The sequence below is a fragment of the Pinus tabuliformis genome, chromosome Q, assembly GCF_031772625.1.
Source record: "Pinus tabuliformis cultivar Carrire ecotype Pingquan chromosome Q, CPIR1, whole genome shotgun sequence".
Classification (NCBI taxonomy): Eukaryota; Viridiplantae; Streptophyta; class Pinopsida; order Pinales; family Pinaceae; genus Pinus; species Pinus tabuliformis.
Window position 1 is genome coordinate 223,397,707 of NC_142296.1, and position 144,179 is coordinate 223,541,885.

The following is a 144,179-nucleotide window of genomic DNA, read 5'->3' on the forward strand; positions in this document are numbered from 1 at the left end:
AGTACATCTAAAAGCTAATATGCGATATCACCCTTCTTTATCTTTAAAACCAAGTAAAGACTAAAGTAGACAAAGGAATTTTCATTTCGAAAAAGGATAATCAAATGGATGATAATTAGGTGGGTTTTTTTTCTTATTTAGAGAAATGTTACTTATCTTATATTTCATGTGTTTCCTATTTTCTGAACCATCTTTATTTTGGAAGTTTTAGAAATTTCAAAACACTATCAGAGATAATTGGTTCTTCTAGCGAATCACCAATTGTTGTGCTACTCAAACCCCCCCCCCCCCCCCCATTTATTAGTCTAATGGTTAATTTGTTAATTAATAAATGGGGACCCTTTATAAAAACTCTCCAAGAAAAATTTAGCACTTAGGTGCTTTCCTTTGAACTTTTAGGAATAAATCAGGATATCGAGTCAAAACCCTCTAAAAATAGCAATTCCCGCCTTTTCGCATATTGCTGGACCAAGTGCGTTGAAGAGTTAGTTAAAAAACGAAATCTGCGAATTGCGATAAAATGAATCACCGCATTTGACTTAGACTTCATTAGAATTTTCATTAAAAAACTAAGAGTTAAGGCATTTCCTATAACTAAAGCGCTTATCGCAATCACATATCGGCATACACAAAGGAAGAAACTCGCAATGCATGTTGTAACATGCGTGATGCGATATTGCGATAGAACAACTCAACATCATTACATTGTGTCAATTTATTTAAAAAGTCCAATCCTATGAAATACGCGAGCTTTCGAAATGCGATAAAGCCTAGACTCGATAAAAGAAAATTTTATAAATTGACGGTTAAGTCAGATGGGCGAGCCACTTGTGTATGGCTTCAGACGACTACCATTAGGAAAGGTTCTACATTTAAATTTACCAACTGCACCATGGCACCATCTGTGATCTTCTTAATAACATACGGTCCCAGCCAATGCATTCTGAGATTCCCAGGGAATTTATCAAACTTACTATCATACAACAGCACTAAATCATTCACCTTAAAGGTGTGCAACTTAATATGTCGATCTTGCCAAGCCTTTTCACACTGCTTTTGGACCTGCTGGCGAAATCTAGCCAAAAATCATTCTTCTTCGAGCACTTCCAGCTGTGCGAGCCTCTCCTCCAAGGCTCCGCAACCCATCACACCTATGAGTGTTGTTATGCGAAGACTAGGCACAATGTATTCCATAGGCATTACGGCTTCCACTCCATAGACAAGCCTAAAAGGTGTCTTTCTTGTCAGTTTCTTACATGTCATTCGATAAGCCCATAACACTGTAGGTATGTGTGGATCCCAATCACTTTGCCGCGCGTTGCATACCTTTTTGAACGCTTCTGTGCGTAGAATCTTCTGCGTGATTGCTCTTCCTGCATAATGTTTTCCTAACATTAAGAGCCATCTGCAAGGTTGCCCCCCCAACACATGCTTATTGACCATGTGTTTTGGCGTGGAGTTCATGTGCATCTGCACAAATTGTGGCTCTTCTCCATATGCATGCATCCACTTGGCCATGTGTGCGCGCGGATCATCCTGCTCATCATAATTGTCTATCAATTAAACCTTAGGCTTCCCAAATCATGTGCGCATCATTCTCCTACATTCGCGCCAATCATCAAAGCTTCCTTTGTGTGTACCCCTTCATCTCACGGGCATAGCATGCAGTAACCAGTACAAGGCCTAGAAGCGTTTCTTTTCCGGAACCTCCCTTTCAAATGCATCCAAGAAGGTATCTACCTCATTTAGACCATCATAAGTAGGTAGATCTCTTACTTCTATCAACACAGCGCAGCGACCTTGTCATCATATTGCAGTTTAGCGTAGTTACTTCGTGTAACCGATTTTTCCATCATTCTACTTCTTCGTCAGAATCTGAAGTGTAGGAACTCTCACGCTCCCATGTAATCTGCCCATCCATGATGGGATTCACCCAGTCTTGGTCTCACGCTGTTATCTTATAGATGTAGTCCAGATCATCATCACTTTCATAGTCATGGACCGGCTCCGTATAGCATGATCCTTTAGTAGGGTCCAGGGGTATAATTACGCGTAGTGACTTCTTTTCAAAGATCATTTTTCGCTTCTTCAGATTAATTACCCTGTTCATATCAGTGGCCCAGTCAATTCCTAGGAGCGCGGGGTAGGGATTGCTGTCATCAACAATCTCTATTACTTTGAAATCTGCCAGCGCGCTCGCTCCCTCAATATCCATAGTTATTACCTGCAATTTTCCCATGGGTATTATTTTTTGCTAATTCGTTATTCTCAGCTGAATCGAAGACCATTGCACCGCAAGTCTTCCCATTCACTCCCATGTCTGCTTCAGTAGAACATTTGAATTTGATACCAAATCCAGAATGACTTGATCCATCTCATATTCTCTGATCTGCATGGTGAGTCTCATTTCACGGCCTGTCCTTGTCTTATGCTTTCCTATCTTCCAAACTACGTGCGGTTCTCCGGGCATGGTCCGAGCGCATCTGTTGATGAGTTCCTGTAACCCTTTCATAGCCTTACTGTCGTGTAGTAACTTCATACATGTTTCAAGGAAAGTTTTTAGCATGGATGGGTCCATTTCCGATTCCAGTTTATCTTTGCTTCCTGAAGTGGAGGCATCAGTGAATCTCTTCTTGGCTTCCATGAAGGTTTCCCGAGCGTGCTCCAAATCAAACTATGCTTCCTTCGCCGGAGCTTTGAGAACCCAAGTACTATATTTGGGTTGTTTTCCTTTGTCATCTCCCATCGCAATTCCACTTCGGAGCACAATGTTTACATTCGAGTCTTCCTCGCATGGCTCAGACCTCATCATCTGCAAGTTCTGAGTCAGGGGAGGTGGTAGTGCTCCTTTGTCGCGTATCCTAGCTATCAGCATAGGACAATCTTCTGTCTCATGATCAAACATCGTGCAATACAAACACGACAGGCACGTTGAATTCGTGCAATCGTGGGCGTAATGTCCTGGCCCTCCGAAATTGTAGCAAATCAACTGTCTGCGACCTATTCTAGGTCCTCCTCCACCTCGGCCTCGTTCGTGCCCCTGAAATCTTGTTTGCGCCATTCCTGCATTTTGGTGAAGGGGTCGCATTTTAGCCTGAACTCTGTAGGTGTACATTCTATCCATCATTAGCTCATAACTTCTACAAGTGCACTCATCGTGTCCCACTGACCTACAAAGTTGCAAAACAACTGTTGCAAATTTTGCGTATACTTCTGTAACAAGTGACAATTGTCTGTGGCATGTTTTCCAGCTATTTCAAAGATCACGCACCACAAAGCAGGTGCCACGCTAGGTCTTGCTTGAGCTTCCGGCCTCAAAGGCATTATTCCTCCTTCTGTAAGGTAATTTGTAAACATCGGGCAGTGGTCTTTGTCATGACCCTCACTCTCGCGTTTCACACACCATACTTCTTCACACACTTCTGGTTGAATCGTCCTATCCTGTTTCATACTTCGCATCTCAAGGAACAAATTCTTCAGTTGCGCGTTGATCTGCTAAACTCCTAGGTTAGGATCTTGGATTAGGGTCTCATGTAGCCTCATAACAATCTCTAAGGCCTCTCCCTGAGTCATGATCTTCTGCTGTGATAGCACACTCCTTAAATGTGGTAGTAGTGAATCTACAAACCACTCGTGATGCTGTCCATCCATCAGATTCATATTGGCTTTGCGAATCATACATTTCGGCCTTTAATCCAGCTCCCAATGAGTCTCGCCTGGTAGCATCATGATCTCTTTAAATCCCACGATCAACTGTGCTTCAGACTTAGGCCTGATAAATTCTCTATTTAGCGTTGTTTGGATGTCTACGATTCCCGTATTTGGGTTGTCATTGGAGTACTTGATATACCAGGTCAGTGCGTGATCCTGCATGGCGCTAACAAGTGTCGCTTTCTTTATATGGTCATTTGTAACTCCTTGTGCTTCCCATATAACCCTTACAATGAACCAAAATTGGTCTGGATATTCGTTTCCCAAACCTTTGAACACAGACAACTTCACTATGCTTGCCATATTGAATCGCGGTGGTGGTGGTGTTGATACGGGTGAAGATGGAGGTGATGGCGGTGAAGCCAGTGGTGGTGTGGGTGGAGGTGGTATTCGAGGAATTCTTTGTCTTATTAGATGAATAACACTTTGTGGAGATACCTTCGCGAGCTCTTCCTCATCTCCTCGCGAAGTTGAAATCAAGGGGCTATTTTTTGGACCCTTATTTCCTTCGTTCCTATAAACCTTTCCGCTTCGTGTAGCCTTGAACATCAAGGTAACAGCATAACCCACTTTTCGCACAAAAACATTTTAATCCAAGTATTCAAAGACTTTACGTACTTACCTCGTGGTCCTTTGAGAAAGTGTTTCTCTGCCTCGTTGTAGCTAACTGAGGTGTCAACCGCGAACTCAGTAATGAATCCTCCTATAATACGATTGAGCTAATGATCGACGATGCGCGTGATCTTATCCTCTGATGCTTCCAATATTTGCACTAGCTCTGGGGTCCACACAATAGGACCGTCAAGTTTCCACCTTCCTTAGCTATCTACTAGCTTTGCGATCCACTCGTATAACTCAGTAGGGAAGGACATGAAGAATATTTTGTGGATCTCTGTATACAGGTAGCTATCTAGCCATTCCTCTTTCGACAGTTGCGGGTTTCTGTTCTCCTACGCCGCGAACTCGTGAATTCTTTTGTCCAGCCAGCGTTCAATTTCTTTCTTAGTTGGATTCCAATGATACGACATCAGACACCTCTATGCAGATTCTGGTCCTGGCAATGGAACCATTTGTTGGCTTATGGGGGCCAGACCTAGGTTCAATGTTATTTAGCCAAACAAATCCCTACACTACTGGCCCTTTCGGCATCAGCCCGCGGAGCGCGGATTGAAGTCTCACCTGAAGTAGTATGGGGGGATGCTAGAACCAAGTTTCCCACCTTGAGATGTCTGTGATGTCAGTTTAGTCCAACTAGTCCCACCTTCACGCAGGTTCCTTCGTGCTCTGTTCTAACCTTCAATACCTTCATGATCTGTTACAATCGGCTTTCGCATAGCCCTAACCAGGGGCTGAAGTCCTTTCGTGGTACTAGGGCAGCGATCTGTGCTATTTCCCAACCTAGACTAGATATCTTACTTATCTTCTTAATAGATCTTAGTTAACTTTGCGTAAACAGATATTCTATCTTGAATTCACTTAATCAACACAATTATACACATTCGCACATCATATAAGTATTAGAAGTGAATTTCATACCCAATATAACAGATGCATAAAACATGAATTAAATACATAGAAATGATAGAAAATTTTCTTTATTAATACTTCCAACAGTTTACAGACTCGACTCTCCCTATGCACTCAGCTACAAGGGTCTGCACACATAGCTGCGAACTACTAGGCCTCTACACACTCAGCTGCAGAGCCTTCTACTACTCTACGACCCAAAACTAGACTTTACACTTCAAAATTCTCTCGCATACATCATATTCTTCTTCTTAGATTAGATGCCTTAACTACTTAGAGCCTCACTCTATTTATACAATCCCATGGTCCGTGGACCATGGGTAGATCTCTACATCCGACATTACAATAACCAAATCAAGGGCAGATAACCCTATGACTCTTTTACAAACTACATGCTCCGTGCCCACAAAATGCGGAGTCTTTACATTGGAATTACAAAATTGACCGAAATCTGGGCTCTTGGCCCCAAAACTTCCCTCGGGGGATCCCACACCCAAGATGTTAATGTGGGTGTGCTAGTGCTAATTAAGTTTGGAGTAAACAACAAGCTATTCATAGTTGTAGCTCTCTAGTTGTGTGATGGAGAAGTGTGAATTTGGTTTGGAGTGAAGTCTAAAGGGAAGAGCCTTAAAACTATTGTTGTTGAGGCCATCATGGAATGCTAGCAGAAGTGCGTTGGAACCTGGTCTTGTCAGAGGAGAACAAAAACGTCAAGACAATGGTTGTAATCTCTTCTTGATTCAATATATATGCAACTATCGATGGATTTCCTACATGATTTGTCATCTTACATATTCATGGTTCAATGTTTCTTGACTTTTTAAGTAGGTTGAATTACAATTTGTCTATTATCATGGTTGTTGTTTGTTGTTGTTTACTTGTTTCAGGTGTTGAAGAAGGAAGCGAGAGATAGCTAGAGCGAGCAAGCAAGGACATCATCAAATGAGATAAGCGTACTAAGAGGTAGGCCTTCTTAATTGGTTATAACCTAAGGAAATCTTCCATAGAATGTATTAGTTATGGCTAGACCCATTATCAGGCTAGAGGAATTTTTTTGTGTCCGCACTTATAATTTTACTTCACCACAAATTGGTGACCATACTGGGGAGCCAAGCCTTCTATTTGTCTTGTTTGAGATTTCATGAGTTCGTGTGAACTTTTCTAGTTCCGCTTTTTCCATTTGGTTTAGCTTCTTTTCTCCTGCTTACTGGCCCGAGTTTGAAATTCATAATAGCAGATCTGGTCCTTGTTTCAATTTTTTTTTCTTGGCTCCCTTGATCAGCACGCTTAATCCGCTGACAGTCGTGCCAATCAGCGCGATATGCTGAGAAACAATCGCGTCGACCAACCTTTGCCGCTTGTTTCCAGTTAGGCAGTCGCACCGATGCATGTAAGTGAAGATTAGGGTTTGTCCCCAATATTTTCCAGTGTGTTTTTCTCTCATGATTTTGATCTCATAAGCCTTTTAAACTGTTTTCTCCCTAACTAGAAAGTTGCTTTTCATTTGGTTTTTTTTGTTTGTTGGCTTATCATCTTTCTTCTTGATTTCTTGAGTCATTGGGTGGTCAGTGACACTAGGGCATCTAGATTATCATCCATTCAACTGTTTGTGAACTCAGTGAGTCAAGTTGTAGGTGTACTTACTCCTTGCATTTTGTTTGCGGTCCTTTTACGACTTTGACCTCCATTACACAAGTTTGAAAATTTTTTGTTTTCTTATCTAAAAGTTTCTTTTCCGGCATGGATTACATTACTTGTCTTGTTGTTGGTAAAGTCAGTGCTTCATTAGTCTGAATGAGCCTCTCTTTTCATGTTTTCATTTGCTTGAAGAGCTGATTGTCTCGAAAACTTTTTCATTGAAGTGTTGTATGCGAAAAGTTTATTTCGTTGTTTCATGAAAAGTATGAAATTCTAGTTTGTTGCATCATTGTGCTACGATAGCCTGCATCATTAGAGACTAGGATTGCATTGGCATTTGAAAAAAGGAAAAGAACTCTTTTTTCTTTTGAAAGGACTGCTAGAAATGTGCTTGTCAGGAAATTAGGAATTGGAATGTATTTTTCATTAGTTTATTTTTTCGAAAATGAAGTAGTGAAGATCATTTTGCTTTCAGTTGCTTGGTTGTTTTCATTTGATTGTGTAGCTTCTACCCTATCTAGTGTAGGCAATTCATTGAATTGAAAAGGTCTTGTCTCATTTAGTTGCATTTAAGTTTTTTCGAGTTGTAGTGCTAAGACCTAAAAACTAAAACATAACTCAAGATAAACTTTAAAATGAATTCAATTAACCTAAGGCACATTTGACATTTAACAATCATATTTAGTGGTCTAGGCTAGAGACATGTTCCAGCGTCTTTAAACCTAGACCCCACTAGGTTGCAATTCTTTATCCATAGGAAGTCGAGTTTGCTGCCTTGTAAACGTGATACATCTAACATAGCATTCGAGGAGATTGCTTGCCCGTACTTCTCGGTTCACCAGGAGGTATTTTGCAGTTCATGATTACTTGGTAATCCTTTTGCCTAGAATACCCTGAGTAGTCAATTGTTATCTTTACTGACTCTTTAAATTTGAAAACATCATTGAGCACTTGTCCTTTTGAGCTCATTAATTACGAAAGTGACTAGAGTCACCTTTCATCCTTTTCTCGACTCTTAAAATATGAAAAGGAAAAGTTTTGTTTTAGTGTCTTAAAATTAACTTCCCACGAAATATTCCTGCTTAAAGTTATCTTCCTTAGTGATTCTTTAGGGTCAATTCCAATGGCAACATTCCCAGAGTCTACCAGTCAAGGGTTCCCCTCAGATGGGAATCATGGTCCTTTTCCTTCTTTTGGAAATGTTGGTGCTCCTTATATGGCAACATTGTCCCTGCTTGGGTTAACCATTGGTTTACCTGTCTGGTTATTTTCGACACCTGTGGTCCCGAGTGTCCCGACTCCTGTGCAAACGTCTCCTTCATTTGAATCACATCACGTTGATTCTAAAATTGACCTCTCACCTTCTTCCCTTATTTCTTCACCTTCCTCTTCTAATTCGCCTGGTGAAAGATTCAAATCTAGTAACTAGGAGGCTAAGAAGAAGAAGAAGAAGACGAAGAAGAAGAAGTTCGATAAGCGAGAGGCCAACTATGCAGCTATTGCTATAAATGCACCTCCTGTAGACAAACATTTTGATGCTCCACGAAAGGTCAGATTCCCTTGCAAGCTATGTAAGGGTGGCCATCTCCTCTGAGACTGTCTTGGCATTCCTAGAGTCTTAGAGGTATGGTCTTAAGACCTGAATCAAACATCCCCGTCGACCTCTGGAGATCATGTCGATGCTACACCCTCGGCTAGTGATGGTAAGAATAAGGGAAAAATTAAATTCCCTTGTAGGTTATGTGAAGGAGAACATCTTCTTCACCTTTGTCCTCTTATGGGTAAAGGTTCCAAAGTTTTGGAAAACATTACAGCTCCTCAACCCTAACTTCCTGTTGGTTATCAGAGGATTTCTTCTGATCCTCTCTAGGTTGGTAAAGAGATTGCATTGAATTCATGTCTTGATGGTTCTGCCCTTCTTGAGTGTGACTCTCTTGTGTCTGTTCCTGACCAACCATTGGTCAGAAAGAGTGTTTACTTGGCTCCACCTTCAGTTGTTCACTTTGTTCCCAAAGAGAGTAGTGATCATATTTCTCATGTTCTTCTTGTCTCCTCAGATTCCCACGAATCAAAGAGTGACCCTCCTGTCTCGGTTGTTTAGGAGAGTCCCTCTCCTATTCCTGTACAGCATGGGGGAAATCATATGATACCCCCACCAAGTAGTTTTGTCATCTCTTTTGATTGGAGTCCATTGACTGCTTTCCGCCTCCCATATTATGTGCCTTTCCAGATCATAGTACAAGCCTATAATATGGTAGTACATGGCACTATATTAGATGAAGGCGCATCTATTAGCATCATGTCTTCTACTACTTGGCAAGCTTTGGGTTCCCCATAGTTTGTGTTTGTCACCCAAAATCTGTTGGCTTTCAACAAAGGAACCATTCAACCCTTAGGGGTCCTTTCGAAGTTCCCTATTACTTTGAGAGGAAAGACCATCTATATAAACGTGATGGTAGTCCAAGGTCTGTTAGATTTCAATCTTCTCCTTGGACGCGACTATGTTTATGTCATGGGAGCTCTTGTTTCTTCGCTTTTCCATGTGGTTTGTTTTCCACACGAAGGGAGAATAGAGACCATCGATCAATTGTCGTTCATTGGTCACTAGGTACCTCCTATGCAACCATCATCCCTTATTGGTTCGTGTTTGCAAGTAGTTCCTTCCCTGCCATAGGTCAATTATATGGCTACTCGTTTTGTCTCCACATCTGCTAATGATCACATAGATGGTATAATACATTATGTACTGGGGGCATTGGAACCCGATGTATCTATGGTACCGGTTCACATGTATTCCTCCTAGAGTGTGGTGCTTCCATATAGTGAAGACCTCTTGGGAGCCATGTTCTCGTATGGTTCATGATCAGATTCTGAGGATAGTTTGTTCCTGTGTCAACCTCGTTAAACAATGAAACAAGGAGTCATGAGGATAGTTCCTGGTCTTGTGTCAACCTCGTCCAAAAATGAAACAAAGGGTGTGAGCATATTTCTTTGTCTTGTGTCAAGCTCGTTAAAAAATGAAACAAGGGTCTCAAGGATAGTTCTTTTATTGTGTCAAACTCATTAAAAAATGAAGCAATTCCCTTTTCCAAATCGAGTCTTTGATTAAGATCTCGTAAAATCCCAGTCGAGTCTTTCTAGGATCTCGAAAGTGAACCTTCATTCCATCCACCTAGTTGACTGAAATGAAGCTTGGGGGCATGTATCTCGATTGAGTCGTTATGTCGGGGGCATGCAAAATTATAGTGAGCATAATTTTTCATTTCAAGCGTGTGTAAACATGAAACCGAATCCAAGCAGAGTTCTCCATGGTTCAAGCTTGTGTAAAAATGAACCCACGCCTGATTTACATCTCGTGATTGCTCTTTTTATCAGGATTTCTCTTTTTATCAGCGGATTTCTGCTAGATGAGCCTTGGTTGTTTCATTCCATTGCCACCATCTCTTTGGATGATCATGTGCTTTCACTTGGTTGTTTTTCCTCTCCTAAGGAACCATATCGATGAGTGGTTTTATTAGCCAGCCTCTTGACCATTACATGTTTTGAGCAGTTCCACCATTGCCAAAACTAGTTGCTACCCTTTATACCACTTGTTCCTCCAGGACAAGTCATCTTTAAGCTCTTTTCTGACTCGTAAAAAATGAAAAGATTGCCGAGTATTTTTCCCTTTTGACTCGTAAAAGAGAATAAAATGGGGGGTCCACTTTCAAGCTCTTTTCCAACTCTTTAAACACGAAAAGATAGTCGTGCCCTTATCGTTTCGAACTCATTAATGGATGCGAAGCATCGTGTTCCCTGTATAAATTTACCCCTTTTTCGGGTTGGGATGCATTATTTATGAAAAAGTGCTCCTTGATTGAAATGGTCAAGCGGTTCTCTCAAGTATTGTTTTCTACCTTTCCAGGCTCGATAGACACAAATGTACGAAAAGGGACCATGTGGAGTTTTCTTTTATGTGTCTTTTTCAGACTCTCTAGACATGAAAAAGATACCGAGTTTCACCTTTTCAGGCTCGTTAAAATATTAAATGACATTGGATTCATCACCATGGCGAACATGAGCTTCTCCTTCCTAGGTCTCACTAAACTTACTAGGTTAGATTCATTTGAAGGATGAACTTACAATGCAAGCATATGCTATCCCCTTCAAGCTTGCGATTAAAAAATAATTGGGGTACCTGCCAGAAATGGTGGGGGGAAATTTGGAAATCTAATCAGTTGTGTCAGCAGCTCACTCTTGAACATGACACTTTCTGCTTCGTGTCGAGTTGGGATATCCTCCTTTGTATCGTTGACCTTCCTGGGTTGGGTTGTTCATTTTTTCCTTCCATTTGATCTATGCCACATCATCATGACCACTGATCCTATGGATCTAAAAAATACCAAACTTCCAGCCGTGTCGCTAATATGTTCAAAAGTTGTCCTTCTTTAGTTACATTTACCCTTGATTCTCTGTATCATCCAAAATCATTTTGCATCTTTTGTCTTGTGTTGATGATGTGGGAAACATTATGGCCCTCCTTTGACATGGTCACTTTCCGTCGACTTCAACTCATTAATATGGGAAGTTAACTAAGAGACTCCCTTCCAATACCTTAGAGCTTGCATACCCTAATGGCAAGTTCTTCACACTCGATGACAATTTCACATCATTGGCTTTCGATCGAGTGATTTCATAGGTGTTCGAATTCAGTTCGTCTATTCATATTACGTGGATTGTGCTGCTAGTACCTTGAGGACCATTTTCATTATTGGTGGTTTCTCTCGTGCTTGTTAACAGTTTACATCATTGACTAGTAATCAAGTGACTTTCTAGCATGTTCGACGTCAACACATCTATTCACATGTGAGAATTTGTAATTTGTTCGAGTCGTGTTGGAGCGCAAGACCTTGGACTCAGATCACAAAAGTCCAGGTTGCGAAGTGATGTGGCATGGTTATGTTGATATACCTGTCTCTTTCATATGGATGTCTACAACCATACCATGAGTTATCATATGTGATCCTTCTCCTTATTGGATGGTTGCGACCATACCTTGGTTTCGTTATGATCCTCTTTGACGGATGGCTGCGCCCATACTTGGATCCATTTACATGATCATTCTTTGGATGGTTGCATCCATGCCACGATTCATGTATCATTTGACAGAGTTCTTAGTTATGTATATGTATCTGTACTTGCTTGCAGGTTTTCCAATGATAGACTATGGTTACCCGCATTGATTCATAAAGCGTTCCATCGACTTCAACTCATTAATTCGGGAAGTTGACTAAGAGACCCGCTTCCAGTACCTTAGAGCTTGCATGCCCTAATGGCAAGTTCTTCACACTCGACAACAAGATCACATCATTGACTTTCGATCGAGTGATTTCACAGGTGTTTGACTTCAATTCCTCTATTCACATTCTGTGGATTGTGATGATACTACCTTGAGTACCATTGTCATTATTGGTGGTTTATCTTGTGCTTGTTAACAGTTTACATCATTGACTAGTAATCAAGTGACTTTCTAGCATGTTCGACGTCAACACATCTATTCACATATGAGAATTTGTACTTTGATCGAGTTGTGTTGGAGCATAAGACCCTGGACTCAGATCACAAAAGTCCAAGTTGCAAAGTGTTGTGGCATGGTTATGTTGATATACATGTCTATTTCAGATGGATGGTTGCGACCATACCATGAGTTATCATATGTGATCCTTCTCCTTATTGGATGGATGTGACCATACCTTGGTTTTGTTATGATCCTCTTTGACGGATGGTTGCGCCCATACCTGGATCCATTTACATGATCATTCTCTAGATGGTTGCATCCATGCCACGATTCATGTATCATTTGACAGAGTTCTCAATTATGTATATATATCTGTACTTGCTTGCAAGCTTTCTGACGACAGACTACGGTTCCCCGCACTGATTCATAAAGCATTCCATCGACTTCAACTCATTAATCCAGGAAGTTGACTAAGAGACTCCCTTCCAGTACCTTAGAGCTTGCATGCCCTAATGGCAAGTTCTTCACACTCGATGACAATTTCACATCATTGGCTTTCGATCGAGTGATTTCATAGGTGTTTGACTTCAGTTCGTCTATTCACATTCCGTGGATTGTGCTGATAGTACCTTGAGGACCATTTTCATTATTGGTGGTTTCTCTCGTGCTTGTTAAAAATTTACATCATTGACTAGTAATCAAGTGACTTTCTAGCATGTTCGATGTCAACACATCTATTCACATGTGAGAATTTGTAATTTGTTCGAGTCATGTTGGAGCGCAAGACCTTGGACTAAAATCACAAAAGTCCAGGTTGCGAAGTGATGTGGCATGGTTATGTTGATATACATGTCTCTTTCAGATGGATGGCTACAACCATACCATGAATTATCATATGTGATCCTTCTCCTTATTGGATGGTTGTGACCATACCTTGGTTTTGTTATGATCCTCTTTGACGGATGGCTACGCCCATACTTGGATCCATTTACATGATAATTCTCTGGATGGCTGCGTCCATGCCATGATTCATGTATCATTTGACAGAGTTCTCAGTTATGTATATGTATCTATACTTGCTTGCAGTTTTTCCGACGATAGACTATGATTCCCCGCACTGATTCATAAAGCGTTCCGTCGACTTCAACTCATTAATCTAGGAATTTGACTAAGAGACTCCCTTCGTGTACCTTAGAGCTTGTATGCCCTAATGTCAAGTTCTTTTCACTCGACGACAAGTTCACATCATTGGCTTTCGATCGAGTGATTTCATGGGTGTTCGACTTCAGTTCCTTTATTCACATTCCGTGGATTGTGCTGACAGTACCTTAAGGACAATTGTCATTATTGGTGGTTTCTCTCATGCTTGTTAATAGTTTACATCATTGACTGGTAATCGAGCGATTTTCTAGCATGTTCGACGTCAACACATCTATTCACATGTGAGAATTTGTACTTTGATCGGGTCATGTTGGAGTGCAAGACCCTAGACTCAGATCACAAAAGTCCAGGTTGTGAAGTGATGTGGCATGGTTATGTTGATATACATGTCTCTTTCAGATGGATGGCTGCGACCATACCATGAGTTATCATATGTGATCCTTCTCCTTATTGGATGGTTGTGACCATACCTTGATTTCGTTATGATCCTCTTTGATGGATGGCTACAACCATATGTGGATCCATTTACATGATCATTCTCTAGATGGCTGCATCCATGCCATGATCCATGTATCATTTGACAGAGTTCTCAGCTATGTATATGTATCTGTACTTTCTTGCATGTTTTTCGATGGCAGACTACAGTTCCCCGCACTGATTCATAAAGCATTTCATCCCTCACTCTAGTTCGGCCTTCATGCTTTAGGGGGCACATGTTACACAACATTTTGTCATTGTCCCTGTACTCCCAATTCCTTGATCCTGAAGGACTTTTATAATGAACCATACATGTTTTCCCTTCATGAAGAAACTCCTATTGTGTTCCTCTTCATGAGCAGATCAATTCCCTTTTGCACTATTTCCCCTTAAACTTCTGTTTTGCCCAGTTTACAAGACCGATGCTAATGGCCCTTGTCTTCCTCACGTTGATATGTAGGGATTAGAACTGTCCCTAGCACTGATCAAAGCGACTGAAGTTTGCTCCAGTCACGTTGGTCCTCTTATGGAAAGTTTTTTAAATAAAGAGCCAAAGCTTCCAACTCTAGAAGCTTCATAATGGAAGTCTCATAAATGGTTTGGTCGGATGGGGTCAAGGATGTCATTTTGGGCTCCTTTCCCCTATAATGATGGAACTACCTCAAGAGATAAGACTTTCTTCCATGAGAAGAGGATCCATCTCCCATCCATTCATCCTATATAAACCTCCATTTTTCCCAAGCACAAGCTAGTGTTAGTGATGTAGTGTTAATGTGGGTGTGCTAGTGCTAATTAAGTTTGGAGTAAACATGAAGCTATTCATAGTTGTAGCTCTCTATTTGTGTGAGGGAGAAGTGTGAATTTGGTTTGGAGTGAAGCCTAAAGGGAAGAGCCTTAAAACTATTGTTCTTGAGGCCATCATGGAATGCTAGCAGAAGTGTGTGGGAACCTGGTCTTATCAGAGGAGAATGGAAACGTCAAGACAATGGTTGTAATCTCTTCTTGATTCAATATATATGCAACTATCGATTGATTTCCTACATGATTTTTCATCTTACATATTCATGGCTTAATGTTTCTTGACTTGTTAAGTAGGTTGAATTACAATTTGTCTATTATCACGGTTGTTGTTTGCTGTTGTTTACTTTTTTCAGGTGTTGAAGAAGGAAGCAAGAGATAGCTGGAGCAAGACAGCAAGGACATCATCAAACGAGATAAGCATACTAAGAGGTAGGCCCTCTTAATTGGTTCTAACCTAAGGAAATATTCCATAGAATGTATCAGTTGTGGCTAGACCCATTATCAGGCTAGAGGAATTTGTTTGTGTCTGCACTTATAATTTTACTTCACCACAGCTACCCATTCATAAATAAGTTTATGACAGAACCGCCCCTAGGTTTTCCAAAGAGGCCGAGGTAGATATCTTGCCAGTAGCCAGATGGTTTGGGGAAGAAACGCCCAAGTACATTAGAGTCTTTGGGAGCATTGATTCACTGCATGTTCTTCCATATTATGTCCCCGACAAACTAATGGTAAGAGAAATAGCCTACCAAACAACAGGGGAAGGTGGATTAAGCAAAGAACTGAAAGAGTAGAAGAAGGCCATTTGGTGTACATTCCCATTACAATGTGGTGCTTTTGCACTACATGATTATGGACATGCACAAAAAGAAGCAAAGATTATTAAATCTCTAAAATTAGCTACGTTTCCAGTAAGGCAGTATGACCCAAACAACAATGTTAAGGATTTTACTTCTATGGTCAAAGTAGAATAGTTCACCCATGAAGAGGATGCCTTCGATGACCTCTTCCTACAAGCATAAACATTTTCACAAGTTTTTCATATGGAATCACTACTTTTGACCTCGGAGGATGTTGAGGCTTTCCATGTGTGTAGGAAAAGGAGATTATTAAAGGTCCTATTGGACCTACTGCATATTGAACCAATAAGGAAACCAACTCCCAGTGTAAGCTTGGAGGGACTCTCTAAAGAAAACTCTGAAGAAGAAACCAAAGAGAGATCTACGCATGAGTCCGAGCACTCAGAGCAAAAATCTCAAAATGGGGGAGTAAACACCAATAAAGAATCTAAAAAAGACATAGCTCAAAGTATGACTGAGCAGGCAAAAGAAAAGAAACGAGCCGAGGTTGTTTCTACTTCAACTCAGTCAGGTAAAGCCCCAGTCATTGACCTTGAAAAAGAATGGGAATAGTTCAACAAAAAACTCCATATAGATACAAACCCTGAGTAAACATATAGAATGCAAACTCCCAAGAAAATCTAGCATAAGCCCAATCTAGAAACAACATAGGAAAGAAATACAGGCACTCAAGACGTTGAGATCATTCCTGCTACCCTAATTCATAAATTGTTTTAAGAATTAAAGAAATACCTCCTATAGATGTATTCTATAGCCCTACCCACAAAGCTATAGTCAAGAGACAAAGGAAGAAAAGAAAGCTGGATGTTGTAGCTATTACAACTCCAGAAAATGAACCAATGGACATCGTATGGAAGGACTCGCCTATCGACCCATCTGAGAATCTCACAAAACTGTCGCAATTCATGGGAGCCTATGCCACAACAACTATTGACAAGGTGACAGAGGTCCAAATGCTGCTTAAGGAGAAAGAATAGAGAATTTTGCTGCTAGAACAACAATTAGCCCAAGAAAAATCTAATCAACAAGCAAAATTGCAAGTAGCCCAGCTCCAAAAGGAATTCAAACAGATGAGAATACAACATCAAGCCAGCTTAGTAGAAAAGGATTTGCAAATACAAGCCATGATAGATAAACTTAGAGACAATATGCAAATTGATGAATTCATCAAGGAAGTGCTCAGCCTCAATTCCTTACTAATGCAGCAAAAGGAAGTATTTTTCCAGAAAATATCGCAGATAAATCCTTATTGTGAGACCAGTGATAAATTAACGAACCAAGTTGTTGATATGAGGCTCGAATATGATGAAATCCACAAAAGAGTTTCTAAGTTTATCACCTGGCAAGAATCAAAGGATGGGAGGAAGGCTGACTTGCCAAAGCTGGAAGAGTCTCATAAAGATATTTTGTTCACAGATTGGGATTCTCGATTGAAGCAGGTGGAAATGGCAACAACAATAGAAATGAAAGAAACAACCAGTATAATAGAATCCATTAATAAAAATCTTCATGGTTCCAATTTGGTCAAGGAATGTGTACAAATATTTCTTCCTAATGCCAGACAGCTAGAGCAATAGTGGAAATAGGCAGCACATGAAAAGGAGGAGGCAATCAAACAGTTAAACAAGCTGAATTGGGAGGCATACTGGCAGTTTTTAGTGAAACCACACAGCCAATAGATGACTCTAAGATGTTTCACAAAATCTACAAAAAATATGGTGCCAACAGTAATAGATGCCTTATTTGTTGGGCAGTTAAAATCTGCAATCGGCCAACCGCCTCAGCTTAAGCCAATGACTGATATTTGCGATCTTAGAGATCAAGTTAAAAGGAGCTAGTCATTTATTTATTTTTCTTTTAGTTTTATTTTTGCATATTCTGAGGAAGGTCGTTTGAACCTCCTCAACTACTTTTTGTAAATAATCTATTTTAAGACATATAGTTTAGTATTTAAACCCCTCACATGCATCTAGAGAGGGGTCCAAATTTTTTATCAAAAACACTTTTCAAAAAATTGGACTCCTGTAATTTTGAGGAGTTTTTGATGAAATGAATGGAACATAATCTATTTTCTTTAAATATCTAGCATGCTCTACTGAAATGCACTTTTGTACTCTTAGAATGTGTTGGATTGATTGAAATTGGGTCAATATTGTTGAAGCACATGAGTAGGACTTATCATATATGGTACTTTTATCTTATGATCATGTTTTATTTATGTATCAAGCAATACTTATTCTTTCAATTGTTTTATGTATGAAACTCTGAATTATAGTTCTAGCATTATTGCACTTTTGTATGATGTTAACTCTGATTCTGTTGTGAATACATGAACGATTTTATATGCGATATATTTTTCTCAATCGTTTTGTATAACTATTTATCCAAAATGATTATTGTTAAATGATTTAATTTCTTGTTGCAGTTGAATGATCTTTATTACCAATTGTTGTAAGACATCATTGTAGATCACATATCGTATTTAATTCCCGGGTATACTTATAGTTAAATAGTGTTAAAATAGGATATACGAATGTGTCTAGAAGTTAGATTATATTACACTTAACTTAATCATTTCTTGTTACATCATATATCATGCCACCATCACTATCAAATATTTTCTGGGAAACTGGTCCCATTATCCCCAGACGGAGCCACTATACCAAACGGAAAAGGAGATGCTTTCAAGGTCCAGACCGAGTGGTTTTCCCCCATGTTGTCATAGTGATTTTCAAGGATTCAAAGACGCGCATGCCACAAATTTAGGAAAAGCGACACTTGGCGGGAGATTTCTAAAATGAGAATTGCATGTAACCTCCAGCTGCTAAAAATAGGTCCCTAAATCTAGGGATGCCTTTGAATGTTTCCTTGGAAAATGCAGTCCATGCATGAAAATTAGTTTTACCCAGTCTTGGAGGGAACCGATCAACCTGAAGGCACATGCATCAGTCTGCAAGCCTGGGATGAAAATTTGCACAGTTCGTGGGCTAAGCTGGGCTAGTTTTCCTAAAGGGATTGCACAATTTCTAGGGTCAGCAGGTGATTGCCTCCCAAAATTGTGAAATTTCTGGGCTGAGCAGCAGTGCTGGGTCAGATTGCATAGTTTTCTAGAGGAGGACTGCCTGACTGCTCTACACAATTCTGGAGCCCAGCAGGATGCTAGGCTGATTTGCGCAATTTTTGGAGGGAAGGTTGGTTCCCCTCCATAATTGCGTAATTTTTTGAGGGAAGCCTAACAGACTGATTTGCACAATTTTTGAGCTCAACAGGCTGGCCAGCTGATTTGCACAATTTCTGGAGGGAAGGCTAGTTCCCCTCCAGAATTGCGCAATTTTCTGGGGGAGCTGCTTGGCCAGCACATGGTCTAACGCGACAACCTATGAGGGGAGAGAAGCAAACTAACATGCACAAGCTGGAAAGCCACTGAGAAGCATCTGAAGCCTATATGTTTGACGATGCAAGACATTCTGCTGAGGATGGTTGGTAGGGAGTCTCCAAAACGAAGCTAAGGCAAAATTTTGGAGGGTGGTTGTAGCTGTTACAACATATGCATTAGTTACTTGGCACATATGAAGATTATCTAAAGAAGATTTGAAGGGAAGAACAAACATAAATGAAGATGGAGATATGCATAATTTATGACTAGGTAAACCTTCACATTGTTGTTTCGTGTTTGCATCAGGGGATTGTAGTCTCCTTTTAAGCAGTGGCTTGATAAACATCCGGTTGGAGCCTGTTGAAGTAGGAGACTCCTATGGGTTGTAGCCTACATAAAACATGTGGGAGTTGTAGCTTCCTTGCATGTTGCAGCTTGCAGAAAATTGAGGTAGCAATCTCCTGTAGGTTGGAGCCTAGATAAAATCATATGTAATAAGGAGTAGGAGCTTGCCTTTGCATCACAAAAATAATAAAATCGTGGTTTTCTCCATTTTTGTGTTTCCACTTATATCTGGTGCCAATATGTGTTGTTATTATGTACTGATTTGATGTTTTGATTTGCTTATTACACGTTATTCACATATTCAATCTGCTGGTCATTATTTGTTAAGTTGTTATTCTAATGTTTTAGTTAATGAGGAAAAGAATTTTAATGTCCATGAATATACTAAATTGATTCACCCCCCCCCTCTCAGTTTAGTCAATTTTTCATTAATTTGTATAATAGTAGGTTCCTTCTGTACAAGCCTAAAAACTTGAAGGTAGGTCTGGTTGAGTCATGGACTATCAAAGTGTACCGTGTTGAGTGTAAGAAACTTTCATGAATGGAGAGATAAGGTAAAATCTAAACTGATAGCTTATGGACTTGGTGTATGGAAACTTGTATGTGGTGGCTACTATAAAGACTCCCCCTCTGCGCAAGAACAACAATGGAATACTAAGTCAAAATGTGTCATGTTTAACAATCTTCATAATAAGGATCTTGATACAATAATAGATTTAACTTCTGCAAAAGAAATACGGGATATATTGCAGGTCATGCGTGGAGAGGCTAGGAGCAATAGTGCAGAGAAAAAAAAGGGAAAGATGAAGGAGAAAAAACCTTGTTAAAAGGAAAGTGTTCAGTTAAATGAAACCTCTACATGTGCAAATGTACCTGACCCTCAAGAAGAAAAGACAAATGAAAACCAAGCTAGGCTTAAATTATCTTTGGCTAGCATAGAAACATTGAAGAATGAAAACAAATATTTGAAGAAACTGGTGCAGATATGTGATGAGAGAGAGCATGAGTATAAGGAGGAAATTGAGAGCTTGAAGACACAACTTGAAGAAGCAAGGATAAAAGAAGAGGTGATGAACAATAAATTTGAGAGAGACCTATAGTGTAAGAGATTAGAAAATTGATTTAGCTAGAAGTAAGTTAGAAGAAAATAATAGGTTGTGTAAGCAACTAGAAGAGGAGGTTGCCTCCATGAAGAACTCGGAAAAGGCATACATTAAAGATGATAATGAAGCTTTCCTAAAAATGCCTGTAGGAGAAGGGACAAGCACCATGATTAATAAAGAAGAAAACAAAAACAAGAAACAATATCAAAAGCCAAAGAATGAGATGAAGAAAGGGTTCACTGCAAGAAGATCATTCTCTCCTGAAAATGAGTTGAACAAATTTGAAAGGTCTCAAAGGAGATTCTTTGTTCATGTGAAAAATATCACATGTTTTTATTGTTATGAACTTGGACATGATGCAGTAGAATGTAAGAGAAAGTAGATAAAAAATAATCAGCAGAATATGCAACAAATAAGACGACTCCCTCAAGCAAGAAAACGCAGAAGACAACCATCCACCAGGTACACAAATTAGTTCTATATTTGTTGTTATCTTTGTAATGGGTTTGGCCATAAGGCTGTTAAATGTAAAATGTATGTAAAGAAGAGAAAAAATGACTCAAGAAAATACAAATCAATTTCACCATTTCTTGGTCATATAAAATGTTGTTTGTGTAGCAACCTTGGCCACATGGCCAAAGGGTGCAAGTTGTTATATACCCTAAAGAACTCTAGACAGAAAATGACAACATCTCCAAGCAGACCAAACTATGAAGAATATGCAAACACAAGAAGGCAACCAACTAAGGTATGGAAGAGAAAGAAAAAGGAGCAGCTTGAAACTTCAATGACAAATTGAAGTCATCTCTCCCTCGGGGGGAGCTAGTCAAGGGAATGAAAGCAATCATTCAATCATTGTCAGAGAAACACCATCTCAGGGGGAGAGCAACCCATAAAATGTCATAGTAGAGATAAGAGATATGGTGAGACCAAAGTTAGATGTTGGAAGAGAGGCTTTACTTGTAGATTAGCAAAATGATGAAATGAGGTTATTTTCTTCTCTGGAGAGATAAAAAAGAACTGAAGCAAGACACTATATTAATATTAATAAATGAAGCCAAATTCGAAAAATATTTCATTGCTACTAAAATATTGAGGAAAGATTTTCTATGTTGTGGTTATAATTACAACTATTTTAATTTTAGTCTCATTTGGTTTACATTTGAGAAGGGAGCGAAGAAAAAAAATAAAAAAATAAGGGGAAGAGGAGGAGAAAAGAAACAGTGAAAGACTTATTTTCATGATTGAGATTTAGATTTGGATGATCAACATTGAAAAGGGTAGCAACTAGAAATAAGACTACCGCAAGTGGCAAATGGAGGGAGCACATGCATGTGAAAATGTAATTGAGAATCAGGGGTTCTCGTCCTCTCCTCAACCTTTGTCATTATTTCCTGTGCAATATTCTTTAGATTCTAAAGTCTTAATGCAAGTCAATGATATAGATTGGATTTTTCCAGCTATAGGCTACCCGACTAATGGAAGAGTTATCCATGCCGGCTTTTAGCTCTTGCTGCAAGGCTCAAGAATATTTTATTCTTTTGTAGCAGTTGGAACCTGTCAAACGTAGATTAGTGGAATGAACTAGAATCTGCACCAAACATGGAATTTGAAAAAAAAGGGGGGTGGGAAGAAAAAAGAAGGGGTATCTGTACTGGAAGATTCCATACTGAAATTGAGTAGCAAGGGATCAACCTTAGTGGTGGAAAAAAACAACAAATTCAAATAGCACTAGTTTTTTACCAAGATACAAATATTTTCCTTCTTGAAGTTATCCATGCCCATACTGGTTCTAAAATTTGTAAGGGAATCTAAACAAGGATGTGAGAGAGTAAAATTCAAAAGATGGAAGAAAAAAGTGCAACCAACACATTGTCACATTAAAACCTTTTACCAGTAAAGCTACATGTAGAATCACAGAGGAAGCATGATTAACATGTGTTACATACACCAACGACATAAAAAAGGCATGCTAGTAGATAGCGTTAGGTTGACAGATATGCAGGGATTCACTAATCAATGAGCCTGGGGTAAACATGGACGTTACAACACCTGCAGAATATGGAACGAATTACCGGATGCCTTATATAAATATTGGAGTTGATTTTTATATTATATGTTGGCATAGACTCATTTGGCTCAACCTTATTTGTGATATCACTACTCCTGGCACAATGTTATTATTGCAATGGGATCATTATAGAGATGGCATAAATGGTATTATTATAATACAAATGGTTGAATGGATAGTGTTGGAATATAATGATGAATTTAATACATGCTCCAACATTGATTACAAAGCCCCAACATAAAATAAACTAAAATGTTCACAGCGAATGGAGTGTTACACATTGATTGGATACCAAATAGCCTTTGAATGGAGCGTTACCGCATTAATATGCTTGACCTATATCTTGTCTGGATGAATGATGTTATTTGGTACGACTATCATTGGGTGAATAATATTATCTGACACTGGAATATTGACTATCGAGCAACATTCAGGGAAGAATGGAAGGATGTAAATTCATGGTTCAATTATTCAAAGCTACCTATTAATATAATGGATGACAGTGATAATGTAACAAATTCTTTAAAGCACTGCATCCAATGTTGAAATCGAATGACTGCCCTACAAAATATTACAAAGGTGTCCCTAGCATTGATTTTGCATCTCAATGGTGTGGAGAAGAGATAATATGGTATTACAGTGGCATTGCAGAAGCATTGAGGCATAGCTACGGAGCAGCCTCTCATAAAAAAAAAATTAGGGTTTTTTCCCTAACGATCTTAGAGGTCAAGCTATTGGTACAATTGCAGGAAATGTTAATGCAAAGTTTATAAAATGAATGGTTGAATTCAATGTTTATAAAATGTATTTATATAATGCGTTTATTGAATGAAACATTAATGAGTTATCATGTTCCATTATAAGGCAACTATTCACCATATGACTACGTTTATATAATGTGTTTATTGAATGCAGCATTGTTCCATAGACAATGTTTATATAATGCATTAATATGCAACATTCCATTCACTAGTGTGGCTACAACATTCCATTCACCATATACAATGTTAATGGACAATGTTCAATATGCAACATTTCATCCTCCATATGCAACGTTAATATGCAACATTCCATTCACCAAATGCATAACATTCCATTCACCAAATGCAAAATTGATATGCAGTGTTCCATTCACCATATGCAACGTTCCATTCAATGATTTTATCATATCCTTTCAAACTCCAGTGTTCAATGGCGTTATATATGCAACTTACACACATTAAACTCCATTGATATTAACTCCAACATCTATTGGCATATCAACTCCAGCGTTCAACTCCAGCATCTACTTCCAACATTCTCATGTTAAACTCCAATGTTATTATTATCTTGGCATTATTATTATTTTGGCTGGTGGTTCAACATTCATATTATTGAAATAGTGAGATAAACAACCATATATTGAAGAGCTTTATATATTCAACAGTTGTATATTATCGAATACTCAAGCCAAGGTTTTCCTCATGGTGAAGAAGGGAATTATCGTCATCATATTGTAGTGGTATCATCAGAGATAGATATACAAGATGTATGGGCTCATTTCATTGCCACCGGGACTCATCATCCAATACGCAATGAGCTACAACCAGTTGTTTGTAGTAATCATGGATAGGAAGGAAGATGCTTGAATCTTGAAATTTCCATGCTTCCACTGAAGGAGAATGACTCAGAGGATATGTTACTCTTCGAATTTCTGAACAAGGCCACTAAGCATGGATGGTATGCATATCCTAAACAACTGGACACAGAAATCTCTAGAGCAATTGGATCCACGGCTTATGTGCCTATGATCGACAAGACTGAAATGAGTTGGGAACAAGGTGAAAGAGCAAAGGAATCTTGTCGAAGATCTCAAAAGGATTCAAAAATTCAATTAGAGGTAATTTCTTTTGTCCTATGCACCAAGACATCAACATTGCAAGTTTGTTATAATGCCAAACTACAATCGACAAGGTATAGTGACGACATTATTTTTTTCAAATGAGAGTTCTGATGATGCTTATATATTACTATGGTGTCCAACGTTTTTATTGGCCAAAAAACCATGGAGGTTAGCTTTTTTATGAAGAATGCAGAAACGCAGCAGGACATGCTACACATTGGTCATGATTCCCCATTTTGATAAAGCAGGTGCAATTTTGAGGTTTGGATAGTTTTATGGGATGTTATAAGGTTATCATAGCTATTGGGTGTTGCCTTAAGCAATTTGGTTCAGGAAAAATCATCACATGGTCAAAGTTTTGGAGATGTTGCAGGTGCTACGCAAGTTTGCTGCGTATTTGATAGCAAAAGGGAGATAATGGTTCAAAGGCATGTTTTCAGTTTTGAAGTTGTTTCATGAGTTCATAACCTTCTCAAGGACATTTAAAGACAACCCATTAGCTTCATCTTTTCAGATATGGACCGAAGGTATGCACAACTTAGACTACTGCACAACTGGAGATTAAATAATAAGCAGCCTCCTTAACACCTTGAAAGGTTTGCAACATTGCATTGGATATTTTGCTCTGAGCAACATTGCTAGAAATATTTTTCACTATTGATTATTTTCTACAACAAAAAAAATGGTTAGATGACTTGAACAAGTAGAATACTTGGCCACTATCACCCCTTGCCATTGATGTCAAAGGGGGAGGTAAGCATAGAATGATCACAATGATTTCCATTAATGCCAAAGGGGGAGATTGATGGCATTGTTGTCATTGATGGAAAAGGAGTAGTGAAGAGGGTAGCGAAGAGGCAACAAAGAAGGAAAGATGTGATGGACAAGGAGCAAAAAATAGGTAGCAAGGCAAGGTGAAACAACAATAAGGTAAATATGTGATGGCAAAGGAGCATAAAAAACAAGGCTAAGATGCGATGACAAAGGAACAACAAAGTTGCATCAACATATATGATGTTGTTGCTTGTATGTGTTGTGTATAAGGCTTATTTGAAGACTGGTTTGTTGGAAGAAAATTGTTGTTATGCAAGGCAAGACTCTGTGACAACAAAGGAAAGACAAAGACATGATGCAAGGAAAGGCAAGATGCAAGGCAAAGGCAAAGACATGGAGAAATGTTGTGATGCAAGGTTATTTGAATATGAATGCAAGATTGTATTATTGCATGCTATTTACTTATTTTATTGACATGAAGAGTATGAATGCTTGACATTTGGATATGATGAAATTCATTTTATATTTTTTAATATTCAAGAGTTTAAGCAATTTTGGAATTGAAGGGACACCTTTGGAATGCAAAGAGAATTTTTTTCATTTCATATTCGTATGAGTGGAACATGAACAACCATCAATGTTCATTTATAAATGTGTGAAAAGTTGGACAACATGTTTTATTTTTGTGTTAGAGAGTGGGAGAATGTGTGAGAGCTGATTGAGGTATTATGCATTAGTTACTTGGCACATATGAAGCTTATGTGAAGCAAATTTGAAGGGAAGAAGAGGCAAAAATGAAGATGGAGATATGCAAAAATTTATGACCAGGTAAACCAACACATTGTTGTTTCTTGTTTGCATCAGGGGATTATAGTCTCCTTTCAAGTAGTGGCTTGATAAACACCAAGTTGGAGCCTGTTGAGGTAGGGGCCTCCTGTGGATTGTAACCTACTGAAAACATATGGGAGTTGGAGCTTCCTTGCATGTTGTAGCTTACAGAAAATTTAGGTAACAACCTCCTGTAGGTTGGAGCCTGCAAAAAATCAGATGTAATGAGTAGGAGCTTGCCTTTGCATCACAAAAATAATAAAATTGTGGTTTTCTCCCTCTATGGGTTTCCACTTATATCTGGTGTCAATATGTGTTGTTATTATGTGTTGATATGATGTTTTGGTTTGCTTATTATTTGTTGTTCACATATTCAATCTGTTGATCATTATTTGTTAAGCTGCTCATGTAATGTTTCAATTAATGAGTTTAATGAAAATAATTTTAATGTCCATGAATATACAAAACTGATTCACCCCCCCCCCCAGTTTAGTCAAATTTTCATCAATTTGTGGATAGCCACCAATTATGGTTATCCTCATTGCTTATTGATGATTGAGCTATCAAAGGTTTTTACACCTTCATATATATATATATATATATCTGTGTGTGTGTGTGTGTGTGTGTGTGTACCATAATCTAAGCCAACCCATTAAATTAAAACAAAACAAAAAAAACAAAAATGTTGATATTTTTCATATGAAAAACCTTGCATTATGAAAATAATAAAAGAAAATTGCATGATTAATTATTTCATTTTCTCCTTCATCCCCTTTTGGAGACCCTTCTTCCCATTGAGGAGACTAGTGCCCTCTAAATATAAGTAGTATCCATGAGGGGTATTAGTACTAATGAGAACAATCCTTTCTCTCTTGAGAATGAGTAGCAAGGATGCACATCACTTATGAGATCAATGCTTTACCCCTCAAGAATAAGTATATACCATGAACAACAATGATGATTAACTTACATTCAAGACGATTACCTTTGCAAAGAGTGAGAAGATGATCTTTAGACTCTTGGATTCCCTTCCCCATGTGAACAATTGGAGAAATTCTTGTTGTGTGCTATATGCTAGAGATTATTCTAGAGCATATGAGACAAAACCCACTTATGGAAATTTTGTTGATGCTCTCAAGGAGTATTTATTTGTTGGAAATTATGGAGACTTTCACATAATATGGAAAATCTTGCATCAAGGTAAATACTATACAATGGTGTAACACACCAATTACTTTTATATCATAAATGCAACACTAGGTATGAGAGACTATGAGTGACACTTGGTTCATTCCAAATGGTGTAGTCAATAGATACATCTAGATAGAAATATAATTTATTTACATGTATTCACGAGGAGTAGCTTACCATTATGGCTTAAAGGTTTAGTGTAGATTTCAAGAAGGGGGTAAGAAAAGCTTTGGGGTTGGAAATCGTCCACAATAAAAGAAGGGTAAAAGAAACTTTGACTCTTAGAAGAAAAGATATAGAAAGATAACCAACCTCAAGACAACTAATCAAATCAACATGCAAAGAAGAAGAACAAGAAGTTGAAGAACGGGACATGCAAATGGCACAACACCCATAAAATCCATTGGCACAAGAATGAAAAGTTTCATGCCTGATAGTGATTATTGGTCGTGTTTAAATCTCCAAACGCTAATTCATCCCCAGTGACACTAGATCCTATGAATTGGGAAAAATAGATCATTGACATGGAACCTAATGTTACTATTACAATTGCAAACGTTTATCCAAAGGAATCAAATGATCCCAAAGTAGGTGAGTTCATGTTTCACTCCTAGATGTGGGTGAAGGAAACACTATTGCATTTCAATGTTGAAAAAATATCAAAAAATACTTGATCTTAGTTGATTTCATTGAGAAGATGAAGCTACCAACATCATCACACCCCTATCCATACACCATCTATTTGATGAAACAAGGATAAGACATCCATGTTAGTGAGAAATGTCCTATAATATGACATTGAGCCCTTTAAACACAAGGTACTATGTGATATTTTCACACTTGAAGTTTGTGATGTTCTTTTAGGACAACCATGAAAGAGAGGGAAAACACAACTTAGATAAAGAGGAGAACAAGATAACTTAAATTCCTTATTACAAAGGTAGGGATCCAAAGCTCAACGATGAAATAAGTCCAAAATGGAATGAAAACAAAGTAGTCTCATCGTGATCATCATAAGAGGGGTTAAGTGTTCACACATAAGATATAAAAGTGGGCTTATTGCAATCAACAAAGAAAACTCAATTACAACAAACAAGTCCAAGTTCATGGGAATTAATGTGGGGCCAAAGAAGGAGAGTTAGGGAACCATTAAGAGCCTCCAACAAGAATATTTAATCGGAAGTCTAACAATTACTTAAATCAAAGACTTAAACTAGACACACAATTGAATAACAATTCTCAACATCCAACAAGTAAGAATCCAATGCTAAATTCTCCTCAAGAAGGGTCTAATTCTCCTCTTTCAAAGGCTTCCAAAGTGTTAATGATACATACTAAGCCATGTGTACCTTTGGGTCCATCACATTTGCATGTTACTCCTCAATCTTATCATCCTCAAGTCAAATATAAGCCTACATGCAAGCAACCTATTGTCCCAATGTCATTTAAGGCTCAATGCCTTACTCCAAGTGTTAAGCAATATAACACATCAACATTTGTAATGAGACAAGACATAAAAATTGGAAGAATTTTTTTAAGTCATCTCAACATTATATTCATTCAATGATATCAATATATGGTACATGGATGCAATGACCTCGTAAACTAAAGAGTGCCAACACACTAATAAGTTATAATTTAAAAAAGGATGACACCTCATCAAAGATAAGGATGGCATCTCATAAAATAGGTGATCTTGAACTTTATAATTATCTAGGGACTCATAGGTTGACATTCCCTCCCTCAATCACAATTTTGAGTAATTATACGAGTGAAGCAACATGAACTAGTGTATAAATTGGTATTATATTCAATATTCAATTTAAAACTTTTGAACTGAACTTTAGAGAAGATATGCATAAAAAACTACCAAAATGAATATTGAATGACTCATCTAAAGTGAAATGTAAAAGAGAAGAAATTCTAGAAGTGAATAGTTACCATGTATGAACATTCCCATACCAATTGTTGAAAAAATAAAATCACCATTCCACTATTATTGAACAAATAAGATCATTGAAGTGCTCTATAAATTTAGACACATATAGGTGTTGAAAAAAATCCCAATGAATAGTTGAATTCTTGTAGATACCATGTTGAGGAGACCAATGGCAATGCTAGAATTCCAAGTTTTGATTGATAGAACTTCAAAACTTGATCTTGAATATTATCATCGACGTCCCTCCCTGTCAATTGCAAGGTGAGAAGTGTGTCAAAGGGACCCAAGCTTAAGCATTGGATTCTTTTCTTTTTGTATAATTCTTTCATCACTATAGTTGGTGATTTTGGTTGACCACTTAGTGATTGATAATGATACCACTATAATCCATACATGTACTCTCCCATCAAGGTGTAGAGAGCATAATTTTTTACTCATGTCTCAATTCAAAAGACATGTAGAACTTGGCCCCCGTCATATGCCAAATTTTCATCTAGAACAATAGTTTGAAAGCATTCTACTTTGAGATTTTTCCATGCAAATTTTGAATTTGCCTTTGTTTGAACTTCACAACAAAACTTATTCAACACCTTCGATTTTGATTTCCATTACTAAGGGGTTCTCTAACCATAATGAACTTTTTCCTCTAATACCATGTTAAGGAATAGAACACATTAACATATGTAATGAGCATAACACAAGAATTAGAAAAAATGATATCAATAAATATAGCATGGATGTAATCACCCCATAAAAGGGAGAGTGTCAACATGCTAGCAACTCAGAAATAGTTAAGGATGACACCTCATCAATGATAAGGATGAAAAGTCATAAATGAGTTAATCCCATACTTTGAGATTGTATGGGAGTCATGAGTTAACATTCCCCCTCAATCACAGTGTTAAATAATCATACCAAGCTTGTGACCAAAGAGGAAAATTTTAGCCCATGACTCCCAAGACAATTGCAAAGTCCAAGACCAACACTTTTATGAGTTGTCATTATTATCTTTGGTTAGGTGTCATCCATATTTATTGATTGTTAGTGTGTTGGCACTCTTCAGTTTACGAGGTTATTACATCCAAGTTAGATTTATTAATATCATTGAATGAATAATATTGTTGAAATGACTATTGGAAATACTAAGAGGGGGGTGAATCAATGTTTCAATTACAATTAGTTAATTATAAAATTTTAGAGCATGAACAACAAAACAATAATCATCAATACACCACAAGAGCAGTTCACAAAATATTTTAGGTGGAAAACTTTCCGGGAGAAAAACCACTGAATGTTTTTCTAATAATTTATGAGTACAAAAATTTCTCAACTCCAACTGAAATGGAAGTTCCAAATTCCTAGTACTCTAGAAAAACATTCAATTTATCAAGAAGCTCCAACTCTTGAAAGGATTCCCCAACACCCTGCAAGCTCTAACTTGCCCTAGCACCACCCTGCAAGTTCTCTGAGGTATTAATGAAGGTAGATATCCAAGTTTCCTGTGTAAATTCAAGCTACCTAAGACATTGCTACATCAGTATTTATGTGAGCTCCTATCCTAACATGCCATGGCATTATTCTTCTGCACCCTAGATCAAGACCTATGATAATCCTTTGAAGCAATTTCACTATACAAGTTAAGAGAAAAGCTTTCTCAAAGCATCTCAGTAAAAAAAGGAGACAAGTTCCTGTGACCTATCTCTCAAATAAGTCGAGCTTCTTTGTAACATATTACCCGTTCAAAAGAGGAACCAAAGCATGTGGAGGCAGAGGACCAATAGTCTGTACATTTTATGGAAGATGAGAATTCCTATAGCCTATTTCTATCTTCAATCAAGAAACGTCTTCTCCTATGAAACACTCATGTCATCATCTTTTTGGTCAATATGAAATCTGTGTACTCTTCCATGACACCCAAGCTCAGAAGAAGGCACCCAAACTTGTTTTCATTCTAAGAAATTATGAAGAAGCCCAAAACAGAACTTATGAGAATGATTTTTATTTACATACCTACGGTTTCTACCAGTGAAGCACGACCCTCATAAAACCCGTGGGTAAGGACTGGTCCCATGATGGGCTGGGTCACCCGCATAGAACCCGCGGTCTATACCCTTACCTGACAGGTTTTGTATAAGACTCGGCGACTCGCATCAAACCCGCGGGTAGCCCATTAAACCCTCATTGGAACCCTATAAGACCCTCTAGGCATCAAAAGCCATAATCTGTCCAAAAGTTTCAATTTTTTTTTTCTTTTTTTTTCTTTTTTCTTTTTTGGAAATGAGATGGAGGTGCCAAATATCCCACCATTTTTTGGACTCCATGTGCTACCCATTGCATAGACTTGATGATAGAGGACATTGGGAAGTTGGAGTGGGTGCAAGACGTTGTGCAAGAATGTAAACATATTACCAAGTATATTTATAATCATGCTTGGGTGTTGAACCTTATGAGGGAATTGACACAGGGTCAGCTTAGTTGCCCAACTGTCACACGGTTTGCTACAAACTTTCTTTCCCTCCAAAGCCTTTTGTATGAGTACTAATCTTTGAGAAAAATGTTTTGTAGCCAGCAATGGGTATTCTGGAAAGATAGCACAAAACCAGAAGCAATGTCTGTGAAAACATTTGTCTTTGCTGATAGTTTGCAGGACAAAGTGACTGAGATTGTCAGCTTCACTGAGCCCCTTGTGAAAGTCTTGAGATTGATGGATGGAGAGAAACCTGCAATGGGATATATTTATGAGGGCATGGAAAGGGCCAAAGAGGCCATCAAGACTTTCTATAAGGGAAATGAATCTAAATATCTCCCTATATGGCAGATTATTGATTCTAGGTGGCACAAGAAACTACATTCACCATTGCATGCAGCAAGAGCATATATCAATCTGATTTTATTCTATAATGAGGGATCTAGCATTCAAAGAGATCCCGAGGTGATGAGAGTTGTCATGATATGCATTGAGAAGAATTTCCCAGACCTAGATATTCAGGACAAAATCAACATACAATGAGATATGTACAAGGAAGCATCTGGCATGTTTGGATTCAGCGCAAGTCAATGTCTCAAGGACAAGAAAATGCCTTGTAAGTGCAAATTGTTAGAACTTAGCTTGTAATTTTGTTAGTTCTCTTTTATATGTTTGGCATTTCAAACTAATAATCTTTGTTGTTATTTTTTTATAGCTCATTGGTGGCACCATAATTACAAGAATTCGCTATCAGATTTATGAGTCAACCCTACAGTGCTTCTTCTTGTGAGCGCAATTGGTCAGTGTCTGAGCACATCCACAACAAAAAGAGAAACATGTTGGAGCATGAGAGGTTGGAGAAGTTGGTTTTCATCTACTACAACCTTCGAATGCTCACAAAACAAGTGCAACCAAAGGATACATATCCAATTTTATTGGATACTATTGATTTAGAGTCTAATTGGGTTGTGGAGGAGGAGGCCCCTGATTTGAGTTGGCTTGATGAAGAGACTGGGGATCTCTCTAGTTTTCCATCTCAAATGGAGGCTCCAAATACTCCTACCTCACAGTAGCTTTAGTCTTTCAATGTTACCACTAGCTTCATGAGGGCTTATTTTAGGCGTGGTCGTCCATGAGTGATGAGACTCAAGATTGTTATGAGACAACCATTTATCATTTATGACATATGTATTTGAATTTTGAACTTGCTGACATTTTTTATTTTAATTATGGAATCATGAGTCCTTTTCTTATTTAGTATCTAAATGTTTTTCTTACAAAAATCAAATATGTTATGTTGTAATTTTATAGATATGAGATGATATTATGAACTATTGCATATATTGTGGTTTTTAGATAAGACATCTAACTCATCGCTGTGATACGAATATGAGAAGCAACCCAAAGGAACATAGACCGAGACATTGCAGATATATTGAATAACTGTGAAACTTAACTCTGAGAAGGATCATATCAAGATATTTGAGGTCTTATTAAGCATTTGTACATGAAGCAGTCTCGACTATTATACATGATATAAGAATAAAATAGTTAATCTATAAATAAATCACCCTACAAAACAAAACCAATAAAAAGTCAAACAATGACAAAACTGCAAAGAAGAGAGGGAGGATTTCTTATATACAAAATATCACACAATTGATAGCACAAACAATTCCAAAGAAGCATAACACCCCATTTTAGAAACTATCTACCTTCACTGTGATACCTTCCTACAGTGTATTATTTATTAAAATAATTAATGTAAAGAATATTAGTGCCTTTTCATTTTCCACCGAAAAGAAATCAAAATCCACTATTACTTATTGAAGACGAACCGCCCAAGTCCACAACCCCAGCTGCAATTTATTTTCTATAAGGAGCCCTTCACAAGGAAGCGAAATCACAGTTTGAATACCTCAGCCATTCCTTGTTCTTTTTCCTTCTTCTTTTAATCAAGACTGCCTTCAAAGCCAAGGAGGGCCTTTTCAAATGGTTGGTTATGCCTTTCGGGTTGATGAATGCTCTTGCAACCTTCATGATGTTGATGGATGACATCTTGCAGCTATTCACCAACCCATTTGTAGTGGTATACTTGAATGACATCTTGATCTTCAGCCAGAGTTGGGAAGAGCACCTCCACCACATCCGGCAGGTTCTCCAAACATTGCAGCAACACAAACTATGTGTCAATTTGGAGAAATGCACTTTTGGCATGACCCAAGTTCAGTATCTGGGATACATTATTGATGAACGACGGTGCATGTGGATCTAGCCAAGATCCAAGTCATTCGGGATTAGCCAGCTTCAACCACTTTGACAAAGCTCCGCAACTTTCTGGGTCTTGCCAATTTCTACCGTAGGTTCATGTTAGGATTCTCTCATATCACTTGGCCCTTGAGTCAAGTCACCAAGGGAGGAGTGAAAGCAAAATTATTTTGGTCTGAATCTCAACAGAAGGCATTCACAGAGTTGAAACATCGCCTCTGCTCTGCACTAGTGCTCACATTACCAGACTTGCAACAACCATTTGAGATCAAGACAGATGCCTCTAACTATGCTATTGGGGCAGTCCTTACTCAACAGGGGCATTCAGTGGCATATCACAGTGAGACACTTTCAAACACAATCTGGAAGTATCCCACTTATGAAAAAGAGATGTATTCCATTGTGCAGGCCTGCCAACAATGGAAGCATTACATTTTGGGGAAGGAAACAATCATCCACATAGACCACCGGCCCCTCCAGTTCATACACATGTAAGGGAAGTTGCATAATGATCGCCATCAGAAGTGGTCCACATACCTGCAACAGTTCCATTTGAGTATCAAGTATAAGAAGGGCAGCGCCAATAATGTTGCAAATTGCCTCAGTTGACCACCGATCATAGCGTTAATCACTGTGCTCAACTCTTGTGGGCACGAGACTTCTGATTGGCCACTTCTCTACAAAAGCGACCCAGAATTCGGCCACACATACCAGATGCTCTTGGATGGTCAGCAAGTTCTAGATTTTCACCTCTAGGATGCCCTGTTATGCCACCTCAGACACCTTTGTGTTCCTTTCAGCGAGCGTGCCAAGATGATTTGGGAAGCACACTACAGTCAGGCTGCTGGGCATTTTGGGGTCGATAAAATGGTGGCAGTACTGCAAAAGTATTTCTATTGGCTGAATCTTCGACAGGATGTCGGAAGTACATATAATCCTACACTGCCTGCACTATTGCCAAACCTACCATCAAGAAGAAAGGCCTCTATACTCCGTTGCCTACCCCTATTCGACCTTGGGAATCCATCTCCATGGATTACATGTCGGGCCTTCCTTCTACTAAGCATGGCAACAACTATGTTTTTGTGGTTGTCGACGGATTCTAGAAGATTTCCATTATGGCGGCCTACAAGAAGAACATCACAACATAAGCCACTGCTAAACTCTTCTTTGAACGAGTGTGGGTACACTTTGGGATCCCACAGTCTATCATCTCAGATCGGGATAGCAGGTTCCTCAGTACATTTTTGTCCAGTCTATGCTCGATGCTGGACACCAAGCTCACTAAGTCCACAGCTTTCCATCCCCAAACTGATGGCCACACAAAGTTCATCAACAAGATTCTTGTACACATTATGCGCATGTACAACTCAAAGCATCCACGCACATGGGATGGGAGCCTCCCCTATGTCCAACACAACTATAACCGAGCTCTCCACAACTCGACTGTCCACATCACTTTTCTGGTGGGCTTGGGATTCCAACCACTATGTCCCATTGATGTGGCCATGCCATTAACAACTACTAGGCAAATTTGGCTCATGTCCAGTCCAAAATCGATAAGGCCAACAACTTCATTGAGCACATCCAACATATCCGCTAGCAGGTCCATGACATTCTGTAGAAATCAAATGGAAAGTACAAGCAGCGACACGATCAACATCAGGTGCCACACAAGTTTCAGGTGGGTGACAAAGTTTGGTTGCATTTGCAAAAGGAACGCCTTACGGGAGCCTATCGGAAACTCAGACCACTCCGATATGCTCCTTACACCATTACCAAGGTTGTGGGAGACAATGCATTTGAGCTCAGCATTCCCCCATTCCTTGGCCTGCACCCAGTGTTCAATGTGGACCTCCTTCGACCATACTTCCCACCATTGCTAGACACATCAGACATTATAAAACAACTCACACCTACAGAGTTAAATCCAAATTGCATGGCACAAGCCACAACTAATCAGGTCATGGACACGTAGATCAAGAACACCTGATAGCAAACGATCCAACTATACTGAGTTGTCAAAGCAGGCAACTCCTTCACCAAGGCAAGTGGCTCACCAGGGACCAAGTTCAGCATAAGTTTCCTCATCTCATAGAGGAACTAAACGCAATGGGGACAATTTCTTCCTAAGGGGGGAGGAATGATCGAGGTGGATATTGGTGGCCACCTGCCTAATCCACTTGGATCCCCACTATTGTTTATTTCAATTTTTCAGTTTCCTTATTTGTAGCACAATTTACTATGTTTGGCAGCTTTTCGGGTCTTGGCCTTCCGAAGCCGTTTTGAGGCACTAAACGACGTTAGTTGGGAAAATCGACAGCAACATGGGTCATAGATTGATGTTGTTCACTCAAAAGTTGTAGTCCTCAGATAGATCTTTCTAACGAGGTATTGTGCGCGTCAAATGGAGATCGTATGCCAAAGTTACGACCCCGGAAAGTTGATGTACCAATTTACCCAAATGGGGCCCATAGTTTGCGCTTCATCTCCTAGGGTTAGGTTTTTGGATGTTTAGCGTTTTCCATTGATAAATGTGGGGTGCATGTGGATCCAGCCAAGATCCAAGTCATTTGGGATTGGCCAGCGCAAACCACTCTGACAGAGCTCCGCAACTTTCTTGGTCTTGCCAATTTCTACCGCACGTTCATGTTGGGATTCTCTCATATCACTTGGCCCTTGAGTTGAGTCACCAAGGGAGGAGCGAAAGAAAATTTATTTTGGTCTGAATCTCAACATAAGGCATTCACAAAGTTGAAACATCACCTCTGCTCTACACTAGTGCTCACATTACCATACTTACAACAACCATTTGAGATCGAGACAGATGCCTCTGACTATGCTATTGAGGAAGTCCTTACTCAACAGGGGCATCCAGTGGCATATCATAGTGAGACACTTTCAGACACAGTTTGGAAGTATCCCACTTATGACAAAGAGATGTATTCCATTTTGCAGGCTTGTCGACAAAGGAAGAATTACATTTTGGGGAAGGAAATGGTCATCCACACAGACCACCGACCCCTCCAGTTCATACAGACGCAAGGGAAGTTGCAGAATGATCGCCATCAGAAGTGGTCCACATACCTATAACAGTTTCATTTGAATATCAAGTATAAGAAGGGTAACACCAATAATTTTGCAGATTGCCTCAGTCGATCACCGATCATGGCATTAACCACCGTGCTGAACTCTTATGGGCACAAGACTTTTGATTGGCCACTTCTCTACAAAAGCAACCTAGAATTCAGCCACACATACCATACGCCTTTGAAGGGTCAACAAGTTTCAGATTTTCACCTCTAGGATGCCCTATTATGCCACCTGGGACACCTTTGTGTTCCTTCAAGCGAGCGTGCCAAGATGATTTGGGAAATGCACTACAGTCAGGCCACAGGGCAGTTCGGGGTCGATAAAATGGTGGCAGTACTGCAGAAGTATTTCTATTCGCTGAATCTTCGACAGGATGTCGGAAGTACATTAGATCCTGCGCTGCTTGCGCCATTACCAAATCTACCATCAAGAAGCAAGGCCTCTATACTCCACTGCCTACCCCTAGTCGACCTTGGGAATCCATCTCCATGGATTACATGTCGGGCCTTCCTTCTACTAAGCATGGCAACGATTGTGTTTTTGTGGTCGTCGACAAATTCTTGAAGATGGCCATTATGGCAGCCTGCAAGAAGAACATCACAACAGAAGCCACTACTAAACTCTTCTTTAAACGAGTGTGGGTACAGTTTGGGATCCCAGAGTTTATCATCTCAGATTGGGACAACAGGTTCCTCAGTACTTTTGGTCGAGTCTCTAGTTGATGCTAGACACCAAGCTCACTAAGTCCACAGCTTTCCATCCCCACACTAATGGCCAGACAAAGGTCGTCAACAGGATGATTGTACACATTCTGCGCATGTACAACTCAAAGCATCCACGCACATAGAATGAGAGCCTCTCCTATGTCCAGCAAAGTTATAACTAGGCTCTCCATAGCTCGACTGGCCACAACCCTTTTCAGGTGGGCTTGGGATTGTAGCCAATATGTCCCATTGATTTGGCCATGCCATTTGCAGCTACTCAGGCAAATTCAGCTCATGTCCAGTCTGAAACTGATAAGGCCAACGACTTCATTGAGCACATCCAACATATCCGCCAGCAGGTCCATGACATTCTGGAGAAATCAAATGTCAAGTACAAGCAACGGCATGATCAACATCGGGTGCCACACAAGTTTCAGGTGGGTGACAAAGTTTGGTTGCATTTTCAAAAGGAATGCCATACCGGAGCCTATCGGAAACTCAAACCACTCCGATATGGTCCTTACACTATTACCAAGGCTGTGGGAGACAATGCATTTGAGCTCAACATTCCCTCATTCCTTGGCCTGCACCCAGTGTTCAATGTGGACCACCTTCGACCATACTTCCCGCTATTGCTAGACACATCAGACATTGTAGAACAACTCACACCTACAGAGTTAAATCCAAATTGCATGGAACAAGCCACAACTGATCGGATCATGGACACGCAGATCAAGAACACCCGACAGCAAAGGATCCAACTATATCGAGTTGTCAGAGCAAGCCAACTCCTTCACCAAGTCAAGTGGCTCACTAGGGACCAAGTTCAACAGAAGTTTCATCATCTCATGGAGGAACTCAACGCAATGGGGATCATAGCTTCCTAATGGGGGAGGAATGATCCAGGTGGATATTGGTGGCCACCCACCTAATCCACCTGGATCCCCACTATTGTTTCCTTCAATTTTTCACTTTCCTTATTTGTAACACAATTTACTATTTTTTGCAGTTTTTTGGGTCCTGAACTTCCGGAGCCATTTTGAGGCCTTAAACAACGTTTTTTGGGAAAACCAGGAGCAACATGGGTGAAAAATTGAAGTTGCTCATTCAAAAGTTGTAGTTTTCGAATAAATCTTTCTAACAAGGTATTGTGCGTGTCAAATGGAGATCATATGCCAAAGTTATAATCCCGGGAAGTTGATGTACCAATTTACCCAATTGGGCCTATAGTTTGGCACTTCATATCCTAGGGTTAGGTTTTTGGATGTTTAGGGTTTTCCATTGTTTTTCAATAATAAATAGGCCTTTGAGCCTCATTGTAACATAGTTCAGAGGCATGTATCCGTTACATCTCTTCTAAGAGATAAGCTACCACCGCCCGAGGTAGTCTTATTTCCATTCTACTTGTAAGCATATTTTAGTATTTGATATTAATGAAGTGAAGTGTTATTTCTACTGCATATTTTTATTTATGGTTATATCTGTAATTTGTTGCGTTGCTGTTTAAATTCAGATCAGTGGTATAAGAGCGGTCTACTATTTCTCTGTTTTTCTTTGCATGTCCCTTACGAGGTCGGGATATAAGGAGTTAGGGCTTGAACTAGTAAAACCTTTGCAAGACCAACCTTGCAAATCCTGACGGCCTCCCATGGCAGATGAAAAGAAAGACAAGAAGGCAGAAGATCCTATCAAAATCTTGCTCAAAGAATCCCTCGAGCGACAAAGGAACACAATGATGGACAACATTGCCCAGATCCTTCAGCGACTACTGGAAGCGCCACACCCTTTAAGGTACAAGTTAACTTTGACATTCCCATATTTGAGGGTCAAATAGAGGCAGACATCGTAGATAAATGGTTAAATCTGCTAGAAGGATATTTTCTCGTTCATGATTTTTCCATCTAGGAAAAGATCACTTTTGCACTTCTCAAAGCAACCCCCCACGTTAAGGACTAGTGGGAAACCTACTCTAAGCAGAAGGATGAAAGTACGAACTCACTATTTTCAGCCGGACCCATTTGGAACTCGTTTCGAGATGCCATCAAGGAGCAATACTACCCTGTTGGAAGCTATGAGGATAAATACATAAAGTGGACAACGCTATGACAGGGAAGGGACCAAGATGTGCCAGAGTTTACCAATGTTTTTCATACCCTTCGCATGAAGTTGGGTATCAAGGATTCTGAGAAGCATTTGGTTCTCAAGTACCGCGGCTGCTTGCATAGGTACATCCAGGACGAGATGGAATTCTTGGACATCTCTTCACTCGGCACGACATACCGATATGTTGTCAAGATCGAGCAAAAGTTTAAATAGAAGAAGTGAGACTTTGGATCTGTGAATCCGAAGCAAGGGAAAGGTGCCCCGAAACTGTAGAACAAAGGACAAAGGCAAGGTGGGGCGGCCCAGGACAACCCGCCAAAGCCACAAGCAAAGAACAACATTGTGAAGCCGAAGAAGGACATGGGAAAGTGGTGTGAGTTCCATAAGAGATCCACTCACAACACAAGTGAGTGTCAGGCCAAGCAGTCACTAGTGGCCGAGCTAAACGCTTCGGAATCAGATGCATGTTTCGACTATGAATCGGAACCCAATAAGGGGAATGAAAAAGGGAAGCAGATTATCGATGCGTAGCCCAAAGCCACCATGGCCACCACGAAGATCCAGAAGGAGGAACCCAAAGATCCAGAGGAGGGGGAGCGCCTCTTCCACTCCCAGATGTGGCTAAAGGGTTCCCTGCTATAGTTCATTTTCGACAGCGGGAGCCAGAAGAACCTCATTTCGCCAGAGGTCGTGAAGCGGCTGGGCTTACCAAACACAACAAATCCACAACTGTACACCAGCGGGGGGCTTCACCAAGGACGGGATCTTCGTGTGAACTAGCAGTGTTGCCTTTCATACAACATTAAGCCCTTCACGGATAAGGTATTATGTGACGTTGCTCCCCTTGATGCTTTAGATGTATTATTAGGCCAACCATACTTATGGAAGCGACATGTTGTGTATGAATCAAGGCCTCGTGTTGTTATTGTTACTTTGGGAAATAAGTTGTACAGGATACCGGAGGTAGCACTACCTACCGTCATCTCTTTGGTTACTACAAAACAATGCAGCAAGCTCATTTCCAAAATAGGGAAATTTGTTTTTCTAATGATACGCCCTTGGGGAAAGAAGAAAATGGTGGCCACGACCTCCAAACAAGGCCCCTCTGCACGACAACAACAGATGGACAAGGTCGTGGAGGAATATGAGGGCATCTTCACCTCCCCCGCAGGGGTGCCTCTGCACTGTCAGGTCAAGCACTCCATCAATTTGACCCCAGATGCGTCGTTGCCCAATGGACCAATCTATCGGCGCTCCATTATGGAAAATGACGAAATCAAGAGGCAAATTAAGGATCTGCTACAGAAAGGTCACATCTGGCCAAGTTCATCGCCCTATGGGAGCTTGATCGTGTTGGTACAGAAGAAGGATAAGACTTGGAGACTCTATATTGACTATCGAACGCTGAACAAGATCATTGTCCAGAATAGGTACCTGATCCCATGGATTGATGACCTTTTGGACCAACTGAAGGGGGCATAATATTTCAGTAAGATCGACTTGAAGTCAGGATATCACCAGGTACCAATCGAACCCTCCGATGTGTGGAACACTGCCTTCAAAGCCAAGGAGACCCTTTTCGAATGGTTGGTTATGCCTTTCGGGTTGACGAATGCTCCTGCAACCTTCATGAGGCTGATGGATGGCATCTTGTAGCCATTCACCAACTCATTTGTAGTGGTAGACTTGGATGACATCCTGATCTTCAGCCAGAGTAGGGAAGAGTATCTCCACCACATCCGACAGGTTCTCCAAACACTGCGGAAACACAAGCTATGTTCCAATTTGGAGAAATGCACTTTTGGCATGACCCAGGTTCAGTATCTGGGATACATTAGTGGGGGGTGCATGTTGATCCATCCACGATCTAAGTCATTCCGGATTGGCCAGCTCCAACCACTCTTACAGGGCTCCGCAGCTTTCTGGGTCTTTATAATTTCTATCGTAGGTTTGTGTTGGGATTCTCTTATATCACTTGGCCTTTGAGTCAAGTCACTAAGGGAGGAGCGAAAGCAAAATTCTTTTGGTCTGAATCTCAATAGAAGACATTCACAAAGTTGAAACATCACCTCTGCTCTGCACCAGTGTTCACATTAACAGACTTGCAACAACCATTTGAGATCGAGACAGATGCCTCTAACTATGCTATTGGGGCAGTTCTTACTCAACAGTGGCATTTCACAGTGAGACACTTTCAGACACAGTCCGGAAGTATCCCACTTATGACAAGAGATTTATTCCATTGTGCAGGCTTGCCGACAATGGAAGCATTACATTTTGGGGAAGAAAATGGTCATCCACGCAGACCACTGAACCCTCTAGTTCATACATACGCAAGGGAAGTTGCAGAATGATTGCCATTAGAAGTGGTCCACATACCTGCAACAGTTCCATTTGAATATCAAGTATAAGAAGGGCAACACCAATAATGTTGCAGATTTCCTCATCCGACCACTGATCATGGCGTTAACCACCGTGCTCAACTCTTGTGGGCACGAGACTTCTGATTGGCCACTTCTCTACAAAAGCGACCTAGAATTCAGCCACACATACCAGACGCTCTTAGAGGGTCAGCAAGTTCTAGATTTTCACCTCTAGGATGCTCTGTTATGCCACCTGGGACATCTTTGTGTTCCTTCCAACGAGCGTGCCAAGATGATTTGGGAAGCGCACTACACTCAGGCCACAAATCATTTTGGGGTCGATAAAACGGTGGCAGTACTGTAGAAGTATTTCTATTGGCTGAATCTTTGACAGGATGTCGGAAGTACATTAGATCCTGCATTGTCTGTGTCGTTGCCAAACCTACCATCAAGAAGCAAGGCCTTTATACTTTGTTGCCTACCCCTAGTCGACCTTGGGAATCCATCTCCATGGATTACATGTCGAGCCTTCCTTCTACTAAGCATGGCAACGACTATGTTTTTGTGGTCGTCGACAGATTCTCGAAGATGGCCATTATGGCGGTTTGCAAGAAGAACATCACAGCAGAAGCCACTGCTAAACTTTTCTTTGAATGAGTGTGGGTACACTTTGGGATCCCACAGTCTATCATCTTAGATCGAGACAGCAGGTTCCTCAGTACATTTTGGTCCAATTTTTGGTCGATGCTGGACACCAAGCTCACTAATTCCACAACTTTCCATCCCCAAACTGATGGCTAGACAGAGGTTGTCAACAGGATGATTATACACATTATGTGCATGTACAACTCAAAGCATCCACGCACATGGGATGAGAGCCTCCCCTATGTCCAAGACAGTTATAACCAGGCTCCCCACAGCTCGACTGGCCACAACCCTTTTCAGGTGGGCTTGGGATTCCAGCCACTATGTCCCATTGATGTGGCCATGCCATTTGCAACTACTCAAGCAGATTCGGCTCATGTCCAATCCGAAACTGATAAGGCCAACAACTTCATTGAGAAAATCCAACATATCCGCCAGTAGGTTCACGACATTCTGGAGAAATCAAATGCCAAGTACAAGCATCAACATGATCAACATCGGGTGCCACACAAGTTTCAGGTGGGTGACAAAGTTTGGTTGCATTTGCAAAAGGAACGCCTTACAGGAGCCTATCGGAAACTCAAACCACTCTGATATGGTCCTTACACCATTACCAAGGTTGTGGGAGACAATGCATTTGAGCTCAGCATTCCCCCATTCCTTGGCTTGCACCCAATGTTCAATGTGAACTACCTTCGACCATACTTCCTACCATTGCTAGACACATCAGACATTGCAAAACAACTCACACCTACAGAGTTAAATCCAGATTGCATGGAACAAGCCACAACTAATCGGATCATGGACATGCAGATCAAGAACACCCAACAACAAAGGATCCAACTATATCGAGTTGTCAAAGCAGGCCAACTCCTTCACTAGGGCAAGTGGCTCACCAGGGACCAAGTTCAACAGAAGTTTCCTCATCTCATGGAGGAACTCAACGCAATGGGGACCATTGCTTCCTAAGGGGGAGAAATGATCCAAGTGGATATTGGTGCCCACCCGCCTAATCCACTTGGACCCCCACTATTGTTTCTTTCAGTTTTTCAGTTTCCTTATTTGTAGCACAATTTACTATTTTTGGCAGTTTTTCAGGTCTTGAACTTCTGGAGTTGTTTTGAGGCCCTAAACAACGCTTTTTGAGAAAACCGAGAGCAACATGAGTCCTAAAGCAATGTTGCTCACTCAAAAGTTGTAGTCCTCGGACAGATCTTTCTAACGAGATATTGTGTGCATCAAATGGAGATTGTATGCCAAAGTTACGACCTCAGGAAGTTGATGTACCAATTTACCCAAACAGGGCCCATAGTTTGGCGCTTCATCTCCTAGGGTTAGGTTTTTGGATGTTTAGGGTTTTCTATTGTTTCTCAACAATAAATAGGCCTTTGAGCCTCATTATAACACAGTTTAGAGGCATGTAGCCGTCACATCTCTTCTCAGAGATAAGCTACCACCACCCGAGCTAGTCTTATTTCCATTCTGCTTGTAAGCATATTTCAGTATTTGATATTAATGAAGTGAAGTGTTATTTCTACTGCATCTTTGTATTTATGGTTATATCTGTAATTTGTTGCATTCCTGTTTAAATCCAGATCAAGTTGTTAACAAAATAATTCACTGATCCTGAAATGATGTCTTTGAACTGACTTCAGATGTGCCGAGTATAGATGACAAATTCCTCCCTTAGAACAGACTTTTAAAGATAACAAATTTCCCTCTAAGGAATACCCTAAGTCTGCTTCAGAATAGACAAAAGGAGGGCGAAAAATACCATGAAAGATAATCCTCAGACTCTCAAAATTGTCTCAGAAAAGGACTTTGAATTTGGCTCAGAAACTCAAGAAGATCGAGCCTCAGATCTCTCTGTTACAGATGGTTGAATGTAGCATCAGACAGAGCCTCAAAAGGTATGTGGTCAGCCTCAGTAAAAACTTTGATCCATGCCTCAAAGGTCATATTTATGTTCAAGAAGAAGGGCAAGACTAGACCTCAAACAAATCAAAGGAGAATCGCTTCACATATATATAAAGTAGGCTTATGTTCTAGGGTCAAGTAGGCCTCAAGATTGTCGTGGATCTGTTTCTTTAAATAAGCCCTAAATAGGGCTGTGATATTTGCTCTAGACCCTATGTGAATAGAACCCTTATTCTAAAAAACACAAGCCAAAAAATCGATAAAAATGCTCCAGAACTGTCTCATAACAAGTGTGATCTAGGCCTTAGAACTCTGAACTTTCTCGTGTTCTAGGAGTAGAAATTTGTTCTCATGACTTGTGGCACAAACATAGAAAAGTGGCCTCAAAGGGGGCCGAAATTCGCCCTTTAAGAAAGTATTCTCCTATGAGACCGAAGTTTATCTCTATGGCACCCTAAGCAAGGTACTATGCAAATTTCCCGTGGCATACTTTCTCTCTGTGATGTAGCTGTAAAAACCATTCTGAGACATAAATGCAAGTTCCTTGAGGTATTAATGAAGGCAGATTTTCGAGTTTCTTGTGTAAATTCAAGCTACCTAAGACATTGCTACATCAATATTTATGCGAGCTCCTATCCTGACATGCCATGGCATTATTCTTCTACAACCTGGACCGAGACCTATGATACTCCTTTGAGGCAATTTCACTATACAAGTTAAGAGACAAGCTTTCTCAAAGCATCTCAGTAAAACAAGGAAACAAGTTCCTGTGACCTATCTCTCAAATAAGCCGAGCTTCTTTGTAACATATTACTTGTGCAAAAGAGGAACCAAAGTCTGTGGACGCAGAGGACCAATAGTTTGTACATTTTATGGAAGATGAGAATTCCTAAAGCCTATTTCTATCTTCAATCAAGAAGCACCTTCTCCTATGAAACACTCATGTCATCATCTTTTGGTCAATATGAAATCTGTGTACTCTTCTATGACACGCAAGCTCAGAAGAAGGCACCCAAACTTGTTGTCAATCTAAGCAATTATGAAGAAGCCCAAAACAAAACTTATGAGAATGATTGTTACTTACATACCTATGGTTTCTACTTCTCCAACATGGATCAGATCCTGTGGCACTTCTAGTTTCATGCAAATCACCTTTGGCAACATATCTCTGAGATTCTTGTGGCATAATCTGAAATGAAGAAACAAATCAAGATGGCAGATGGCACCTATGTGGTTATGATCCTAGTGAATTCGGTAGAAAGGTCAATGGATCAAGGTTCGAGTTATGAAGAGCTACAGTAGAAGTCTACAAGGTGTGATCCTAGACGGAGCATCATTGAAGAGTATGTAAGTACAACAAATAGAACTATGACAATGTATGACAACCAAATACAAAGACATCCGAAAGTTTTGAGTTATTAATAATCTGAGTTTGGTGGCAACCTATGCCAAAAGCCTAAGGAATGATACTTCATGACAAGAATTTATATGCAAATCTACTATATAGATATAATGCCCATATCTGTAAATGAAGCAGTGAGTATATCTCTTCGTAAGGTGGACTGCAAAAGTATAGGAATTCCGTGGCATTAGCATCCTTCTCACATATAAAAAAAAGACGAATTCCATCAATGTAGCCAACTTGAAGCATGAAAGAAATGATTAAAACGAAGTTGTTGGCCTGAAGAACTTTACTCTGTGGACAGAAGTTTGGGATATGTATAAAGGTCACCTTGTTGTAGTATGTAGCTTGTGAAAGAAACAAAAACCCTGTGTACATCATCTAAAGACCAAGACTTTGTGAACTCGGATAAGACATATAACTCATCGCTGTGATACGAATATGAGAAACAAACCAAAGGAATATAGACCGAGACATTGCAGATGTATTGAAGAACTGTGAAGCTTATCTCTGAGAAGGCCCGTATCAAGATATTTGAGGTCTTATGAAGCATTTGTACATGAAGCAGTCTAGACTCTTATACATGATACAGGAATAAAATAGTTAATCTATAAATAAATCACCCTACAAAACAGAACCAATAAAATGTCAGACAATGACAAAACTGCAAAGAACAGAGGGAGGATTTCTTATATACAAAATATCACACACAATTGATAGCACAAATGATTCCAAAGAAGCATAACACCCCATTTTAGAAACTATCTACCTTCACCGTGATACTTCCTGCCGTGTATTATTTATTAAAATAATTAATGTAAAGAATATCAGTGTCTTTTCATTTTCCACCGAGAAAAAATCAAAATCGACAGTTCCTTATCGAAGACGAACCGCCCAAGTCTCTAATTAGCTGCAATTTATTTTCTATAAGGAGCCCTTCACAAGGAAGCAAAATCACAGTTTGAATACCTCGGTCATTCCTTGTTCTTTTTCCTTGTTCTTTCAGTCACTTTCTTCTGCAAAAAATGGCTCTCCCATGTCCCTTAGAAACCCTAACGCGTGAACATCCAACTCCAAACCTCACTCCCACTCCGAGTTCTCCAAAATCTGAAATTAGCAGCCCAGCATCTGATATTGACACCTCCGATTCGGAAAGTAGCAGTCCCAAATCTATCAAAACTCCGCTGAGTCCAAAACTTGCAGAAGCAGAATCGAAGGCCGAGCCGAGAACGCCACTGAAACAGATCCGGAAATTCAAGCCGCCAACAGTACCGCCCTCGGTGGTAAGGCCTACTCCATGGACGAGGGTTTCCAGGTACACTGGAAAATGTGCAGTTCACGGCTACTTCCGGACCGGTCACGGAAAGCTCCCTCGTACTTGTCCATGTGATTCATAAGCAAATAAAGGAAATAATAAGCTCGTTTTCTATTGATGTTACTCCGTCTTTGAAGCTTATTTGGTTCCCTCTGTGAAGAATCCCGAGGGAAAATTAGTATTATAAATAAAGCAATATTGTACAGATAGCTGTCTAATTAGCTTCTTTTTCTTTTTTCTTTTTTGGGTAAAGACTCTCGTTTGTATCTGAAATCTATTTAAATTCTTTTAGATATTTGAAATATTTGCAGTGGGAAATGTTATTTCCAATTTTATAACAAAGTTAATGTGATCTGATATGGTCGCTCGATAGCCCGATATAACATGTCTTTTTTTTCTCTGGTCATCACCACTCGCGTGTTATATCTGGGTAGCGAGGTTGGATATAGGAGTCGCCTTTGCAGTGAGGAGTTGGATCTTTTTTATTTTTGGGTGCTAGAATTTGGTGAAAATTTTGGCTAAAATCTTGATTTGTTATTTAATTAGGTTTTTTGATTGTATATATGAATTCAGCATTTTGAAAAACTCTTAAGTCACTTTGATTGTGTAAGTTTATTTATCAAACTTGTGATTTCAATAATTTTATGCCAAATTTTAAAGAAATTAGACCCAAAAAACCCACTAGACAACTTACCAAGAGAAAACTTCTTGTTTACCATACTTAGTTACCATAATAGTCTCAGCACTAAAGACTTGCAGGGATAAATAAAAAAATTAGATAGTTCCCTCTCTGAAAAATGACAATACAGAGGTTGTGTCTAATAAAATTTGATTTTTGAATATCCATGAAAATTTATATTTACTATTCCATGAGATTTAAATTCAAATCAGAATAATACCGTGTAAGATCCAAACTATTTGCCAAAGTAATTAAAAGGTTATGAGTAAGTTCTATGGTGAGTAAAAATTTTATAAAAATTTTATGGTGTTTTTCAAAAATTTATATTAAAATACATTTTTTTTAATTTTTTAGAAATTAAATTGTTTATTAACTATTGAGAATTTTTACCTGGGTATATGGTTCTAAAGACATTTGTCAAAAGAAAATAAAATAAAAGAAAATAAGAAAAATTATTAAGAACTTTGGTAATTACATCTAAGACTACAATTTTAGCAAACACATAAAAGTTGGAAAGATCTTACTTCCATATATGTATTTTATCTCCCAGACAATATGAAGGTACATTTTTTTCCCGTGGAAAAAGTCGTAATTTCTATTAGTCATTTGAAATTACATTCTGTAGATGCTGTGCATATTCATACTGAGACAGTGTGTTTCTCAGAGAGTTCTGTAGGAGACTGTCCTGAGTTCCAAAAAGGAAAAACTAGAAAAGATACAGAGATATGATCATATGAAAAATACCATGCACTCTCCGAACTGTTGGTCCACGCAGGGAGTTCGGAGAGGTGTCTGTCCATAAAGCTTCTGTCTATAATAGAAAACAGAAAATAGAGATAACATGTAAACTGTGTTTGCTGTGCAACCATGAGTTCTGCCTCCCATTTAAGGAGACACAAAAAATATAGAGTTTGCTGTCCATTTTATCAGTTTTATCTAAATAGCATGTAAATGAAAAAAAAACAAAAAAGAGCATCTGTTTGTGCATAATGGGACCCCTTTCAGTTCTGAGTATCCCTTTGTGCCTGATGATCAACAAAAGGTCGATGGTAGTGCTGAAAGTAGGTTCCATCCAGGTCTTCTTGTATTAGCCAGTCCGCTTCTTCCCTTTGCGCTGCTTGCTTGGATAGGTAGTCCGCCCGAGTGTTGCGCTCCCTGTAGATATGTCGACATTCAAATTTTTCAAAAGCATATGTTAGTCTGAGTGCCTCTTCCAGAATGTGTCTCAAAGAGAAAACAGAACATGTTGATTTCCTTGTAAGCCAATTGCAGACAATCTGTGAATCTCCAAACAATTGAAGTTTTGTGCAGCCTTTTTCATGTGCAAATGTGATGAGGTGTTTTGCAGTGATAAGCTCAGCATAGTTGTTTGTGCCCCTCCCCAGGTGAATTTGCAGCATGAAGTAGTGGCTGTCTCTCAGGTAGAGTAGGGCTCCCCCCCCACAACCCGTCTCTTGGGCTGAGCCATCAAAATAGGCCCAGGGATAGGATTTATCTATAAGCTCCGGGGTGATGGTCCTATGGGGGGCAGGTGGAGGATCTTCAGGAATGAGAGCTAGGTCTGCAAAGAGGTGTGCTATAATGGCAGGCCAAAGAGGAGACTTTTGGTCAAAAATGGCTCTGTTCCTTGCTGTCCAGATGGACCAGCACATCAGGAGGGGGATATTCTTGTCTTTTCCTTTGTGACGAGCCTGCCAGTTTTCCCAGGCATCACTTAAAGAGTGACCCTGCCATAGCTGAATTGAGGGAGACATTGTAGTAATGAGAGTCCACTGTTCTTTGACAACCGGACATGAGAGGAAGAGGTGTTCAGTATCTTCGTCGTTCATTTTGCATAAGTGGCACCAGAAAGGTCCATGGAAGGACCGCTTTTTTAGATTTGCTCCTGTAGGTATCTTGTTGAAGAGAATTGCCCACATGAGGAGGCGAGTTCTGGGTGCAGCTTTTAGATGCCAGATAGATTTCCACCATTGTAGCATATTGTCTGGTTTCAGTGGCTGCATGAGCTGTAGGTATCCTTCTTTCGGGGTGTATGAACCACTTTTTGCTAGGGCCCAGACAATTTCGTCCTCTTCCTCTGTGATTCTAACCTGTGCTTGTGAGAGCGCCTCTATGTAATTCTCCCATATTTGTCTCCACTGATTAGGAATGTGAAGGTCTCCGCATGTCCTCCAGGCCTGTTGGAGAAAAGTGGAGTTTGCCTGGTCTGCAATATGAGAAATATGCGTGACTCCCTGATTTCTGAGGTGGATTAGGAGCTGTGCTGGGAGATTGTGCATATTCCCGCAGCCGATCCATGGATCAATACCGACTCGAACAGAGCTGCCTTGTCTGATCCTCCAGGTGATGCCTTCTCGGATTAGGGGTAGGGAGTTTATGACCGCTTTCCATATTATTGAATGCCTACCACTTCCTCTCTGTTCCCTGCATACCCAGCTGTAAATACTATCTGGAGCGATGTATTTCTCCATGACTACCTTCGTCCAGAGGCTGTTTGAAGTGAGGAGTTGCCAGCCCAGCTTGGCTGCCAGTGCATTTGCAAATAGATCCAGTCTCTTTATCCCCCAGCCACCCCATTTTTTTGGTCTCGCGATGGAGTCCCATTTTACCCATGCAAAGAGGTTTCCTTGCCTGTTTCCTTTCCATAAGAATCTGCAGCAGATTTTCTGTAGCCTGGAAAGAATCCCTCTCGGTATCCAAGCCAGTGACATCCAATACACTGGCGTTGCTTCAATAACAGATTTAATAAGCGTGAGTCTCCCAGCCCTAGTGAGATATCTGTTGTACCAGACATTGACTCTTTTCTCCACTTTGGTAATGAGCCAAATCCAATCAGCTATTTTGTACCCTCCATGCTTCACCCTGAAACCTAGATACTTCAATCCTTCCTCCATAGGGTGTATTTGAAAAGGGAAGCGGTTTTTTGTGTAGATGACCTCTTGAGGGGTGCATCCGAGCTCTGTTATGGTGGATTTATGAACATTTATAACCATTCCTGTTGCTTTCTGGAAGAGATCAAACACCTGTTTTAGCGCCGATGTGTCAGCCATGCTACCATTTAGGAAGATCAACACATCGTCCACAAAAAGGAGATGTGTAAGGAAACAGTTTTCCGAGATTTTTATTCCTTTTAAGCTACCTCTTCTGTGCTCAGATGCAATAAGTCTGCTTAAACCTTCCATAATGAGGAGAAAAAGAAGGGGGGATAGTGGGCATCCTTGTCTGAGACCCCTTCCAGCAGTGAAGAAAGGGGAAGGAGTGCCGTTGAGGAGAACGCTGAATGGGACATCAGAGATGCAGCTCATGATTCTTTTAATGAGTAGGAAAGGGAAGCCCAAATGGGTAAGGAGCATACGGATGTATAGAAGATTTACTCTATCGAAAGCTTTTGATAGGTCCACCTTGAGGATCATACCCTTTAAATTTTTGCTTTGCATAGTGTGGAGAAGCTCTTGTGCAGTGCCAATAGCTTCATGGATTTGTCGTCGGTGGAGGAAAGCGAACTGCTCAGAGGATATGTTGGCAGATAGAATGGGTTTGATCCGATTTGCTAGGATTTTGGCCAGTATCTTATAGAGGCAGTTGCAGAGCGAGATAGGTCTGAATTCATCAAAGGAGACAGGCTTGTCTGATTTGGGAATGAGGGCTATAAAGGTGGCTTTGATACTAGCAGGGATAGATCCCAAATGACAGCAGTGGTTTATAGCATTTAGTAAGTCTTGCCCCAGCAGATCGTAGAAAGTTGAGTAGAATTCAATAGTCCAGCCATCCGGGCCTGGGCTTTTGTCTTTCTGAAAACCTTTGATTGTCGCTTCCAATTCCTCCATTGATATATCTTGAATGAGCGCGTCTGCTTCCTCCTCATCAACAAATCTTGGAAAGAGTTCTGCCACTCTCATTATTTCAAGAAGGTTTGCTTGTTCTGGGGCCTTGTATATGTTCCTGAAGTGTGTGGTGGCAAGATGTGCCAGTTCTCCAGGTCTGCTTACCGAGTGTCCCTGTTCATCCTGCAGCTCCCAGATTGTATTTATAGTCTTCCGTCCATTTGCAAACCGGTGGTAGAACTTTGAATTTTCATCCCCTTCCTTTAGCCAGATGGATCTGCTTCTAAGTCTCCAGGAGTCCTCCCTATCCCTGAGTATCTTGGATCTTTTTTTAATAAGCTCTTCGTACATAGACTTCTGGTCTGGGGATAAGAATGTACCATCTGAGTGGGATTCGAGACCTTCAATTGCTTGTTCCGCTTGTGAGAGAGTATGGTCATCTAGTTGTCTCTTCTGCTTTGCCCATTCTCTTGTGACTACTTTGATCTCAGAGAGGTTCCTGACAAAGCCTTTTGCTGGGTCTTCATTCTCCCGAATTGGATGTGCCTTCCAGTAGTCCGTAATCAGATTGATATAGGAGGGTTCCCGCAGCCAAGTGGCATTGAATTTGAATGGGGCTTTTTGAGCTTGTTGTCTAGCACTTATTTCCAGGAAGATTGGTCTGTGGTCCGATATCCCCCCACTTCCCACCCATTGTCTGGCTCTAGGGTGTAGATTACACAGACCTTCTTTGATGATAAAACGGTCGAGCCTCCTTGCTAAACTCTGGTCCCCAGTTCTGTTGTTCTTCCATGTGTACTGGATTTTTGCAGAAGGGAGGTCAATCCAGTGAAAATCCTCAAGCAATTTCCCAAAGTAGTCCGAAAGGGGGTCAATTTGTGCCTGATGACCCCAAGATTCAGAGAAGCCCATTGAAAAGTTCAAATCTCCCCCCAAGATAATGTTTTCATCTATTAGGATCGGGGAACCAAGGAGCTTTTGCCAGAATAGTTCTCTGTTTTGGCAGGGGCCATAAACATTTATGATTTTGAGATTTTCCTCCAGATCTTTTGAAAAAATATCAGCCCCCAGATAACCCGCTCCGCCCCAGCTATTTTTTAAATTTATGGAATTGTTCTTAAAGCCCATAGCTATACCTCCAGATCTTCCTGACACATCGATGGCTGTAATAGTCCATCCCGGCAGCCATGATTGGAGAATGGAGGTTGCAGAGTCTACTTTACATAAAGTCTCTTGTAGGAATATAATGTCCACAGGATCAGATTTAAGAAGACGCTTCAAGGCCGATTTTTTATCGGGGCTGGCCAACCCTCTACAGTTAAAGGACATTATTTTCATGGAGGGGGGCGGGGGAGGGTGTCCTGCGCTCTAAGGGCCCTGGGGATAGTATTCTGTTTACCACGGAGGACCTCGTCCTCCAATTGTTTTCGAGCAATGGTCATATTAGACGGACGGCCCCGCCCCAGCTTGGGCGAGAGAAAAGGAGCATCCACCGATATGCCAATGGCATCCAAGACATGGAGCTTGGTGGTCGCGCGGGTGCGGTACCGGGGAGAGGAGTTTACAGAAGGGCAGGGTGTGGGGAAGGAAATGTGGGGAAAAGAGGGGATGGAGAGAGGGGAGGGGAAACCCGGTGGATTCGGGATAGGGCAGGAAACATATAGCGATGGGAGTTGTGAAGGGATAGAGTCCATTACAAGGTCGAGGGCAGAAGGGGAAGAGGGCGGGGGAATTTTAATGGGGGGAGGCACACCCGCGGAAGATAAACACAAAGATGCATTTTTAGAAACAGAGGCAGACGAAAGAGAGGACGTACCCGAGGAGAAGACCGCACCCTTTGCAGCTCTTGATCTTGTCAGAGGTGGAGAAGGAGGCCGAGCCGAGTTTGAGCCTTGTTTCTTTCGGCGCGGTGCATTAGGCGCCTCCACCGTATCTGAGGTGATGATGTGGTCTGTTCTGCGAGCCATAGCCACTGAGGGGTTCGGCTGTCCTACATCAATATGCGGACCCTGGTCTGAAACCGTCTGCTCTGTCTTCTGGAGAAGGGGGCAATCCTTATAAAGGTGACCCACCTGGTGGCATCTTCTGCATCTGTAGGGGATGCCTTCATAATCGAGCTTTTGCGTTCTAGAAGTTGTTTTCCAGTGAATATTGATATTTTCCGGCACCCCCCCTCTGGTATCCATATGCACCAAGATTCTTGCATATGCCAGCGAGCCGGTTTTGATGTAGGATTTATCTGATTCCATGAAAGTGCCGAGTGCATTTCCAATTCTCTTGAAGATGTCTTCAGACCAGTACTGAAGTGGCAATCCTGGGAGCCTGACCCAGATAGGTCCGATACCTATAAGCTCCGTCTCTGGGTCAAATAATGGCGTCCATCGCTTGAGGAGGACCGGGGCTTTCTCGAAATGCCAAAAAGATGAGAGGACCCAGCTCGTGTGGTCCGCCCGTGCAAATTTGAGTGCGAACCAGCCGCGCACGAAGGTCTGGACTGTTGGAATGTCCACTAAGTATTGGCCCCAGATCGTAGACGCCCATTCCTTTAACTTTGCAGCCGTTGCATGCCGACCCTTTATCCGGCCCACAAGGACACAGTCCGCCAGATCCATAGCCTCCCCCCAACGTATATCCTCTTCCAATCTCAGGAAAGCGTCTTCCGCAGTCGATTTTAGACAGCGCTGCTTCTTGGAAGGCCGAGAGGACATACGTCCCGGGATAGCAGTAGCCTGTGAGTCCGCAGGGTTAGAAACAGGTGGGGGGGGAAGAGGGTTAGATCCAGGAGGGGGAAAGGCTTCAGGAAGGGGAGGGATCTCGTGATAACTTCCGGAAGGGGCAGCAGGGGCCGATAGGGGGATAGAAACCTAGGAGGGGGGGTTTTCCTCCGGAGGAGGGGGGATAGTGACCGGGGGAGGGATGGAAACCGCAGGGATAACAGGCGTAGGAACAAGGGAGAGGGGATCCGAGGGTTGTGTTGGAGCGCCGTTCGGAGATGGGTTTAAGCAGTCGGCCAAAAAACCCAAGGTGGCCGGGGAGGGGACCGCGAAAGAGTTCCAAGAGGAGGGCTCACCTGGGAAAAAACCGGAGGGGGGAATAGGGTCGATTTGGGGGGAGATGGATTCGAATCCGGCTGATAAGCTCCCACTGTTCAGACCCCCAGAAGAAGAAAACGTGGACCTCCAAATGGAGCTATCCGCCAGCGGAGATGCCGAGTAATCCACCTCCTCTAAGTCCATGTTGACAGCTGCACTGAGTCTCCTTCAAGAAAATAGGTAACCGCCCAATAGAGCCTACCTCGGAACCCGATAACCGTTTTGGGGTTTCACCGGTAGCAGGTAGGTAAAAAACCCACAAGATCCCAAAGTAGGAAGGGATCGAAAAATACCTGGTCGCTCTTGCCGTTAACCTTGAGTCCCGTCGCCTTCAGGTTCTGTCGGCCGATCCCGTAGGGTGCCGCCGTTCCGATGCAGTGGAGTAATAACAGGTATCCAGGGCGAAAGGGCAGAGGTAAAAAGAGTGGGTAAAACTTGAACAGGGTTAATACGAAGAAAGAGGGAGTCACGGACGCGGAAGGGTAAAAACTATTACCGCACGGAAAACGATGACGGATCCAGGTGGAGGGTACAGGAGCAGGTGGGGTTCACAGAGCCGTGCGACGGCCTGCAAACCCCTGTCAGGAGGGTTCCATGGCTAAGTTGCAGAGTAGGGGCTCTCCATCCTCACATTCAATATGAAGGTACATGTATTAAATTGATTAAAATAAATGTAAAATGAAAAAGATACACAAATTTAGAAATTAATAATTATAATTAGTTGGAATATTTAAATATATTTTTATATAATTATTTTATAAATGAGAGTGGGAATGTTATATTGTTTTTGGTTTTTTTTGTTTGTAAAAGTTAAAAAAATCTTATAAAATTTTTATGGTAGTTTTCAAAAATTTATATTAAAATATATTTTTTTAATTTTTTAGAAATCAAATTGTTTATTAACTATTGACAATTTTTACCTGGGTATATGGTTCTAAAGACATTTGTCAAGAGAAAATATTAAAATAAAATATGAAAAATTATTAAGAACTTTGGTAATTACATCTAAGACTACAATTTTAGCAAATAAATAAAAGTTGGAAAGATCTTAGTTCCATATATGTATTTTTATCTCCCCGACAATATGAAGGTACATATTACTAAATTTTACAATGATAAATTTAGCAATTACTTAAAAGTTAGAAATTAGCAATAACTCAAAGTTGGGAGACAACATGTGAAGCCTCCTTATGTGTTTATAAATAAATTATTCAAATATTTAAAATTCTTAAGTGGAAATTTTAAATTTAGTTGCAATACATTATAATTTGGATTTTATTTTTAAAATAAGAATTTTAAAGGCTCGAAAAAAATATACATATATTAAAAAATGGGACATATCATACTTTCTTCTTTGAAGGCAACATTTTTGAAGAAGTAAATGAGTACAAGTACCTTGAGATTGATTTCAACAATAAACTTAATTTGGGGGACTACAGAAAGAAGAGAATTTTAGGAGGGTGGAAAACATTATATGCTCTTCAAAATAGATGTAGAGAGGCAAAGTTATGGGATTGGAAAAGGATTAAAGTGCTTTTTGGACTCCTAGTTTGTCCAGTGATGCTATATGGGTGTGAATTGTGGGCTAGCAGCACTCCCGTCTCAAAATGGAAACAGATTAGAAAAGCTTGATCATGAGCAAATTCAAAATAAAAAGTTCAGTACCTTATGAGATAATGTTGAGTGAAACAAAAGCAACTCCCATTGAAGCAATTGCTATGGTGTGGCTCATAAGATATCTAAAAATAATTTAGCAAATGAGAGTAGGTAGATGCTTAATGTTATCTTCAACGGAGCTATGAGTGAAAGAAAGAAAACATGGATGAAAGAAAGAAAACATGGATGAAACGAAACTACACATGGAGCTAAAGGATTTTGTTATGGAGAAATTTCGTAAAAAGGTATGGGGAAAAGAGTTGGGTAGAAAGAAGAAATATTACATTGAAGAATTCAACCCTACCTGTGATCTACAATAAAAAGAGTTTATTGGAGCTAGCATTTCGTGGAGGGAAAAGGTTCTTATTGCTCAATTAAGGACCAACTCATATGGAAAAAGCCTAAAGAAACTTGGGAAGAAGGGGTGTGTACATTTTGCACGTCTCGCGCTGTGGAATGATAGAAACATTTCATTTTGGAATATGATGCATTCAAAGAAAGTTATGAGAACATGTTAGCATCAGTTCCTTGGCATTGTCTTTTTAGCGAGGGGATTGTTGGAAGGTTGGGCCAGCTCATCATCAATTTGAATCGGAAAAGGATTGAATTGCAAAAGCAAAAACAAGGAACCAATGGTCTCATAGACTATTTTTAGTCTCGTGGATCTTAAAATAACATTTCATTTTATTAACTTTTAATATTAAAAGAATTCAAATAAAATAAAATAAAATATTAATTTTTAATATTAAAAGAATTAAAATAAAGGAGTAATTTTGAAATATTAATTTATATTTTTTTTAAAATATATATTAAATTTTTTAAAAATAAATAAGTAATTTTAAAATATTAATTATTAATTTTTACTTAATCTTGATGATAAACCATCTTGGGTGGTTCAAAATGTGTCACCCAAAGATTTATGACTGTGAATGAGAATGTCTTTCAAATTAATCACATCGTTAGGATTTGCTCCACGTTTCGAACCAACTAATGTGGTTCATCCTCATGACAAAGGTCAAAAAATCAATCAATCCTAAAGAATAAATTATAAGGATGCATCTCCCTGTTCAGGGCGTGAGCTGGATCCTATGGGTACATTCCAACCCACCGTCTAATATGCAGTTCCCAAGAAAATCTTGTGCCACCCTCCACATGCACGAAGCAATTGGAGAGGTGGCGATGCACATGCGAGGGTTTAATGCCAACTGAGAAGGTGGCAGAGACATTAACAAGGTGGTGAAGGTAAGTTTACCCTCGTAGAGTTTGGTAAGTTGGTCTGTGTGCTCCATTCGTTGTGGATCTGGTCCGGGTTTCTCATCATCCCGGGGAAGGCATTGGCTCATTCTCCTCCTGTGCAAGGTCTCTGTCATGGGTATGTATCCACTCCTAATTACGTTATCCTTGCAGCTATTGATCACTGTCTCTGTCTGTCGGTATCTGGGGTGAATGGAAATGTGTTAGTCGGGTGGGTATGGAAGGGGATTTCTTCGGAATGTGGCATGGTTGGGTCAATTATGTGTGTAGAGTCTCTAGTCTATTGTGTCCCTATGTCAATGGTTTATGGAATTTGGCTATCATGCATGGGTTTGTGCAGGGTCTGGCCTACGAGCTACTTAAGGTTTCGTTGCACTCCCTGCCTCTGATGTGATGGATTTTTACTTGAAATGAGTATAGGTGGACTCGGCCCTGAATATTTAAGGTTTTTATCTATGGACAACTTTGTTTGTAATTAATGGCCCGACCTTAGTGGGCATAGTGTCATGGTCTGGTCTGAATTGTGTGAAGTGTTTCATGTCAATCGTGTTCTTGTGTTAATGGTATATAGAATTTGGTTACGGCTCATGGTTTTGCGTGGGACCTTACCTATGGGCAGATCAAGGTTTTATTGTTCTTTCTATCTCCGACACACAAGTTTATTGCTTGAATTGACTATAGATGGGCTTGACCTAGATCCTTCTAGGTTTTTGCTAGTGGACAATTTCGTTGGTGTTTATAGGCCTGACCCTCGTGGGCACAGTTGGAGAAATGGATGGCTCATGACCTTAATTCTATGTTGGTCGCCTATTGGCAACATGATCTCGATTTGGATCATTATTTTCTTGATCGCTTATGCAATTTTGTTGGCAGGCGTCCAGGGCTAGAGCGATCCCTGACAATCTCTTGCTCCCAATTCTAGATTTTGTTCGGATTGGCTTCCAGATATAAAGGTAGTCAATTATTCGACTTGCAGGTGCATCAAAATAGTTCGTGCCACCTCTGGTAAAGGAAGGAATGGTTGGGGAACTTGCCGCCGCAAGAAATAGAGGAAAGTGTCTCCTTCTCAGGCCAGTTAGCCCAACTCATCAGGGGGGATGATGCGTGGGCGTAAATCGACATCTAGGATTATTAATGAAGCAACCCAGGCTTACCATTCAAGAAGTTCAATCTCGTTTAGACAACTCATTGTAGAATGAGAAGAGGAGACTAATTAGAAAGAGGATAGTTTGGAAATTGATTTGGACAAGTGGCAAACAATGGTTCCTGACCTCGTACATACTCGCGGAAGATCCACCCAATACAAGAAAAAGGTCCACTTATACTGGATGATGAAGAGCCTTATGGCTAAAGCTCTAGAGTAGTTCCCAACAGGCATGCATATGTCCTCCCATGGGCACCCAGATTATAACAGGGAGTTTCAAAAGATCCAATTTCAATTGCAGCAGCAAAATGGTCGCCTTAGCCACATCAAGCAACACACCCCATGTATCCCTCACACTGAGCTGCCAGGCTCTACTGTGAAGGACCATGCTCCTGTTGATTCAGCTGATGATGAGTAGAGTGACAATGCACCCCTGGTTGTAGTTTTTGTATGCAACAGTTTCAAATTTTTAGGAATGTTGTCAGTTATGTTTATAGTTATCTAGATAGTAGGAAGAACAAGGACACTCAAACATATATAATGTGGCTAGCAAGACTCATTATTTTTTGTTTCTGGATGGCTTATCTTGTTGTTAGGTGGCCAATAGACCTGGTTTCCCACTAGGCAGGTTGAGGTCACCTAACAATATGAAATATGGATGTAACCTGCTCTTTTGATAGAAATTAATGGAAAAGACCTACCAAGCTTACAAAAAAAATTAGTAAGGACGCATTAGGGTCCAGAGTTAGCCGTTAGGAATTAGTTATTAAATTAGTTAAATAATATTTAACTATAAACTAGTTGTTAGGAATTAGTCATTATATATCTATATTAATTAAATGAATTAATTTATAATAATATTATAAGAATTAGTTAAATAAAATTAATATAAGGGCTAAAAATTGTATATAGAATATTATAATATTTAAAAGTTTAATGATCTGTAAACTGCCTTGGATATTCCACTCGACAGTTCGTCACAACATATTTGATAATATTATATTAAAAATATGAGATTCTACACTATTACAATTTTATTTAATTTCTAGATCTGTAAAATTCACTGTAATTAGTGCATGCATATAAAATTAAATCTAGCAGAAAAGTAGAGAACGACAAAATAAGCTCACACACACATAATACACAAGATATGCTCTTTGGGAAACCCTTTCAGGAGAAAACCTAACTGGAAGGTGAGGTCGCTTCGCTTTCTTTCTCTATCTGGAAATATGGTCGCAGATACAAAGAAGTAATGTATGTGGCTCATGGGCTGCTACAGTGCACAAATCCTCTCTATATGCTCTACCTCCTATCTCTCCTGGCTATCTTTGCTCAGCTAGGGAACAAAATTCTCTCGAAAGAATGAAATGCCTCTTCTTCCTAGTGGCCCGGTTATAACACAACCGGATAGCCTACTAGTGGTTAAGTTTGACTACATCAACTCTTAACTAGAGTTACAAAATAGACTCTTCTAGAGTCTTTTACATCACAAACATGTGGCTAGCCCCTTTTCCATGAATAATGGGGGCTGACATGGCATCCTCCCAAACTATAGGTGTGAAAATAGGAAGGTCAACTTTTGAGTGCCATAACTTTTGCATACGGACTCCGATTGACGCGATTCTTGTGTCGTTGGAAATATTTCTGTGTGTAGAATAGCATAAGATGGTGCTTCATTTTACTAGCAAATTTGTACTCCCAAAAAACATCATTTGATGCCTCAAAATGCTCCCAGAAGGTTTCAGACTTCATTTTGCCAAACTAGGTCCCACCGGTAAAAACAGTCTTGTGAGCTGATTCCTCCACTTTTTTGACTCCAAATGCATCGAGATGGATGACAAACAATATAATTATCCAATTCGGATCATTTAATAATTTTATTAATATAAAATACCTATATATATCTTTATATATATATATATATATATATATTAATATTAAGAATTTAAATATAAGAGATTTCATTAAAATAAGCCAATATTCTTATTGAATTAAAAAATATAAATTAACTAATGAAATTATAAAAAGAAAATTAGATGATTTTTGATACCTAATTTATGAATGTGATTTTACTGGAAAATTTCATTGAATCAGAGTTTAACATTTTAAATGTGTCATTTACATAACTAGCATACCCCTTAAGTCGGGAAAGGAAACATCGAAGTGAATGATAATGATATGCTTTTTAAAGGTGAGAAGTTTTTTAATGGATTCTTAAGTAATAAAAGATCTATCAAATAGGGTCCATGGATAATGTAATAACATCATGATCTTTAAGATGGTTAAGCACACTTCTACATACTTTACACAATGTGAAGATAAGGGTTTTTTGAGTTAGTCTAATGGCATGAGTAGTGATAAGATTGGTGGTAGAAACACTTAATATTGCTAAGATTTGGAAATGTATAAGGTACATGCCTATGGATGTATTGTCTCCAACAAATTCTGCCAATTTGACAGTGAATGTTTAGAAAAAAAAACACCCCCCTGTGTGCTTAAACCCTCTATACTTGATGATGGAAGGTGATGTTGAAGGAGTGTAGAAGGAACATGTGGTTTGGTTTGCCTCTAAGGAAAGTTTTGGGTTCATTGGAAGAATAAATTGTGTAAGGTCATTGGAATTCAAGGAAGGATGTGTTCTTAGTTGTGGAGGAATAGATTGTAGTCAACCAAATCCTTGACCTTTCAAGATGCACTTTGGCACAAAATTTTATTGGAAAGAGGGTAGGGATGGAATACCTTATGAGATAGATAAAGTAGAGTCAGGGTTCAAGTTTAGGCTATATATTAGCAATTCACATAGTGTCCAAATGGATGCATTGATTTTGTCTTTTGCAAGGAAGAAAATGTAGTTTCTATATGAAATGAAGTTTGATTTATGGATAGGTCTTATCTGTCTATAAAACCCTGCCACTCTTTTTTTATGCTAGGGATGATACCATGCCAGACACCTAGTATGGATAAAACTTCTTGGACTCCCCATGGAACCTTGGACTATTCAAGATTTATGCATAATTGAAAACAACCTATGAAAAATTATTATTGTGGATGATAGCTTTCCTTATGAAATATAACGGTCAATTGAAAGGATATTAGTTGATATTGATGTAAGTAGAGGCGTTTTTGAGGCAATGAATTGATTATTAAAAAAAATGAAAATAGTCTTTACATACACTTTCTCAACTCCCCATCTTTGTTATGTTACACATAGTGGCCATACTTGTGGGTCATTCATTTTGTCACAGTAAATACGACTTGTGACATTGGCTAATTGACCAAATACTATTTATATTATAAAAGTGACTTTAAATTTATTTGAATTATTAAAGATAATTTAACCAAATAAATTTGAAAGATGAATCCCAATATTAACAACTTAATTTACCAAAAACAATATGTTTTTTTTACTTCAATGTAATATGTCAAAAATGAAAAAGATATACATTGTTTGCCAAAATTATTTTAAAGAGCATAGGAAACATGTAAAAAAATATGCACGTCATATATCAAAATTTCTAGGATTTCAATATATTTATGATGAATGTATTATTAAACAAGTGAAACTAATAACCAGTAGTGACTGAATTACACTATTATTATGTCATATTATCACTTCCATATTAAGTAGTGAATGAATTACACGTCTATGAGTAAGTATTTTATTTATGAGTGACGTTGATTTTTTTTTTTTTATTAATATATAATCCATATGAAACTTTTTTCAATTATTAATATTTTAAAATTTGTAATGTAAGTGTTATTTTATTTTTTCATATAACTTTACGAGATAGCATCTCTCCCAAATTGGGCTACCTTTGGACCGCCAGTGAAAGAAACCAAAAAAAAAAAAAACCTCTTTTTTGAAGTGCCTCATCCCTCATTGCTAAAGATGGGAAGAAGACAATATACAAATGATTATAAAATATTATAAAATGTATTAAGAGAATGTGGATGTTCCATTTTGAGATTAACTTTTATTGGATATTCACTTTTTTCTTAATAAATATTTAAAATAAATTTATAAAACAAAGGTTTGTCTGGTTAATTGAAAATTAAATTAAATGTGGACCCAATATAATAATATCCTTTAAAAAATGTTATTCAAAAGAATTGATGAATTAGCTTTTATTAGACCGAAAGGCTCATTATATAGCACAACAGGAGGGTGATGTGTTATTTCCTCTGTGCTCAACGTGAAGTTGACACATCCCTTAAAAGAAAAAAAAAACTCTATATAGAACAACAATGCAGACTATAAAAATGAATATGCTATGCATGTTTAGTTAGTCCATATGATGTAATATAATTTCATGTAAAGTAATTAGAAGTAAAAAAAGTGTGTGAGTAAGTTGTTTAAACCTTATACTTTTCATAAATATTTCAACACGAGATTTAAATAAATTACTTGAAGATCTATGTTAACTAATAATTTATGTCGATATCAACTTCATATCTTTCAATATATAGAAAATAAATACTAAAAGAAAATACTTTATTGTTGTATATAATAAAATATTCAATGTGGGTTATGAATAAAATATACTCTATGTTGCATTCAAAAATACAATTTAAACAATGAAAAATTACACATTGTATTTTGCACTCTAAAAGAAGTTTGCACCTAAAGACCTATATTGGTTGGATATTCAATCATTTTCCACATAACATTGAATATGTTAGTTTAGTGGTGGATGGTTTGACTTGTTGAATGCTTCCAAGCATATTATGTAACTCTAAGTGTAATTAAGGTGTGTTTATTTTGGAATAGGTTTCGGAAATTTTAATTTAATTATTATTAATTATTAGATGGATGATATGGGTTTAACAAGCATGGAATATTTGACAATATTCTTAATAGTAGTGATCCGAATTTAAATAGGAACGCAACAAATTACAGATATAACCATAAATACATATATGCAACAGAAATAACACTTCCTTTCATTAATATCAAATAATGAAATATGCTTACAAACATAATGGAAATCAGACTAGCTTGGGCGATGATAGCTTATCTCAGAGAAGAGATGTGGTGGCTACATGCCTTTGAGTTGAGTTACAATGAGGCCCAAGGTCATTTTTATTATTGAACAATAATAGAAAACCATAAACAACCAAAACCCTAACCCAAGGAGATGTAACACCAATAGTTTATGGGTCCCGTTGGGGTTAGTTGGGCAACCAACTTCCCGAGGTCGTAACTTGGTCATATTATCTTTGTTTAACATGTATGATACCTCGTTGGAAAGATATCTCCGAGGAATACAACTAAAAATGTGCCCTAAATTAGGAATATTGCCAAAAAAACGTCGTTTAGGGCCTAAAAATAGCTTCGAAAGTTCAGGACTTAAGAAACTACGAAAAATAGTAAATTGTGCTACAATTAAGGAAACTGAAAAAAAAAACTGACAAAACAATGGTGGGGGTCCAAGTGGAATAGGCGGGTGGCCACCAATATACACCTAGATCATTCCTCCCCATTAGGAAGAAATGGTCTCCATTGCATTGAGTTCCTCCATGAGATGAGGAAACTTCTGTTGAACTTGGTCCCTAGTGAGCCATTTTCCTTAGTGCAGGAGTTGGTCAACTTTGATAAATTGATACAGTTGGATCTTTTGCTAGCGATTGTTCTTGATTTGCATGTCCATGATCTGATCAATTGCATCTTGTTCCATGCAGTCTGGATTTAACTCTGTTGGTGTGAGTTGTTCTGCAATTTCGGATGTGTCCAGTAATGGTGGAAAGTATGGCCTAAGGCGATCTACATTGAACATTGGGTGCAGGCCAAGGAATGGGGGAATGTTGAGCTCAAAAGCATTATCTCCCATAGCCTTGGTGATAGTGTATGGCCCATATCGAAGCGGGTGAATCTTGCAGTGGGGCCCAGCGAGGTGATCCTTCTGCAAATGTAGCCAAAATTTGTCACCTACCTAGAACTTGTGCGGCACCCGATGTTGATCTTGCCGCTGCTTGTACTTAGCATTGGCTTTTTCCAATATGTCATGGACCTGTTGGCAGATGTGTTTAATGTTGTTAATGATGTTGTTTGCCTTGTCGGCTTCGGACTGGACATGAGTTGAATCTGCTTGAGTTGCTGCAAATGGTATGGCCACATCAATGGGACATAATGGCTGGAATCCCAAGCCCACCTAAAAAGGGTTGTGGCTAGTTGAGTTGTGGAGATCTTGGTTGTAGTTGTGATGGACATAGGGGAGGCTCTCATCCCATGTGCGTGGATGCACAAAATATGTATGATCATCCTGTTGACGACCTCTATCTAGCCATTAGTTTGGGGATGGAAAGTTGTGGACTTAGTGAGCTTGGTGTCCAACATCGACGAAAGACTGGACCAAAATGTAGTGAGGAACCTGTTGTCCTGATCTGAGATGATAGACTGTGGGATCCCAAAGTGAACCCACACTCGTTCAAAGAAGAGTTTAGCAGTGGCTTTTGCTGTGATACTCTTCTTACAAGCTACCATAATGGCCATCTTCGAGAATCTGTCAATGACCACAAAAACACAATTGTTGCCATGCTTAGTAGAAGGAAGGTTTGGCATGTAATCCATGGAGATGGATTCCCAAGGTCGACTAGGGGTAGGTCGCGGAGTATAGAGACCTTGCTTCTTAATGGTCAGTTTGGCAATGGCACAGGCAGTGCAGGATCTGATGTACTTCTTGACATCCTGTCGAAGATTCGGCCAACAGAAATACTTCTGCAGTACTGCCACTGTTTTATCGACCCCGAAATGCCCAACGACCCGAATGTAGTGCGCTTCCCAAATCATCTTCGCATGCTTGCTTGAAGGAACACGAAGGTGTCCTAGATGGCATAACAGAGCATCTTGGAGGTGAAAATCTGGAACTTACTAACCCTCCAAGAGTGTATGGTATGTGTGGCCAAATTCTAGGTTGCTTTTGTAGAGAAGTGGCCAATCAGAAGTCTCGTGCCCACAAGAGTTGAGCACGGTGGTTAACGCCATGATCGGTGGTCGGCTGAGGCAGTATGCAACATTATTTGTGCTACCCTTTTTGTACTTGATATTCAAATGGAACTGTTGCAGGTATGTGGACCACTTCTGATGGCGATCATTCTGCAACTTCCCTTGTGTCTGTATGAACTGTAGGGGTCGATGGTCTGTGTGGATGACCGTTTCCTTCCCCAAAATGTAATGCTTCCATTTTCGGCAGGCCTGCACAATGGAATACATCTCTTTGTCATAAGTAGGATATTTCCAGAGTGTGTCTGAAAGTGTCTCATTATGATATGCCACTAGATGCCCCTGTTGAGTAAGGACTTCCCTAATAACATAGTCAGATGCATATATCTTGATCTCAAATGGCTGTTGCAATTCTGGTAATGTGAGCACTAGTGTAGAACAGAGGCAATGTTTCAACTCTGCGAATGCCTTTTGTTGAGATTACGTGTTAGGTCCCTATACTACTAGTGCAAGCCCTTATTGTTATTAGTACAACCCCCTTATTATATTTTTGTGCCCATGTAGTCCCCATATTGTTATTATTGTGCCCCCATAGAAGCCCACTATTGTTATTATTGTGCCCTTACATTATTATTGTTATGTCGGCTCTGATTATATTATGACCCCTTAGACTCCTATATATAGAAAGGAGGTCTTGTCATTTGTAGCATCCAAGAATTGTTCATTTGTGTAATGTAAAGGAGGTTTCCCCCTCTAAGAGCCTTATTTATAAGGCGTTGATCTATCTTTTCTATATTTTTGTGAGCTGGTTTCATAACATTTGGTATCAGAGCTTTGGATTCTAAGGTTTCGCTGCTCCAAACAAGTCATCCTGGAATTTTCGCTATAACTTTTTCGCTACGAAGTTTCAGAAGCTAAAACAAAAACCCATTTTAGAAGAAATTGGTCTGCACCTCGGGTTCGAATTTCAGATCTTGTCTCGCTACATTTTCGGAGATATGATCTGAGGACGTTAGGGTTTTTGCAAGATCCAGAATTTCATCTCAAACAGGTCATCGTGAAATTTTGCTATAATTTGTTTTCTACGAAGATTCAGATTCTAAAATTAAAAACCATTTGAGCCAAAATCGTGGGGAAGCTTGGGCCCGAATTTCAGATCTTGTTTCACTATATTTTCGGAGTTACAGTCCAAGACATTTAGGGTTTCTACAGGCTCCCAAATTACATCCCAAACAGATGACCTGGGGAAAATCGTCATAACTGCCTCTCTGAGCATTAGATTGAAATTCTATAAGAAGTTACAAAAAGAGGACGGACTGTAGTTTTCTGTTTTTCAGATCTGAAGGTCAAAATAGTGACACGTGGCACTTCATACAAGTTTGCTCTTCTAAAAAGGTATATAATCAGGTCATCTTGGGAGATTGTGCATAACTCTTTCATGGAGAATCCAATTTCGATCAGACTCGTGGCATTGAAAAGAGGATGCATAGGGCTATTGTAGGTCATGATATTAGAACTGGAAGAAAAGACGATATGAGGAAGTTTGATGGCAAGGATCCGGTAAATTGGATACTATAGATGGAGCAATATTTTGATCTACATGAGGTGAAACTGTTACAAAAGGTATGTATTGCATCTTCATATTTAGAACCGGATCAATTTTTATGGTATAAAGGGCTTTGTTCTCGTAAACCACTTGTTACATGGTCAATTTTCACGGAGGAAATGATAGCACATTATGAGGATACAAAGAGAAGCACCTTCTTTAGCCAATTGATAAATCTCAAACAAAAGTGTTCAATGGCAGAGCACATTGAAGACTTTCAAAAATTGAATATAAAGGAAAATGATATTCGAGAGAAGCAGAGGATTGATGTCTCCATAGGGACTTTAAAGGATAACATTCAACATGAGGTTCGTCTTTGGGAACCTGATTCATTGGAGAAGGAATTCAGGTTGGCAAGAAAAGTGGAAAGCAAAATTATGGCAACAAGGAAGTCTACCCCTCACAACTATAAAGATGGAAGTGTTGTTTCTCCTAGCCTTCAACAACCTACAAGGTTGACACCACAACAATTGGAAGAAAAAAGAGAAAAAGGACTTTGTTACAATTGTGATAACAAATACATTAAAGGTCATAAGTGTGCTGAGAAGAAATTATTTTACATTGATTGTGAAGAGGAGGAAGAAAAGGATCAAGAAACATCAAAAGAAGAGGATATACACCAGGAACCAACCCCAGAGAAAGAAGAAATGAATCTGACCATATCTTGTAAAGCATTGGCAAGAATTACCACTCCTCAAACTCTCAAGATAGAAGGACATATCAAGAAGAAAAAGGTTCAATAAATGAAAGATCACATCAAGAAAGAAGAAATGAATCCAACCATATCTTGTAATGCATTGGCCAGAATTACCACTCCTCAAACTATCAAGATAGAAGGACATATCAATAAGAAAAATGTTCAAGAAGTGAAGGATCACATCGAGCATCAAGAAATGAATCTGACCATATCTTGTAATGCATTGGAAGAAATTATCACTCCTAAAACTCTCAAGATAGAAGGACATATAAAGAAGAAAAAGATTCAAGCAGTTAAGGATCACATCGAGCATCAACAACAAGTTCTCCAACTTTTAAAGGATAACGCCACTTTGGTGCAGAATCGAATGAAACAACATGCAGATCAACATCGCAGTGAAAGAAGTTTTGATGTAGGTGATTGGGTATTTTTATGGCGACATCTCAAGCAAGCTATTTATGAGAAGGAAATGTTGGAAATACTACATGCACTTAAGAAATGGAAACCTTACCTAATGGGAAGACACTTCAAGGTAAAAATGGATCATGATATTCTTAAATACTTTTTAGAACAAAGATTATCTTATCTTTAGAAGAACAGAAAAAATTGGTCACAAATATGTTGGGTTATGACTTTGAAATCATCTACAAAAAAGGGAAGAAAAATGTTGTTGCAGATGCACTCTCAAGAAAGGATGAGGATGTGGAAGCATTGTTTTGTGCTATTTCTATTATCCAACCATATTGGATAAACGAAGCAAGGGATCAATGGAAGAAGGACGAAGAAATGTGGCCACTCATTCAAAAGTTGCGGAAGATCCCAGTTCAAATAATATTGCCAGAACTTGACGAGGAAGGAAAAATCATATTGGAACCTAGAGCAGTCACAGAAACAAGAACCCGACAGCTACGAAATCGATTAATTTCAAAGTATCTCATCAAGTGGAAGAACTTACCTACTGAAGATTCCACATGGGAGGACAAGAATTTTATACAGAAGCATCAAGAACTACTCAAGCGTTGAGGACAACACTTTTTGGAGAGGGGCATGTTAGGTCCCTATACTACTAGTGCAACCCCTTATTTTTATTAGTACAACCCGCTTATTATATTGTTGTGCCCATGTAGTCCCCATATTGTTATTATTGTGCCCTTACATTATTATTGTTATGTTGGCTCTGATTATATTATGACCCCTTAGACTCCTATATATAGAAAAGAGGTCTTGTCATTTGTAGCATCCAAGAATTGTTCATTTGTGTAATGTAAAGGAGCTTGCCCTCTTGAAGAGGCTTATTTCTAAGGCGTTGATCTATCTTTTCTGTCTCTTTGTGAGCTGGTTTCAAAACATTACGACCAAAAGAATTTTGTTTTCACTCCTCCTTTGGTGACTTGACTCAAGGGCCAAGTGATATGAGAGAACCCCAACACGAACTTGTGGTAGAAATTGGCAAGACCCAGAAAGTTGCAGAGCTCTATTAGAGCGATTGGGGCTGGCCAATCCTGAATGACTTGGCTCTTGGCTAGATCCACATACACCCCCCGTTCATCAATAATGTATCCCAGATACTAACCTTGGGTCATGCCAAAAGTGCATTTCTTCAAATTGGTACACAACTTGTGTTGCCGTAGTGTTTGGAGAACCTGTCAGATGTGGTGGAGGTGCTCTTCACAACTCTGGCTGAAGATCAGGATGTCATCCAAGTATACCACTACAAATGAGTTGGTGAATAGCTAAAAGATGTCATCCATCAGCCTCATGAAGGTTGCAGGAGCATTCGTCAACCCGAAAGGAATAACCAACCATTTGAAAAGGCCCTCCTTGGATTTGAAGGCAATCTTCCACACATCAGAGGGTTCGATTGGTACCTGGTGATATCTGGACTTCAAGTCAGTCTTGCTGAAATATTTTTTCCCCTTAAGTTGGTCCAGAAGGTCATCAATCTGTAGGATTGGGTACCTATTCTGGACAGTGATCTTGTTCAGCGCTCGATAGTCAATACAGAGTCTCCAAGTCCCATACTTCTTATGTACCAACATGATCAGGCTCCCACAGGGCGATGAACTCAGCCGAATGTGATATTTCTGCAACAGCTCCTGAATTTTCCTCTTGATTTCATCGTTCTCCAGAATAGAGTGTTGATAGATTGGTCCATTGTGTAATGACACGCCTAGGTTCATATCGATGGAGTGCTTAACCTGATAGTGCAAAGGCACCCCTGTGTAGGAGGTGAAGATGTCCTCTTACTCCTCCACGACCTTGTCCATTTGTTGTTGTCGTGCAGAGGGGCCCTGTCTGGAGGTCGTGGCCACCATCTTCTTCTTTCCTTGAGGGTGTATCATTAGGAAAACAAATTTCCCAATTTTTGAAATGAACTTACTGCATTTTTGCGGTAACTAGAGAGATGGCGACAGGTGATGCTACTTCCGGTATCCTGTACAACTTATTTCCCAATGTAACAATAACAATGCGAGGCCTTGACTCATACACAGCATGTCTCTTCCACAAGTATTGTTGGCCTAATAATATATCACAAACATCAAGGGGAGCAACGTCATATAATACCTCATCCGTGAAGGGATTGATGCTATATGGAAGGCGACATTGTTGGCTCACGCGCAGATACCGTCCTTGGTGAAGCCACTCGATGGTGTACGGTTGTGGGTGTGTTGTGGTCGGTAAGACCAGCCACTTCACGACTTCTGCTGCAATGAGGTTATTTTGGCTCCCACTATTGACAATGAACTGTAACGGGGAACCCTTTACCCACATCTGGGAGTGGAAGAGACACTCCTCCTCCTCTGAATCTTCGGGTTCCTCCTTCTGGATCTTTGTGGTGGCGATGGTGGCATTGGGATCCACATCAATAATTTGCTTCCCTTTGTCGTTCCCCTTGTCAGGTTTTGACTCAGATTTGGAACATGCCTATGATTCTGAAGCCTTCATCTTGGCCACCAGTGACTGCTTAGCCTAACACTCACTTGCGTTGTGGGTGGAGCTCTTATGGAAGTCACACCACTTTCCAGTGTCCTTCTTTGTCTTCACAGTGTTGTCCTTTGCTTGTGGTCTTGGTGAGTTGTCCTGGGCCATCCTGCGTTGGCTTTGTCCTTTGTTCTGCGGTTTGGGTGCACCTTTCCCTTACTTCAAATTCGCAGATCCAAAGTCTCGCTTCTTCCGTTTAAACTTCTGCTCAATCTTAATGGCGTATCGGTACGCCATGCCGAGCAAGGGGATGTACAAGAACTCCATCCCATCCTAGATTATCTATGTAGGCAGTCATGGTATTTGAGTACCAAATGTTTCTTAGAATCCTTGATACCCAAATTCATGCGAAGGGTATGAAAAACATTGGTAAACTCTAGCACATCTTGGTCCCTTCCCTTCTGCATCATGGTCCACTTTATGTATTTATCCTCGTAGCTCCCGATAGGGTAGTACTGCTCATTTATGGCACCTTGGAATGAATTCCAAGTGGGAGCGGCTGAAAACAGTGAGGTCATACTTTCATCCTTCTACTCACAATAGGTTTCCCACCAGTCCTTAACGTGGGGGGTGGATTTGAGAAGAGCAAAAGTAATCTTTTCTTGGCTGGAAAAATCATGACTAAAAAAATATCCTTCTAGCAAATTCAACCATTTATCTATGGCGTTTGTATCTATTTGGCCCTCAAATATGGGAATGCCAAAGTTTACTTGTACCTTAAAAGGTGTGGAGCCTCCAGAGTGGCTGTTGGATGTGGATGCACCACCGGTGGGCAACCGTTGAAGGATCTGGGAAAAGTTATCCATCATCGCATTCCTTTTTTTCTCGAGGGCCTCCTTGCGTAATATTTTGATAGGATCTCCTTCTCCCTCATCTTTCTTTTATTCCCCCATGGGAGATCGTTGAGATTTACAAGGCTGGTCTTGCAAAGGTTCGACCAGTTCAAGTCCTAACTCCTTATATCAGGACCTCGTTGGGGACATACAAAGAAAAACAGAGAAAGAGCAGACCACTCTGATACCACTGATATGAATTTAAACATGAACACAACAAATTATAGATATAACCATAAATATAGAGATGCAACAGAAATAACACTTCCTTTCATTAATATCAAATAATGAAATATGCTTACAAACATAATGGAAATGAGACTAGCTCGGGCGATGGTAGCTTATCTCTGAGAAGAGATGTGGTGGCTACATGCCTCTGAACTGAGTTACAATGAGGCTCAAGGGCCTTTTTATTATTGGACAATAAGATAAAACCCTAAACAACCAAAACCCTAACCCAAGGAGATGTAACACCAAGACTTTATGGGCCCCATTGGGGCTAGTTGGGCAGCCAACTTCCCGGGGTCGTAACTTGGTCATGTTATCTTCGTTTGATTCGCATGATACCTCGTTGGAAAGATATCTCTGAGGAATACAACTGAAAATGCGTTCCCAATAATGAATATTGCCAAAAAAATGTCGTTTAGGGCCTCAAAACGACTCCGGAAGTTAAGGACCCAAAAAATTGCCAAAAATAGTAAACTGTGCTACAATTAAAGAAACTGGAAAAAAAATGATAGGACAATGGTGGGGGTCCAAGTGGAATAGGCAGGTGGCCACCAATATCCACCTGGATGAAGTAGTGATCAAATATTAAGATTTATCTCAAAAGTAGTTATGTCATTTCTATAGTAGATATGTAATACAACTTGAGTGGGCCTAATGGTTAAGAGCATGTGTGTCCTCCTAAGAGGTCACAGGTTCAAAATCGGAGGGGTGTAGAGTATGTATGCCTTCGTAGACTTAACAGTCAAATCGTTGCGTGGAGGTGGGTCCCTTGTCCCACAAACAAGGGGATCTCATACACCAAATTGGTGTCTGGCTTGGCCGTGACCTTAAAATTGGATAATAATAATAATAACTATTTTAATTAAATTAATTAATTTAAAAAATTGTCATATCAATATGAATATTAAAAGTGGAGGTCAATCTATATGGTTAAGAAAATTGTTGCATATTTTTTAAATGTATGTATGTTTGACTCATATATATATATATATATATATATATATATATATATATATATATATAATGACACATAAACATGTTGATTACTATGGTTGTTTATCATCTATTTAATTTATATGGTTGTATTGATTATAACAAAGCTATAATTTAATTATTTTTTATGATTTTTTTGATCTTAATGTGAAATGTAGCATCATATAAATGTTTTGATGCCTATAAACAATTACCAAAAATTTAATTTATATGGTTGTGCTATTTAATTCTATGTACCTCACCCCAATAAATATCTTAATAAAAAAATTCATTACATCATTGTGGAAGATATTGAATATGTCCACCTTATATCAAAGTATCACCCTACCTATTAGAACAAACACATAACTTCTATTATGATAAGAGACATCTAAATCCACATCCACACGTAACTCATCCAAATCCACATGTAACTCATCCAAATTGAGCACATTGACTATCATCCTTAATGTGAGGAATTAAAAATTGATGGGAAACATAGTAGACCCAAACTTTAATGATATTAATTAGGTATTATGGGCTCACCATAGTTCATAAAAGAAGAGGGATTTGAGTTTGATTTCGACGCTCAATAGAAATGGTAAATTTGAACTCTTCTTCTATGCTTTGTTTTTTTAGTTTATTTTAACTGTCACATGTTTTGGTTTTTTTCTATTTTGTTTTTCAATAAAATTTTATTTTAAATAACAATACCATCTACAAAATTGAAATGTATCAATGATTTTTCAAGACACCAACATTATTAAAAAAAACATTTTGAACAATATTTATAAAAATAGAATTTAAAATATGGACTTCCAAACAATATATCTTCCATTACCTGTGTTGTAGTAGTTAACAACTCTAAATTTTGAAGGTTTTTTTGGAATAACTTCTCATTAAATTTGCTCAAAATTTGGTAGCAATATATTGTAATTAACTTATGAACTCTACACGATTCAACTTTTTATAGATGTTTGAAGACATTAAATCCAATTATGTCATAAAAAAGATTTTTAAATTACAAAAATATATGATAGAATAAAATTTGTTCTACCAAATTCCAACTTAAAACTACAAAAAATAGAATAGTTATAAAACACCTTATTATTTAGATTCTTTACTTCTACCAATAATTTATTTTATAAGCTAACAAGCCTATGAAAAATGGAAAATATGGTTCATCAACATACATCAATGACATTTACTAATGTCGTTGTGCTAATTAGAAGTTAAAGAACTATTCTTTGTTTGCATAAAAATAAATTTATGATGAATATATTATTAAATAAGTGAAATTAATAACCAAATCATTTATAACTATTTTTGATGTTATAATAAATATTCATAAAAATTTAAATAACTATTTTTTTAATAAATTTTTATAAAATTATTAAATAATAATAATTTTTAATTAATTTTATAAAGAATAAAAAATAAATTAAAATAAAAATTTTATTTTATTATTTTAACTTATAAAATATTATCTATTTTATTATATTTATATATTTTAATGTGAATCAAAATATCTATAATATAAATAATTTAAAAATATTTATAATAAATAAAAATTTGAAATTTTAATTTCACAAAAAACAAGAATATTAACCATTATATTAAATACAACAATAATTTATAACTTAAAAAACTAAGTTATAGATTAAAAATGAGATATCACTTAGATCATACGTCAAAATTTTTGAAATTTATTGTAGTTTATGTTATTTCACATCACAAAATTAATTTCCAAGACATCTTGATGTTTTAAACAAATTCTAAAATTACAATTAAATGAGAATTAATGTAGAAAAAAAATGTTAATAAGTATTTCGAACAATCCTCACATTTAAGGTAACAAACAAATTCAAGGTAATCACTTTTACAAACAAATTCAAGGTAATCACTTTTACAAGTATTTAGACTTTGAATTTAATTGTATTTGTTATTATACTTTTATATTTTAAATTTAATCGTATTTATTATTAGAACTTTAGTAGAAAGACATTAGAGATATAACGATTTTCTTTTATGGGTAGAATAAGGCCACATAGCTAGCGTTCTCTACCATTTAGTTTAATAAAATATTTTAATGTCATGATGTGTTATATGTACTTCAAACAATAATAAAATTGTAAAATAAGTTATATGAATATTTGTTTAACCTTTTTTTATTAATTTTTTAAATATAATTAAACATTTTTTTGGTGGATAAAGGTTATATATATATATAAAACAAGTTAATAATTAATTAATTCAATATTGAATGATGGTAATTTTTTTTATATAATGCTCATATTATAGTACACAGTAATAAATGCGTAGATATAAACATGTGGTGGTTTCTCATAGGATCTCGATAGATGACGAATGTCGGTGGAGAGTCTTCCCTTAAAATAATGCCTTCAACATAATAAAGTGAATAATATCATTTGATAGAATGTTTGATTTTAAATGTACATCTTGAAATAGAAGATTTGAAATCATTTTAAAGTGAATATATAGTTCACAATTTCAAGACTTGAAATCCTTTTATATATATATGAAATAATAATTCCATAAAATATAATATAATTTTTTAGTTTTATAGTAACATTATTAAAAAAATGATCTTAAACATATATGAGTTGTGGCTCATGTGTGTGGATGTTTGGCTGCAGTAGCTAGGGTTTGCCCCTATTCGACCGCCTCTCCTTTCGACCTATTAATCCCATCTAATGGGGGTTTCCTCATTTAATGCAATTTCGAACCCTTCTATTGATGTTTTTAGTTCACTTCGCAGGTGTTCTCAATTGTAGGGTGTTTTTCCTCCTCTAACTCACCCCCCTATGGATGGTTCTGTAGAAAATATTGTAGATTCACAAGCTCATGCAATGTACTAAAGCACAAGACAAGAATCTACTTCTACTTTCAACCAACGGAAGCCAATAGATTGATGAAAACAATAAGAACACGAAGAAGATAAATCAATGGCACATAACACAAGATGTATCTGGGGAAAGCCACTGCTCAAAACCCCGCTATTTGTATTGCATATATCAAAAATATGAGTGAAGATACAAACCTTTTTCTCACTAGAACAATTCCGCAAAAGTATGCTTAACTCTCTCAACTCACAAGCTAGCTCAAGCCAAATCCTTAGCCTATGCTGCAGGTCTCCAAGCTCCTAATCTCTTGTGTAATTCCTAGGATGAATAGCCCATATTTAAAGGGACTTCATGCTTCCAAAACTATGTAATCCAAACATAGGATCAATCTTTGATGCATGCATGATATTTAAACTCAAGTAAATAATACCGCTAATAGTACACTGTCCCTGCACTCTAGTCTCAACTGGGTCTTTCTTTGAAATTACATGCATGAGTTTCTCATGAGGGAATCTTCAGTTAACTATAGTAGCACTAGTGGATGCATTAGTGCACCAACTGACTGTTAGTCCTCTATTAGTTCCTCAAATAGTTTGGAACTAATTTAATTGAACCTAACTCAGTAAACTGAGTGATCTAATTTCCAACTCAATTTAAACTCATACTAGACCCCTAAAACTTAGGGAGAACATATGCATGACTACAGAAAGAATTCCAACTCGAAATTCCTAAGCTAATTAATTTAACTAAACTTAATTAACTATTTATAAGTTGCTATGAGAATATAATTTTATTTTAATTCTCGGTTTAATTCGAGGACAAATTAAATTGGAATTTCTTGTTGTCATTTCTCAACACTCCCTCTCAACAAGAAAGGGATTATCAGCTACATCGATCTTGTCTTTGTGAAAATCGAATTTACATCTTGACAATGCCTTGGTCAAAATGTCAGCATGTTTCTCCTTCGTGGGAATGTACTCTAACAATATAATCTGCCTCAATACATAATCTCTGAGATGATGATATCAGATATCAATATGCTTGGTTCAATCATGAAAAACTAGATTTTCAGAGAATATGATACAACTCTTATTATCACAGTAAATCACAGTTGGATCCATTTGTTGACCAAACAAACCAACCAAGATCTTCCTCATTCAGATGACCTCACATGTTGCCAGACTCGTAGCCATGTACTATGCCTCTGCCAAACTGAGTGCAACAGATCTTTGTTTCCTGTTGTACCAAGAAACTGCCGCTTACCCAATATTGAAGATCCCTCTTGATGTGCTTTTTCGATCGGATGGACTCCCTTCCCAATCTGCATCGGTGAAGCCTTGAAGCTTCATTCCCTCTGTCCTTCTGTACCATAATCCACACTGAGAAGTGCCCCTGAGGTATCTCAACACATGTTTTTCCGCCTTCCAATACAGCTTGGTAGGCCTAACCATCGCTTGACTAAGCTGGTTAACTGCATAACACATATTTGGTTGTGTGTTCACCAAGTACATGAGTGAACCCACAAGCTGATTTTAAACAGTAGCTTCCACTACTTCCCCTGAAGTAGCATTCTCCTTCCTCCAATTACCTGCTAGAGGAGTCTCCATGGGTTTTCTACTCTCCATGTGGAATCTCCTGAGTATATTATTGGCATACTTGCCCTCAGAAACAAACATCTCCCCATCTCCCTACCATACCTCCATGCCAAGAAAGTAATGCATAAGCCCTATGTCCATCTCAAACTCTCTTGCAAGGTCCTCCTTGCAAAACTTGATTAGTTGATCATCACCTGTCAATATGAGATCATCAACATAAAATACAATGATCAACAATTTACCTTCCACCACTATGTGGTACAGGTTCGCATCTGCTTCACTCTTCATGAGGCCCAACCCGGTGAAGTAGCTATATTTCCTAGTGTACGAAGCATGGGGTGCTTGCTTTAGCCCATACAACACTCTCTTGAACTGACACACATGTGACTCACGGTCGAAGGTCTCAAAACCTTCATGCTTCTCTATGTAAACCTCTTCCTCAATCATGCCATTAAGGAAGCTTGTCTTCACATCCATCTGATGTATCTTCCAACCCATCTGTGCTGATAATGGCAATATAGATCTAATTGACGAGTACCTTGCAACATGAGAAAAGGTCTCATCATAGTCAATCCCCTCTATGTGTGAAAAGCCACAGGAAACAAATCTAGCCTTATGCTTCTCCATACTACCATATGCAGCTTTCTTTACCTTGTAAAGCCAATGAGAGCTCACAACTGACTTGTCCTCCAATCTTGGGACCATATCCCAAACACTGTTTCAAACTATGGAGTCATACTCCTCCACCATGGCATCAATCAAAATCGGTTGTTGCACTGCTTCCTTAAAGGAAGATGGCTCTGTCACAACACATTAACCCATAAGAGCCATGTATCCAGTGTACCTCTCAGGTGACCTCCTCTACCTGTGCTGAGAATTGGGTACTCCCACATTCTCTCGTGCATCATCCAACAATTTGTCAGCCTCTCTGGTGCGCTTTCTTCCCTCTATGGAAGACTTTGCCTGAGTGGATGTCTCCACTCTTGGATCCTGTGCATGTGGCTGCTCCACATCAATTTGAGGCTCCTCAACCTTAGGAGCTAAAATCTCCTCATTTGCATGTAGCTCAAGCTCCCTCTCAAAGGAAACTTGCATGGCCTTCTCCTCATCGAATTTGACATCCTTGTGAATCACTATCATCCTATTGGTCGGAAAGTACACTCGATAGTTATGAGGTGTATAAATGTTCCCCACAAATATACCCAACTCTGATGTAGGCTCAAGCTTCTTTTGTGCATCTTTGGTCACATGGCAATATACCGATGACCCAAAAATCTTGAAGGACCAACATTTGGCCTCTTACCGGAATAAGCCTCCTCTGGTGTCTTCATCTCAAGTATTTGATGAGGGCTACAATTTTGAACATAAATCACTGTGTTGCATGCCTTAGCCCACAAGTGTAGTGGTAGGCCTTGATCATGCAACACTTCCCTTGCTGCCCCTACTATGCTTTTGTTCTTCCTCTGGGTCACCCCATTTTGCTGAGGGTTATGGGGCGACGTCAACTTCTGTTTAATCCCTTCCACTACACATAAGTTCTTAAACTCATTTGAGATATATTCACCACCATTATCACTTCGTAGAGCTTTAACCTTTTTGCATGACTCTTTATCCACCAATGCTTTAAACTCACAAAACTTTGTGAAAGTTTGGTCCTTTTTCTGCATGAAAAATATCCAGCATTTACGAGAATAATCATCAACAAATATAACATAATACCTGTGTTTGGCATGGATGTTGTCGAGAATGGTCCACACACACCTGAATGGACTCGCTCTAGAATAGCCTTTGCTTGATTATCTCTGTTGTGAAAGCAAGATTTGGTGTATTTTCCCAAAGTACACCCCTTGCATGTATCAAATTGCTCAAGCGTACCTTTGGGAAGACTAGTAGAGATCTGTTGCAATATTTTCAAAGCCCCATGATGAAAGTGGCCCAATCACCTCTGCCACAACTCGCTAATGCCTTGGCTCTGCACCCTTTTTTCTTTTGTGCTCAAAGTAGCACACTCCTCTACCTCCGGGTTATAGAGGTTCTTCACCCGAATCCCTATCTTCTTTACTTGACCCGTGGCTATGTGTTGAAGGAATGCCTTTCATTTCGAGAATATCACATCATAGCCTCTATCCTCAAGCATGGAAAAAAATACCGAGTTCTTCTTCAGCCTGGGCACATACATAACATTCTTCAAGGTGAGTGGAGCCCCATGCTCCCTTTGAAAAGTAATCGTGCCCAATCCGGTAACATTATACTTCCTGTTAGTTCCAGTCTTCACAACCTGTCACCAGGGATCAACATGAGCTCTTACTATGTCTGGTTTTGTTAGATGTTTTTCACATGATGTTCAACACAAAACATGTCACAAGTGTGTACATCAGAAGAATCTCGGAAAAATATTTCCAACGGTATATCACACTCCCGTAACCGGTTCCTGGATTAGAAGAAATGAATGAGCGATTCTGGTTATGCATGTTTTGAGGTCAGTTGCTGCACATAATGACAAGTTTAGTACAAAATCAGTTCTGAAAGAATGGTAAGGAATTTTTCAAAAGTGAAAGAGGTTTTTGTTCACCACATATCATATAACAAAAAACTCCTTCATTTTATGCACAAGTGCTACTATGTGGGAGATATACAGTGATATTTGGAGCCTACAGTAAAACAAAGCAAATTTTACATATTTTTTACTGTTATAGTCATTTTAGTGCGGGGACATTTTACAATATATGGAAAGTAATTTTGAAAAAACCAAGGAGGTTTTGATTAAGCACGATCCATATAACAAAAACCTCTTTCAATTTGTTCACAGGTGTCATGTATTGGGATATATGACTAGATCTTTACAGCTCATTTTCACAGATTTAAATTTTTAATGATTTTCTGTTTTAGAGATGATTTTGTGGAACCGATTGCGAGCTACTGGAAACGAATTTCCAAAATTTGAGAGAGGTTTTTCTCCAACATGACCTTATCTACAAAAACCTCTTTTATTTTTGTAACAGGTGCTATGGTTTAGGATATACGAGTTCATCTTCAACACCTATTTTCAGAAATTCGGCCCAAGTTTAATGTAACTAATTCTATTTTGAAGAAAATGGTTGAGCTCAATCCCTTTGTACAAGGATGAGAAAATGTATATATTTTATGAATTTTATAGTGTAGGGGTTGGATTTTGGTATAAGGTTGGACACTTGGGATTGCTTGGCACTTTATTGTACTTTTCATTTCTGCAATTTTGGCAAAGGAAACTTACTTGGGAGCGGGAGCGGGAGCGACCATTTTCAGAAGCTCCCGGTTTGGGAGCGAATCCCGGAGCGATTTTTTAAAAATATATATATTTTTTATATTTTTTAATTTTTGATACATATATGTCAACAAAAACATGTAGAATGATGAATTAGATATAAAAAACATAAAAAAGCATAGATTGAACCATATAACAACAATCATCTAGAAGTTATAATCTTCATCAACCACGTCCGCAAGTTAGTAACATAGTAACATACAACATATTGAGTCTCATGATTCATCAATCTTAAAGTTTCAAGCTTTCAAAATTCAATATATAACATTTATCATCATTGATCACCAAAGTTGTACTTGTAAGCTAAGTGTAACCATTACAAAAAATAATATCTAACATGAAATGAAATGTTATAAAATGAAATGAAATGAAACAACTTTCAACTTTCATGAAGCATCATATTCATAATTCATTACTAATGAGTTATAATTGCCAACTTCAAACTTAAATTGTCATATATTGTTTAAAAAAATATCATAATAAATATGAAAGAGTCAATAGTTATAAAAGCTACTAGAAACTAGAAAAGAGAAGTAAATCTATTATCTATTTCTTATGCTTGGGCCTCTTGCCACCACGAGAAATGTCTAATTTTTTAGTCTTGTTGCAAAATCAGGATCTTTGTCATTAATATCACCCTCCAAGCATTAATATCCAGAGGTATCTTTGTCATTACCTTTGTATCTGTATAGGGATCTTTGTCATTAATATCACCCTCTAAGCATTAACATAAGATAGAAAAAGCATAGCATGTCAAGTCAAGATTTTGTTTGAGTGATGCGTACATTTTTAGAAGGGTCATGATAAAGGAGTTCGACAACCAATGTCACTAACATCAAGGTACATAGAGGGATTGGTACTCTTGATTAAATATGAGTTCCATACCCTAATACATGACAAAATTCAATGGAAACATTGCAATCCCCCAATCCTGAAATCCTGAAAAACTGATAAGTCTGCTGGATTTTGAATGAATCTAAAATTCTACTTTCTCCATATGAAATCCAATGAGGACGAAACCACTCTCAAACATCCTGAGTCATTTCATGGTAATGTTAAAAATTTAAGTAAAAGGATGAAAATGAAAATTAAAGAAAATGTCACTTTTACTTTAAGAATTTAACATTACCATGAATAGCATATCAATACTAGGGCCTAGACTTGATCATTAAGTTGCCCCACTCAAAAACTATTTGTTTCTTTAAAAAAAAATTGCATTTCGAACATTACTACAAAAAAAAAATGCAAAAAAGGCAAAACGCTCCCGAAAACGCTCCTGAAAAGGCAGGGAGAGAAATTTTTTTTAGGGAGCGCGCTCCTGACCCGCTCCCGAGTCACTCCCGCCCGGAGCGCGGATCGGGAGCGGGAGCGAGGGGGGGGGGGGGGGGCGCTCCCCCGCAACACTGAAGGAAAGACAAGGGTTTTGCAACACTTGTTGGGATCCTTGTGGCTCTGTGTTTGGATGGTGTTTTTCTCCATGTATTTGTAAGTTCATTAATGTTTATGTATGCCATTTCCCTTCTCTTTGCTTCAGAAATTAAACAAATGAGTACTTAAGGTGGAATTCATAAACTGCTATGCTCTGCCTTTGACTTTTGTTTAGTTTTATATGTTTTCTTCAGTTTGTAGAGGATCCTTGATATAATCTTTCCCTCTTCAGCTTCTCAGCAATCCTTTCTATCCATTCATTCAATTTAAGGCATCCTAACCATTGCTTTCCTCGCCCCAACTTGAACTCTGCAAGAACTGGCCCTCATCCCCGGACCCAAAATTTGCCTGTCCCTTTTTTCCAACAAAACCCCCAAAAACTCAAATCAAAACTTTGCACTTCATACCTAGCCTAAGATCAGTTGTTAAATTAGTCATCTCAAGCCCCATCAATTATCTTTCGCTGAGATTGACCCGTAGAGATCCCTCTCCTGTCCTCGTAGGGCTAGCTACGAGGCTGAGCGTGGTTTGATGTGGATCTGGAACCTTGCCTTTTCAGCCTGAGGCAAATCTAGGCTCTAACATAGTGGCGACTCTGCTTGGGAGAAAATTTTATTTGTTTGTTAGTGTTCTTTGTTTTATAGACTACAGACGGAGCCTGAAGTTAGCCAGGTAGCCTTCGAAACGCTCTTTCTTTGCATTAGCGTAAGTAGATAAAAGCTACTTCAGTCAATCTCCGATCTAGTCTTATAAACAGAATATCTAACCTGCACATTGCCCCAGTACATGTATCAAGTTAGATCTGATTGTTGATGGTGGACAGCAGTCAGATACATATGAAGGCTGAAACATTCACCTGGTGACTCCAACTCAATCCAGAGATTCCAGCGCTCATTGACTCGTTCATGCACTAAAATAAAATGGTAGGGTATGTGGCAGACCCTGTGTTTTGTGAAGCTTTAAAAGAAGTTAGAGATCAGTTAGTGGATTTTGAAATTGATGAATTATTTTTCATTGTCGTGCTTCAATGTTTGAGATCTCCGAAGTTTCCTCCTAAAACTAAAACTGGTTTCTTTGAGTTAGTTGTTGAAAAATTTGAGAAGGAGATTCAATATTTAAATGATCAGATCCAATCATATGAATTCTGAGATCCCAAAAACTTCTTGGAAACTATCCCTCCAAAAAAGGAAACAATAGAGCTGCCCATGGATGTTTGCATTGACAGTTTGCAGTTGGCGGTCTGTGTTGAGGAGTTAGGGTAGCAAACAGAGTCTGGTTTCTTTGATCCTATTGTCGCATATATGGAGTATTTTTTCAGTTTGAATGATAAGTCAGATTGTCTTTTACATAACTAGACTCATTATGTGCATGTATGGCTATCATCATTTACATTTTTGTCATGGTTGAAGCACTTTCAAGCAACATCCTTGTCACAGTTACTTGATTGGTTGATATGGCATTACAACATTACTTGATCTATCAATTTTGCAGCAAAGTGGGGTAGATTTGCACATAAATAAGCTGCTCAAGGCAGCATTTCAGTTTTCGGTATTTGTTTATGTACAAGTTGCAGTATGTATGTGTTTTCGAATTGGTATGAGTTGTTTTGGGTTTGCAGTTGTTTGACCATCCATGCCCAATGGAAGAGGCACTGTCTACTTTCCAGAGATCTGTAGTTCTTGGCACCTCCAAGGAGCTACCATCCCCATTGGAGCCGATGTTAGTACCAGTCTTCGCAACCTGTCACTAGGGATCAACATGAGCTCTTATTATGTCTGGTTTTGTTAGATGTTTTGCACATGATGTTTAGCACAAAAAATGTCACAAGTGTGTACATCAGAATAAGCTCGGAAAAATATTTCCAACGGTATATCACACTCCCGTAACCGGTTCCTGGATTAGAAGAAATGAATGAGTGATTCTTGGTTATGCATGTTTTGAGGTCAGTTGCTGCACATAATGACAAGTTTAGTACAAAATCAGTTTCTGAATGAATGGTAAGGAATTTTTCAAAAGTGAAAGAGGTTTTTCTTCATCACATATGATATAACAAAAACCTCCTTCAATTTATGCACAGGCGCTACTATGTGGGAGATATACAGTGATATTAGGAGCCTACAATAAAACAAAGCAAATTTTTCATTTTTTTAATGTTTTAGTCATTTTAGTGCAAGGCCATTTTATAACATATGGAAAGTAATTTTGAAAAACCCAAGGAGATTTTGTTAAGCACGGGCCATATAAAAAAAACCTCTTTCAATTTTTTCACAGGTGTCATGGATTTGGATATGTGACTAGATCTTTACAGCTCATTTTCACAGATTTAAATTTTTAATGATTTTCTGTTTTAGAGATGATTTTGTGGAACATATTGCGAGCTACTGGAAACGAATTTCAAAAATTTGAGAGAGGTTTTTCTCCAACATGAACTTATATACAAAAACCTCTTTTATTTTTGTAAAAGGCACTATGGTTTAGGAGATACGAATTCATCTTCAACACCTATTTTCAAAAATTCGGCCCAAGTTTAATGTAACTAATTCTATTTTGAAGAAAATGGTTGAGCTCAATCCATTTGTACAAGGATGAGAAAATGTATATATTTTATGAATTTTATAGTGTAGGGGTTGGATTTTGGTAGACTATTGGACACTTGGGATTGCTTGGCACTCTATTGTACTTTTCATTTCTGCAATTTTGGCAAAGGAAAGACCAGGGTTTTGCAGCACTTGTTGGGATCCTTGTGGCTCTGTGTTTGGATGGTGTTTTTATCCATGTATTTGTAACTTAATTAATGTTTATGTATGCCATTTCCCTTCTCTTTTCTTCAGAAATTAAACAAACGAGTACTTAAGGTGGAATCCATAAACTGCTATGCTCTGCCTTTGACTTTTGTTTAGTTTTATATGTTTTCTTCAGTTTGTAGAGGATCCTTGATATAATCTTGCCCTCTTCAGCTTCTCAGCAATACTTTCTATCCATTCATTCAATTTAAGGCATCCTAACCATTGCTTTCCTCACCCCAACTTGAACTCTGCAAGAACTGACCCTCATCCCCAGACCCAAAATTTGCCTGTCCCTTTTTTCCAACAAAACCCCCAAAAACTCAAATCAAAACTTTGCACTTCATACGTAGCCTAAGATCAATTGTTAAATCAGTCATCTCAAGCCCCATCGATTATCTTTCGCTGAGATTGACCCGGAGAGATCCCTCTCTTATCCTCGTAGGGCTAGCTACGAGGTTGAGCGTGGTTTGATGTGGACCTGGAACCTTGCCTTTTCAGCCTGAGGAAAATCTAGGCTCTAACACTTCCCATCGTCACCCATCTCGATATGCATCTGGAGATCTTTCTCCTCTAGGTCACTGAATAACTCTTTGTTGCCAGTCATGTGAAATGAAGCTCCACTGTCTAAGTACCATACACTTCCCATCATTGATGATATTATGCATGCAATGAGGGAAAAGTCCAATTCGAATTGAGAGGGGCCAAAGCCTCACCCGTCGCTCCTCCTAAGGACTTCTTCTTGGACTTTTTGAGTGGACAATTTGTAGCAAAATGGCCTAGCTCATGACAATGAAAGCACTTAAATTTGGTCATGTCTTTCTTCTTACCTCCATGATAAGAATCCAATTTGGAATGGGAAGCTTTCCCTTTCCCCTTATTCATCTTAATTGCTAAGGCATAGTTCTCTTCATCATCAATCTTTGATGAAGAGCCATCCCTTGTGTTCCTCCTGATCTCCTCCTGTATCAAATCTGACCATAGTCGTTCCCAATCTGACAACTTCTCCTGACCATTGACAGAGTCTTGATAACTATGCCAACTCTTTGGGAGTCCTAGAAGAGCAAGACTCACCATATCATCCTCGGCAACCGTGATTCCAACACTTCCAAGTTCATCACAACAATGATTGAACTTGGTCAAGTATTTTGGAATCGTCTCGCCTTTCTCCATTTTGATTTTTCGAAGTTTTTCCTTCAGTGCCAATTTCCTTTGGTCACTGTTGTTCTGATACAAGTCTGTCAATTCTTTCCACATAGCATACGAATTTTTCTTTCCATGGAGACTTGAGACAATGTGGTCTCGAACTCCATCAAGGATTATCTGCCTCATCTTTGCCACACACTTCTTCCATTCGACCAAATTCTGTGCATTTGATTTTGTTGGCTTAGGAATTTCTTGATTAATGAATTCCTTCAAGCCATTATCCTCTAGCACAACCTTCATTATGTCCCTCTAGGCTATAAAATTCAAGTTTCCTTCCAAGGCATACTTGAGCTACAAACCGTAGAACGCTATTTGCCGATCCTAAAGTATGTATTGCAAATTTTGCAAATTCGAATTTCACCTATAACCCAAAACTCAAAACTTTGAAATCTCCTCTAGTATACTATTCTCGGCTTCGATACCATGTAGAAAATCCTGTAGATTCACAAGCTTGAATGCAATGTACTAAAGCACATGACAAGAATATACTTCTACTTTCAACCAATAGAAGCCAATAGATCGATGAAAACAATAAAATAAGAAGATAAATCAATGGAACATAACACAAGATGTATCTGGGGAAAGCCATTGCTCAAAACCCCACTATCTGTATTGCATACATCATAAATATGAGTGAAGATACAAAGCTTGTTCTCACTAGAACAATTCCGCACAAGTATGCTCAATTCTCTCAACTCATAAGCTAGCTCAAGCCAAATCCATAGCCTATTCTGCAACTCTCCAAGCTCCTAATCTCTTGCGTAATTTCTAGGATGATAGCACATTTCCCCTGCACTTTAGTCTCAACCGAGTCTTTCTCTAAACTGACATGCATGAGTTTCTCATGAGGGAATCTTCAGTTAAGGAGAGTAGCACTAGTTTGGAACTAATTTAACTGAACTTAACTCAATAAACTGAGTGACCTAATTTCCAACTCAATTTAAACTCAAACTGGACCCCTAAAACTCAGGGAGAACATATACATGACTACAGAAAGACTTCCAACTCGAAATTCCTAAGCTAATTAAGTTAATTAAACTTAATTAACTATTTACAAGTTGCTTTGAGAAGAGAATTCAATTTTAATTCTCAGTTTAATTCAAGGACAAATTAAACTGGAATTTCTTGTTGCCATTTCTCAATAGGTTCATCTCTTTTTATGGCTTCCTTGGTGTTGGGTCTCAAAACTTCTGACAAGAAGGTGATTCAATCTCTCTCCATGGAATCTGTCCTGCATTCACCCTCCAACACCAGTTCTTGTGATAGAAAAGGCATAACAACATCTCTGAATCCACTCCCTCCTCTTTCTTTGGCAGTGGAGAAAATGTCCTCTAGTTCTGGTAATGTCACGATGGCTACCCTCTCCTTTCATGATGTTGTCAATTTTTTTTACTAATTCCTTCTTATTTGGGCTACCATTCCAAGGATCTCCATTGATTGAGATACCCCTCATGGTTGAAGCTCTAAGTGAGGCTAAGTTCTTCTTAGTGGCTAGTTTAATCTGCAAATTCAATAACATGTGGTCACAACTCATTGATCTTCACTCCTGGATTTATGAGCATTGGAGGTCCTTAATTTCAAATGAATTGAATATTTATCCTCTGGCTAGAGGCTTATTTATTACAATGTTTGATAAGCCTAAATATCATGTGTTTACTTATGAATCTGGTTCATGGTTTTGGGGTAGTGTAGGGCTTTCTTTGCAGCCCTGGTATCCCTCTTTTGACCCTCTTTCGACATCAATTTATACTGCTATGGTTTTGGTAAGGCTCCCTAACCTTCCTTTGCATATGTGGAATATTTCATCATTGTCAACAATTGGTAAATGTCTTAGCCAGATTTTATAGTCGATGTGATGATACTAAATATTATGTGAAGCCCACATATGGACACATATGTGTGGAGATGGATTTCAACAAAGGATTCTCACTTGAAATTAGGTTAACTAGTCCTGACTATCAATGGGTGCAAAATTTAGACAATGAAAACATTTCTTTTAGATGTACAGCTTGTTATAAAACTGGGGACTCCTTTAAAAACTATCCTAAAGTTGGAAATAATAAAGCTAGGAAAACCAGTTGTAAACCAAGATGGTGGGATGGTGCTAAATCGGGCCATTACATGATTTTTAAAGAGTATCTTCCCCCAGCTATTTGTAATGATGAAAACCTGCAAAAGAATAAAAAAAATTAGAAATCATGTTATTTCCTTCTAAAGACCAAAAAAATTCGACAAAAAATCGACTGAAGTGGGTGATGATGTGGAGGCTCTTGATAATTCAGGAATTACAGGTTCTCCAAATGCTTCATCAGAGAATTCTCTTGGAAGGGTTGCTCTTCCATCCATGGATAAGGGTAATGCCAGTGCCTCTAAGATCGTTGTCTATGAGACTGTTTCATAAAAAAACAAGATTGAAAAAGCTCCCTCTTGGGTTGAACAGGTAGACATGGAAAAATCTCCATTGGGGCAAAAGAACGCAACAACCAATAGAGATAGTTTAAACAACGATGACAAGACAAACTCACCAAAAAACTTGGGTTGGATACAAGTTGGAAAAAAGAAGAAAAACAACTCTCCGGGGATACCAAGAAGCTAATTAAAGTTGGGATAACACTAAGTCAAGAATTGGATGCAAATATATTTGGATTTTAGGTGTCTTTTGGAAAATTTGCAGCTCGAATGGGAATAATTTTTTTGTAATATGGAGTTTTCAATTAAGGATTTGGATTGAATCTGTTTGTTCAAATCCAAATCTTCAAAGAGTATTGCCATTTTTTGTTTTTTACAAGAACTATAATGGCCTAGCCAAATCTCAATATATATATATATATATATATATATATATATATATATATATATATATATATCTATATATATATATATATATATATATATATATATATATATATATATATACAATTAAGGATTTGGATTGAACCTCCCTGTTCAATTCCAAATCTTCAAAAAGTATTGGCATTTTTTGTTTTTAGGAAAACTATAATGGTATGGTTGAATCTCAGTTTATATATATATATATATATATATATATATATATCTATATATATTACCGTTAAAAATTATTAAGGATTTGCATTGAACCTGTGTGTTCAATTCCAAATCTTCAAAGAGTATTGACATTTTTTGTTTTTAGAAGAACTATAATGGCTTGGTCGAATCTCAATTATATATATATATATATATATATATATATATATATCTATATATATTACCGTTAAAAATTATTAAGGATTTGCATTGAACCTGTGTGTTCAATTCCAAATCTTCAAAGAGTATTGACATTTTTTGTTTTTAGAAGAACTATAATGGCTTGGTCGAATCTCAAATATATATATATATATATATATATATATATATATATATATATATATAGATATATATATAGACACACACACACACACACACACACAGATACACTCAATTAAGGATTTGGATTGAACCTCCCCATTCAATTCCAATACTTCAAAAATTATTGGCATTTTTTGTTTTTAGGGAAACTATAATGGTCTCGTTGAATCTCAGTTTACATATATATGATTATTGTTAAAATGAAGATTTATTATAAATAAAAGTCTATCTCACATCACTTTTATAATATGATTATGAATCTAAAGGGATTATATTTTACAATAAATATTAAACTAAAAAAAATATGCACAATATTAATTTTTGAAAGAGAATATATATAATTAATAAATACTTTCAATGTTCATGTCTTTGATGATGGGTGAAGTGCCTACCTGAAATAATAGATACACAATCATCAACACAATTTTATGCCACAATTTTTTTTATTATTTAATTTTATATCTTGTATTAAAAATTTTGGGTTTTCATGACGTTGGATAGATTTGTATTTAAAATAAATTTTCATTTTAAACTATTAACAAGTATTTTATATTTAATAATTTTTTAATGATAATATATATATGATAATATATCATTAAAAAATGATTAAATATAAAATACTTGTTAATAGTTTAAAATCAAAATTTATTTTAAATAAGAATCTATCCAACGTCATGAAAATCCAAATTTTTTAATACAAGATATGAAATTAAATAATAAACAAATTTGCGACATAAAATTGTGTTGATGATTGTGTATCTATTATTTCAGGTAGACACTTCACTCATCATCAAAGACATGAAAGTATTTATTAATTATTTATATTCTCTCTCAAAAATTAATATTTTGCATATTTTTTTAAATTTAATATTTATGGTAAAATATAATCCCTTTAGATTCATAATCATATTATAAAAGTGATAAAGAGAAATTAGGAACACATTGCATCCTCTTCTGGAACTATCGTGGCTTCCCATGGCATAAAGGTCCTATGTTAAGTTGAATCCCCAGTGATATTGATCCCATTCTCTTAGTTGAAACTTGGGAGCATGACAAATCTAGGGTCCACCACATTGATGGATTCATTCTTTGGTCTACCTGGAACAGGAAATCCTCCTGTAGAGGCGTTGGTGGTATAGCCTGTTATATAAAAAATAACATTTCTTCCCATATTTGGCTTCATAAGATTGACCCCCTCAATCAATACATTCAGATCGAAATGTCTGACTCTAATACTAATAAGATTTTTCTTGAAATTTGTTATTTTTCTCCTATCAACTCTACCTCATATAAGAAGAACAACCTAGATAAGTATTTCCCCTTCATTACATTGGAATAGGATATCCACAATTTAAGGAATGAACACAACATCCTTTTGCTTAGGGACTTCAATGTTAGAACTTATTCTAACCAAGCCACTCTATTATGTAATAACTCTAATACAAACCCCCTATGGCTTGATGAGGACAATGACTTAGTAAATTCAAAAGAAATTATGAAGACACTACCAAGAACCTATTTGCTACCAAGCTAATCAAGCTTTGTAGTTCCCAAGACATGATTATTTGTAATGGGATTAATAAGTGGTATGCTTCTATCCAGATGACTTGTATTCATGGGCACGACAACAGTGGTGTGGACTATGTGAAATTTGATACCCAGGTTCTCAACCGTATTTCTAATTTTGACCTCCTAAATGACCATGAGTTTGACTCTAACCAAAAACCTCTATCCCCAACTCTAAACCTTAATATATACACTATCCATATGCAAAAGAATGATGAGAACCAAAGACACATTTGCTTTGACAAAAGAAAAAGGGATCTCTTCTTAAAATATTTAACAAGGGATTTAGGTTTCTTAACGTATAATGATAACATTAATCACATTGACCAAAATTTTACTACTATCCTTTCCACTACCATTAACAAATTCTCTATTGAGGTATCATATAAAAAGAGCAACAGAACTTCCAACCCTTGGTATGATAATGATTGTAACTCTACTAGGAAAACGACTAGAGATGCTCCTAACGAAATAGTAAAGTGTGAAAAAATCAGTGCACAAAGTTCTTATCAAAAGGGTGAAAATGCGAAAATGGGAAACACTTTTTGGAATTAGGGTTTTATGGTTAATAAATTTTGGGAGAAATAATATTAATAAACAAATTACGAAAAAAATAGTACGCATTGCGTGTAATACTATACTTTTATATCTAAAAAATAATTAGAGAAAAATTATTGCTAGCTATGAAAATGTTGACGAAGACATAAAAAATGAAAACGTAAAAAAATAAGGAAAAGTGTTACCTAGATTCAAATTTTCACCAAAAAGGAAGAAAAGGTACTATATAAATAAGAGGTAGGAATGCCTTCTTAACCTATCTAAAGTTGAGCCTAAATTTTTTTGGAGGAATATCCTTATCCATAAATCAAAAGAAATATTTCGAACCCCTTAAAGGAATGGGATATCTATCTTAAGAAACTTTATGGCTCCCCAGACACCATGGGTAACATATAAAACACTCATATAGAGGAACATACCTTTTCTTTGGAAGACGTGGAAATTGGGATTAAGAAGCTCACTAATGGGAAAGCTAGGGATATTAAAGGTTACCAAGCTGAAATTCTCAAAATGGGAAGGTCCATCCTCATCTCGCATCTACACAAACTCCTTAATTTGGCAATAAAACACAACTTCTCTAAGTTGTGGATGCAAATTCGTGTTGTGCATATCTTCAAAAGTGGGGATAAAAATGTTCCCTCTAACTATAGGACTATCATGATTAGCCACATTTTAACCAAATTGTATGGGCTCATTTTGGAAAAGAAGATTAGCACCTAGCTTGAAATCCATGGTAAAAGATCCAAAAGGAAAGCTATTTTTAGGAAGCATCACTCAACTATTGACCACCTTGTCACTCTTAGGACCATTGCTGAGGAGTGTCATAATAGTAAAATTGATCTCTTTTGTTGTTTTGTTGACTTTAGAAAATCTTTCGACATAGTTCCTCAAGAGAAGTTATGGCAAAGACTCAATGAGATAATGGTTCCTCTTGAGTTGAGGGTTGTTGTAACTAGGTTATATGAGAATGTTATTGTCAAGATTAAGACCACTGAGGGTTGGTTTGAAGACATTAAACGTAATTTTTGTGTTAATTAATGATGTCCCTTATCCCTACCCTTTTTGGCATTTACACTAGCAAGCTAGACGCATGTTTAAAATCTACTAGTTGTGAAGGAACCAAGCTTGTTGGTATAGTCATTACTCTTCTCCTTTATGTTGGTGATATCATTCTTCTTGCCAGAACCCCTGATGATCTCGACAAGCAGCTTAGAACCCTACATGATTACTGCTCCAAGATGGGTATGACTGTTAATACTGACAAGATTAAAGTCATGATAATTAAATATAAAAAGTTCAACTATGATAAAAATTACTTAAAGAAGGCTTCTTCATACAAATATTTAGGTATTGACATTCACCATCAGCTCAACTAGAAATATAGCATTGAGAAAAGGATTATAGGAGGTTGGAAAGCTTACTATAAGCTTGAAAATAATTGTAAGTCAATTGATATTTGGGTTTAGAGTAAAAAAAAGTTGTTCTTTGAGGCCCTCGTCACCCTTGTTATTTTATATGGTTGTGAGGTGTGGGGCTGCAGTATATCTAGAGAATCTTGGAGAAAGATGGACATGATCCAAAATCAATTTATAACTTACAACCTCAGGATTAAAGGTAATACTGCCTACCCTATTCCTTTCCCCCATTGAAAGCATCATTATGCTTAGGTATCTTATGTATAAGAAGAAGTTGTACAACATGGAAGCCAAGAGGCTCCCCAAAATCGCTTCTAACTCAAGTCAAAACCTCCACCTTTGGCTCAAGCGAGGTTGGCATAAGGTTTCCAATTCCTAGCTCGACCATTGTGGGATAAAGGAGGAGATCATTTTGGAGAATAAGGATAATATTAAAAACACTATTATTTCCAAATTTAAGGATAAGTTGTGGAGTGATAAGGAGTTAGAGGGGAAAATGAAGCTAAGGTATTATAAGGAGGTGATCAACCCCACTCTTGCTAACCATAATTATCTTTTTGTCTTGACTAGTGCTAAGAAGAAAATTAACATTGCAAAGATAAGAACTAATTCCCATGATCTTTGAAGTGAAATCGGGCATTGGTCTATTCCCAAAACACCTTGGGATGAAAGAATCTACCTCCTCTATGATACTAAGAGAGTCGAAGATGAAAAGCACTTTCTCTTGGATTGCCCGACCCTTACTCACATCTGTTCTCCTTTTCAAAACATTTGCCACACTACCAACCTTCTTGACTTGTTAAGTTAGCAAAACTACAGTGACCTCAAAATGTTGCTCTCCCTTCTTTTTTATCACAAAAATAATATTAAATAGTCTCAATTAATCACTTCTTTCTTAAGGTCCAATAGACTATGTTGGTCTTAATGGATGTTAATCATCATCATCATCAAAATCAATTTTCTCTCTCTCTCTCTCTCTCTCTCTCTCTCTCTCTCTGTATATATATATATGTATATATGTATATATGTATATATATGTATATATATGTATATATATATATATATATATATCTATATATATCTATATCTATATCTATATCTATATCTATATCTATATATATATATATATATATATATACACACACACATATATATATACACACACACACACACACACACACATATATATATATATATATATATATATATATATATATATATATATATACACATACATATATATATATATATATATATATATATATATATATATATATATATATTAAATAACTATAACAATTTAGATATTATATTTTTCACTTTCTTTTCTTTCTAATTATTTTTTTGAAAATTTACATAGAATTATATATTTTTTTTATATTTATTATAATTTGTATATTTTAAAATTGTTTATGTTCTATATATACATATAGGCATAGTCTAACTTATAGACGAAATAACCTTTACGAAATTCGATGATACCATTTCAAGTAAGAATGTGATTTTTGTTGTTTAAAATATATTTTTGAATGTATAAATGGATTCAACACCCTGAAAAACCCCTAGGGCACTCAAATTCTATAGATTAAACAACTTAAACTCAAGTTTTTAAAAATATCTGTCGAATTTTGGTTAAAATTAACCAGAAAAAATGTCATGAAAAAAAAGCCATTTCATATATATATATATATATATAGATATATATTAGTTGTGTTTACATTTCATTAAGAAAAATATATTTTATCGCTATATCCATGTTGATTTCAATGTATTATTATATACGATGGTTTGTAATTTATTTAAATTATATATTTTTTGAAAAATAAAAAATAGTTTGATAGTTCATTTTTTATTTATATTGTGCTTTTTTAAATTAAAAAATAAATTTTATTGCATCGTTTTCTAGCCAGTATGGAAGTGATGTTGTAATGTCTTATCCTTTTTTGACTCGGTCAAATTACATAAAAATAAAAATAAAATATAATTTAAAAACTCTCTAGTGTAGTATGGGAGTGATGTTTTAATATTTGACACTTTAACTTGGTCAAATTACATAAAAACCAATAAAATAAAATTTTAATAAACAAGATTTAATTTAATTTAATTTAAAAAACGAATGATTATAATTATTAATAGAACATTTTGACTCTGAGAATGCAAACCTCTGTGATTCATACTAATTAAGAGACGAAATCTCCCCGTAAATCACATTTCAAATTCTTGAGTCAATGTATTTCGAACCAATAAGTGTCATGACATTGGTGAGTGTTCTAATCCACAAGTTTATATACACTGTAGAGATGCAAACCATCTTAAAATGAACGTTGAAGATAAATTAATAAAATAATTCCATTGAACATTAAAGAACTATGGATATGGATGTTTTCACTCTATATAACTAGCAATTGCATCAAATTTTGCAAATGAAACATCGTAAGTGGGTAGCATATAGAAAAAGAGCATAGATGTGAGTGGGTAGGAGATGGAAGAAGAGCATAGGGGAAGAGGATATGAAAGAAGAGCGTGGATGAAGAAATATGTGATGTGTTATGTGATCTAAAAGAAAATAGCAAGATTGCAGAAAAACAAGTTTGCATTGATGTGGAGAAAAACACGTATGCATTGATATGGAAGAAGAGCATATATGAAGAAGTGTGTGATATGTTATGTGATCTAAACGAAAATAACAAGATTGCAAAAAACATGTATGCCTATGATTTTTCTTCTTTGTATAAGTACCACATATGTTCTTGCTCTTAAGTTTGAGAGCCACCTGCAAAGAATCAAGGAACTATGCACAATGTAAATGTGGGAATTTCTTAGTTTTTCATGTACACAAAGACCAGTTTCCAGTACCTACTATACAACCAAAAATTTGGCATGGCCAAAGGAGGGATTAGTCAGAGCTTGAGGTAAATTCATTCCCAAATATAAACACAACTAGTACCACATTGATTACAAACAGTTTCACATCCATTTCAAAGCCTCTTCAAATTCTCTTACTTAAGTCCAAGCTAAAAAGCCTCAAATAAACTGAAAGCAACTCTCTATGCAATCCAACTATTGGATTAACAAACCTTTTTCATATAGAATTCTTAAAAAAATGAAATTGATTCAAACTTGAAACTTCAAGCTATTTATCAAAAACAAGACATACAACTTCAATATGAAGTTATGAGAAAAATATCCACATTTCTTTGAAAATAAGAACTCAACATCAAGCAAAAATCAACATCATAATCGGACATCTAAGCCACAATAAGGGTTTGTTGCCATGGAAATAAATTGTATAAAGTTCACATAATATTGCTCATCATTAAATTTCTGCTACATTGCCAATTTTTAAGAAGTTTTCAAGTAATAAATTGCAAGTTGTAGATGTCTTCTCTAAATTTTGAAGGACTACATCAAAGGAATTTCTAGATTCAACATAGGTTTGTTGTCATCCTTCCATCCTTTATTGTTCTGATTTGAGTACCTTCTTGCAAATTGGATTTTGTAGGCATGGTTGAAGCATGACCAGATTTAATATATGAGTCAATAAGAGATAGCAAAGTAACGATCTTGTGTCCATTCAAATATGGGATATGGAAATAAATTATAACTAGCATGCAAGCTATATAAACACACCAAATAGTATTGTATCCTTATAAAAGTGAAAGGTGGGAAATGTATACTGCAGTATAGGAAATATGGAAAATTATCAAATACTAATAGTCCAGTGATTGTTTGGTGGGATTTTTACACTTTTAAATGACCTTACAAGTAAATGACGTGCTTAACTAGAGTTCTTTCAAGTAAACCTATGCTTTATTTCTTAAGCAAAATACAAATGTAGAGAGTTAGAGAGTTACTTTGAGGTTTCATTTCTCAATTGTTGCTTGTTTTTTGTTCTCTAGCTATAATTATTCATTTACTTGAGGATTAAAACCTCTCAAGTAAACCTGCACTTTATTGTCATAATCAACTTATAAGAAAAATACAAGTGTAGAGAGTTAGAGAGCCTGACCCCAAGTTTGACAAACTCTCTTCAAAGCTAAATGGGTCCATACTTGCAATTTGGCACAATTTGGCAAGTATGGATTGTGAGTCCTATTTCAGTGCCTTGTACATTGGAAAGGTTTTTTCTCTCAAAGAACATCTACTTCAAAGCCCATTTGAAACCACTGCTGAGATTGCCTACTCTTTCATTCATATAAAGACACTAGGGGGTAAAGCAACATGCAACTACTTATTTGAACATCACTAGGACTATCCAACATTGCTCCCTGGCCGACACCACACAGATTCCAAAATGTGCCACACTGAGTGGTCCTAAAGGATGCAGAGACTCTCAAGAGAGTGGCCATGTAGGACACTTACTCAAAGATGCATTATTAGTTTATTTCCTTCTACTGGGTATTTTTAAGCCTTGGATATTAGGAGGGTTTCAATCTTCTACTTCTTCATCCTCTACCTCGACCATAATCATGAGTGTATTGTGTCACACAATATTACTCTCTAGGGATCTACCTGCTTAGGGATTTTCCGAAGGGAATTACTCATTAGCTACTTGGAGTCGACATTTGTAATATTGATTAAAATGATGAGCAGGGATAAACCCCTCCTTCCTTGTGGAAAAGGTATTTCATTTCAAGATATATTTCTTTATTGACCCTCCACTTTCTAGGATTTTCCCCATGTCATTTGATTCCATGTTTCTCTTGTACTCACTTATCATTCATTTGTTTTTATGGGTGTCCTTATTACACCATCTCTTTTGCTTAGTTATTATTGTTGATTGTATTTACTAGCCCCTTCGATCTGTATTGGCCTTTAGTGGACATTTATACAAATTAATAATTATAATTTCAATTTCTAGGTGGCTCTCTTTAGCTACCACTCCAAGGTGAGAACTACTAAGATAAAGTCCCTAAACATGAGTGTTTCTTCTTTCCCTCCCCTTCTTCAAAAAGAGATGACACCCCATCTTCACAATGCATAATATTTTTATATATTATAAATAGTGTTGTCAAATTTCTACTACATTTACACTTTCAAACCATGGGCCTTTACACCAAGCTTTCTCAAAAATTCCATCTCTTGTGCATATAATCCATACCAAAGATGACATGGTGAGCCAATATATTCCAGTTGTAGAATTTACAATCAACTTGTTAACCATGTAGATGGTAAATAAGATATCTAAAAATACAATGGGATACAATATCTTGAATACCACTCATACAATTAGTGTTTCAACCTTGAAAGAGTAACAAAAACTATGACAATTTACATATTTCAAAAAGAGAAAAAACAACATGATCAAATATGCAATAAAACAATGATTCCATGTAGAGCAGATTACCTGAAACCATTGTTAGAGATAAATGAGAAGGTACATTTAGTTCAAATTCAAATTCCAGCTTTGCTATAGCCACACCAAAAGCCATACTTTTTATTATGTCCTTTCCAACACAAAGAGTTGAAAGGATACCACACACAAAGCAATCACCTGCACCTGTTAGGCATAAAATTAATGTAGGAAAAGATGGAAAATGTAAGCAATTAAAGTGGAGAATTTTCTTCCCAGATTTCTAGTATCTAGCATGGTAATTATTTGAGAACTTTGGCTTGTAAACAGTTGACAGAGCCAGTTTACCACTGCTTGTTCGATCCTTTTCAAACTGGTCACTTTTAGAACCATTTATAGGAATCAATGTTAAACTCGACACGTGTTTAAAGCACAGAAACACACGAGAGGATCCAAGTGTCAAAAAAATAAACTTAACACCCTCATCTAGCAATATATTGATGGTTGGTTTGAAAATTTTATAGATTACTTCAAAATTCATTTTCTTACCATCATTCTATAGGGTTTAAAGAGATTGAGACAATTTTAAAGAAGATATTGACTTTGCCATAGCAATAAGTTCTGACTCATTAGGTGAAACAAAAGTGACTTTCACAAAAATTCAAGCAATGAGTTAGGAAATACTAAATATTTCCTCAAAGATGAAAATCTGCAGAAGACACAAAAGGAAAATAGAGGGGCTGCAACAACATCAACAAAACACAGTTTTCAATACACAAATTTACTCATTAATTACATACCTTACAATACTTATGACTCTAGATGAGATGGCAAATGATACTTGTTCAAACCAAACATGGGTATTTGATTCCTTGGCCACTGCAAATCAAGAGAAATATTATTTATAAGATCACTATTGCCCATATAGATGTAAGTACAACAACATCAAAGTCTGTAAACTTACAATTGCAAGTTTCCTCAAGGGCCATAGGATGTAAATTTGCATCAATTATCAATAAAGGTGCATAGCCAAAATAACTCCTGAACAGACTTATCCATTTTTTGTCAAGGATTCTTCCTATCATCTCAAATGATCATGAAAAACATGAATTATGAAAATCAATATTACTCTCTTCATGGCATTCTCCCAAACCGCTTAAGAGAGAATGTCTACGAAATTAATTATTTTCCATGGTTAGTTGTAACTTACAACTACCTACGCGTTTGCAACAATGGTTTTTATTTCTCCTACACTGTCAAATATGTTTGATGCAATAGGGGTTGCTATATTGTTACACTTGCATATTCCTGAAATTCCAATAAAAAATAACATGTTTGGACTACTACTTGCAATGCAAAAAGTGACCGCATAAATGAAAATGATCGTAGTAGCAACTCGTTATTCTTAATGTGAATACATGTAATGAAAAAAAAATTATTGGGTTTAATTCCCATGATCTTGAGTGACTAATATCAGACACAAGAGATTCAAGAAAGATGTTGCTATCGATGTAGAAATGCATCCTTAATCAAATGCATACCAATTCATAAAATTAATGCAACTAAGAAAATTAAGGATGAAAGTTAGCTTGAACTTACCATCTATGGACAAGCCAAAGGACTTACAATTGTCAAGCAATGTGTTTCTTGCACAAGACAATACAAAAAAAATCCATAGAACATCTCAAATAAATTGATAAGTTATTAGGTAAATGACTAAACATTACAAAACCATACCTTCCATGTCTTCTCCAATGACACTAATGACAAAGGGCTTAACTCCTAGTTTTTGCAAGCACTCGACGACATTTTTGGATGTTCCCTCGCTTATATATGTGACCTGAAACATATTCCTAAGATTATGACTTATTCAAACTTTAATAAAACATCATAAATGGGACTTACATTAATTTGAAGCTAACTCATTTCTTACAACATATTTTCAAAGAATCATTCAATTTTTGTCTGTTAATTTGAACAAACTAGGGAAAGGCTACAATTTAAGGAACTTATTTTTGAAAAAGTTCTTCCTTTAAACTTGAGAAGCATTACAGGATGTTAGGCACTACAAGCATTATGCATTTTCACAACCGCTAATTATAAGAGCTTTCCTTCAGCTAAGCTACCATGATAGGGGAACTTCTCCATCGATGTCATTTAGAACATGCAATTTTCCTAACCACTTATTTGTACCCTTAGCAATTGAACCTTAACAGGTGGTTTGATTTTCAATGGTTTCTCTGAACCACCACCCCATTGGATAAACCAACAATAATTAAAACAATATTAGGAATCCAAAATTTTATATATATTCAAACAAGTGGATGAACGTTTAGCTTTCCCCAAGACTTTAATGGTTGATCAAAATTTATATAATGGAAGGTAAATTTTGGAAGACAAGGGTTTTCCCTGACAAGGAGTGGTAGTACCTGCATGGATATTTTTGTAGCCCTAGCATGAATATCCAAAACCAAACCTTCTATAATCATAGGATGATCCTATCGCTCATAAATTGAATGCTTTCCACCATTTCCTAAACACTACAAGCATCATAACACCCCACATGAACTCTGACTTGTATTGGAATGTGAAATGAAACTCCACTATCTTATAACAAAAGGGAAACAAATGCATGTAAGATGCCAAAGGGAATTAGCAAGGGTTGTTACAACATTGAAAGAAATATTGGTCCTCGAGGGATTTAGATGCTGTGAAATAGACCCAATACACTTGAGTATTATTCTATCTCCCATTCTTCAGAATTTTGGGTATTCAATGTGATCTAAGTATAGATAGTTATGATATTGCTATAAAAATGTGTACACATATTCAAACCATCAACACCTGCTTCACCAGAGATAAATTGAATACAAATTTAAAGTGTAGAGATGCTACTGGATTGAAATAGTATCATCATCTACACTTTGGGTGGCAATGGTGTCACTTTGCTCCACGGGCTTCTCAGGGATGTTATCTGCCACTGCTTCCAACACCCACAAAGCTCACAAACATTACTCAAATGCATATTGAAATCAGATTTTGCTTATATGGTTTTTATAACCTAGAACCCTAAATATTTATATTGATTAAAGAAAGAGTAAATTTACTGATGCAATTGTTGCAGGTTCGGGTGTCAACATCCCCAATTCTCGAGACTCAAGTTGGTCATCGAATTCAACATCTATTATAATTGTAGAGGAGATGTCTGACAACGTATTTCCTACAACATTCATGCCTAAAAACCCTTTGGTCTGTGAAAATAAGTAATGTTTCTAGAAAGATATTTGATTATAAAATGGTCTAGTGATATAATACCTTGGGAGGCAGTGACACCAATGATGCCTGCACGTACTTGAGCAAATGAAGAATTCTTTATGTGTCCCATAGATGACCGAGTTAATAATATATAAACAGAAGAAGAATCCATGATTACCAATTGGTCTAGTGTGGAGGGTAGCCAAGAAGAAACATGTCCATTAGGTTTCACCACCTGTAGGATGGTCATGTTTTCAACTTAGGATAAATAGGAGTCGATGGATAGTGGTGAGATCGAATGGTGGATGACATTTCAATCATCTAACAAGTGACTTACTAGTGGAGAATGATCCATGAATGACTAGAGGGGAGTTCTTCTCAAAGGGAATGCCTTACGACATAATTACATAAAAATAAAATAATAATATAAAAATAAAATGGAATAAAAAGATAAAATTATTTAATAAAATATTAAATTTACCCCTATGAAACATTCTGACTCATGGTTTTCAGAACCCATGGTTCTTTTCCATTGTATTATTCTCTAATGTAACCTATAAAATAAAAAATAAATTTATTTAATTAAAATAAAGCAATCAATTTACCATTATGTAAATATTTTGACTCACGACTTTTACAACCCATGGTTTTTTCTCATTGTATTCTTTTCTAACGTAGCCTATCTAAAGGCATAAAATTCTAATTAATTGTCCACACATAAAAATAAGAGATTCTCAATTTATTGTACCAAATTTGAATCCTTTTGTGTGAGAGCTATATAAAGACACATAATATTCATGGAGCGATTCTTTGTTGTTGGTGTTGTTGTAGTAGTAGTTGTTTTTTGTTTTTGTTTTTTTTAATCTTTTGCGAATGGTTTGTGTAAATAAAAGAAAATTCTCAAACCAAAAATAACTCTATTTTTGTATCAGAATGTCTCATAGGAAAAGTTTTTGAAAAAAAATAGGGATATCATTTCAATATTTTGTTTATGTATGCATAGTCGTTATGTCTGAAAAAACTTTTACTTTTGTATAATTATTGTTGTCCTCTAGCATGAGTGTCTTATAGGCAAAGTTAAAAAAAAAGTATCAAAAAATTTATTAAAACATTTTTCATTATAAAATTTTAATTGAAAAAAATAAAAAGAAGAGTTATTTTCTCTTTATCTCATTTCAATGATTTTAATTCATGTAGCTATAGTCCTTATGTCTAAAAAATTAGGCTTTATTTTTGTATCATAGTGCCTTATAGGAAAAGTTTTTTAAAAAAATTAGGGAAACTCGTTTCAATGATTTTGATTTATTTATCTCTAGTCCTTATCTCTAAAAATTAGGCTTTACTTTTTTATAGTTATTGTTTTCTTCCAACATGAGAGTGTTTTATAGGTAGCCAAGCATCAATTTGTTGCCGCAAATTTAAGATTTGAATCCTTTTGTGTGAGAGTTATATATAGACACAGAAGATTCACAATGTGATTAGGGAATTATGACCTTCTGTTGTCAATCTCACATGCTACTATTATTGGTAAAGGTAAATCTTCCCCTATAGAACACCAAATTAAGCTTTATTTTTGTATGAGTGTCTTATAGGCAAATTTTTGTAAAAAAAAAAGTAAGGAAAATTTTGATAACTTTTTTCGTTATAATTTTTTAATTTAAAAGAAATAAAAATAAAAGTTAATTTCTCTTTATTTTTATTTTTATTTTTAAATTATATTTTAAATCTTTTGCTAATGGTTTGCGTGAATAAAAGAAATTTCTCAGACCAAAAATACCTCTATTTATTGTTGTCCTTCGACATGAGAGCGTTTTTATGAAAGTGCATTAACTTCTTCCTTTAAAGCATTTGTAATTTGTCCTTATGCCTGAAAAGTTAGGCTAAGTTATTTTTTTATGAGTGTCCTATAGTTAAAGTTAAAAAAACAAAAAAATTAGGGAATCCCATTTCAATGATTTTGATTCATGTATTTATAGTCCTTATGTCAAATTTAAGTTTTATTTTTATATAATTATCTACTATGTAAACTTACAAACAACAATTCCCTCTAGGGGAATGGAAGGAGCTCTAGGGTGAAACCCTAGCCGCTCAATACTTGTTATGTTTGCATGGATTTTCTGCAAATATCTTATGGAGATTGTTCAATAGTGAATCTTTGTGATTTCGAAAATAAATATTTTTGTTTTGTAGCTATGGTTGTCAATCAAGTTGACCCTTCTACATTTTATATAACTTTATGCTGAAGTTTGGTTATGGTCTTCCGGTGGTGCAAGAAATTTCTTCCTTTAATGTTCCTATGTATGAGGAAGCTTTAGACTGTGATTTTTCTTTTCAAATGAGGGTTTGATTTGTAGGTTTAATGGGTTTTTGTCGTAGTTGGTTGATCTGCATAAATCGATCTCTAATACATGGAAGTCCCTTTTGACATACGAATTGAATATTTACCCTATGGCAAGAGGTTTCTTCATTGTGGTTTTTGAAAAGATTGAAGACAAGAAGCTTATCAATGAAGTTGGGTCGTGGTTTTGGGGGAGTGCTGGCCTTTGCATGCAGCCCTGATCTCCCACTTTTTATCTGGTAACTGCATCAATTTCTACAGCCCCAGTTTGGGTAAGACTATCAAACCTTCCCTTGCATTTCTAGAATCACATAACTCTTTCCTCCATTAGGAACGCACTAGGAAAATTCTATCATAGTTGTCCTGAAAAAAAAAAAAAATCAAGACTAATTATGTCCGCATTTGTGTGGATATGGACTTCAACAAGGGTTTTCCCAACGGAATTAATTTGATGGCTCCAAACTATGTTTGGCTCCAAAAGCTCGATTATGAGAATATCTTATTTCAGTGTAGAGCATGCTATGAAATAGGGAATTAGATTAAAAAATTCCCCAAGGGTCCTTGGAATAGCAAAGATTGAAAAAAAACCCTGAAGGCCCAAATGGTGGGAAGGTGCACAAGATGAACACTATATGGTATTCAAAGAACAAGGGATTTAGGGTAAAAAGGAACCAGAAGTCAAGAAGGAAGCATATTCAGTCAAAGAAACCCCAACCACGGCAACAAAATCTAAGCAGGAAAATTCGCTTGCTAATGTGGATCTTCAGGTTGCCAATAAGGATTCCTTAGATCAACGTTAGTAGAAAAGCAACAAACCCTTGTGGAAAATGGATTACCTCCAGAAATCACAAGGAATCTCATTGAAAAAGAAACTTCTTGGGAAAATCAGGAAGATGAGGAGTATTTTAAGAAAAACACTGTGTAATTTCCAAAGAACAATCTGTCGGAATTCGTAGAAAATGTTGGTTGGATTAAAGTTGGGAAGAAAGGAAAAAAAATTCTCCAAGAAAAACAAGAATTCATTCTAGATCAAAATAAAAATATAGTGAAAAATAGAATCTAAATGTGTTTGTATTTTGAGATTTTTTTTGGTAATTTTTTAGCTGGAAAGGGATTGGAGTATTTGTGTCATGTGGAACTCATTTGAGGTTTTGGATTGAGCCTTTGTGCTCAATATCAAACCCGAAAGGAAGATTGGAATATGTAAAGGTTCTAGCCTTGTAATCTAGATTTTTTTTAATATAAATCTCTACCAGTTTCGTTTAAATAAAAGTTTTCTTATGTAAACCAACATAGATCCATATTAAATCCAGATTTATCAATCCCTAAGAGGGATCAAATCTCTCGAGGTGTAAACTTTTCCTCAAGTTCAATCTTAAACCTCTTTTCTAAGTGAAAAACCAAAAGTTTGCCCCTCCAGAGAATTGATCCCTCTCGTCGTTTGATAGTTTCGAAATTAAGATGGATATATATATATATATATATATATATATATATATATATATATATATATATATATATACTTTTCAAAAGAAAATTCATATGTATTTGATTTTCAATTTTTAACATTTGTAGAATTATAAAATTTGATTCAAAGTGTTGGTTTTAATTTTAAATTTTTAAGGTTAAATTTAAATTTGATATTCCATTTATAATATTTTGGTTAAATTTAAATAGCTAATTATAATTATGACTAATGAATTTTATATTTTATTCTTTTAGTTTAACTATTATAAATTTTGGAGGCTCTTATGTCATATTTTATGATCAAATTTTCCCAAAATTGGATAGAAATTTGTTGGAATTACAAGTTTAATCTGTGAACTTTGCACAATATGAAATCACAAGTTTGGTTAAGTCCTTCGGGGGTTTTCAAGATGTTGAATAAAAATTTTGACTAAAAAATATTTTACAAAATTCCCACTAAAAATTCCAAAACATAAAATAACCCCTAGGGGCAACTCTACTAGCAATGGCCATGTAAATAAAGTATTATGTGCAACGATGTCTGATGTTCAAATACCTCCCAATTCACCTTGTGTGTGTGAAAGGGGAATTAGTGTGTCCCTAGAGTTTATAGTGTTAGTCCCAGGGCATAGCTCAATTGGTGATCAAAGTGGTGAATTCATGCAAACTAAGAGATCCAAGGTTCAATCTGCCATTAGAATGGTTTAGGGGGAGTGTGGTGAGCCCATAACCCATAGCTCACAAGATCAAAACCTGGTTCTTCTATATTCTTAATAAAAAATGGCTTCAATTTTGAGTTTTGATAACCTTCAGGGCTAGTAGGAGCAGGAGGGGTGATCTTCTGCCCCATTGAACGAAAAAATATCCATTTTTCTTTGGGGTTGGGCACTTTAACAAACAACTAGGTTGAATTTTTGGCTCTTTGGAAAGGACTAGAGCTAGCCATGAGCACAGGCATCAAGAGAATGTTGGTCCTAGGAGACTCAATGATTATAAGAAGGAAAGTCTCCAAATTAAAGACAGGGGGAGGAAAAACCAACTCCGCAACATTGAAAAGGGTTGCTCTTCAATTGAGGAAATTTTACGAGTTATATTTTTTCCACATCTATAGGCACTTGAATGTAGAAGTGGATAAAATGGCCAATAAAGGAGTAAACTTAAAGCAAGGAATAATAGATTGAATCAATCCCAAAGGATGATTTCCCCAATTCCATGATGTGCTCCCAAAATATTTCATGTGAAAATGTTGGCCACCAAGGCCATCAAACTAAAGAAAAATCCAAATTTCAAGATTTGGAGTAATTTCCAAAGGAGGGGTCACTAGACCTAAGTCCTTCACATATGGTGGTTATTGTAGGTTCTTAAAACATGTGGCATACATGCGATCAATATACATCACTTCATGAGTCAATGTGTGTGCAGACTCCCCAGATGGTTGATGGGAAATTCAAAGTTTAAATGGGATGTGAGCATCCTTAATTCATATACGAACTTAATATTTGAATTTGGAAATACATGTTTAAATGTAATGCATCATAGTTCAGGCCTTGGCATAAATTCCATGGTAGAAGCAAATCATTCCTGTATTTTTTAGATTTTGACAAATATGGCATTTAATTCTCGTCACAGGCGATGTCACCTTTGGTTCCAAGTTATGCCCGTATATATTGGGATGGCATCCGGGAGTGCTATGACAGAATCATCTGGATTTTGGTTCATCATTTGGATAGGAACAATAAGTCTAAAGAGGAAAAAAACTGGTGATTTAGGAAGCACAACCTAAGGAGAATGAGCAAAAGTTTTAGCATCATTCTACTAAAAACATGTTGAGGGCAATAGTAGGGATGATGGAGATTTCAAATAAAAGGTTGGAAATGGTGGAGAAGGAGAAGGACATGAAGTTTCAACTGTTGGAAAAGAATTGTGAATGGATACAGATCAAGCTAGATAAGAAGATTGCAATAATGGAGGCTGGAATAATAGTTATGAAACTCCAAGTTAGTAGGATGGATACCCCCCCCCCCCCCCCCGCCCCCCCAACCCCCCAACCCCACCCCGTTGGTGAGTACTAACCCATGATGAAAGGTTGGGAAGTAGATAAAGGTAAAAAAACTCTAGGGTTTTGTTGTCCAATCAAGCTAGATGAAAATGAAATCCGTGTGGAAGAGGAGAAATTGGGTACAACTTCTGAAGCTAGGCCATCTGGTGCATTTTAATTTTTAATGTTATGTTTAATGTATTGCAAGTATGCTCTTTTTTGGGAGTTTTGTTTTGTAGAATCTATGTAAAATATTAATGTATAAATGTAGTTAAGAGAATCCATAGATGCAACAAAAACTTATTATGGATGTATTGGAACAATGAAGCCTCTAAGAAAACAAAAAAATATAATAGGTACTAGCCTTATAAACCAACTCTTTTATAATATAATATAATAGACGTTACATAAAAAAAACATAAAATAATTAAACAACTACTATTATAATTTTATTATTTCAGATTTTTTCGGAATAATATTTTCTATTATTGTTTCTTTGACATATATACTTTTTAAATTAAAATGCCTATGCATTCAAATATATGATCTATGTTTAATTCATTACTTAATTTTTAAAATTCATTTAAGAGGTACTATAATTACACCTAAGGTGTTCCCTTGTTGGGCAAACATTGTTTACCCAGTGAATCCTCATGCTTTATTTTCATCATCCCCCATCCCATCAAAATTTGACATGTGGAAAGTCTCTAGCCATGCCGTAGTAGAGAATTCCATCCATGCCATTAAGTACTACAAAGCACAATCCTTCACTCGCTGAAACTTGTTGAGCTTCTCTTCCAAACATTTCTACAAGGCTCGTCGCCAGTTCGAGTTTCGCAAAGACGAAGTAATCTTGAGCACTGTGGACCTCAAAATTTTCTTCTTCTTCTTTAAAATCTTCATCTATCATTAAATCTCCCAAGTTGTTCAGTCCATCTACACGATCATCTCCCAAACCAACTGGAAATGTTGTACATTGCATGATAGTGGTGAAACCATCTCTTTCTTCCTCTTGGACATCATTGCAATCTCGACAAAATCATTTGTTCCTTCATCTCGAGCATCATTGCAATAATTTACAAGAGTCATTGATTCATATGTGGAAGTTAGAAACTTCTCAAGTACAATCAATAGTCTTGATTGAATTCGAATTCTGTTGAAGATGGTGAAGCTATATAAATTAGTTATACATTGTTGCATATAAAGTTGATGGCCCTTCCCAAGGACAAGGGAGCAGGAACAACCTTCCAATCCCCATTTGGATGAAAATAGACTGGCATAGGAAGAGGAGGAGAAACACCACACCACTGCGAGATGAGGAGGAATAAGGTGGCCTCTCCAAATATCGGAGGGTTCAAGGGCTTCCTTGGAAGAAACTACCGTTTTCGAAGGCCCTATCAAGGCTTATAATAGATTCTGGATCTACAAATTATAGAGTTTGGCTATTACTTTAAACAAATTTGGGACAATATTGGCTTTCCAGGATTTAATGTTCTTGCATCTATCATGGCATACTCCTTGCCTTTGTAGTGAATATAATTGATATGTGAACACTTGGGTGCATTTTTTGCATGTTGTATCTAAGGTTTTTGATGGTTCGTATAAGGCACTTTTCTAGGCTATAAATATTAGAGGAATGGAGGGAGTATCAAGCTATTTGGTAAATTCTTGTGTAGGGAGATTTATGATTGTTCTAGCAGGCATAAATGCAAACCAAATGAGTGCTAAAAGTAGCCTTCCGAGTTCTTTAAGCCTTTTCATTGAATTTTGTGTCAAGCTTGCATTCCACAGTAGAACAATTACATTTTTTCCCCTCATATGGTGATAGTGCAACATTTTGTCCAAATAGATTAGATGATGGGTTAAGTTTACCTTGTGTTGGTATAAAGGGAAATCATATTGTAATAGAAGATGAGTGGTATGAGGATCTTATTTATGTTATGCCAATGGATGTTGAATCATGATTGGATTCATCCATTGTGGAGAAAAAGTCCAGATATTATGCAGAAGAAAAATAATTATGTATATAAACGTAGAAAATTACGGAGAAATTCAGTAGCGCTTCTGTAAAAACAAACCCATATGGTTCCTAAAAAATATTTCTTGCATAATGACAACATAAATTATATCTAGATACCCCAGGAAACACAAATAGAAGATAGTGGAAATTGAAATGTTAATATTGAGAAGCATGATATAAGTGTATTGGCTAGCCCTTGTACAGGTTATCCAATGAATCTTCTGCAGTCGGGAAAAAAGGTCATAAATAGTAGCCTCCTACACTTGGTAATCAATGGGGGGTGGTCAAAGGGACTATCAATCAATCAAGAGTTGCATTGTAAACTGCCTACCATCCGCAAAAGTATCTAAGCCTAAAAAAAGGAAAGAAAATCATTTTATCGCTGGGAGATAGTCAATGAATGTTTTGCTTTATACATTGTAGCAGATAAATCACAAGTAGGTTGTTTAAGTTTGTCCCTTTGAGTGTGTTGAGAAATATAGGGCTTTAGCATTAGATGATTTCTCTTCGATTAGTAATTGCTTGTGAATGATTTTTACTTCATTACGTTAGAATCTTCTTTGCCTTAGATTATTAATGTTCTTCTTCATCAAACAATAAACAATGCAAAAACATAAATATACAAGAGATACAGAATGTAGGCTATGATCCAGGGCCAAAACTTCTCACTCTTTGAGAGGAAAACCCACAAAATTCTACTTATAAAGATTCCAATTGATGAATACCAAGGCTAGGATCCTTGACCTATTAGCCACTCCAATACCAAGACATAAGTCCTCTTCCATCTTCTCGTTTCCTCTTCCTCAGTTCTTTATACTTTAGATTTTGCACCATATGACATCCAACTCTGATCACTGTGTTTTGTCAAGGAAACTAAAATTTCTCCTTTAACAATGCCACCAAGTCCCGAACTAAAGTCACTTCCCTTCATCGAGACCACCTTTCTTGTCATAGTAATGAACCCTTTTCACTATGATTCAAACTTTATTCTCTTCTTGTCACTATAATGCATCCATCTGAAACTCAGAAAGAGATCCGAGCTTATGTTGACTAAGATCATCCTTATTGTCCCTTGCTTTCTTCCTTGCAATCTTTCCCTTTTCTATCTGAACTTTGACATATTTACTTGGCACCTATTCACTCTCATTGTGACCTTAATCTCAGAGGGATCCAAATTCCCTTACCTCTCACTAAACTATATCCTTCACCAAATTTTGGTCTTCACTAAAATGGTTATGCTATTAAGAGATAAGCTGAACTTGACTTCCATTACAATCATTCAAAAAACTTAGAAAAATGATGTCCAAATTTATTTCCTTTTGAACTGCACTAAGGTTTCTATTTATAGTGGTTTGTCCTTCATATATAACATGACATGAGTTTATGAACCAGTGTGTATCCATAATAAGAAGCAGACATGAGTTAGTTGTCGTGACTTGAAGCTGACATGAAGAGGAAGAATTTGTGCTTGTCATTGGAGGGCTATTATAGACTCGTATACATTTGACATATCCCAAGAAGGGCTTCTTCATAAATTACATTTACTCTTTGACTCTAACGATAAATCCTAAGGCTCTCAATGGGAGCCAACTAGATAAAAACTCTTTCTCATGAAACCCATGAAGCAAGGCATTACAAAAATAATTTTATTCTCTTTTTTTCATCATTTACAAAGATCATAATTACATGTCATTATGAAGACTGAACCTAGTTACATTTTACAACACTCCCTCTTAACTAGGGAGGTATTCATAATGGTATTTGGTCATTCTCAATCTGAATATTTTTTCATAAGAAGATTCGAATTGGTAACCCATTTGTCTAGCATCGTATTCAACAACATTGTTACATAGCAAGGCCTTGACTAACATCTCTATCCACATGATCAAAGCACAATGCTAGCAAGATCAATGATCCATAGACACCAAAATCATTGTCTCTCAACGTACATACTCCACCCGGGTGTTCACAGAGTATGACCTTCCATTGGACTATTATTCTATTAGGTATCTAATCCTCAAAGAATATTGGTACATGACTACTCTTGTCTTGAATGCCATACCATGTTCTACAAGGGTATCGAATTCCAGATGATTACCCAATCCTCTATTTTGTATTCCTAGGTGAAGACCAAGATGATGTGTTTATCTCTCCCTCTCAATTAGGGAGGACATATCAATTTCAATAATGGAATGTATTCATTCCAATGGAAGTAATGTACCTAAGCTCCCTCATGGCTTATGAATTTAAGGCTCCCTCTTAATTAGGGACCTACAATAGATCCTCAACCAACTACTTGAGGATCTCCTTCCTTCGATGTCATGAATTTCTTTATCAAGGAATCTTCATTTTTCGTAGCTTCTTCATAGGGAACAGACCATCCATCACTTTCATCCATGGGTCAGTCATGTAATTATTCCTTTCATCATAAAGTGATCCATTAGACTTCATCCGGACTTGCTTCACATCATGTTGCTTCCCTTGGTAGATTTGCATAAACCCATCTAGGTATTTGTTCAAAAATAAGAAATAAACACTTAAATTAAAATTACCTTTGTGTTGGTCTTTCTTCCAGTGTGCATCAACATCCTACATACATGTTGACATATTTCCCAAAGATATCCATTGTCAAGGGTATCCATATTTTTCAAACTTCCATAAGAGTCTTCATATCTTTCCGGGAGATTTCCTAGTAAAATCTTCTTGGTCTATTAGATGTTGATTTCCTTTACCGTGGTTGCATATCTCATGACCTCTTCCTTCATTTATTCACACATGATATTCCCAGGAGCTTCCATTCAGAGTTCCTAAATTTCAATTATTCACCTTATACTTGTTATAGGCATTTTTGGGCACTACAACCGCAAGCATGAAATGTCCATAAATCAAGGGCTCCTAAGTCCCTAAAAGTATTGTTCTAACCCCTAAAGGAACAAGGTCAACAGATTACAGCTTCTCCCAGAAGTTTTCCATGAAAAACTGCTCAGAATTGGTCAAAACAGGATCATTTCAGCTGCTCCACAGGCCAGGTGCGTTGCATCTCACCTAAGCACACTGTGTGGGTGCGTTGCATTTCAAAAATCCCTTCTATGGGGTGCGATGGGTGAGAAATGACAAATGGCAGTGTCATTCCGCGAGGCGGAGAGGCAATGGAAGCTTCCAGAAACTTCTCCTGTGACACTTGCCTCTTTGAATTCGACCAAGGATGAGTAAGAGACCATCAATCTCCAAGTGGAAGCAAGAACTATCAGAGAGAAGACACTAATCAAATCACAAGCTGACTCATCTCCCTTACAGATATCTATATATGGATCCCTCATCCCAGAGATCCAGAGGCTGGAATTTTGCATATTGTAAGGAATTGTTGTTGGTTTCTTGAGACAAACATCAGATTGTTGGGTGATCTAAGCTTTGTATGAGGTGAAGAGGGGCTTCCTTGCTGAGAGGTTGATGCTGGGTCAGAACAACTGGTTGTAACTCCTCTTGGCTTTTTTCTTGTTTATCAATAAAAGCTATTCAAGTTTTCCTCCATACTCTTGTGTCATTTATGTTTGCTACATTTGTATGGTCAATTTACATCTGATCCTAGATTGTTTATGATTATAGATCCATGTCTTTGTATAGTGCTATGCTACTGTGATCTTACAGGTACTCTGTGAAGCTGGGCGTGCAAGGGAACAAGTAGCAAAAGACTATCAAGGAAGAGAGGAATCAAACCAGGAGATTAGTGCAAGACAGAGTTTGGTCTTCTTTGTTCCTCTCTATCTATACTTTATAAAGGAAAAACGAAAGTAGCTTTACTGTGTTTGTTTCTAAGGTAGCTATCACACCTTAGTGGGATAAGCAGTTCTGAGTAGACACTTTTCCCTGGAACAATACTCTATATGAGGACATATTATGTTGATTTCATCTAGTGTGACCCATGCCTTTCGGCATTCTTTCATAGGAGGAGATTCCTTTCCTTTGATCATGCTTCTGAATTACCTACAACCATACAACATGACTTTATAAAATCAAATACAAGCATACATACCTCATTTACCTTTAGGTCATCTAGGCTTCTTTCAACAACTTCCTTGATTGAAAATATCTTCAACCCCTTGATCTGGTTCATCTCTTATGTCATCATACCATCATCCCATGAATTCCACAATTTGGAGTTCCTCATGAAACACTTTCTTCCTCTCTGGATTGGTGAATCTTCCAACAAAGATTCCATCAGAGAATCTTAAGGATCTTGCATATCCCTATCCAATAAATGGTTCCTTTTTGACTTGATGTATGATGAGCCTTGTCTTGGATTACTTCCTCCTTTCCTTAAGTTTCCAATGAGGTTCCCAAGAGATATATTCTTCATAGTTGATTATCAGACATCCTTCATGTTTCCTATGGTGATGTCACAAGCTCTTACTGCTAATGCTTTTCCTCTTCCTTGGAATTCCTTCTTTCAATTTCCTCCACTTCTTAGGTGAAATGGACTTCTTCTATATTCTCCTTGTTATTGCCCTTGAACTTAGGACAATATTGCCTTTAGTGCTCATAGCATTGAATCTTAGCTATGTTCTTCTTTCCTTTTGACAAATGTGTGAATTATTTTTTTTCTCAACCTGTCTTCTCCTATCTTGCATAGAGACCACACTTTGTTTAATTGGATAGCCTTATTATCCTCATAGACATTTGTTACCTTGTTCATCAAATAGTGCAGGAATATTATCTCATCCTAGATCTTGCAATGTATATCTTATGATGATAACCTTTTAACCTTTGATACCTTCAATTTGTGTAGATCAAGTCTAAGTGATGTGACCTTCTTTATCATATCTTCATAGAATATTTCTACCAACTTATCATATATATCTCTTTGATGTCTCCAATACTGCTATATGAGGGGACCTTTCATAAGAATCCCTTTCCATGTATTCAAAGGATACCTTTTCATTGATATGTTCAATGACTTCACTTTCTTCTAGGACTATGTCTATCCTCCTTTTTCATGCAAGGAATTTTGATGATCCAGCTAGCTTATAGATCTCCTTGCAAAATGAAGTCATTTTACCAAATTTGATTATAGAATGAAAGATACTTACTTGACAAATGAAGATGAAATCTTCAACTTGATCACTTTGATGGTGGATGAAGAAGATGTATTAGTGCTCCTTTTGGATGATCTTTCAAATGAAAAGCCCTTCTTTAATAAAGGATATTGCTCCTTTTATGATGTCAACGCCTTTAGATCTAGCTTCCTTTGTTGATGGTGCTTGATGAGGATGTTTTTATGCTTCCTTGAATGATATTTTTGATGAGATCCTTGTTGCAATGATAGGGAGATTTCCTTATAACTTTTTAAGATGAAAATGCCTTCTCGTCTTCAAGATACTTCGATTTCTTTGGTAGTGAATGAATGCAGATCAAAACTTCTTCTAGATCTCCAAGATGATGTGATATTATTCCTAGAAATGCTTCTCTATACTTTGGGTTGCCTTGTCTTGTAAATCTCTTCATCTTTATGAGGGTCTTTTTGGTCTTTTGATAAGGATTACAGTATCCAATACTCTTGCTGGTGTAGACTTCTAGTTTCCTTTATTTGTAGATCTATTTGCCTTGAGTAGAAATAAGGCTTTGGTCTTGATTATTTGATGATCCCAAGACTTCTCCTGAAGTAGACCTTCTTCTTTGATCTAGGGTTTGATTCTTCAATGTAGATACTTCACTTTGTTTTGATGCCTTCCTTGAAACTCGATCCTTGAGTGTCTCTTAGATTAGATGCCCTTCCTTAACTGTCGCCTTAGCTCTGATACTATGTTGAGAAATCTAGGGCATTAGAATTAGGTGTTTTCTCTTAGATTAGTAACTGCTTGTGAATGATTTTTACTTCATTAGGTTAGAATATTATTTGCCTTATATTATTAGTGTTCTTCTTCATCAAATAATAACCATTGCAAAAACATAAATAGACAAGAGACACAGAACGTAGGCTATGAGACAGGGCCAAAGCCTCTCATTCTTTGAGAGGAAAAATCGCACAAATTCTACTTATAAAGATTCCAATTGACGAATACCAATACCAAGACCCTTGACCTATTAATCACTACAAGACCAAGACACAAGTCCTCTTCCATCTTCTCGTTTCCCCTTCTTCAGTTCCCTCTACTTTAGATTTTGCACCATATGACATCCAATTGTGATCACTGTGTTTTGTTAAGGAAACCAAACTTTCTCCTTCAACAGTGCCATTGAGTCCTGAACTAAAGTCATTGCCCTTCTTCAAGACTACCTTTCTTGTCACAATAATTAACCCTTGTCATTGTGATTCATTCTCTTCTTGTCACTATAATGCATCCATCCCAAACTCAGAAAGAGATCCGAGCTTATATTAGCTGAGATCATCCTTACCATCTCTTCCGTTCTTCCTTGCAGTCTTTCCCTTTTCTATATAAAATTTGACATCTTTACTTGGCACCTATTCACTATCATTGTGACCTTAATCTCTGGATCCAAATTCAATTACCTCTCACTAACTGTAGCCTTCACTAAAATGGTTAAGTAAATTATAGATAAACCGAACTTGTCTTCCATTACAATGATCTGGAAAACTCATAAAAGTGATGTCTGAATTTCTGTCTTTTTGAGCTGGGCCAACGTTTCTATTTATAGTGGTTTTTACTTCCTATATAAGCCAACATGAGTTTATGAATCAGTGTGTCTCCATAATAAGAAGTGGACATGAGTTAGTTGTTGTGACTTGAATTCGACATGAAGAGGAAGACTATGTGCTTGTCGTTGGAGGGCTATTATAGACTCATATACATTTGACATATCCCAAGAAATGCTTCTTCACACATGACATTGCCTCTTTAACTATAATGATAAATCCTAAGGCTCTGAATGGGAGCCAAATAGATAAAAACTCTTCCTCATGAAACCCATGAAGCAAGGCATTACAAAAATAATTTTATTCTCTTCATTTCATCATTTACAAAGATCATAATTACATGTCATTATGAAGACCGAAGCTAGATACATTTGACAACAGAGTGAAGATTGAAGATTATCTTGCATGGATTGGAGTAGGCTAAAGAGAAATGAACTAAAATCAACCAAATAGTCTCTGCATGGTCAATGTTTTTTTGCCTCTTTGAAGTTGTCCTCTAAGTTGTATTGACTTAACTGTAGAATGCAAGGGTTTGAAAAAAATGCTCCTTTTGTCTTCACAATTTTCCTATACTTTCAAAATATTCTATTCCTTTGGTGTGTCTTTGCATATTTACTAGTATAGTAGATGTGAAAATAGTGAAAAAAGACATTTAGAAGCGACTTATAAATCTTTGCAGAAGATAGTGATGATATGGATTAATTATGTAAAAAAATGAAGAAAGACATTTAAAAGCAGTTAAAAGTGGATTATAGAATTTTTTTGAAGACAGTGAAGTCACTTGAGGGATTCAATGATTAAAAAGTAATATAATAAATTTGAGAGTAGATTATTATAATGCATTCATTTGGAATATACTAACAAAAGCATCAACATAGACAAAAAGGTTTTAACTAAGGATACTATTACGAGATTGAGAAAAATGTCGTCACAAAGGTTTCAACTAAGTTTAAGAAGTCAAACGGTTCTTGAGATGTAATGCTTTTATATATTAGAAACATATCAAAAGGATCAAAGGAAGAGGAAAAAAATATCACATAAAAAGGTAGAAGGATTAAGATTAAAAGGACAAGAAGATAAAGCAATGCAATGTCATATAAAGATGTATAAGAAACAAGAACAACATGAGGTTGATTAAGGACAAATTGTAAGCATATGGGATCTAGTTCATTTGCAAAGTAATAGTTGTGATAGTACAAATGGACGATATGGAAGGTGATGAAATAATTTGCAGACTCCATTAGTTAAGAGAGTTATTTAAGGAGGACATTTGTAACAACCCGATTTTCACCCTCATGTAAATATTTTTATATGCATTTATAAGTAAGTTGATGTGAATTAATGTAAATAATAAATTGATAACTGGCTAAGAGGGAGATTGATTCAGAGTTTGTGGAGGTGAAGAGGGGGAATCTCTTGTGGAGCCCAAACCTACATTTTATTTGTCACATGTTTCTTTGATTTAGGGAATGAAACAATTGGGAAATATTAATTAAAAGGATGGACAACAACGTACCTATAAAAAGATACCTTCACATCCCCTTGATTTGAACTCCACAAAACAATGCATTTAAGCCTATGAATGGGCCATTGTTGACAAGGGGAGTGATTGTACATACACTTAAAAGTTGTGTATGGGTGTAGAAGAGAAAAGGACGAGATGACCACTACAACGGTAGGGGAGGATATGGTCAAAACACTATCCCACAATGTGTTGGAAAGAGGAAATAAGGGAGACACTAAAAGGGGCACAGGGGAAACATAGTACATAGAGAAAGAGACAACAGTGAGAGAGCAGAGCATTAAGGGAGTGCGAGGAAAAAAAATAGGGTTGGAGATTACATTGTGAAAAATGAAAGGCCAAAAGGAGGTGTGAAGCATTATTGTGGTCATAGTGGGTGGAGCAAGCACTCTAGATCCCTGTGGTGTATCAGGTGGAGATTGAATAGAGCTTTGGACTCCTAAATGATTGATTAACAAGTGGAGACTCAAATCTCTAGATTCCCATGGTGGTGATTAGGTGGAACACATAGTGTGCTTTGGATTCCAACAAGAGATAGCTAGAGGCACAGTGGTTATGGATTCCTGAAGAACAAAGTGGGTGGAGAGGTTTGGTTCTTTGGATTCTGTTGTAGCAGCTACAACCACCCTCCAAAATTTTGGCCTCCATCCAAATTCAGAGCCCCCTTTGAGAGTTTCACTTGATGACTACATGCACTTGGGTTCACTCCATGAGCTTGTGTGAGTCCTCACACCCACCTTGCTTGACCATCTCACCCAAGCTTTTGCATGTTGATGTCAATGTCATGCTTGCGACCATGTTCTGGTCATACTCAAGGTCTTCGCTTTGTGGGTACTTGTTAAGTCCGCTATGTAAAAATCTATCGCACTCACACCTGTAGTCACATATGTTGTCACACAAGCATCATCACGATCAACCAATGATCAATCACAATTGTCGTGTTTGTCGCTTACACCGTCGGTCAGTCATGTTGAACATGTGTGTCTGGATGGTTTGAGTCGTCTCATCGTCTAGTCATGTAAGGTGTGTTTGCAAGATCACGTATGCATCTTTCGCTTGTTTACACACTTAGTCACTTTTGTTGAAGTTTTGATGACCAGATTCTCCTCTGACATCCAGAACATCACCCCACCTTCGACTCGATCGACTGTCACTTAGAACAACGCAGAAGCACCAAGAAAGCCATTTCAAGCTGCACTATCCACAAGCAAATCAATCAACCTTCATGATGGTCTATCAGAGAGTTTGACCCGGCAGCCACCCCGGGACTGACTCCCCTCAAAATTGTGTAGAGGTTGCAGACCTTACCCGCCTCGCTAATTGAGAAAATTGCGTAGACAGGCCAGACAGAAACCCAGTGCCTATTCATGTCTCGCTCAAAAAAATGCGTAGTTTTTCCAGCCAGCCCTACCGACGGTTGATCGGCTGCTCACCCAAAAAATTATGCAGTTTTCATGAGAAAGTCCTTTGCTGCCCTGTATTCTGCTCAGCTCAGAAAATGCACAGAGGTGACCAGCAGGCCAGCCTCTCAGCATCAGCGTAGTTTTTCCTGGCAGCTGACTGACACTTCCCCTCAAGAATTGTGCAATTTTTGCTACCAAGCTCCAACAACTAACTATGAGTTCCCTCCAGGAATTGTGCAAATTTTGTTGCCAAGCTCCCGGCAACAAGCTGCCAGTTCCCCTTAGGAATTGCGCAGTTTTTGCTGCCAGTGACCCAAGAGCTGACTGCCAGTTCCCCTCAGGAATTGTGTAGTTTTTATTGCCAAGCTCCAATTGCCCTCTCATTCAGGAAAGTGCTCAAATTTTTCCTGCCCAACCTTCTTATAGCCTGGAATGTTCCTCCCAAAAACTGCGTAGTTTTTTCGTCCAGTTAAGACAGACCATGCAGACAGTCACTATTGATCCGGATTGCCCATATTCATCACCCAGTGACTGTTGCGCAATTTTTATCAGCAGTGCCTAAAGCCTCCATCACATCTCACAACTTTGTCTCCTCCCCCAGTCACCTGCATTCGAAACGATCATGCATCGTGGTAGACTAGGAGGTTTATGGATTTTATGTCGTCTCGTCATGAGTGACTGCATATACAAGTACACAAACAAACATGGCGCGACGACGGATGGGATGAACGAAAGGAGCACATGTAGAAGGATAGGTTCACCAACAGATGAAAAAATGATGCATGCAAAGAGATGTGCTCGCAAACGGATGATCATTCAAAGATGTGTTCATGGATGGACGGATGAGCAAACATGCAAGATGTGTTCACGGACAGACGAATGAATGAACATGCACCTTTTGCGAATAGACAAACCTATCAACGTTCCCAACATACAAGCAAGGAGCAACGTGTGAATGCAACATCAAGCGGACCAATGACCATCGAAGATTCCGTGCACTTTGCCATGTGGAGGTGAAGCTGTGACACACCATGAGGACATCCATCACCCAACAACACTGCAGCTCGACATGCACACCAGCAGCAGCACTGTCATGTCAAGTCATGTCATGATTCATGTTGTCCACATCTCTAATGTGGGCTATGCTGTCAACCAATGTAATGTAATGTGGAAGTCCAAGAGACTCACTTGTTGTATGAAGAGTCATGTAAAGTCGAAAGTCATGGAAGTCAAATATTCATGAGGGTAGTCGAACATCCACAAGGGTCATTTTCACCCTTGGCTATAAATACCCCTCATTTGTACATGGAAAGTACTTTTCACCTCAGCTCCTCCCACATAGCCCTGAGAGTCTGTAATCTTTTCTTTGAGGAGTAAGTAGTGGCTCCAACGCCCCGCACACGGGGTTAGTGATGTATGGTGTAATAATGTGTCTTGGTACTTTCACTTAATTCAAAAGCCTGCTCATAGGCCATCACATTTTCACACATGTATTGTAACTATTGTAAGACTAATATTTAACACTTGTAATGAATGTTGCTTTAACCTGTGTTTAACAATTCAAATAATTCATTTGTTGTAATACATATCTGCTAATGAAAATGTGTTGTAAATGTTGTTAACATTGTCTCACCTATGTAGACTACTCTCCTAGACATTAGACAAACCTTTCACATAAAACTTGCTATAACAACGATTGTACTCACACGGACTAATTTGTTGAGTGTTATATGTGTTATCTTCCCTTATGTGTTGTGACTTCCACATCCGTGTGGATTGTTCCACCAGAAGATGTGCATAACCTGTTGTGTTGTGTGTTCCTAGTAGAGTTGGGACTTCTCCCAACTGACTTGGGACTCATTCCCACCCTCTCCCTCTATAGTGAAAGAACCATTAACACAAAATGGTGTGAGGCCTAGTTGGGACAGCATACCGCTGATCCCCTAAATGTTGGCGGGTCCAGCATCGTCAACATTTCTGGCGCTAGAAGAAGGCTAGATGACAAGATGAGCCCATACATCTGGGTTGAATCTCTTACCCAATGAATAATACACAATTCGTGCTCCCGAGGTGTTTCTCTCATTTCTCCCTTAATCAGTTATCAATCCCCAATGAGCTTCTTGATCACTTGTCCTTGTTAAAGTTTGATGGTGAGGACAGAACGTTTGTAACTGAGCACATTTATGATTTTCTTCATTTTTGTGAATCTCATGAAATCGATAGTGATGAGCTTGTTTTCGTACTCTTCTTCCTCACCCTTGAAGGTCGTGCTAATCAGTGGTGTCATACCCTGCCACCTACTTCCGTCCATTCCCTTCTCACTTTCCTCAAGGAGCTCCATCAAGCCTTCGATGAGTGTGACCACCAAGATGTCTATGAAAGAATCTCTCATTTAAGAATGAAGCCTGGTGAATCAGTTGAGGACTTTGCTACCCGCTTCCTTCACCTATGTCATGAAATTCTTGAACGGTTTGTGGACCTTGACTTCATGAGCCAAGAGCTGAAATGCTTGGTTCATGTCTCTTGAAATGGTGAACCTCTTGATTTTCCTTCTTCCTCGACTCTTGCAGATCACAAGACACCTCATGTCTTGAAGAGGGTTCCCCCTCGCAGCAACCACAAATCTAAGAAATATGCGCAGTAGGTACCCCTCGCAATGGTTGCAAAGCTGAGAAATCTACATAGCATGTTCCCAACCCATCTGCTCAGCTGTCTCCCACCCCAACGGAGGAAATTACAGAATGGTTCAGAAAGCCTATGGCGAAAACTCATCCCTCCATTCCACAAGAGGACATCACCATTCATAACCCAAGTCTTGAGTCTAATCTGCATCTCTGCCATCCTCCATCATCTTCCTTGCACCATGACTCACTTGAGAGATCTGCTTCACAAGCTAGCTGCGCGCACTCTCTTGATTCTCAAGCTGGTGGCTCAAGTTGCATTCATGTGCAAGGCAGTCCCATCATACAAACGGAGGAGAAGGACAATGAAGACATAATTAATTCCTCTCAAAACATTGAGCCTCCTTTCTTGATCAATTCTTAATCCGCGAATCTTGGTGAAACATCATGCATAATCAATTCTTTCGATCAACCTTCGATTTTGGGTTGTCATCACTCCCACGCTTATGTATGTTGTGATGAATGCCCAAGCACATCATATTATCTACTTTCATATCATGTACACTCTAACTCAGATCTAGAATGCGTACCAATCAAAGTAGACATCCATATCGAAGCTTCCTTTGCACCTCACTTGCCCGTGTGTCCTATGATTCACAACGCATCAACATGCATCGGATATATTCCAAGTTCTCTTGCTTCTTCATCCCATGAGTTATCTCCTCGATCGGCACAAGGCAATGAGGTTGTCCATGATGAAAATAGTCTCAACACATAGGACTCTTCCAACTCATCATCATCTTGTGTGTTGCATGAAGACAACTCATCAAGTCAACGTGCTACAATTTTTTATGAAGCCTGTGATAAAGATGGATGTCACCCTGAGAGCAGTTTTGAAATCAGTAACAACAACCATCCTCAAGCCATGCATGATATGGTTCATATCTCAAAATGCAAATTTTCAATTCTAGAAAGTTCCAGGACATGCCAGGGAGTCGAGGCACTTCAACATCCATTGATGGTTATGTCAGGACCTCATGACTCTAGTAAGCCCGCCAAACCAAATCAGATATCGTTTCTCACTCACAATCCATACATCTGCATGGTTTCACTCGACATGGATCCCCGTGTAAAGAATATTTACTATTCTAGGTGTGATATTTCAAAATTTCAGATTTTCGCTAATGATCGAGTCCAAAGTCTGTTACAGTATGTATGTCTTCATGCACCTCTCTTACATCTAATTTAGGTTGGGAGTGTCCGTCCCTCATTCAATCATGGGACAACGAATTTGATCATCTCAAAGAATATCTGTATTTGTAATCATACTTATCGGATGTTCTCTCTCGTAATCAACTCCTTGGTCTTTTTGCAAATTTCGCACGTTAAATTTGCCCACTCATCAGAACAACAATCTCCTTGTGTGATGACGAGCGCACAACCTATCGTGCGAATCAAGTTACTCTCATTTCACCACACCCCAAATGGTTTCACACATTCATAGTGCTGGCATCCTTTCTACATTTTTGTGATTACCATGATGCTTGTGCACTTTTTCACCAGTTGCAGGTGGGTGTTCTATCATGTCTAGCGGACAAAAATCTTGGTTCCCTCATTTAGAGCGTTTGCACGATTGTTCAAAAATTTTCTTTGTTCATGTCAAACTAGGAATCTGGCATCTCAACCAACTAGTTTTATTTTTCTTCTACCGTGGGTGGTTGTCATGCAGTTTATCATTTTCCCAGCATTACATCCAATGATAGTTGCTTCGCATACTATGATCTTCAATGTGTAACATCTTTATTCTTAGACTTCTGTCAAGCAAGTGAGGCACTTCGCCCTACGCTGATGGCTCTTGCAGGCCCTCACTATCTTGACATGAACGATGAGAATGACAAGATATATCTATCCGTATTTGATTCCCATCGTGATCCCGTCTCTCGAATTAGGAATCCATCTTCTCAAAGATCATGAATCTTTCAAAATAGGAATAATGAATTTTATGATCCAATCGCTGAATGGCTAGAACAATCTTACTTGGCAAGTCATTTTGCAAGTAACAAGCTTCAGTCCTTCCTCGCACTCGCTAAGAAAATTGGTGCAGAAAAATGCACACCCGTAAGAGACCTTTGAGGTTTGTTGAAAAATGGTAGTCACAAAAGAGGTAAGCATGTGTGTTGGGTGGTTGTGACACATTCTTCTTCCCACAGGCGAGACCTTCTCTCTCATGTGCAAGTTTGTCAAGTTTTTGCATTTTCTGTTGCACACTATTTTTTATCTATTTTAATCGCTTGTATCTTCGTGATTGAAGGTTGAGTACGCCTACGGTGGCTTCACTGGAAATTTCATTTCATGTAACCCCGACCATGTAGCATAGGAGTAGGAGTAGTGTTTGCTTTCTCACTTGTCTTTGCTTTCTAGTTTGCATGTTTTTTTTCTTGTTGACTTGGTTTAGTTTGTTTGCTTGTTTGCTTTGCTTGATTTTGTTTTGTTGGCTTTGCTTACTATTTTTGTTTCATTTTTTGTTTGTTTGATTGATACCTTGCTATTTTTGTTTTCTGGAAATAAGTGCTACCAACTACTACATTCTAGCTTTTGAATAAGAGTATGTGGCCGAGATTTGAAGAAACTTGTGACACTGCAGCATTTGGCCAGTCTTGTGTCTGTTTTCTTTGTGCTTGGTTATAACCTTCGGCTGATGAAGTATTGTCAGAAAATACTAGCCATCTACAAGGGAAGTTTTGGTCCAACCATGAACCCATGTCCACACTGGGAAGCCCCATGCCTGTCCTTAGCCTTCTACTCTGTGTGTTCAAGCTCATCCAACTAGTAGAAATGTAGAATGGGAAAATATAAATGAGAAAACCTATGTCGGAGGTCTTAAATGCTTCTCTGAAGGAACAACCTCTTCTACTCTCAATAAGTCGGGATCCCTCTTCCGCCCCAAAAATAAATAAGTGCTTATGCACAGTCCTTTTGAAAAAAATACATAGGCGAAAGAAGAGAAAGGCTTCCTGTGTAGAGAGGTGAAGCATGCAACTCCACCGGGGTACTGACCAAGATCGCTGGTAGTGGACCAATGTGTGTGTTCTTGCGTGACTCTGTCAGGCTACTGTCCAGGCCTGCTGGCAGTGGAGCAACACTAGAGATGAAAACTTATACTCTAAAAATCTTCAACTTGAGAGCTAAACTACCCTTCCCAAATTCGAAACATTGTAATTAAGATGAACTTTTGATTGTGTTTGACTGAGTTGGGAAAAGGTGAACCATTTATGTCCACGGGGTAAGTGGGGAAGCTGAAGTAACCCGTAGAGTGATTCAATACTCCCCGAAATACCAAGGCCCTATGCTATCAATGAACCAAAACAAAGAAGTTGGAGTTCTAACAATGTGTCACCAAATGTTGTAGCAGCTACAACCACCCTCCAAAATTTTGGCCTCCATCTAAATTCAAAGCCTCCTTTGAGAGTTTCACTTGATGGTTGCACACACTTGGGTTCACTCCGTGAGCTCGTGTGAGTCCTCACACCCACCTTGCTTGACCATCTCACCCAAGATTTTGCATGTTGATGTCAATGTCATGCTTGCGACCATGTTCTGGTCATACTCAAGGTCTTCGCTTTGTGTGTACTTGTTAAGTTTGCTATGTAAACATTTGTCGCACTCACACATGGAGTCACATATGCTATCATGCAGGTCAACCAATGATAAATCACAAGTGTTACATTTGTCACTTACACTGTCGGTAAGTCATGTTGACCATGTGTGTCTGGATGGTTTGAGTCGTCTCATTGTCTAGTCATGTAAGTGTGTGTTTGCAATATCATCTATGCATCTTTCACTCATTCACACAATTAGTCACTTTGTTGATGTTCTGATGACCAGATTCCCCTCTGACAGCCAAACCATCACCTCGCCATCGACTCTATCGACTGTCACCCAGAACAAGCAGAAGAAACAAGCAAGCCATTTCAAGCTGTGTTGTCCGCAAGTAAATCAATCAACCTTCTTGCTGGTCAACCAGAGAGTTTGACCCAGAAGCCACCCCGGGAATGACTCCCCTCAAAATTGCGTAGAGGCTATAGACCTTACCCTCTCCGCTGATTGAGAAAATTACGCAGATAGGCCAAATAGACGCCCAGTGCCTATCCCTGTCTCCCTCAGAAAATTGCGTAGTTTTTCCAGCCAGCCCTTCCGATGGTTGACTAATTGCTCACCCAAAAAATTTTGTAGTTTGCATGAGCAAGTCCTCTATTGCCCAGTAGTCTGCTCAACTCAGAAACTACGCAGAGGTGACCAACAGGCCAACCTCTCAACATTAGCATAGTTTTTCTTGCCAGCAACTTCCGGGAGCCGACTGATAGTTCCCCTAATGAATTGCGTAGTTTTTACTGCAAGCTCCAATAGTTGACTACTAGTTACCACCATGAATTGCACAGTTTTTGCTGCCAAGATCCTGGCAAAGGACTGCCAGTTCCCCTCTGGAATTGCGCAGATTTTGATGCTAGTAACCTAGCATCTGACTGCTAGTTCCCCTCAGGAATTGCGTAGCTTTTGCTGCCAAGCTCCCTTGCCCTCTTGTTTGGTAAATTGCGCATATTTTTCTTGCCTAGCCTTCCTGCAGCCCAGACTGTTCCTCCCAAAAACTGTGCATTTTTTTCCTCCTGCTAAGCCAGGCCCTGCAGACAGTCACTGTTGATCCGGATTGCCCATCTTCATCACCTAGTGATTGTTGTGCAGTTTTCATTAGCAGTGCCCGAAGCCTCCATCCCCGCTCACAAATTTGTCTCCTCCCCCGGTCACCTACATTTGAAACGATCATGCATCATGGTAGACTAGGAGGTTTTTGGATTTGATGTCGTCTCGTCATGAGCAACTGCAGATACAGGTACACAAACAAACATGGTGTGACAATGGATGGGATGAACGAAAGGAGAACATGTACAAGGAAAGATTCACCAATAGATGAATAGATGATCATGCAAAGATGTGTTCGCGAACGAATGGATGAGAAAACATGCAAGATGTGTTCACGGATGGTCGGACGGATGAACAAACATGCACCTTTCGAGAATTGATGAAATTGTCAAGCTTACCAACATACAAGCAAGGAATAACGTGTGAATGCAACATCAAGAAAACCAATGACCATCGAAGACTTTGTTCACTTTGCCATGTGAAGGTAAAGTTGTGACACACCATGAGGACATCCATCACGTAGTAGCACTGCAGCTTGATATGCACACCAGCAACAGCATGAATGTACTAGCACTGTCATGTCGAGTCATGTCATCTACATCTCTACTGTGGGCCATACTGTCAATCAATGTAATGTAACGTGGAAGTCCAAGAGACCCAATTGTTGTATGAAGAGTCATGTAAATTTGAAAAGTCATGGAAGTCAAACAGTGATGAGGGTAGTCGAACAACCACAAGGGTCAGTTTCACCATTGGCTATAAATAGCCCCTCATTTGTACATGGAAAGGACTTTTCACCTCAACTCCCCCCACATAGTCTTGAGATTCTGTAATATTTTCTTTGAAGAGTAAGTAGTGGCTCCAATGCCTCGCACGCGAGGTTAGTGATGTATGGTGTAACGATGTGTCTTGGAACTTTCACTTAATTCAGAAGCCTGCTCACAAGCTAGTACATTTTCACACATATTATAACTGTTATAAGACTAATCTTTAACACTTGTAATGCATGTTGTTTTAACCTATGTTTAACACAAAAGTAATTCACTTGTTGTAATACATATCTGTTAATGAAAATGTGTTGTAAATGTTGTTAACATTGTCTCACCCATGAAGACTACTCTCTCGAACATCAGACAAACCTTTCACATTTAACTTGTTATAAAAATTGTTGTACTCGCGCGGACTAATCCGCTGAGTGTTATATGTGTTATCTTCCCTTGTGTGTTGTGACTGCCACATCCGTGTGTATTGTTTTGCCAATAGCTGTGCATGTCCTGTTGTGTTGTGTGTTCCTAGCAGAGTTGGGACTTCTCCCAACTGACTTGGGACTCACTCCCACCCTATCCCTCTATGGTGAAAGAACCATTGACACAAGAGACACTTACAATCACCAGGCATGCGAACCTCACTTCTCGAAAGACAAAGCAGACCACTCTCCTGTGTTGACAAGCAAGAGTTGAGGCAAATATTCAAGATAATGGAAATCAGGCCATCATACCAGATGGGACTCCCACACCAAACGGTGTGAGGTCTAGTTGGGACTTCATACTAGGGTGATCCCCTAAATGTTGGCAGGTCTAGCATCGTCAACAGATTCCTATAGTGTTGTTGTCTGTGGAGCACTATAAGTTTTGGATTGCTTGAACTAGTTGTGGGTTGGAGATGTAACAACTCTAGATTCCTTGAACCTATTGTGGGGTGGAGATTTAGTTTCTTTGGATTCCCTACCTTGATTGTATTATGTGGATAGAAATTGCACTCTAGATTCCTAGAGGTCAGGTGGAGGCTCTGTGGACTCTATATTACCATGTGAGTGTGCATATGACTGGTATGTTTATCCCTTGAGCACTTCCTTTCACAAGCTTTGAAACAGGCTCGAGGGTGGTTGGGTGTTGTAAGAAAAAATATTAGTGCAACCAACCTAAGGTCGGGTGGAGATTTGAAGTCCCATTCTCAGTTTCCAGTCATCTAATTTATGAGATACATTGCTTACTTGTAGCATTGGTTATTTTAATGCAATGTGAATGCTTGTTTGTTGTTGATAAATTACAAGTATCATTAATGAGGAATGTAGATTCTTGTGTATAATAATGGAATGATCCTTGCATCATTAGTTAATTCTTGTGATTAGATAAATGGTATGGTCTAGACTATTGAATCTATCAGAGAATATATATATATATATAATATTGGATTACACAGTTGAGGGAAAAATTGAATATGCCTAAGCGTCGAGGGCGTCCTATATTAATATCAAAGCTCAAGAGGGATAGAAAAATCTCTCAAGTTTCGTGAGGGAAGCTAACAGAGGAATATTTATGTCCTATAATGGGATATTCTCGTTTTTGCCCGGAAATTCAAGTGTTTCCATGTTAGTGCGGGGGGAGGGATGGAGAAAATTAATATAAGACCTTTACCATCGTGAGGTAGGAAGATTCACGTACTGGTCATGGGTCCTTGTGGGGGTCTTCCATTAGGTTGAAGCAAGAGGCATGGGGCAATATTATGTGGAGGCTGAAGGTCTAACTCCATTGAAATGGGGGTTGAAAAACTTATAATATAAAAACGATGTTTTGTACCAAGGGGCGAGACCCGGTGGGACCCAAGCCAAAAACTGAGGTGGCATAGTGACATGGAGGTGGTGGTGATGTCACACATTGGTGGCGTGACACATGGCGGTCACAAATGATCATGTTGTAGGGCCAAATGGCCTAAATCTAAGTGACACATGGCATCCTTACATATGGCCACGTGGAGGATATGATGTCATCTCAGAGCCTCAAAATCTTAGGACCCCAGGAGGAAAGTAGTGGTGCATCATATAAAGGGGCTGAGTTTGACAGAGGCTGGGAGATGGGAAGTCTCCTAAATAATTGATAGTAATTGTTACATCTCGGGGTCTCAAACCTTAGGGAAATATTTTTGTTGTAGATGTGGTAGAGGAAGCCAAGGTTAATGGGTTCAGGGAATGAGAATCTTTCCCGATAAGACATAGTAATAGTCTCTATCTTGCCCCAGATGTGTTGATAAGGGTTTTAGCACCGCGGGCTTGAAAAAGACCGAAATCATTATAACATGATATGGTCTCAAAACAAGCCAAGGGATTGGTCTATAGGGCCTTAGCAGGAATGATGTGGCATGTTCAATGTGGGAATTATAATGGTAGATCTTGGCCAGGTGGACCTACCAAGTATTGTGGGGTTTCCATGTGGGCACCACATGGTAGTACCTTGCTGATGTGGAAAGCACTTATTTAGCCAAAATTTATACAACCATAAATTTTGATTCAACAGTTGGAGTTTCGATAAAATTTGTATTGCCAAAAAACTTTCAACACACCAGTTTCAGTGGTGGTATTGGTTTTAGTTTCGAGGAAGTTGAAAATTAAGGAAATTTCATAACCACATTTCCATAACAATTCCTTGGAAGTTTTGTTAGGAAAAAGTAACACCACTCACATGGCCTAGATTCTCTAAGGGGGTGGGTAGTAGTGTTATACAGTGATATCAAAGTAGAAGATTCAACAATAGACCTGTAGAGATGAATTGTGGCTCTAATAGAATCTAATAGAGTATTATTTATATGTACTTAGTTTGATATGATTATTGCTTCTAACGGACATGCTAATGTGAGATGAGATATTTCGGCTAGCTTGAAACAATAGTCTTAAAGTAATAAACCAAGGTGATGATTGAGATTATGTTTTTATGTTTTGGATTGTCTAGCATTGTGTGTGTGTGTGTGTGTGTGTTTACAACAACACATAATATAATATAAGATAAGAATACACCAAGGGACAAGGTATGAGCAATAGAATGGTATATTATAGCACTTATAGATCTCAACATGGGCATGAAGAATAGTCAGTAGAGAAGAGAGGAGAGGAGATGCTCTTAGTAAGAAATTGAATGTGTCATGGTCATATTTCTTATGTCAAATTGATGCTTTGGGTTACAAGTAATGTGGAGCTGAACATATATTTACCTATGTGCATGGGTCAGAGCTCATGTGAGGAAGTGTGCGTTTCATCAATGTCTGGTTATGGACTGTGTTTCATTTTTCTTTGATTTTTGTGTATCACTTATCTTTGAAAGTGTGTGTTCCTACTTTTTTGAGTTGTATTAAGAATCTGCATGTTGAAGCCTTCATAGTGGTGTGGTTTCCATTTGGGTATTGATTCTTGTTGTGTCAACTTAAAACTTGTGAAAGAAAGTGTCTATGCATTCTAGAGATTAGTGAGTGTGTGGGTTTTGTGATGTGAAACCCATCAACAAAACATAGCACCATTGTTCAGATGCAATCATACCCCTTTTGACTGGAATACAATGTTCTCCATTTTTTTGTGGAGAATTATCTCTGTGGTTTGGAGTATGAAGGTGTAGTTAGAGTGTTGTTATAGAAAATTTGAGCACCATGTCATGTGAATGTTGTCGACCCCTTTTTGGGACTGGTTTTCATTGGTGTATGTGTTAGATTTTCAATCCCCATGAAGAAAGTCTTATGGATTTGTTGATAGTGTTAAGGAGAGATTCTAGACTATGGAGAATCAACCTTGAAAAAGGTCAATTCATTTCAGCTACCCAGAATACGAAATGACAAAATTTTGGGGCGCTATGAAAATATTTTGTAGTGCCTACAATATTTTTATAGTGTTACGAAAATATTTTGCAGTGCCTACAACAATCGTTTTTCTGGGCTACATATGATCTTTTGGAATCTTGTTTTGGCATGTCGGTTGTGCCATGTGATGAAGTGGAATCCCTTGTGAGTTGGCTGAGGTTAGAAAAAAGGGTTGGAAGGCTTGAGAGAGACCTCTCATAACATTTGGAAAAGGAAAATTCCATTATTATTTTGACTGCACATTTTTAATTTAATTTATGAATTTCCAGAGTATGTTTAAAACAAAGTTTGTGCTTATGGGAGTTTGTCTTGGGTTACTATGATGCAGTTGGGGAAACTTGGGTTATCCCCATCAAGAAGCTTAAGGGTGGAGATAAGGAGTTGCAAGGATGACAATGAAAATGCTTTGAAGGCATGAGAGAGGCAGGAAAAAGTGAATGCAACTATATTGCAAAGCCTGTTAGATCTACAAAGAAAAAATAGTACAAGCAAGGAACCAACTACAAATTCAAGTAGAGCTCATAAGGACATGGAAGACAAGAACTGAGGGTTGATGGTGCAAAAGGAAACATGTCTAGGAAAAGGCACAAGCAGGGAAGTGAATACACGGTAAGGGGTGGAACTCCTCTATGTACTCCTAAAAGAAGGACAAGTAGCCATGAGTAGTTATCTAGTGCAAACACGAGGAACCAAGATTAGAAAAGGAAGGAATTGGAATGTGTGCTAGAAGAGTTCAAGAAGGCAAAGCCTCCTACATTTGATGGAACGATGAAGAAGGTTGAAGAAACATAGGTATGGTTGCTAAGGATGATGAAGTACTTTAGAGTCCACAGTTACTCTGAGGACATGAAAGAAAAAGTAGCCATCTTCAATTTGAAAGACAAGGATGATATTTGGTGGGAAGATTTAAGGAATGTGAAGTATATCAGGAAGAAGGAGATGACTTAGGAAAGGTACTTCAGAAAGTAGTACCTATTTGAAGAATATTATGATAAGAAGGCCAAAGAGTTTGATGAGCTCAATCTCGGGAAACTAATGGATGAAGGTTATATTACCAAGTTCTTGGAGCTATTAAGATATGTTCCCTACATCAAAGAGGAGAAGGAAAAGATTCAATGTCATATCAATGAACTACCTTAGGTACTTAGGGACATAATAGATTTCACTAAGGCAACAACATTGGAGGAGACGATCAAGAAATTGAAGCATTGTTATGAGTAATCGAAGCATAAGTTAGAATTCATAACAGACTGGATTGCAAAGGTAAATCCTGGCTTCGAACAGAAAAGGTTGAAGCTTGTATAAAAAACCAATAAGCTAGATATTGATCTAGGTGGATATTGGTGGCCACCTGCCAATTCCACTTGGACCCCCAACATTGTTTCTTTCAGTTTTTCAGTTTCCTTAATTGTAGCATAGTTTACTATTTTTAGCAATTTTTCGGGTCCTGAACTTCCGGAGCCGTTTTAAGGCCCTAAACGACTTTTTTTGGGAAAATTGGGAGCAGCATGTGTCCATGGATCAATGTTGCTCACTCAAAAGTTGTATTCCTCAGATATATATTTCTAACGAGGTATTGTGCGTGTCAAACAGAGATCATATGCCAAAGTTACAACCCTTGGGAAGTTGATGTACCAATTTACCCAAACGGGGCCCATAGTCTGGCGCTTCATCTCCTAGGGTTAGGTTTTTGGATGTTTAGGGTTTTCCATTGTTTGTCAACAATAAATAGGCCTTTGAGCCTCATTATATTATAGTTCAAAGGCATGTAACCACCATATCTCTCCTCAGAGATAAGTGTTGGGAACGAGATCCCCCAAGGACAGTTTTGGGGCTAAAAGCCCATGTTTTGGGTCGAATTTTGTAGTAAAGTTGTAAAGTCTCCACATTTTGTGGTTGCAGAGGATGAAGGTGTCATGAGTCATAAAGGGTTGTTCGCCATTATTTTTGTAAAGTAAAGTCGGCTGTAAAAGATCTACCCATGGTCCACGGACCATGGGATTGTATAAAAAGAGCTAAGTAAGTAAGCTCTAAGTAGCTTTTTGGGGAAAAAAGGGTCATAGCTTTGAAGTAAGAAGTCTAAGTTTTAGGTTGTAGCATAGGTAGAGGCTTTGTAGCTGAGTGCGCAGAGGCCTAGGGTGGAAGTCTGTAGCTGAGTGCGCGGACCCCTGCAGCTGTGTGCGCAGGGCGGATAGAGTCTGTAATCATCTGAAGATATCAATAAAGAGAAGCATTCTACAAATTTTGTGTCTTTGTTTCTTGTTAATTCATCTTGACATATTATGTATGAATTTCATTTATAATGCTTATATGATGCGCGAATGTATGTAATTACATTGGTTAAGTGAACGCAAGTAAGAATATCTGTTTATGCGGTGCTAAATATGATTGTTTAATAAGATAAGTAAGACACTTAACTAGTTTGGGACTCTGCACGGTACGCTTCTCTAGCAGCGCGAGAGTACCTTTGCCATAGGTTAGGGCTACGCGAAGGTCAATCATACCTTTTCATGGAGGTATTGAAGGGCAGAATAAAGGGCTAGTCTGGCAAGCCCTAGAACTAAATGACCTGCGTGGAAGTAGGAATAGAAGGGATAAAATGACATCACAACCATCTCAGGGTGCAGAAACTTCATTCTAGCATCCCCCCATACTGCTTTAGGTGAGACTTTGATCCGCGCTCCATGGGCTGATGCCAAAAGGGCCAGTAGTGTAGGGATTTGTTTGGCTAACTAATGTTGAACCTAGGTCAGGCCCCACCAAGACAAAAAACGGTTCCGTTGTCAGGATTGGAATCTACATAAGATATGTGTGATGTCATATCACTAGAATCCAACTAAGAAAGAGATCGCAGACTGGTTGGATAGGAAGATCCATGAATTTGCGGCACAGGAGAACAAAAACGCTCGATTGAAAAAGGAACCGTGGCTGGATACGTACTATATACAAAGATCCACGAGATACTTTTCTGTTCCTTTTCGGTTGAGCTATACGAGTGGATTGTGAAGCTAGCAGATAACCAAGGAAGGTGGAGACTTGATGGTCCTATTGTTTGGACCTCGGAGCTAGTAAATAGATTGGAAGCATCTGAGGATAAGATCGCTCACGCTGTTGATCATTGGATCTATCACATCATAGGAGGATTTGTAACTGAATTCACGGTCGACACCTCAGTCAGCTACAGCGAGGCGGAGCAATGCTTTTTCAAAGGTCCACGAGGTAAGTACTTGAAATCTTTGAATACCTGCATTAAAATGTTATTGTGCGAAAAATGGGTTATACAGCTACCTTGATGTTTGGAGCTACACGAAGTGGAAAAACTTACAAGAACGAAGGAAGAAAGGGTCTTGAATATAGTCCATTGATTTTACCGCCATGAGGTGACAAAGAAGGAGTAGCGTGGGCTTCTCCACGAAGTGTTATTCAGCTAATAAGATAGGGATTCCCGTGACTGCCCCCTCCACCACACCACCTCCAACTTCACCACCATCACCTGCGACTTCACTCGTACCACCTCCACCTCCACCTCAGTTCAGCATGGCGAAATCAGTGAAGCTACCTTTGTTTAAAGGCTTGGCAAATGAGGACCCGGACCAGTTTTGGTTCATTGTAAAAGATGTATGGGAAGCTCAGGGTGTTACAGATGATCACATGAAGAAGGCAACACTGGTTAGTGCTCTGCAGGATTGCACGTTAACCTTGTACATCAAGTACTCTAATGATAACCCAAATGATGGAGTGGTAGACATCCAGACCGCGTTGAACAAAGAATTCAGTAGGCCTAAATTTGAGGCACAGTCGATTGTGGGGTTCAAGGAAATTGCAATGTAACCGGGCAAGACCCCTTGGGAACTAGATCAGAGGTTGAAGTGTAAAATCCATGAAGCTAATATAAACTTAACAGATAGACAGCACCGCGAATGATTCATGGCTTTGCTCCTGCCACACCTAAGGGTTGCGCTGTCACAATAGAAGAAAATGACTCAGGTAGCAGCCTTGGAGATTTCAATGAGACTGCATGAATCACCGATGCAAGATCCAAATATGGGGGTTCAGCAGATCCATGCGCAATTGAAAAATCTTTGCCTTGAGATGCAAAGTTTGAAGTAGGACAGAACATTTCGACCATAGGTGCGCGAAGAGGTATGGTGCCTGAAATGCAAGGGTCAATGGCATGACAAAGACCATTGCCTGGCCTTTGCGAACTATGTTTTAGGAGGAGAATTGATGCCTTTGAGGCCGGAAGCTCAAGCAGGACCAAGCGTGGGGTCTGCATTGTGGTGCACTATATGTAAGGTAGCAGGAAAACATGCCACAGATAACTGCCATTTGCTGCAGAAGTTAGTACAAACACCACAACAACTGTTCTGCAACTTTTGTATGTCGATAGGGCATGATGAGTGCAACTGCAGAAGCTATGAATTGATGATGGATAGAACACCCGCCTATAGGGTATAAGCAGAAACGCAGCCCCCTGACCAGAGCGAGGGGATGGCACGGACAGGCCTTCAGGGGTGCAGATGAAGCTGAGGTGGAGGAGGACCTGGCAAAGGTCAGGGACAGTTGATATGCTACAATTGCAGAGGACCATGACTCTATGCCCGCAATTGCACTAACTTGACACATCCGTCATGCAAGTATTGCACTCTGCTTGATCATGAAATGGAAGAATTTCCTATGATGATAGCAAGGATACATGAAAAATGGGCGCTACCACCTCAGTTGACTCAAAACATGAATATAGTGAAGTGGAATCACAACAAGAGATGACAAGGGGAAACAACCCAAAGACAACACATGGGTTCGCAAAGCTCTAGTGAAGGAGGCTGAGTTCGATTTGGAGCGCACACGTGAAACATTCATGGAAGTGAAGAAGAGCTTCGCTGAGGCCTCCACCTTAGGAAGCAAGGATAAGCCTGATCAGGAGATGGACCCTTCTATGCTTACAACCTTCCTGGAGACCTGCATGAAGTTACTGTGTGATAGCAAGGTTGTGAAGGGGTTACAGGAGCTCATAAATAGATGCGCCAGAAACACTCTGGGTGAGCCACGCGTAGTACGAAAGATTGGTAAGCATAAAACAAGGATGGGATGGGAGATGAGACTGACCACACAGATAGGAGAGTATGAAATGGATCAGGTTATTTTGGACCTGGGGTCAGATGCGAACGTCCTACCAAAGCAGACTTGGGAGCGTATGGGGAGACCCGCGTTGAAGTGTTCTCCGATTCAGCTAAGGGTGGTGAACCAACAGAAGATCACCCCCATGGGGCGGCTGCAAGGGGTGACTATAGATATTGAAGGCACGAGCGTGCTAGCTGACTTTGAAGTAATAGAATTGTGGATGATAGAAACCCCTATCTTGTGCTCCTTGGCATTGATTGGGCTACTGATATGAACGGGGTAATCAAACTAAAGAAGTGAAAGATGATTTTTGAGAAGAAATCGCTCTGCGTAATAGTACCCCTAGATCCTGCTGAAGGATCGCGCCATACTGAACCAGTGCGCGATTATGAGAGCGATGATGATTTGGACTGTATCTAAAAGATAACAGCATGAGACCAATATTAGGTTAAGACAACAACGGATGGACAAATTACATGGGATTGCGAGAGTTCCTACACCTTAGATTCTGATGAAGAATTAGAGTGCTAGCAGAATTGGTTACATGAAGTAACTACACTGAGTTGTAACATGATGACCCGGTCGCTGCGCTATGTGTCATCAGAGGTAAGAAATCTGCCCACTTGTGATGGCCTGAATGATGTAGATATCTTTCTGGATGCATTTGAGAAGGAGGTACTAGAAAAGCAGCATTTCCAGGCATTGAACTGGGCACTCCGCTACGCCCTCAAGATGGTGGGGTGCACACAAGGGAAGCTTTGATGATTGGCGCGAATGTAGGAGGATGATGAGAACACGCTTTGGGAAGTTGAAGGTACGAATAACAGACAAATATGATGGGTAGGATGATCCACGCACGCACTTGGCCAAATGGGCTCAGGCTTATGGAGAGAAGCCCCAACCTGAATGGGTGCACTTGTTCTGTCACACCCTGGATGTCATCCCGATGAACTGGTACTTAGAAATAGAGCTCCGCCATGGTACAGGTGAATGGGATATTCTACGCGAAGGATTCATAATGACATTCAACTTTGAAGATGGGTTTGACTGTATTGACGAGGCGCTACAAGAGGTGAAAGCAGTAATCTTTAGGATACCGCAGGATCCTTTGGACCTGATTCAGCCTGATTGGGCTACTCAGCTGAGTCACGCACTGGAATGCTATAACGTAATTGCTGAAGAAGAGGATGAGGATCCGTGAAAGATTAACATCCCTAAAACAGAAGGTCACCGCGAGGTTGAAGGATCGCAAATTGAGAATCCTGATATAACCGCACTGCTGAAAACGAAATAGGTAAACATTGGTACGGAGGCAGAGCCCAAATTCGCGAAGATTGGAGATTACTGGGACGATGCGACGGTGGATAAGGTCGCTGAATTGCTCCGCGAATACCAGGATTTATTCCCTACCAAGTTTACAGATCTAAAAGGGATAATCGGGGACCTAGGTGTTATGAAGATCACGTTGAAGCCTGACACGAAGCTGGTTAAGCAAAGACCTTACCGTCTCAATCCAAAGTATGAGGAGAAGGTTTTCCTAGAGCTAGACAAGATGCTCGTGGCAGGCATCATTGTGCCCGTAGAAGAATCTGATTGGGTAAGCCCAATGGTGGTACAGGAGAAGAAGCAGAAGGATGAAATAAGGATATGCGTGGATCTCAGAAAGTTGAATGACGCTTGCGTACATGATCCTTTCTCGACTCCATTCACTGATGAAGTGTTGGACAATGTAGGTGGCCAGGAAACATATTCCTTCACTGATGGGTTCTCTGGGTACCATCATATCAAAATCGCACTGGAGGATAGGAGAAATACGACCTTTGCGACTGAGTGGGGTGTTTTCAGTACACTGTAATTCTGTTCAGATTAAAGAATGCGCCTGTGATTTTCTCACGCGTAGTCGTCGCAGTGTTTAAGGTATTTATTCATAAGTTCCTGGAAGTATACTTTGAATACTGGACCGTGTTTAGGCTGGTGAAACGCCATGTCGCCAGTTTGTATGTTTTAACCCCGTACAGAAATTGCCTGCATGCGAATTCTAAAACACAGAAAATAAACAATGCTAGAGAATAACAGATAAAACACATATACACAGAGATTTTCCCCTGGATCCCAAAACTAGGACTACCAGATTTATTTTTCATTATATTTCTTTCAACGTTACAATACATAGTTATACATGCTGAAGCATCCAATATCATGGACCGAAAACCATCGTGTCCAAAACGATGGACCGAAAACCATCGCATCCAAAACCATGTGCGAAAAACCACAGGTAGGTCTGCCCAACTTAATTTAGGGTCCAAAAAAAAAATTCCCCAGGGCGCTGCCCTGGACCTCATAGAGGGGGGCTACTCGTCCCCCTCAAACCCCTCAGACAGGGGGGGCTACTCGTGCCCCTCAAACCCCTCGGACAGGGGGGGCTACTTCTCACCCTATGACTCCCTCGTTTCACAATCAGCACAACAAAGGGGGGGCTTCGCCCCCCTTCTAACCCCCTAGTTAACTACGTGGGCTAGTCGTGGAAAGAATATAACACAACCCAACATTCTCCCACTTGTTGTTTTCTTTCCACAGGAGAGCTTAGTCATTTATCCAGCCCTGCAATGCCCATTGTTTCTCTACACCAAGAGAACTTCTCAGAGCTCATAGATTTTGTCAATGCATCTGCATTATTCTTCAAAGTGTCCATCTTTACTAGCAACACCTTTTTGTCTTCTATCATATCCCTCACAAAGTGATACTGAACATCAATGTGTTTTTTCTTTGAATGGTAAGTAGGGTTCTTTTCCAATAAGTTTTCACCTTGGCTATCATAGTCTATCCTTATAGCTCCCTGCACTAACCCCATACTTGAACACAATCTCTGCAACCGAACTGCTTCCTTGGTTGCATGAGCGGTTGCCATGCATTCTGCCTCTGTAGTTGATAGTGCCACTACAGATTGTTTCTTACTCATCCAACTGACTGCACCTCCAAATAGGTTAAACACATACCCACTTGTAGATCTTCTCTGATCCAGATCCCTAGCCCAGTCTGCATCAACAAAGCCACAAATATCCAAAACTCTATCCAATCTTGGTCTTCCTTGGTAGCACAAACCATAATCACTAGTGCCACGGAAATACCTGAAAACCCGCCTCATTGCTGTCCAATGCTCCTCCCCTGGTTTTGACATAAACCTGCTCAATACTCCCACTACATGTGCAATGTCTGGTTTAGTATAGACCATCGCATACATCAGACTACCGACTACACTTTCATATGGAACATAGGACATGTCCTCGTCCTCTTCTTGTGTCTTGGGATACTGTTCGAAAGATAAATTTACACCTACAGGAATAGGAACCTTCATCGGTTTACTATCCTGCATATTAAACCTCTGCAGTATTGTCTCGACATACTTCCTCTGGTTTAACCAGAGCTTCCTCTTTGCCCGATCTCTTTAATTTCCATGCCCAAAATATAGTTTGCAGCACCAAGATATTTCATGTCGAATTTGGAGGAAAATTGGGTCTTCAATTCCTGGATAATTTCTTTGTCATTTCCAACTAGCAACATATCATCCACATAAAAGACCAAATAAATAACACAGTCACCAATTAATTTAAAATACACATAGTGATCTGCTTTGCTTCTGGTGAAGCCAAGTCCCCATATAAATGTATCTAATTTCTGATACCACATCCTTGGTGACTGTTTTAACCCATACAGAGATTTCTTTAACTTGCATACTAGTTCTTTCTTACCCTTCATCTAAAAACCTTCAAGTTTCTTCATGTAGATCTCCTCTTCCAGATCCCCATGAAGAAATGTTGTCTTCATATCCATCTATTCTACCTCAAAATCAAAAGCAGCAACAACATATAAAAGTAATATAATAGAAGTAACCTTGGCAACAGGAGAAAAAATATCACCAAAATCAATTCCCGGCACCTAGCTTTGTATTTCTCCAACTTTCCTTCTACATTTGTCTTCTTCTTGAACACCCATTTTCTGCCAATGGGTTTCCTTCCAGCCGGCAACTCCACCAGATCCCAAGCCTCATTTTTGTGCAAAGATGCCATTTCATCAACCATGGCCTCTTTCCAGAGTTTTTCATCTTCTGAATCTACTGCTTCCTTCATAGTTCTGGGATCATCATCAATAATAGATAAAGAAAAATTTGAACAGAAAGCATATGGAATATACCTTTTTGGCTTCCTTCTTTCTCGAACTAATCTTCTCACACCTAGAGTTTGTGGTTCTTCATCTTATGATTCCTCCTCTGTTGTAGAGTATGATTCTTCCTCCTTTAGCTCAAACTCTATGTTCTCAGGTTCCTTTGATGGGAATTCATGTTTAATAACATCTTTCACCTCTCTGAACACCACATCTCGGCTGTACACAACCTTCCTTGTTACTAGGTTCTAAAGCTTATAACCTTTTAAACCATCCTTATACCCAATAAAGATGCACTTTTTAGATTTACTATCCAACTTGGTTCTTTTCTCCTTTGAAACATGTACATATGCATCACATCCAAATACTCTCAGATGTGAAATAGAGGGTTTCTTACCAGTCCATACCTCTTGTGGAGTCTTATCCTCCAACGTTGATGAAGGTGATCTGTTGACCAAGTAACATGGAGTCTCCACTGCCTCTGCCCAGAATTCTTGTCCTAACCTGACACCACTAAGCACGCTTCTTGCCTTTTCCATCAATGTCTTGTTAATTCTTTCTGCGACTCCATTTTTCTCAGGTGTATATGGAGTAGTCTTCTGCCATGCTATACCACACTTTTTATAGAATTCTTCAAATTCCTTAATGCAAAACTCTCCACCGTTATCTGTCCTCAACACCTTTATCTTCTTCTCTGTCTAGGTTTCCACCAGAGCCTTAAATTCTTTAAACCTGTCAAAGGCTTCATATTTCTTCTTAAGGAAATATATCCATGTATTCCTTGAGAAGTCATCTATAAATGATACATAGTACAAAGACTTACCCAGTGATGGAACCTTCACAGGTCCAAACACATCACTATGCATAAGGTCTAATATCTGTTTTGCCCTCTTACCACCAGAGGGAAAACTTACCCAATTCTGCTTCCCATATACACAATTTTCACAGAAATCAAAATCTAGAGAGCTATTACTCATACCTTCTACCACACCTTTACCATGAAGTATTCGAAGGCCCTTCTCTCCAATATGTCCAAGCCTTTGATGCCACAACATGATCTTCTCTCGAGAGAACACTAGATTTTCTGCTCCACTTTCACGAACCACATAATTGTTGCACCCATCAACAACAGTGTTACCTTGCAGCTTGTACAGAGTTCCAATTCAAACTCCACACATCCATATTAGTGCTTCTTGAACCATCTTGCAGGTATCCTTCTCAGACACTGTTTTTACACCTGCATCATCCAACTTGCTTACAAAAATCAAATTTCACAAGAAGAAGGTTATCCAAGGTGGAGAAGGACTATTCCACCACCGAGCGTGAAGGGTTAGCCATGGTATATGTGCTCCAGAAGTTTAGACACTACTTGTTGGGTGGCCATTTTAAGATGTATACAGATCACGTTGCGTTGAAATACCTAGTCAATAAGCTTATGTTGGGGGGGAGAATCTGCAGGTGGTTGTTATTGTTCTAGGAGTATGATTTTGAAGTTATAGTGAAGCCTGGACGACTGAACGTGAGACCAGACTATCTGTCGTGCATCAAAACAGGGGAAGATCCCACTAATTTGGAAGAAGGATTGCCTGACGCGCAGCTATTTGCAGTACACGTTGCAGATGGTCATTTTGAGGATATCATACACTTCCTAACGACAGGAAGTGCCCCAGAAGGATACACCGTCCAACAGAAGGAGTTAGTGGTGCACGTGGCGGATTTTTCTATCATTGTTGGGCATTTGTACAAAATGGGGTCGGATGAGATATTGCGACAATATGTACCAGAGTTTGAAAGAAGCAGTATCCTTGCAGATGCTCATGGGGGCACCGCGGGAGGAAATTATGCAGGGAGAGCGACCGCGCAGAAGATTCTACGTGCAGGGTTGTGGTGGCCAACCCTCCATCAGGATTCAAAAGCTTATCACAAAGCGTGTGATGTGTGTCAAAGGACTGGCAGGCCATCGCAGAGGTATGAGATGCCTCTGAATCTGTAGATGACATTACAACCCTTTGAGAAATGGGCGACAGATTTTGTGGGACCCATCCATCCCCAAGGAAAGACGAGAGCGAGGTACATTATCACCACGACGGAGTATTTGACTCGATGTCTCTTTGAGTATGTACTAACGCGATTTGTTGTCGAAATATTTTGATGAGTGATCACAGTACGCACTTTCTGAATGGGACGATAAGTGCGTTGATGGAGGAATTTTAGGTATATCACCAGGAGAGCACGCCTTATCACACGCAGGCTAACGGGACTGTGGAAGCATTCAATAAAGAGTTGGAGAACACACTGACCAAGGTTTTCAACGCTCAATGAAGTGATTTGGACCTACGCATACTCGCAGTACTATGGGCCTATTGGATGACATGCAAGAAGTTGACTGGACAAACACCCTTTATGCTTGTATATGTTGTTGAAGCAGTAATGCACATGGAATACATTGTGCCTAGTCTACGCATAGCAGCACTCACAGGTATGACGGATTGCAGAGCCCTAGAAGAAATGCTCGCATCTGGCTGAACTTGAGGAAGAGAGATTTCTAGCTAGATATCACCAATAGGTCCAAAAGCAATGTGAAAAAGAATGGCATGATTTGCACATTAAGCTGAGCACCTTTAGGGTAAATAACCTGGTTTTGTTGTATGAAAACAAGTTTGATAAATTTACAGGGAAATTAAGAATGCACTGGTTAGGGCCCTATGTCATTAAGGAGATTACTGACAGAGGAGCGGTTTAGCTGGTCAAATTGAATGGATATCCCTTCCCAGGAATCAACACCCTTAAGGGAGTAGGGTTGAATATGGCAATGCTCCCTAGTGAAGCACTCCACCTCTTACAGGATGGAGTGATTGCAAAGCTGAGGGCCTGTAGGCACCATGCCCTCTAGGTTATTAGTGAGCAACGGATTAACAACGAGAAGATGGCACTACATGAGACTCTGCCATCACCACTGTGACCGAGGCGACCAATCAAAACAAGCTTATTATGCAGGTCATCGAGGAGGCATGCCGAATGGTCCTAGTTTTGGCCATTCCTGAGGAAGAACTAGTTGATGTACGCGTCCGCAAGCTAGCCACAAGGGTGTGCGACGCTCGGATAGAAATGGCGAGGGTTCAGTTGGAGCTCAACCTGTAGATCACAGAGTTACAGTTGAAGGCCCAACCTTCAACTATGCTAGAAGTGAAGGAGCATTGGGCGACCACTGTCATAGAAGTAGTAGCGATGGTGGACAGTGCAGTAGCATACTTCACGTAAATTTTTGAGCATCGTTCGAGGTCCTGACAAGCTTACAGGACGACCCTAATGTACAACAACTAGAGACAGAAGTGCGGGAGCTACAACAGCGCTATGATGAGGTCAAGGGCACAACGCGAACCGTCGTGTTGACACAAAGACTAGAAAATATGTAGGAGGCCAAGTAGCTGAAAGAATAGGTGGATGCAGTGCTGCACAAGGAAGCAGTGCTGAAGGCACGACTGAAGCCCTGGCTGGATGAGGCTTACATGGTGAC